This window comes from Chaetodon trifascialis, chromosome 12, assembly GCF_039877785.1.
Source record: "Chaetodon trifascialis isolate fChaTrf1 chromosome 12, fChaTrf1.hap1, whole genome shotgun sequence".
NCBI lineage: Eukaryota > Metazoa > Chordata > Actinopteri > Chaetodontiformes > Chaetodontidae > Chaetodon > Chaetodon trifascialis.
The window spans coordinates 19,613,906-19,743,604 of NC_092067.1; the positions used below are offsets into that span (position 1 = coordinate 19,613,906).

The 129,699-nt window shown below is 41.5% G+C and overlaps 5 protein-coding genes across 6 annotated transcripts; 1 reads left to right on the forward strand and 4 right to left on the reverse strand.

Moving 5' to 3' along the window:
• Window positions 1–43,021: 43,021 nt before the first annotated feature.
• Window positions 43,022–53,148, reverse strand: gmppaa (GDP-mannose pyrophosphorylase Aa). Of its 2 annotated transcripts, XM_070976454.1 has the most exons (13): window positions 53,010–53,115; window positions 52,111–52,208; window positions 51,789–51,892; window positions 51,243–51,435; window positions 50,544–50,603; window positions 50,322–50,452; window positions 50,160–50,174; window positions 47,630–47,764; window positions 47,326–47,423; window positions 47,196–47,242; window positions 46,962–47,054; window positions 46,103–46,271; window positions 43,022–45,276 (listed from the first exon to the last, which is right to left on the reverse strand). In XM_070976454.1, exons 1-13 carry the CDS (start codon window positions 53,047–53,049, stop codon window positions 45,176–45,178), a joined length of 1,284 nt encoding a protein of 427 aa, XP_070832555.1. In that variant the 5' UTR covers window positions 53,050–53,115; the 3' UTR covers window positions 43,022–45,175. The 2 variants fall into 2 exon arrangements, with proteins under 2 accessions (XP_070832555.1, XP_070832554.1); XM_070976453.1 differs by lacking the exon at window positions 50,160–50,174 and having other exon boundaries at window positions 53,010–53,148.
• Window positions 53,149–54,194: 1,046 nt separating this feature from the next.
• Window positions 54,195–61,209, reverse strand: pnkd (PNKD metallo-beta-lactamase domain containing). The gene is made up of 9 exons (XM_070975362.1): window positions 61,047–61,209; window positions 60,386–60,501; window positions 59,499–59,611; window positions 59,151–59,209; window positions 58,719–58,811; window positions 58,103–58,266; window positions 57,583–57,669; window positions 57,257–57,372; window positions 54,195–56,071 (listed from the first exon to the last, which is right to left on the reverse strand). The coding sequence occupies exons 1-9, from the start codon at window positions 61,202–61,204 to the stop codon at window positions 55,898–55,900; spliced, it is 1,080 nt and encodes a 359-aa protein (XP_070831463.1). The 5' UTR covers window positions 61,205–61,209; the 3' UTR covers window positions 54,195–55,897.
• A 643-nt stretch (window positions 61,210–61,852) lies between these two features.
• On the forward strand, window positions 61,853–67,216 carry LOC139339917 (protein lifeguard 3-like). The gene is made up of 12 exons (XM_070975364.1): window positions 61,853–62,362; window positions 62,734–63,023; window positions 63,129–63,196; window positions 63,317–63,381; window positions 63,495–63,548; window positions 63,710–63,760; window positions 63,881–63,920; window positions 64,117–64,154; window positions 64,267–64,354; window positions 64,717–64,812; window positions 64,947–65,000; window positions 65,989–67,216. Exons 2-12 carry the CDS (start codon window positions 62,750–62,752, stop codon window positions 66,136–66,138), a joined length of 978 nt encoding a protein of 325 aa, XP_070831465.1. The 5' UTR covers window positions 61,853–62,362; window positions 62,734–62,749; the 3' UTR covers window positions 66,139–67,216.
• On the reverse strand, window positions 66,627–94,158 carry dars1 (aspartyl-tRNA synthetase 1). The gene is made up of 18 exons (XM_070975363.1): window positions 94,031–94,158; window positions 91,140–91,242; window positions 89,233–89,262; window positions 88,801–88,858; window positions 86,981–87,073; window positions 85,662–85,764; window positions 80,670–80,772; window positions 79,579–79,659; window positions 77,191–77,250; window positions 74,369–74,480; window positions 72,754–72,888; window positions 71,469–71,616; window positions 69,624–69,770; window positions 69,274–69,316; window positions 68,628–68,708; window positions 68,197–68,308; window positions 67,945–68,016; window positions 66,627–67,469 (listed from the first exon to the last, which is right to left on the reverse strand). Exons 1-18 carry the CDS (start codon window positions 94,051–94,053, stop codon window positions 67,378–67,380), a joined length of 1,596 nt encoding a protein of 531 aa, XP_070831464.1. The 5' UTR covers window positions 94,054–94,158; the 3' UTR covers window positions 66,627–67,377.
• Window positions 94,159–97,105: 2,947 nt separating this feature from the next.
• cxcr4b (chemokine (C-X-C motif), receptor 4b) lies at window positions 97,106–99,216 on the reverse strand. The gene is made up of 2 exons (XM_070976724.1): window positions 99,125–99,216; window positions 97,106–98,776 (listed from the first exon to the last, which is right to left on the reverse strand). Exons 1-2 carry the CDS (start codon window positions 99,131–99,133, stop codon window positions 97,652–97,654), a joined length of 1,134 nt encoding a protein of 377 aa, XP_070832825.1. The 5' UTR covers window positions 99,134–99,216; the 3' UTR covers window positions 97,106–97,651.
• Between the last annotated feature and the right edge of the window lie 30,483 nt (window positions 99,217–129,699).

Below are 129,699 nucleotides of genomic sequence, written 5' to 3' on the forward strand. Positions count from 1 at the left end.
ACATACACACACACACACACACACACACACACACACACACACACACACACACACACACACACACACACACACACACACACACGGCTATTTGGTAGTTCAATCCAGTGTAATTTCAGACAGTCATAGTTTTTCTGTGTAAAGTAGCTTAAAATGCTAATACTCAAGTTCATCAAAATGGTAGTTAAGGTCGGTACTTGGTAAATATATTTAGTTACTTTCCACCATTGCTGTTACGTCAATACAAATTACAGCTCAGAGTGGAAATCATAAAGAAGAAAGGAGGTACATGCCAGTCCAAGTTGTAATGAGTGAGCATATGTCTGTACACGCATCGTTGCACCTGATGCGATCAGTGAAATTAAACTCAGAGTCAATAGACATGATCAAATTGTCCCTAATCTGACAGGCTCATTCATCACCCAATGGCAGACTCTTTCCTGTCAGTACCAGCATGTTCTGTAGAGCTTCACTGATTGAAATATAAAAGTATTGTTTAGTACAGGTGTTGAGACTTTTCCATAAGCTCACAATGAATCTTCATTTTGAAAAAGCTTCTTATTATTCAATCATTCATTTTCCATTATAAAAGCCTGGGACATACACAAAGCGTGTGTCTGCCTTCTAACATGTGTCATAGTCAGTGCCTGAAATGGACGGAAAAAGGTGCCAGGACCTGAATTCAGCACTTGCATGACATGATAATTGCATGTGTCTTGGATTTATTTGTATTCATGTGCATATCTTGGTAATAGATCCCACTTCAATCTATGTAGTTTTTGAATGCATTTACTTAAAATGATTCCACACAACATACATTTGCACAGTTTGAACATAAATCTATATTTGTTTAATAAAAATCCTTTATGTAGCCATTAATACAAATCAAATTGTACACAAATATTGCATATATGCTACGATACAACCAAAAGAAAATAAGGTATCTGCTGGCCTACAGATTAGCTTGGATAATGAGAAGGAATTTACTGCACAGCTGGCTGCTAAAATGCCTTTCAAGGCAGTCCATCAAAGCCTCAGTGATGGCATCTGCAGTTGTTTCATGCAACTCAATCAACTCCCACTAAAACGTTCCAGGGTTAGCATCCGCTAATGCTGAACGCAGACATACAGCTAGCTCAGGTTTGCCACTAATAGAGGTAGAGTCATCAATCAAAATGCAGCTTCCTCTTATTTTCTGTGATGTCTTTTGCCATATTTTCCTTCATCAAACCTGCAATGTGATGGATTATCACTCCATATGTTTTACTGGAGAGCAAGACCCTGCCCAGCAAAGGGTTTTTAGTTTGTTTTCTTTATTGGGAGGTAGCTGTAGCTGTTGCTTAGACAAATCTGGGGTTCAAGTTTCTTACCTTTGAAAACAAGCCAATCATTTGCCTTGCAGAAATAGTCGATAGTCCCTTGTCAGTTGCGCTGTGGCCCTTGGTGCGAACTTTCACTGCTGTCACAGAAGGTGGCAGCTGAAGGGTGAGGGTCTGTGTTGGTGGCACAACTACCATCAACAACCCCCCGGTCATCTGCCCTGCGGCACATTTTCAGCAGAATTTAGAAGAAAAAAAAAATCCTCGTCAGTTGCTAAAGTTTCTTCCCGATTCTGCATTTTTCTTTTCTTTTGGTGTTTTTTTTATCCATTTTTGAAAGGACAATCTCAGCGCTGTTTTCTCTGCAGTAAGCTAGCTACTATTTACGCAGGTGTTTAAGGGTGCATACCTAAACTCACAAAGAGGTGGCAGCATACAATAAGAAGAGTACTCATGGACCAAACTCAGGATCAGCCCATTTCAGGCTCAGGTCATATTTGTATTTTTCGATTATTTTTGTTTGTTTGTGAATGAATTGTCTATGTGTACTCTGCACGCTCGCTTGCCTTGAATTGGCCCCTGAGGGACAAATACAGTGTTTTGAATCGAATTTAACTTGAATTGAAACATTATGCCGATGAACAGCTTCTATAATCGATTGTGGCTGCAGAAGCACTAACAAGGGAACAATACAGAATTCATACACAATGCTATTTAATTGACTTCTATTATTGATGAGCTTATCTCATTTATTTGGGGGAGATGGAGCACTGATCTATCAGAGACTCCTCTTTGCTGGGTCTTGTCTTCAACAACTGTTACAATCATTAGGAGCAAAATATGTATTAGCAAACTAAAGTGTAAAAGAGCTTTAAAATAGTGAACAGCTGTACTGATCATTTCTCTTCCGCTCACAGAAAATTAGATTGTCTGCCACCATGCATTCAGTTTGTACCGTGGAGATTAATTCCTAACTCAAGCCAGGTGATGCACAGCTCCAAATAAACAATAGTTATCAAATAATTTACTTACACCCCTTATATCCTAATTAGGCATGTTTACTTTGGCAATAATCATTTTCAATTTCACGGCATTTTAACTTGAAGTTAATTAAAACAAGGTTGTTCATTAGCATGGTTCCAGACCCTTCCCACCTGCACCATAATGCAATGCAAATAGGTAGCGGGGGAAACTGAAGTGCTTACACATTTCCTTCAAGGAAGTCTCCAATGAAATGGCCAAAACAGAAGAAGAGAAAACAAACAATTAAAAGTAACAGAAATGTCCTCACAGGTGGCAAAAACGCAGTTTGAATTATGCTCGTTATTACAGCGTGTGCTCATAATTAACACATAGACAATAATGTGACCCTGACATGAGTTTCTTTTTCTCTGCTGAAGAAACATGTCAATTTCATCAGCATTAGAGCATAAATATGCTAATTAGCATATTTCCAAAGCCCTAGTTCACCACTGGCCCCTGTGTTTTAACATCATGCAGATGACAGGCAGGAACAATCAGGTGCTTATCAACGTTTTAAATGAAATACTCTCCAGAGGGCCGTGTTTGTCCAATGAAAAATAACCCAATTAAAAGAGGCTTGACAAATGACCTTTCTGAGGGTAAAAATAATGAGCACAATAGTGCCCAGCGAAGAGTCGTACTGAGAAACACAAAACACAAAGGTTCCATGACTTGAGGCGGCGCTCACTTCAGTTCTGCTCTCAAATGGCAGACTATGATATGTGCTCACAGTAATTCATAATGTCTGGGCTGAATACGTTCCTCATCAAAGCCAGCACAGAACCCAACACCTTCCGAAGGAGCAGAAAACATGGCTAAGTTAATAATATTTCAGCTTTGTTCAAAGTTTCTGAAAAGTGAAACCCTTTCGGTTCCTGTACAGAGCAAGGCTGCACAAAATAGATTTGCGACGCAACACAGGCTATTACTTTGATCTGTCAGAATTCAAAGGACGAAACACAGCTCACCTCTGAAAACCCAGAAAATCCCAAGATAAGTTTTAGAACGGTGAATTTTCTTATTCTAACGAAGCTACTTCTACACAATGATGGGAGACTTTTTTGCCCTTTGCTGTTGATAAAGTTGCCAGAATCAGAGCCTGAATTACGCCCTCCCAGTTTACTGTATCATGCAGTGTTTTATCTCCGGTTTTCAAAAGCAATTACCTTGTGAGCCTACCTGTACAGTATAGTATGTATGCTTAATCTGAATAAAATGTGATCTTAGTACTGCGGTGGAGTCTAGGTTCATTTATCTAGGTTTATTTATTGTAATCCAATCCCATTTGAAATAGGCCTAATGAACTGTCTCCTCTCCTACGACTGAGATAAAATGTGTTTTGGCACAGCCACAGAGAGCATTACCACAGTCAGAAGACTAATCTAAAAACCAATGATCACTTATTTTCATTACAACTTTTGCATTAATGTTCACTCTCATATTGTTGTTTGTGTTGATTGTGGCTGCATGTGGCCGACTCCACGGTGCGGTGCGTGTTTGTCTGCCGCTGCCCGGCCGAGGCAGCGCTCGGTTCTGCGTGACGACGGCACTGTGATATGTTGTCCTCTGTATGTAGCAGCCATGCACCACATCAGTGTCTTCATTAACTGTGCGAAGGAACCCTACTTCCCTCTGAGGCAAGTCTTGTTCTCCGTGTGAGGAGTGGGGGTGGGAGATCTCTGGCGTTTCACAACCCGGGCTTCACAGACCATGCGCCCTGATTGATGTTTTTGTAAGTAAGACCTTGCACTGTTTTCCCCTTGGGCCGCGCCTGTGCTTCCTGGTATCAATCACATATCATTTCCATTCTTGCGCCGTCGCCTGACAGAAATACTGTAAAGGTGATCTATGTGTGTGTGTGTTAAGTAATTATTAAGTGTCCAGCTACACTAATAAATCATTCACATCATACCAACACCCTGCCTTCTAACCTCTCTCCTTTGCCCCAGTCCTCACTTGCCTCTTTACATTTTCTCTCCTGCTTTCTGGAATAACATCAAAGCTGCAAAGCAGTGGCTATGGTATGGTCAAGTTCTCTTTCTCTTGAATACAGTTAGCTTCCAGAGGACTTTTAATTGCAGTGCAATAGCCTGAGTGAGGGAGGACGTGCCGATCGGACATGTTAGGAGGCCTTGGACTGCTGCGGCGTTAATGAGATGGCTGCCATCAATCAAGGACTGTGGGATATGACTGTAAATAAGGCTGTGATCACAGGAGCTGTGTGGTTGACAGGCAGGGTTTCTGTCCCACTTCACTGCCTCACATTCGACTTATGTAAACATGTGTCAAAGGGTTTACAGAGGTCAGAGGTCAAGGATTGGAGCAAAGCCGGGACCGATAATGTCCTCACCTCACGTCTTCCCCCTATCAGCTCTGCAGCTCTGAAGACAACCAGGACAGGATAGAGATACAGCATGTGGGCTGTGGTCATCTGCAAACATATATTAACTTTGGTGAATCATTTAATTCAATATGCTGCACGCCAACTGAAGCAGCCATTCATGACGTTGCCGCGTCATGGAGGACACAAGCTGTACTTAGCTGTGATGTTTAGATTTCAATGGTAACCTCGTCTTACTGAGAAAAAATGTCTATAAAAATTTCTGAAGCGCTCGTGCAGCAGAATCACCTTTCTGCTGTCTCTCTGTGTACCCAGTCCCAACAGTCACAATTGTTGATGATGATTCAAAAGCCTTCTTCACTCAATTCATGGGCTGAAATCCCCCCACCTCCCACATCCACACACACACTCCCATATCCAGCATCAGCCACTTTATATTAAGACGCTGTAAAATGAAATCGACTCTGCTGCTGTCCGTTCTTTCACTTAACACCATATTTTCTCTCTCTCTATTTTTTAAAAATATTTTTTGTCCTGTTTTATCTTTATTGTTGTCTTGTTTTTACCTTTATGCTTTTGCACACACTGTGGGACTGTGAGAAACAATATTTCAGTCCCTCTGTAGCAGTTGCTCATTTCATGCATTTCACATCTCCATTTTCATCTATGCAACTGTAAATGCTTGCGCTTTATAAGAGTAACTGTGGAAACCCCTCACCCCTCATTCATTCCTGTATATATTGGCAGTGTCATGTAATAACAGTCCCGACAGGGTCAAGGGGTCCCATGGCAAAATGTGTGATTCATGCTCTTCTCTGACAGCCAGAGGCCTTGCTGATGGGAAGTCAGGCTATGCTCGTGCTTTTGACAATCGTGTTAAGACCTGGCAAAAATGCTGTATATGTATTCGTATCACATCACACACAGGATCACATATAGTCTGTGAAAAGTATTTTTGCCAAATCCAGCTCTTAATTGCTACTTTAGCAAGTCTCAATCAAGCCTTGTTGCAGCATGCAGACGCTTCATGCTTCATTTTTTTTCAATCAGGTATTTAAATTCCCACTTGCTTTATCTATTTTGCAGCTTTTTTTGTGCATTTGTATTTTCATTTTTTGTAAGGCACATACTGCATTGGGATATGTGTGTTTAATTTAAATAGACCTGTGAAATACGTAATGGCCTGTGTCCATTGTCCAAGTTGGCGAGAGAGCAGCGGTCACCGTTTCCCTCAACGCGATGTAGATTCTGTAGCATGACAGCGCAGACCAGCTGTATGCGTGTATCGACATTCGCTGTGTATTGGCTGGGAGTGCACAGCAGTACTGTGGCTGAATAGATGCACTGGACACAGAGACATGACTGCAGCTGCTGACATGCTGCGTTTTTCCACAGAGACAACAATGCGCTTGCATCACCTGTGCAAACAAAGCTGCAACTTAATCACAGCTAATGAGTTATTTTGATATTAAAAGTTGAATCAGAAGTGAAGCAGCCAGGTGATAAAGATAAAGATGAAGTCCACCCACCAGTCTGACGCAGGACTATAAACACCGCGTGACAGTTTTCTGTCTGTATCAGTGCTGCCAGATTCACTGTCGCCCCACAGGTCGACCAGCCCTCTGAGGAAAACCCACCTCTCCAGATGGCCGGTCCACCCCCTGCTGTCAGATCATCACAGAGGGTCTTTTTTAGCTAACTTTGATCACCGCTAATGAATGACAAATTACCTTTTACCTTTCCTGTTCATTTGTTGATGGATGGCGGTCTGATCTGAAAGAATCAAAGGTACGTTTGTAATGCAGGGGGCGCAGCTTCAACCCTCAGCAGACAGGAGCGAAGAGGGGCACATGTGACCACAAGACTGCAAGAGTCAAGAGGCCAATGACTGTGTCACAGATGCAAACAGGCAAGATGAGCAAGTGAGATCATTTTGAAACTAATTTCATCACGACTCATAATTTGTGACTGTGGCAGGCCACTATGATAAAATACATTTGACGTGGGGAAACACCTGATGCGCGAGTCCATTTTTTAAAGGTTGACTGTTCACTCTGTGACCAATTGCTGAGTTGATTTGTGAGGTTTCAAGAAAGACTGCTATTTAAATCCTGCTACACAAAAGTTGTGAGGTTGTGTCCAGATCTGTCTTTGAGAATTTTGAGAGCCCTTTCCCCCCCGACGCCTCGCCTGCTGTGCACACCGGGCGGCCTTCCCTTTCCTGCAACCACACACTTGTTAGCCAACTGCAGTAGCCACTGATAGCAGCCTTTGAGGTTCGCCTCAGCTACGTCCCCACCCCCAGTAATGCCTGCATGATAAAACAAACAGACCGCTGTAAAGCAATTCCCTACTTTCTTAAAGGGCTCAACGGTGCTCCAACATTTCCACACACCTAAGAGAAAATCTGGAGACGTATTGTTGCACCACACAAATGAGAATAAAGAAAATTAATCTGTTCTCTATATTGTGCAATATCAATAAAATGATGATTATTATTAAATGTGCATTGCCTCCTAGCCATTCTGCGACAGAATAAAACACTCAGTGAGGATGTGAGTTGTTGAGATAATTACACATTGCTCTTCAGATGGGCTGTTTTCTGAAACGCTTAGAAATCTAGGTGATAAGGTCAGCAGAGAAGGGCCCTATTACATGCATTAACATGTCTTCTATGAAGCGATTATTGCATATGAAAGCCCTTAGGGTTGAGAAGGTATGCTATTTCTAATGCAAATTAGCTGTGAAACTTCTTTTGATGGGATGTATAAGGAAAAAAAGGTTAAGCATGTTCAGATGAAATGTTTTCTTTGTTTTGGAGGTGCATACACACATGATCACAAGCTGATGTTTATACATTTACACATTGTTTCTCGTGGTAAATATAATATACAGTAGAGGCATTAGAGTAGCGTCTCATACATCAGAAATGACTGCAGAAATTTGTTCACGACATGACTTGCAAATATGAAAACAAATCGCATAAAATACATAAGTTGCAACACAGTCCAGTTAGCGATACCGACCGGTGTTGGTTTTAATAATCAAACTGACAGAGTTGACGAATTTTCCAAATGCGGCTCGATCCAGGATTTGTTTAAAGTACTGCTTGTCCATCTGGTTAGTCTGTTGAAGTGAAGAGAACATGGCCCCTATGGGAATGTGTGAGAGGCAGGCATGGTGGATGTCTGTTTACGTCCATATGTACAAAAATGCAGTCAGTTTAATTACTGCAGCTCCACATGAAACTCTCAAATCAACTGACCATCGCTTAAAAGAGGCACTTGAATATCAGCTTCTCTGTGAAAATATTAGTATCAGATTAAAGCATTTACAGTCAACACTCCTTTGGATCACACAGAAAATTCAGAATGATGGCTTTGTTGTGTTATTCCACAACTTTTCTAAGATTTCATCTAAAAAACAAAAACAATTAGTATGGAAGCCACTGTCGAGGCCTGTCTCTCCTGTGAATAAGCACCATCAGTCATGATCTGATGCAGAAAACCATTTCCAGTCCATTATTTCTCTTGCTTACTGCCTCTACCACTAAGACTATAGTCCCAACCTTCACTCACCTGAGAAGGCCTGCGCACCAAACCAAGGATATAAATCTACTGCCGAGCTGTGGCAGACGAGGTGAGCGATGTGATACTAATAACACAGAGGACTGAGAGAACAGGTAATGGGGGAAAGTTTTTCCAACAGTTGGGCTTCATCAGTCTTATCTCCTTTATTTTAGAAGACATCAACCTCACACAAAATTGCTCTGTTCTAGGAACTTCTCTTCTTAAATGTGGATTGGATGGAAAAACTTGTAACACACATAATGTTTTCAGTGTAAGATAATAATTCACTTTAAGATAATAATCTGATAATCTAACAATCTTTTCAGCAATTTCTACACTTCTATCTACTTCCTTTGGACACACAGTCGGTTCCCTTCCCGGGGATCACACATTTGAATTAAACTACTTAAAACGCTCGGTGGGCCTTATTTATGAAACATTTGCATGCTCAGATTTAATCTTTACTTGCGTATACCCACAAACTAAGACCTTTTGAAAGCAATTACTTTTTTGTTAGAAATGTTCGATGGGTAGATTATGGTTTTTATTAAACTGAGAAGTTTTGCAGCAAGTTCTTGGCTATGAAACAGCAAATAACACATAATTAAAAAAATACAAATAATAAAATGATTTTAACATTTTTAGGGCTGTTTGTCACATAGTTTAGCAAATCTTCACTAATTTGTTTGCTATAATTATTATTATTATTATTATTATTATTATTATTATTATTATTATTGCACGCAACAGCGTAAAGAATAGCACTTGCCACCACAGGATTTTCTATGAGTCTGTGGTGGCAAGTGCGTTTCTCTACGCTGTTGCATGCTGGGGCAGCAGGCTGAGGATGGCAGACGCCAACAGACTCAACAAACTGATCCGCAAGGTCAGTGACGTTGTGGGGATGGAGTGTGACTCTCTGACGGTGGTGTCAGAGAGGAGGATGCTGAATTAGCTACGGACTATCATGGACAACATCTCACACCCACTTCATGATGTGCTGGCCAGGCACAGGAGTACGTTCAGTGAAAGACTCATACCACCAAAACTCAGGACTGAACGCTACAGGAAATCATTCCTGCCTGTGGCCATCATGGCCCTTGGACTTGGACTTTCACTCATCTGTTACATATTTGACTAAACTTTGCATATTCGTTACTTGCACATTCACTTGTACTACTTTGCACATACTTTGCACACCCGTCTGTATGTACTGTTTATTTTCTCAGTATATATATATTGTTGTATATTCTGTCTATATTTTGTGGTATATTTTGTTTTATATATATATATCCTCAATGTAAATATTAATTTTTATATTTGCTTTATATGTATATAGTTCTCTCTCTTTTCTTTCTTTTCTTTCTTTTCTAATTTATTCTAATTCCATTCCTGTAAGGAGCACTGTAACGAAAACAATTTCCCCTCGGGGATTAATAAAGGATTTCTGATTCTGATTCTGATTCTATTAGAGTTAATAAGGCTGTGTGGCCTCAGCGGGTCATTGTCTTGAGACTGCATGCCCCTCCATCCCTCACAGCTGACAGATGTTTTATAGTGTCTTGCTTCATGTCAAACTATTTCTTTCAGACTTCCACGCGTGCAGTTTTGAGCTGATATTACAGCAGAGGCTCCCAGACACTGTTTGTCTGCGCAGTTGTTGAAGCACTCCTATTGTGTTTGCTTTATTTTGTCTCATTTGATCTGATGATTCATTTTCACTTTGCACAGAAGCTTGGGGAATGCTGCTCTCATCTAGGATTAATTTGCCATTTAGAAAAACATTGTTAGGAGTGCAGATCAAATTTAAGATTGAAAGTAATTTACCAACATTTTGTGTGGTCAGCTCGTGTTTCAGACAAAGGCCTTCCTTATTTTCCTGCCATTTAAGTTAAGCTAGAACATAGAATTCGTCTCAGTGTGGTAGGTTTCCATTTCATCCTTTTAGTTAGTTAGCAGACGTGGACAGGTGGGCGTTTTAAGCCAAGCAACACTTTACTGGCTGTATTTCTTGTCTTGCTGGCTCCAAGGTCATAGTTCAGGCTTGGCTCAACGTGACCCAACTCATGTAATTGTGACTGCACTGCTTTATGAAGCATGTAGGTCAATGTGTATGTACCATTTCTACATGGCAGCCCCTGCTGATGAGGCCTTGGCAATCTGTGCTTGGCTGCTGCTTACTGCAGCTGCCTCCGTGACCCCTTCATCTTCATTAACATTAAGATGATATCCGCCCTTTCCACACAAACACACTCTATTCCTTCTCCACTCTGCATCCTCCTCTCCTCACCCCATGCACCTCTGTCTGCAGGAAAAAACGAAGAAGCATTGATTTTCTAAAGCTGCCGTCTGATGTAGAATGATTTAGCAGCCCCCACGCCCCTCCCTTGGTATGAACTCTACGTATGAGCCTGTCCAGACCAGGGCAGGGCTGAATAACTCAGACTCACTGATGGATTTGGATGAGACCTTGTCCGCCCTCCTGTCTCCACAGCAGCAGTAATGATGGCAGCAGAGACGGTTATAGTGCACACCATGCAGACGGCCATCCATATAGATAAGAGGAACAAATCACAGCTAGTGTCTTTCAGTGTAAATTAGCATCCATCCCCTTGAATTACTGAGCCAACCTGTGCCTTATCTGCCATTATCAACACACCACAAACGCAAAGTCTGGTTCAACTAAAGTAAGAGAATACAATCAGCCTATCATCCGACCAGATGTGTAATCTGATACAAGTTACCAACCCCCAGGTGTACACCACCGCTGGGACAGTGGTAAGACCATGAACATCTGCTGGTTTCACACATGAACATGTTACAGCAACTGTGCTTCATGACTTTTTGATATGGAGGTTTGTATTGACAGAGCAGCGCAGACATGCTACAAATTGGGCATACTTTGACATAGTTGGGTATCTTTTACACTGAGCATCATGTTGAATATCAAGAATATAAAAAAAAAAATCAATCTCAAGAGGTTGTAGGGCAGGATATCAAGAATAGACACACTGCAAATAAATAAGGTTAATCTATGCATCGAACTGTCTTAATTCTTCTTTTTGGGCATCACATTGACAACAGTCTTGCAAATGAAGAATGGCCTGGAAAAATATAATAACAGCTTTGAATGCATGAGCTGTTAGGACTTTATCCCTTTGGCTGCTCAACACACACTTAAACATCAACCAAAGGTGGGTGTATGGTGATTTTCCAGTTTAAACACAAGGGAAGAGAGAGGAAGCCTTAGAAATCGGCTGTATTCTTTGGCAGTTTAACATTCTGGGCATGCAGCAGCACAGAGATGAGAGAGAGGGCTCAAAAGGTTTAGTTTGAGTTTCAGAACGAAACAGCTTCACTGCATGTGCGCGTGCGTGCGTGCGTGCGTGTGTGTGTGTGTATATATATATATATATATATATATATATATATATATATATATATATATATATATATAAATAAATAAATGTTGAGGTTGCTCTGTAATAATTAGAGAAAGGACGGTTCAGTAGGTTTAATAATATTTTCCAAATCAATTTAGCATGGCTATAAATGAAGCTGACTGCAAGACAGACAATAAGTCATGCAAACCTCATTAGGCTTTGCTTTTGTGAGTGTGCGTCTGCAGTAGTTATTGCATTTAACTATAATACAGATTATATGATAATAGCTTATTAAATTCAAAGTTCACTGTGGTCGTGGAAATTAATTTCAAGCAGGGAGCATACCTTTCTGTAACATTTAGGTATGCAAGACTTCCTTAATTGCATGACAAACAGAATTACACCAGCAGATAAGCTAATATAAAACAGGCTACAAACACTGCATTATTAACTTTTCTCTCTCTTTTTTTTTTTACTCTAACACTGAGGGTGATTGTTGAGTAATGTGCACTCTGTGAGGTCCACAGCACCTCAAGCTCAATCAGTGGATGTTTACTGTAGATGAGAAATTCATTTAAATTCAGTGCATAGCTATTTACTGTAACTATTTCGTGTCTTTCCCAGGACTGAATGTCAGATGAGCTTGAATCCTTTCTGTATGTACTTCAAACAGCATAAAAGTGCTACTGAATTGGTTTCTTACAGGCTGAAACTTTTACCAGTGCACAGCCACTCCTGCTGTATTTACTGTGGTGCACCATCCCCCTGTTTAGCTTTTTCTAACTGTGCAGAATCTGTCTGAAAACAGTATGTTTATACACACTCGTCAAGGTCAAATGAGTCTTGATCTGCCCATCTTTACCCTTGGACTTAACATTGTCCGACAGCATTTCTTTTGTAAACACTATAATCAGCAATTACTACACAGTGCTTTAGAGTTCTGTGCTTCATGACAGGATCGGGTGAGCGAGCCTGTTATCATAACTCTTTAAATTACTGTAGTTTTATCAAAACCTATGGAAAGCAAACTACAGTCTTTGCAGATACACCAAACTGCTTAAGACATCAGGACAAGCAAAGTATTTGCTGAGCTTTGCTTAGAATGTAAACAGTTTTCAGACCAATGTGAGACAATCGTCGATCTGGATTTGAGGGAATTTAAAACAAGTCACAGTTCCAGCAGCCACACCCTCAGTAGTTACTGACGAGTGGTTCACACTGTGCTCCCTAAAATCAATAATAAGTCGCTTGGTTTTGTCTACACTGAAGGACAAATTGTTATCTCTGCACCACAGCAAAAGTTCCCTCATGTCTGTCCTACAGGTCTCCATATTGCTGCCATCGCTCAGACCAGTCACCATTGTGTCAAAATTGACAGCTGTTAAGTTTTTTTGTGGCGCAATCACGAGTGAACAATCTTTAAGGATTATACTGGATGAGTGATTTCCTCCTTGCTGCCAGTTAAAAAAAAAACATTCGATCAAGCACAGATGGAGTGACATAAGTGCAAACATCTGAGCTCAAACAGCAAATTTAAACTAACTAATACTATTGTGGCAACAGTTTTGTTGGCACAATGGTATTAAAAGCAGAGCAAAAATCATTGAACTGAAATCTTGGCATAGACGTTCCTCTTGTCCAGCTGTTCAACAGTGGTGTGCAGGACAAGGACATAGCATCCTCAACTGACGAGCATCATAATTTTCTATTCTGATCAGTTCACAGACAAGTTGCTGATTTGTCATTTAAATAGCAAACTCTCGGTTTGGAAATGCAAATGAAGCTGTACAGTAGTGGTGCTTTTGTGAAAAATATCTAATTATCCCTTCAGGCTAAGAAGTGGATCTTTCTGAAGTACACATATGCATATACAAGTTTAGACACCTCTAGGCTCTTCCTGGGACATGTGTGGGAGGTCTGCTTCTCATCTTGGTTAATAACCATCTCACTCAAATCATGTCGTTCCTCTTAGAAACGCATCTAGAGCTCTTATCCTGCCAGTGATTTTCGTAAGGCTGGGGTCTTCTCACACCATCACTCTTCCTGAATCTATGAATCAAGGCTAAGGAGCTGAAAGCCTCTTGTGTGCTTCCAGGTCTGAGCTGTACATTTCTCCCCATTAGTTGTGTCAGCCTGTCCCTCTCTGATCACAGCCACACACGTACACAAAAACATAGATAAATGCACAAACACGCGCGCACACACAGAGCCACAGATGCATGCGAGACATGCACATACACACAGGAGGTTGCAGATGGGCAGTGTCAGATAGCCTTGTTCCGCAAACAAGCTCAGGAGGACGACATCATGCCAAAACAGCTCATTAAACGCTATTAGCCTGTCATTTCATCTAAGTGAATCCTTTCTCGATTCCTCTGCTTAGCAAACAGCTTTGGGGTCACAGCTAAAAGATGAAGATGAAAAAAAAAAACAGGCAAATGAAGCAGGGCCACTCACCCTAATGGTGCTTGTGGGACTGACACGGGGGATAATATGTTGTCAACGATCAGAGAACAGGATTTGAATCTAATTACACAGAGAGAAGAGCAGTGGATGTTAGATGGTCTGTTTTGAGCTTTTGAGAACATGCATCTCCCGAAAAACCCAATTACTAAATTAGAACATCCAATGAGCTGTGTAACGCAAAACAGTGATTCATGTTAAGCAATTAAACAACGTAGTTACAGGCCAGTTGCAAAGTTAATGTTAAGTGTTGAATGAATGTAACAGCTTGAAGAGCACGCAAACTGGATGAATACATGGATGAGATGGGAAAAAAAACTGTTAACTCGTAAAGCCGTCTATTTTTAGAGCATTAGTAGTGAATAAGTGAGTGAGAGACAGAGAAGGTAGACTCGCCATAACATGAAGATTAAGTCCTTTGAAGCTGTGAAGAAGCTCATACAGGTCATTGGGCACCGGAAAAAAAAAAGCTTTGAAATCAATGTATGGGGTGAAGAAAGGTGCAAAGATAATCTATCGTCTGTGATGCAAACTGAGATAAAAACGAGCTGGTCTGATATTCATCTCTTATACAATAATGTAATTCTGATTGCAGTGTTCGTTCACTCTCTGCATTTCCAAAACAAATCCAAGGATTTAATCCAGTAAAAGCGGAGTTATTAATGTGTACGTCTACCATAATATAGCTGGCTCGGCATGGTATGTTTTAACTTCCTTCTAAATCCTGATCCCTGATGACTCAACCTTCTTCCGAACTGACAGCGTCTCAGAGAAAAAAGATGAAAAGTGAACCCAAATGGCCGCCATTTGAACTACACGGGTCCTGTAACTTAGAGAGATGCAGCAAAGCCTTGATAGTAAAGTCTGTTATGATGTAACTCATTTATTTATTTATCTATTCACCCTGACATACAGGATGAAATGGCGCCATTCGGCCCTATTTGAAAAGCTGTTGTCTGGTGCCTCCCTGCAGACGGCTTTATAAATCAATATGACTCCACAAAGTCAGAACACGGCCTAAATGGAGACTAAACAGATGATTAATATGGCCCAAGGTTTTGATAAAGGTCAATTTGGTAAAAGTATGCATCGGTTTGAAGCAATTACCACCCGTGATCTGGCCCCACCTGCAGAATTAGAGTTGCCATGGATACTTGCTGAGCAGGAAATGGTGATGCTTACCCGACATGACATCTTAAATGCATTCATTACTATTCTCTGTTTACCTGTGGGTGTAGATGGACACATGGACTTCTTCTGAAAAGTCAACAAGATAAACTGGTTGGATTGCAGGATGTTACACTTATGCTGCTGTATACTACGTATGTGCTGCTGTGTACGATTACACAGAGGACACGCACTCCAAGCAAAGCTGCGCTTGAACCTTGATTAAAAAACAGCCATAAAACTTGATTTACTGCTTTGATTACTAGAAGTAAATTGTAACTAAACATTTCCAGTGTAAGAGATGAGACTTTCAATGTAATACCACAGGTCTCACCTCAAAGCCACTAATACACTCATTCTTCCCAAAGCAGCACTTCAAGTTCCTCCTGTTCCATTTTTTATGACACATTTTGATTTTCCTTCAGTCCTGAAGTGTGTGCCTTGTCTCAAGTAATTAAATTCACGGCAACTCACAATTCCTGGTGTTTCACATTTCCTGGAGATTAAAACCCCCAGTTGATAGATTCAGTCACTCATCTCATTCCTCCTCATCTTTGCTCTGCCACACCTTGAAATTGTGTCACAGGTTATCAGAAGCTCATCAGTGACCCGCTGTTCGCTGAATCGGTAACCCGATCGGTGTTCCAAATGTACGGCGCTGTTTAGTGATTCATCGCAAAGTCAACTTTCTGACATTAAAAGATCATGTAACATGACGTCAGCAGATCGCAGACAACGCGACGTCAGTCTGTGATGCTCGATGACCAGACAGGAAAAGAGGCAAAAGATCTGATGACAGTGAGTCAAAATTTCTCTTGTTCACTGTTTGGAAGACAGTTGGGGCCATTGTGTTAAGACGGACATGACGCTGTTCTCCCAGTGTGGGAGTATGATAGTAAATGTAGAGAACACACCTGTCAAGGAGTAACGAATATACTACAACTTTGACTTCACACAATATAAAATTCCTAGAACAACAACACAAACACACCTTAAAGAAACGTGCATTTGATAAAAATGGTGTAAAATTAGACATTTTTCTATGTTGCCAAACTTCCTACACTTGTAAACTACAGCTGAGTTAAAAGTACGGAGGGAAGTACTGATCTCAAATCAGGTCGGCGGTCAATTAGTGTTCACATGGATGAGCTGGACGAGCTGCCAAGATGCAGGGGTGGAGTCAAATCGTCACAGGAACTATTGCTAACTAGTTATCATTGCTGCTAAAATTTCAGCATTTCAACAAACATTCTGTAACCACAGGTTAACACAAAGAGGAGAAGGTGACAATGCATGAAATATCAAATAATCCTAAATGCATTATTTTCTTCTCAGGTGTGAACAGATATTTTAACTCAGGTTACAGTAATGGTCTGTAGTATCTGTTCAGTAGTAATATGTGAAATCCCTTCTTGATGATTAGTCCTACCAGGCTCACCCCTTAATATCATATAATATTTGATATGTTGTCTTATATTCCATACATTAGCTTTCTATCATTCGTTGATAAGAATGTAAGCAGAGCATTTTAGTCGGCAATAAGATATTTTCTCACATTGTTTATACGGCTGCCTTGATGAATAAACTGGTAATTTACATGAACAAGCCAGAGGTCAATTACATTTAATGGCCCACAAGGTCATAGAAGCAAAGTGCCACATGTGTTGGAAAATGGGCAGCGTCAAGCAGCATGCTCCCTCCAGGTCCCGAGCCACAGATAGGTGTGAATTCTAGAGAAAACCAATCATTTCAAGTTTTCCACCTTATACTGGGCAGCCTAAAGGGAGATACCTGAGCGCATCGGTGTAAAAGCCCCTCTCGACCGTCTGCTGCTGGTACTGTCTTGCTCAAAGTTGTACAAAAACTCATCCGCATTATTATCTTAGATTTGGTGAAAGTAAGACAGAACTCACAAGTTAGGATGTGACATTTTTTCTCAGTGCAATATTTCTAAGATACGGCTATCATCAGTATGATTTGCCGACACCGTAATTCAGCAGATATTAACATGAGGTTGTGACAAACCCGATGATAAAACCTGACCTTTTTTGAGGGGGCGGGAGGTGGATATCTCAGTGCAGTGACAGTGCCTTCCGAGTGAGCAGGGTTTTAATTAAACATCCAAACACAAGAGCTGTCGATAAAGTCTTCACAACTTAATGCCTTGTGAGTTGCTGCCATGGATGTGAAGAGATTGGTGGGGTTATTTACACCATAGGGGCAGAGTTAATCTGCGTTGATGCTCTCAGATCTCTAATCAAATAGAAAGTGATTGTAAATACCACAGAATAATCCACCCAACTCTTGTGGCAAAGAGTGATGAATTCCAGAGTTTACACAGAGAAAAAAAAAGAGTTCATTTTGACAAACCAGCTGAATACACAACATGTGTAGGCCAAACCGAAGGCCAAAGCACATCAAAGAGGTTCTTGCATCTCTTCTTCCATTGAGACTGCAATTTGCTCATTTAGTCTGAAGGTAATATGCTCTTCTCCATCCAAGGCTTTCTTATGCTGAAAGATGTACACACAAAACAAATCCTAGCAATATTTATTCAAATCATATTTATTAAACTACACACCAGAATACAAAATAATGAGCAGAGCAGAATGTGGAAACACATTCTCACTCCCAACTCGTTTTTAAGTCACCGTGTTCCCCATTAGAGTCGCTTTTCAATGTGCAGGGCTCCAACGTCTACAACGTCCGCTTAGCAAAGTTTGGTCAGACTTTCAAAATAAAGCTTGCTGAGAACAACGGCCGTCAACGAATATTCTCAATTCAAATATGGGAATAATAATGATAATTAAAAAATACATCAGATTGTGAAAATTAATATTGCATTTTTAACAAAAAGCAGCACCATTATCCAGTAATTACTTGTTTTTTAAACGATCCGTTAAAGTGGACATATTTAAATCTCTCTGGTTATAATGTCTGGAGAAAATAATTCCTGAGCTATTTTCCACTGCTTCTTTGATGTCCTCTCTCTCTCACTCCTCTCCCAACTCGGTGAATTAAAGGGTTGGTGTTGATTGTTGGAACAGAGGAAAGATGAACCAAAGATTCGGTGGGTTTCATTTTGTTTCTGTCAAGTTTAAAATTTCTGTCTCTGTAAATGGAGTCTGGTGGCTTTGGGGAGAGCAATAAAACAGCAAAAAGGATTGTGCTCTTTAACAAAAAGGTGTCTCTGTAGGAATCCTTTCAATAAGGTTGTCAGACACTTACAGCAACAATCTGAGTCTGTCAGTGCCAAAAACAAGCAAGTTCAGTGGACGGGATTTGACTGTGAGCAAACGCCGGGAGGGAATACATCGGCTGCAATGCGTTTGTCAGGGACATTGAAATCTTTAGATTTTCAACAGAGCATCACTTTCACTGACTGAAAATGAAATGTAGGTCAAACAGAAACAAGTAAATAATTTAACAACACAATCCAGGACATTAGCTTTATTTTGCGTATATACTGTAGATGTTTTAAAAGACATGTTTATGTTGAAATAATGCACATGTAACATGTCTCTCGCACTCTATGTGGTTTTTTTAGAAGAGAATAATCAATTTGCAGGAAACCCGCAAAAGAAAGCTGGTGGATGAGAACCCACCAAATGTCCACAGATATCATGTAGCATGTTTAATCAGCCATGATACCACGCACAGTGGATGAACGTGATAGTAGTTTGACTCCCTGACTGACTGAGCAGTGTTAAACCATCTCTGCTTCCACAAACAAACCACCCTCACAAGCGGTTTAGCAGTGGCAACTGTTGACTGAGAGCAAGAAGGTCTTTAAGGTCTTGGGTTCAAATCCCACGATAGCTGACTGACCAGCTTCTGCCACTACCTCTTTTTCAGTTTGTCAAGCAATAAATGTCTATCTCTCAGCAAATCACAAAGCTCACTGCTGGGGATAAATACAAATTTCTCATATGCTAAAGCTAAACAAAATAATGTTGCATGCTAAACTGTCTTTAGCCAAGTGCATGAACTTCAGTAAATCCACCAGAATATACAGCTAACCACACTTATCATCTTCCCCTCTACATGCACAACTACTAAAATGCAAATACATCAAGACTAGAGAGGCGTTTCAGTGACTGCATGCAGGTTGAGCCACGACTGACAGACGAGCTACACTCCCAGGCTCATATCTCTGTTTGATAACTATCATTCACATCTCTCTGGATAGAACTGATGAAAAACAAGGCTTTAGAAATCTAGTCTTGTGCCTTTTAAACTAATTTACCCAAAAGAGACTTTGATACACTAGAAGAAACTAAAATCACACCTAGAAATGCTTTTTATAGAATGGCGATAAGTCGGGTATGAGAACTGCACTCGCCAACAATACAATGAATTGATGCAGAAATACGACAGTAAGACACGGACATCAAACAGAAAAAGGTTTTTGCTTTGATGTCTAGTTACTGTCTTCATAGATGAAATAGTTCCCAGTGATCTTGTCCAAAATGGGGCAATGTGCACATCCTCTATACTGGAAGAAAAGAACTATATATATAACTCAATTGTCCATCTCCTATGAAACCAATCATACTCTGAAACCAGGTAAAAAAAATCAGGGGGGGAAGTCTTTGATTCTTCAATACACTGTGGTTTATATGCATATTTCTTGGTTTATTCATATCTCCCATACAACTGTGAGAGCCTTAAGGCCAAAACCTCTGCTGAAAGGATTAAGTTCAAAGGCAAGCGAGAAAATTACTCACAGACTCAAAGTCTTCAGCCGTGCAGTGGGCCTTCTTAAAGCGACAAGACTTCACCATGTCCCACAGGCGGTGAGCTGAACGGCCGTACAGCCTTTTCCAGTCAAACTGGCCACAGCATGGTAGCTCTGCTTTGGTCCCATTGAGGTATTTGAAACTTTCCCCATTCACCTCATACACAGGACTTGTGATGTTCTCTGTATGCTCTGCAGGTATGTGCCAGATCCCCCTCAGATGTTCTATGTCACAGGCAGTGAGTGCAGACTTTCTAAGAGGATTTATATTACAGAATGTAAAAGGCAGGGAAGGTTTTCTCTGACGCCACTTTTTCTTCGAGATTGGTGATATGAGGGAACTGAAAGTAGTACAAGATCCCGCTAATGCCGCGGTAGCCGAAGAAGCTGAGACGCCAAATAAAGGCAAACCAGAGGCAGTGCTGGACTCAAGAGGATCCCTTGTTGACGACGTGCACCAGACTATGTAGAGAGGTCTTTCTGGCAAAACGCTGCAAACTCCCTTCCTCTAGATTAGTGTGGCAATGGTCGGGGTAGGGGGATGACACTGTTGTTGTGCAGCTCATAATCATCTAACAAAACTAAAATGAAATCTGTGGGCTTTTATAGGAAACATTGCAGCAAGGCAGAAAACAAAGAAGGAGGGCATTTCCATTCAAATACATTATCTCTATCCATAACAAATCCTTTTTCATCAACTATCCATCTCACACAAACAGGAAGCCAAGTTCAAATCTATGTAGTCCATTATAAAAAATAAAAGCAAAGTTCATGCAAAATGGAAGTTAATGAAAGCTCCCATTAAAGCTTTCTTTTGTCTGAGTGAGAGTGAAGAATTTCTAATGAAATGCATTCCCACTGGTCCTGATAAAGAAGCATGATAAAGGTTCACTGATATACAATTAAGTTTAATTTCTCTGCCACAGCAGCAATAACTTTGCGAGGATTCAGAATGTAGTTTTAGCTTGAAAGCACTATAGCAAAAACAAATTGGTGCTGTAATTGTTGTCTCTGAAAATGACAGTATAACTCAGGCTTAATAGTGCAGAGTAGGAAAAACGCATCAAAGAAAAATTACCAAAGCCATGTGTGTGCATCTGTGTGTTCCAGCACCTTATAGAGGAGCAGGTGTCATTCCGTCCTCAGTCTCCAAATTAGGTCAGTGTATTGTACACTGCAGTTAAAATAACTTATCAAAGAAAGCATTTTATTCAAGGTGAAGTCAAACTAAAAAACAGAAAGCAATAGACTGCAATGCCAGGAAATCAAATAAAGTCAATTCAAAATTTTTTTTGAAAAGAAAAATGCAGTTCATCCCTCCTTCTTCTACAATGTTTGCTCCATTTCTTTGCTGCATATGGAACAATATCAAAAATCAGAACACAACTGTCTCACAATACAACTATTAATACAACCAAGATCATCATAGCCAATCGAGAGACTGATAGGAGAAACACTTCTCACGGTGTCAGCTGCTGAACCCAGACAGCTAACATGGTAGCTGAGGTAATGACAGACCCCAGAGCAGCAGACACTCCCCCCGTCATTCCCAAAGACAACATGGGTCCAGTCTGTGTGGAGTTTACATGTTGCGATTCTGAGAGCTTGGGACCTGAACGTCAGTCTTTGCTAAACGGGTCAAACGATTTCCGTCAGACATCTGACTGCAATTTATCTGACCAATATTGCAACATTGTTACAGCTTGTTAAAGCATCTTTAATGAAATCATGATGCTCGCTATCTGATCGCTGAGCTCTTTCAATATAAAAATTAATTTTTATACCCTAGTGTCTCTAATAGACTGGCAACTGGTTCAGAGTTTATTGCAATCCACTCAAAGTTACCCTGCAAGCATTAAACCTAAATAGATGATGAACGAGCACAGATGGGCTGAAGAGGACGACTGGGAGACAAACAGGTCAGGGTGCTTCGAGACAGCAGTCCTACTACTTGTCCTACCAACATCTTGTTTATTAAGGTTTACGTTGGTATTTTATTTAACAAGTTTTGATGACGTAATATTATAATATCACATGACAGCTTTGACAGTTTAACAGCAAACCAGCATGCAGAACACCAGGATCCTGAACCCGAAGCAACTAAATGGAATTCAGCCATCATCAGCTATTATTTGGACATGTGCTGTTCCTACTGTGACATGTCAAAATGTCTCGAGAAAAAAGAAAAAGAAGGAAAAAGACTGGTCCATACAAGAAGGCTCAGCTTTTAAAGTGCTCTTACTCAAAGGCTGGTGTATATTTTTGAAGCTGCACTGGTGAAAAAGTGTCATATAATCTAAGGCACTTGTATGTCAGCAGTCACAGAGGTAGCAGTTTTCCCCAGTATGATTCCTATGGTTGCTATGGCCACGCTAAGAGCCAAGTCAGAAAAGTTAAACTCTCAACTCAGTTGGCAGCAACAAAGGACACCGACAGCACTCCTGCACACAGAGTCAGAGGCAGCTATGTGCTAACAGTGTTCATTACCATGCTATCAGCTTACACTGGAAGGGAACAACCACCCAATGGTGATGAGCCGTTCTTGGACTAATGCATTATGATGCCATCGCGTCACCTTATCGTTCTGGCATTGAGAGATAAGTGCACTGCTGACCAACTTATTTTGAATGTAAAGAAGGCAGAGGAGATGGTTTTAAACTGTGCATCACAAGCCAGCGGTTATCCACAATCAGCTCATATGAGTATCTGGGTGTGCATTTGTCAACTCACTTAGCTGGGGGGGGGTCCGTGATGACTATATCTCCTCCAAGTCGTGGGTGTTTGGAATCGTTCAACTCTCCTCTCTTCAACTCTCGTGTTTGGATATGTGTCATACTGTGTGTACATCTGTCTAACTTGTATTAAACCAGTCAAAGAACGTTTTCTCCGTCATCGCTGCTGAACACAAGTAAGCAAAGACAACCCTCAACACTCAATGCAACATAAACGACACTGCCTCAACAGCACAACAATGATAATCGATCACAGATGTCAGGTTCTTCACAATGTAACAGCCCAACAACAGCTCAAGCTGACCTGTGATGTGTCCAGAGCAAAAATGGGCCTCAGGTGCAATAATTGATCTTTTTATCCCATGGATTGTATCATAGTGGTTGATGACATCACACACATCATGAAAGACAGCAGGCTGATTGGTTGGGGACCAACATGTGATCTGTCATTGCCGAATCCAGCACAGTGACCATTTTAACAGACAAAAATGTCTGTCTATATCCAGCAATACACTTCATCAGTACCTTTAAAAACAAATCTAAATATCATAGAAAAAATAAAAAGGTCACCCTGGCTTTATTGAAATTTTATATACAGGCTTCTTGTCATCTTTCATATTTGATTAGCTTCATATACTGCATACTGACCTGCTGAGCACAGGCCTAAGTGGCTTTAATTAACACTTCAAAGTTGAACTCCTGCCTATAATTTAATTTCCAGATCTTTCAGCGAGGCTATCGTCTTTGCAGTGGGTGCACAGGCCAAGGAGTGTTCAAGAAAGAAAGCCTTCTAATAGAAATGGGCTCAAGCTGGGTTGGTCTACACAGAGAATGATTTCAGGATAAAGATAATTTTACCATGTTTTCACAACATCTTCCTAATATTCCTTTTAGTTTTATAATGCTATGCAGCTCTTCATAAAGCATACATTAGAACTTTTGCCACAGGAAGTGCACTGAATGCAGTAAAAATGGGTTGCGGCCTATTTCACTGGCCATTGTCATGAAAATAATCAACATTAATTCAATGTTCAGAGCATGTTGTTATTATTTTGCAATTCCCCAAAGCCCCACACAATGACCTTTTCAAGTTTCCTCCAAAGCAAGCGATATTAAATCTGAAATATTCACCTGTAGTTCAAGCAATTTATCTTGGCACGTTGACTCTGGATTTGTGAAAATACGCTTTGTGCTGCACTCATTTCAGAGTTGTTAATTGAGTTAAAAAAAAATAAAATAAAATCCAGCCTTCCTCTAATTGCTCCTGATAAAGCCCCAGGCTATCTCTCAGTGTCATCACAGATAAGGGATTTAACTCTCTTGTCTACAAACACCAACTGAATAGTCCACTAACATCTAGATGACATGTCAATTCTGGGATTCAGGGACTTTGTCTTGGACCAGTAAGTTCCAAAACATGTTAAAAGTCCATGATAAATCGTTCAACTTAAAACTTTCAATTATCATGATTTCATCATATTATTTATAGCTTTACTGCTGCCAGCTTTCCATTCCATTACTGACATCAGCTCGTTCACTGACATGATAAGCATTTTTTTTTGGAGGCAAGTTAGTCACAAGCACAGTGAATCTATGCATAGACATGATGTGCAGCTTCATTTTTACAGTCCATTGTATAATTTATTCAATAATGTCAAGCCAACAGTGGTCATGAGCATTCACTATAACATGGTCTGTTAGACAAGGCAGCAAAATAGAGGAAAATAATAATAATCTGTAATCTTCTTAGCATTTGTTTATTACTGCTGCAATGTATAAATATTAAAATCACAGGATGACAATGGATGTTCATTAAACAGTGATAATGATTTTTTAATCTCACTCGATTTGAGTTTCTCCATAATGCTCTAAAATTACCCTGAACTAGCTGAGCAGAAGCAGACAGGGTTTTACCTCTTATCATCACAAATAGACTGAAAAACCATGTTCTGTCTATATAATTAGTTTCACAAAATTATAACACCCAGCTAATTAATATTTTCATGTCTATCCACAGTAATAAAATGATGGATTTGAAGAATTGCATTGCCCTTTTGCAAGACTCAGTTTAAATGACTATAAATACACGCAAGGAGAGGCACATTGAAAATATATGAATTGGCTTTTCATGTGCTTTCCGGGAAAGAGACAACTGAAACTTAGAGGAAAAAAAAAAGAAACGTGATGCAAAATCCAAATGCATCCTTTCTCCAACCTGCTTAGCAACAGGTCACAACTGACTCACAGAAATAATGGGAAATATTCTGGGATGCTAAGGGGTTTATGTCTCATTATGGAACAAATCTTTTGTTAATCAGGAAAATGTGGCATACACTATACTACATACTACATCTATGGCTTACCTTAGATGACAAAACTGGTGCAACTGGCATTGATGAACTCTATGTGTACAAAATAACATGCAACATCCATTTTTTATGGAGGTGTGTTTAAGTTGTTTTTTTTTTTTGTGCTCTATGCATAGGGAACTCATACATGCATGTTTTCACATATACAGCATCAAAACTGGACAACATCAGCTATGACCAAAATAGCCTTGGTGTGTTGAATGCATCAGAACTCCCCCAAAACAGGTAAAGCTATACTATTTTTCAGATTTAAGAGGCAATGTTTAGATCAACAAATGACACGTGAACTACGCTATGCTACGTGAACAGTATTCTATTTCCTGTATTCACAAGAAGATTCGGTTTAACGCTGTCAACCACAAGCATATTTTTCACAGGTAACAACTATTTGTCACTTCATCAATGCTGACTAGGAGCAGGGTTTCCATTATCTGGTAATTACTCAATGGTAATTCCTAACGGTGTCTGGTAATTATCTAATGGTATCCCGTAATTACCGTTAGGTAATACCGTTAGGAATGTCAGTGTATTGGCCCCACTTTGGTCCAGGCTGAAGAATTTAAACAACTGTTTGATGGATTGCCATGAAATTTTAAACAGCCATTCATGGTCCCCATAGGATTAATCCTACTGACTTTGGTGAGCCCCTGACTTTCCTGCCTCCACCATGAGGCTGACATTTGTGGCTGGAGTGAAATGTCTTGAGAACTATCACTAATATATATATTAAAGATTTACACATTATCCGTTTGATTACTTAAGAAAATAACTGAAACGTAATTTTAATTTGTGGACATTTTCTCTGATCGAACAATATAGCCATGTTATAATTTCCCATTGTTTATATTATTGTGAAGTGCATTGATATACAAGCTCAATAGCTTCACAATATAAAAACTCAAGGAATTGTCTGGTGTGGCTGCATTATATTTGTACATATATGTATATATTATGTATATTTTATGTACCTCTGAGAGATGCCTTGGTGCATTTTGGAGTGTATTCCATTTTCTTGGTATTATTCATTGTCAGTTGTCATTAATAGCATCTTGCTAACCACATTCAAACAGTATAAAGCACTAACATACCACTGTGTGGGTAGATGTGATACTGTCAAACTGATGAGTCTCATAAGTATGAGTCATTAATATACGTACCATCACTTTCTCACCATCCAATATTCAACAAAGACATACCACAAAGATTACAACTGTTCCTCAAGCTGCTCATTCTGTCATTCAGCGCAGATGTTTTTTCATTCAATCCCCAACCCCACTGGACCTTCCTGTCCCTGATCACTGGGACCTGGTTTTGCAAAGATGACTTTTTTCCTCAAGAGAAATGTGTCAGATGAACAGAAGGAAGTTACAAAGTCTCAAAATCACCAAGTGGGATTGACTGATCCTGCTTGACCTTGAAGTCGATTACAGTCTCCTTCTGTGGCCGAACAAACAGGCCAATCCTATGTCTAGATACATTTTAGCTCTGTGGGTAGTAAAGCAGAAAAATATATCAGTCAGACAAACTCAATTATCTCTCTCTCTCAATCACTGGCTGGCTGGATATCACTTTAAAAATGTATGGCATGTATTTCATTGAGAAGGCAACTCAACACAACAAAAGCAAGGAAAGAGAAGAAATTCCAAAACCTACAGTCATGAGCCAGCAGAAGAAATTACCTGGAAGCAAAAGAAAGATGATGCCATAGTGGACGGAACGCATGACAGATTTGTGTAGAACCTGTCAGAAAGGGAACTTACTGTATGTTCACATTACAAACGACAAAGGTGCAAAAAGCCAAAGTGTTTGAAAAGTGCTCAATGACATAGATTTTTTGTCACACGGATCATCAGTTGAGAGCCCTTGTGGAGATAGCTATCCTTGATCGTTTATCAATGTCAGCTAGCTAAATAACACATTACCACAGCTAGCTATTGTGTGTTTAAAATTGTACATTACATACCTGGTGCTCCTGCAATAGCTGCCACCCTCTGGTAAGCTGCTTTTTCTTCCTTTTTGTCATGCTCAAGGAAGGAACCTCCCTCAGGCTCATTATCACCAGCATCAGCTCAGTTACTCTGCCAACACACACCTACCACCTGAGCGGCCTTGGTTGGCAACACTCCTCAGCATATTCAAAACTCCATGGACTTTGTGAGCAGAGTTCAAGACTGTCCTCTGTCCTATGATGTGACTTCATTGTTGACATGCATTCCAACTAGGGATGTCTGTTTTGGTTAATTTTGCTGTCGATGGCCTGACAGCCATTTAACCTAACTAGTTACTTTTGCTCTGGCCAGCAAGCTGCATTGCATCTCCATTGGATTTGGTGAATTCTTAATTCACCAAATCAGGAGAGCGAGAGAGAGGGCAGACATCAGAGAGGCAGTGAGGAAAAACAGCATGTAGAGCTGGAATATTTTCACATCTTACTCTGGAATTATTTTCAGCGGACATTATGACAGGAGAGACTTAATTAAGTCAGACTTCAACAGGTAAAAAAGGGCAATTACCAGATAATGGAAACCCTGCTCCCAGTCAGTACTGATGAAGTTCTTGTGATGTAGCTTTTGTTTGTGAGAGCTGTCCAGCAGTCGGTGGTCAGAGGAAGCTTGTCTGCCCTGGTTAGCTTGACTTTTAGCTCATCCTTCATCTCTGCAAAAGGTTTTTCAATGTATTTAGTCGCAAAGCTCTTAATGGCAAAACGCACTAAAGCTCAGGGTACCACACTTGCTCCCCTCACCCTCTACCACACTCATACAGAACACCTCCTGGATGATGGCCTTGGACTGGATTAACCTAAAAACCAAGATGCATAGCTGGTCAAAAATACTCTCAGTGGTTAACAGATTAAGAATTCACCATTTACATCCCTAATTCCAACTAGAATCATGTTTAAATGGCAATAGTCTTTAATAACTTTGTAAAAGAGGGTTTCTTTGTCATATATAGCATGTTTTAAAAAATGATTTTATTATCAGTGTATGGCAGTTCTCAGGAAAATAACCTCAACAGTGCTTATCATGATAGCACTAACATGATTGTTCGTAGTGGAAGACTTCCTGTTGGTGAGAAAGCTAAAATGTGCAAGAAATACTGTTTTAACAACACGTGTTTAACCTGCTTATTTCTTATAACTCAAAATTTGCTGAACCTCTAAATGCACACAAAGCTTATTTAAGCTTTAATGCCTGTGGCCTTTACTGTAAAACAAATGCAGCAGGAATATGAATTATAGACATTAAAAGTGTGTCATTAAGTTGAACCACATACCCTCGGCTTATTATTGATTATCTTTAAGTTTCACGGTCATCTAACAGCATTCTTTAAGAACATTTGGAATTTCACCTGTTCCCTTTGTGCAGTCACTGTGTTTGCTGTTGATTTAAAACTCATCTAATTAATTATTGAAGGGTATTATTTTCTACATTGAATCTATTTCCTGCATCAGCGATGCCAGTAATGGCTCCCAGAGGATTCTGGAGTGCCACGCTTTCACCTGCTCTGCTTATAATACACTGCCTTCATAATGGCACTGCAAACAAATTCAACACGCATGCACATACACACAAACACACAAATCGAGAGCTTACAGCGTTTAGCAAGGTACTCTGCTAAGTGAATTTCTGTTCTTGGCAAAGTGCACGGTTCTTGTCAGTGTTCTCTGTCCAGTTGGGGACATTTCAACAACATGATGCAGATAGGACAGGGTATGGTTGAACAGTATAGTTGATTTTAAAAAGGCACTGGTCCTTAATTGTGTTTTATGTGACTTATGCTCACTGAGTTGAAGGTGCCATGACATTTTTTTTGTTCCAGCCCAGGACCCCAGGAATTTTGTCCCAATTTTTCCCTTTTATCTTTTGGGTGTCATACGAGAGTATTTTAATTATAATGTTGAGGGGTTATTTTATCTCATTGAGACTGATGTCTGATATTTCACACAATGCCAAACTTCGACACCCATGATCTGGTCTACAAGTGCCATACAACCTATGCTGGATGGCCCGCAATATTATTTAAAGATTTCCATAGAAATCTGTTTTCAGCAGCCAAGCAATATGTTTTAGTAAGGGAGATTGCATGAATATGAGCACAGTCACTGAATATGTAAAAAATAATAATAAAAAGGTTCAGAGAACGCAGCTTCCAGTGTTACCAAGCTATCATTTTCAATGGGTACAACAATGTTTTTTGAAGCTTCACTTGTCTTTGCCTCTTGATTGTTTAAAGAGCAATAAAATTAGAGTGTTTAAAAAGGCGTCCCCCAAAGTTAGAAGCATGACAGTGAGAGACTGAACTAGACTTCCTACAGAGGTGGATGAGTGCTTTTTACTCTGAGCTACGGGGGAACTCGAGGTGTGATCCTAAACAGTGAAAATGAGCCTTCCCAGCTGAGCTACACTGACCAGCTGATTATGGAGTATTTTTTGTCATTTTTACTGAGGACGCACGAGCAAATGCATGATTTTAAATGCTCAGTTCCCAACAAATTGCAATGAACCATGAAAAGCCTTAAAGTAAAGAAAAATGTGGATGGGTTTTATTGTATTATTAAATTGAAATTAGAAGTTAATCACATCTGTGCCTGGACAGTTTTAACTGCTTTTTTGTTGGTGGCTTCTTGTGCTTATTGTAACAGCAGTTTGGTCGGACATTACATTTCCAACACAGATAATTAAAGCAAGCAAGGGCTTTTCTGGTGCAGGTTAAGAAAATGTGACTATCAGCAGGACACAAGGGCAGACAAGCTACGAGGCTGCCCCCATATTCTCAATGTAAAGTGTTTTTGCTACATTTGCTTAGTTATGGTGGTCCACCACGACTGAATTTCTGGCACCACAGAAAGACATTTCTGCATAATATTTCTTAATTTATCACTATTCGCCAGCAGTCATTCTACCACTTAAACAGCAGTGTCACTGTTTTTTTGTCGCTTGTTGTGGCTAAATTGTGTTAAGGCACAGAGTTATGGCTGAAATGCTGAAAATAAACGCTGGATATCACTGACAGATAATCAAACTCTGAGCAGTACACAGCTACTATACAGAGTTATATCAGTTATTGTCACATCCAGACATTTAAGTGCAGCTGAATCAATGAGTACACAGTGATTCTTGAAGACACAGACTCCCAAAAGGCCTTTTTGTCTTCTGGAATTATATCAAAGTCTCCAAAGGGTTGCCATTAACTGTCATCTCCAATAGTGTGTTGGTTAGGAATCTATCGAAAATGTTTTAAGGGAAAAGAATGAGTTACCTGATGGCTGACTGGGTCTTAGACTGAATTGCATTTTCTCACAATCACTGCGGGTGTGATCAGTTTTCATGACCGCAGACAGTGCTGATTGTTGCCATATCTTTACACTTGATGACAATTGCTCGATATATACTAATACTCTTCTTACAGATATATTCGATTCCCCTTTGAGAGTTTAACAAAGCTGACAAAAGTGAAGACGGATCACTTACAGGTCTGTCATTGTCAAAACACTGGGTCACCAGACTAATTTGCAGCCTAGCATGTAATTTGTTTGCGAAAATGCATTTTTAACTGTTTACTACAGTGGCTCATACCAAAAGGAACAGACAACCTAACATGCAAATAGTGAATCAGTGAGAAAATAAAAGGCATGCTGCCTTTGTAATGTATGAAGCATACTGAATCCACATGCTCACACTATTTAAAATACTTTCTGTCATATGTATTGCTGCCAATTTAAGAGGAATGTGTGCAAGGCTGCCTTATGTGAAAACAACCAAAGGTTAATGTTAACTTCATAATATGAGTCAAGATAATACAGCCAACTCGATGTTCCCTTTTCTCCTCAATTATCTGATATCCACTTTACAGCCTGTCTCTGACAGATGCAGAGTAAACCAACTTGTTAATGCAAATATTGTCCTCTTAAGAAGTAAATGCAGTGAAGAGGACAATTAACAGCAATGTCAGTTTGCCCACAAATAACGTCTCACATAAATAAAGTGCATATCATTTAAATTAACATGCCAAGTAAATCCAATGTGTTATGACGGCCTGCCGATAATTTTGAGTGTTTTGTAAACAACGCTCTGTACAAAACAGATTCTGCACAACTGTCCTCATCAGAATAACACTTTTTTTAATCAACAAACCTCAGCAAGCACTTTTAATTTTGAGAGCAAAACTGTATTTCTATAATCACAGTAGGATTATATACAGAGCAAAAGACAGATGAAGAGACTTTGTGCGTGTGTGTGTGTATTCATGTGCAATGGGAGTAGAGTAAGGGGTGGTAGGGTGTAGGTAGAAAGAGAAAAAGGTGGATAAAGGAGGAAGATAAATCAGAAATTACTCTACACAAAGGATCCAAAGGATCCATTAATATAACTCTGCCCGTTTCTCATTCAGACAGACGGCATTATAGAGACTGAATGATGAAAGTGGCAGCGGAGTGGAGACTCACCTGCAAGATTTCAAATAATTCTTCCTCTATGATGTATCAATTCTCATTTGCATCACAGTCAGCTGAGTTATATTATTCATTTAAAAATCACGTGAAACAGGTTTTTGCACATTTGGTCTATATTCATGTTTGCATCTGTGCTTGCATGCCACATCACTGCTGCACATCCTCAGAGTACGCAGTCACGTGAGTCATGAGATATTTAAGTTTACATGTCTGAATCAACATCCCAGCAATAATCTCAGTGTCCTCATGAATATATCAAACTCTAAACAAACATCTGCTTTTAGTCTCAGACACGCATCTGCATGGAGCAGTGGGATCCCAACTTTTTAATCTGTAGGAAAGGTTTGTTAGATCAATAAGAAATGTGATGTATTTTAATTTTGTGAGTTTTGCTGTCCTTACAGGTGCAGAGGGAACGCTAGAAGAAAGGAAAGGGAAAAAGGCCTCGAACGCTATCCTGTATCTTATTTACCGAGTGCCACAAAGTCAACCAAATACAACAGCTTTGCTCAAACACTGTAATCACTGGGGGTGGGGGGTGGGGGGGTGACAGGTCACCACACACAGACACAAAAGACATATCTGGCCTTAATGAATACCCACAGTGCCCTCTACTGGAGACAGAGAAACGCACCTTTAAACTTCAACTTTGACAAGAGTAATGCTGAACAGGAGTCCCAGTTTAGGAAACAGGTGTTCACATCAATAAAAAATGAAATTTTGTTCCTGCCTGTAATTGCAGTGGCCCGTGCCTGAGCTGCACTCTGAGACACCGGTGTAGATCTTGACTGGATGCTGAATCTCTGGAGATCTGTGAAAAGAACAGAAACTTAAAATAAACAACAAGGCAATTTAATTCATTGTATATTTCAGAGCAGCCATCTCAACAGAGTTTAGGAGGAAATACTGTTGTAATATTGTTTTTGGTATCAGCAAAGTTCAGCTTTTGCAGTCATGTAAAATGTACCGTTGGACTTTAGTACTATACACACATGAACCGCAGGACCCTCCATTACTAGTTAATGTGCATTTGAGTGAGTCAGATACTGCAGACAATGGTGGGAAAACAACTTCAACCTGAACTAAATGTTGGCAGCTCTTGAAAACTGTGGTTATGCTTGCCTGCTCCAGTTTGGAGCAAAGCAACTCTCAGCTGGAGGTTTCTTTGTATTCCAAGTCTGTTTGACTGGTTAAACAGTTTTATGGTCACAGTACCGTTTAGTGTATTCATAGATTAGTCAGTAATCCATAACAGCTATGGCAAGTAGTTGAAAACACTAGTATTTATATTTTTGTGCTTGTTGTAAACTTATCTTGAACAAAACACAAACTGCTGCTGGTAGACAATAGCACAGAGCAGAACATATTATTCCCATTACATAGTGTGTGGTCCGTTCTAGTTAAGTAACCAGCTCACTCAGAGGAAGGGAAGCTGATGTGTTAGTGAACATAACTATACTTTGACAAGACATCAATATACATAAGTCTATTTTAATGCAGGAGCTGTCTGACAGCTGCTGCCAGCACAGCAGAAGCAAACAGCCCCACCACTACCGCCCCCTCCACCACCACCACCATCCCCCACTCCCTAGTACAGGGTGTTCCTCACATGCTGTAATCTTAAATGTACAGAAAGTGCAAAATTATGATCTTATGGAAATGATGCAAATAATCACACTGCCATCCTCCATTATATCTATGTGACAGTTCTGCATTATGCACTGCAATGCATAGTGTTCTGTCCACCCACCACAATTGCATCCAGAATGCAGAGTGATGGTGTGCATGTCTAATAAATATTGCAAGAGGATACATTTGGACCATCTACCCCACTGCATAAATCAAGAAGCTTTCCAGCCCCACATTATCAAGGCTTCACTTGGCTGCATGGTTGCTTTGCCCTTCTGCTCTCCAGCAACTGTCAGTGGTTACTCATAAGTATCCGTGTGACTATATACCTCCATGTCAAGATGCAGTTTATTTTTGATTAACTTAAATCAGGTGCGTAAGAGTTAGTTCATGACTGAGTAGAATAGCTATGAGTAAAGGGTCTGGAGGTCCGTTTCATAACAATTCCCCACTACTTTATACGCTTTATAACTGCAGTCTGGATTTTTCAACATAATGCAAAAACTAGCAACAAATCCTGTATCTGGAGATCTCCCCATGGGCTACTGCATCCGAGAGAAAGATGAGAAGCAGCAAATGAGGCAAGACACATGAGAAACAGTCTTAAAAATGGAGGCTATTTTGTAGTTAGCTAGATAGCTACAGCTATTCACATGTAAGAATGTTCTGTACTAATTATATTTGACGTTATTAATCTTGTTTCCATCATATATTATTTCTTGGTCAAAGTTACAATTATTTAACAGGACACACGTATACAGGTCAGTAAATTATTTAACATTTTCCAGGCTTTTATGAAAGTAAAAATGTTTGACTTGTCACAAGAGAAGCACAGATGTAAATAATTACATTTATTATTGTTCCCCTCCACTGTCCCAGTGAGCTCAGTACCATGAACCTTTACATCCAATGCAGCCAGTTAATGATATTAATAACACCTAAGGCTTTTCCTGCTGTGCATTACAGTAGACTAACACAAAAATAATCTTTGATGTTACAATGAAAGCAAATCTACACCATTTGATCTTAGATGAATACAAATCTAAAACACAATCATTAATTGTGTGTGCAGTGCTTTTTTAAAATTATTATTAAGTTCAATATTAAATACACTTGTATTTCTATCAGTAGCGTTATCTGCATTATCATGTCTGTCTTCCAGATGCTAACATGAAGAGTTTTCAAGCTTACCTCATTTCATTTAGTGCATGAAGTAAAAAAGCCCAACTGTGAAAAACAGCCCATAAATGGACGACACCTTACAGTATAGTCAAAGGATAAAGATAAAGCTGAAGCTGAAGAAAAATATTCCCTCAACTGCACACAGGCATGCAAGAAGATGTTTTAAGTATGGGGGTTTGCCAACTGAATATATGGCAACAACACAATGATTGTGTTCTTATTTAGAGAGCTGGTGTAACTAAGCTAGAACCCCCATACAGTTCTAACAGCCCGGCCATGGGCTGTAAGAGAATTTATTGCAGCTTACTGCTATATTAATGTTTATATACACTGTTTGACAGTGAAGATTCTTGTGAATCAACCGATGTAAACCATTTCAGAAAACAATCATAACAGGAGGCCAAATAAACGGCAACAGCAGACAAATTTTTAAAACTTTTAAAAGTGACGAAACACGAAGGCAACTCACCGGTTACGCCTCCTGCTCCTACAAAAATGGCCTGGTGACACTGACAAAGGTCCGTTCAATCCACTGCAGCAAAAACATTTAGTCCAAAACATGATAATTATCCACAGACAGATGTATTCTCTTTCAAATTAGAAGGTGATGTGCTTGTCTTCTGTGTTTTCCACCTTACGAGGTCCAGAAACAAACAAATGGGCGCCATCTTGTCTCCAGTTACACTGTGAAGTGAAGATTTCAAATTATACCTCATTTGACCAATCACAAACTGCCATACAAAGCCAGCAACCAGAGAAGCCAATAACAGTCGATGTTAAACAGGAGACCATCTTCCCCTCTGATCCAGCCAATTGTAACAGAGTTTGCAGATGACTGACACTTCATATAGGCAATGAAATTCTGACAACACCAATCTGACCCTTCACAGCTTTTTTCACAGCTTGATCACCATAAAGGAATTCAGTGCTAATAGGGACATTATACACAGTTTGAAGTGATAAATATGGTAAATAGTATAAATATGTATAGCCAAAATATAGGTATAGATGGCTTACCTTAAATATGGATATAGATGGCCAAACTTTAGATTTCATGAATATAAATACAGATTTATATAGACTGCTATGGGGTTTTAAATTAAGACTGTTGCATCTAACATTCAAAGTAAATTCCTAGTTGTTGTGATAGTTCTGGATAAAATTTTTAACACACTTGACGAGAACTTATTGTCTGCATGCTACAAAGGCAGCTTTGTCTTTTGTGTAATGATGTAATCCTTCACAGCTTAAAATGTTCAGCAGCAAAGTTAAATGCAACTCCTCCAACTGCAGCTGCAAAAGTAACCACAGTGGTTCATCAACACAGTGCACTGTAAGTCCTTCATGAAGAGGTCTGGCAGATCTCGCTCCTTATACTCTTAAACTGAACAGAAGACAGATCATGGATTGACACTGTGATTTTTTCCTGAAACTCAGAGTTAGCTGAAGTGGTTTAAAACTATGAGGCAACCCAAAAGCTTCATGCTGAGCTGGAGCTGAAGAAATACAAAGAGCTGCTGATGAAATCAGTCATGGCCAAAGCTGGAGCTAAACTGAAACCTGCCCACAACCAGGTGCGGATATTAAGCCACCCTGTCATGGTGAGGCTGTCAGAGAGCAAAGCTGGAAATCACTGTTTTTCATCTGCACTGTATTCCCTGCAAATACATTTCTGCAGGGCTGAAATATTTGATTCATTACTAAAAGAAGAGAAGGATATGAAGTAACAATCATAGATTTGGAAAAGTTGACTTTTTTTCTCCGGGGTATGCCGCGTATTCAGCTGTCATCATCTGGAGCGTTGTGTCATTTTATTATTTTTCCACTGCATCATTGCTTGATGTTTGCTGCTCTATAGTTGAACGCTTGCATCACTGAAGTTCATTTGGGCGATTTGACTATTTTTAACCTGAGGGCCGGCTCAGACTTTGGTATCCTGTTGGTTTTTTTGTAGATGCAGCTTATGTGTGGTTTCTGGTCCATGACTGCAAGTACATAGCATGTCTGAGTGATGGGCAGAAGTCTCTGCTGGCTAATTTGGACCACAGGGGAGCTGATGTCACTCTGCACAAGAGCAACAATCTGTAATAGGTGCAGTGAAAAAAAAAAAAAAAAAAAAAAAAAAATTAAATGTCCTTCATGATTAATTACCGACATGTTTATTTTTCCAGTGGTTGTCAGTCATTGATGTGATCTTTTGTACACTTTCATTTCAGCAATGATAGAACAGATGAGGACATAGTATGCTCATATTCCTGAAAAAGATATTTAAATTTCAGCATTGAGACAGACGATAGTAAGACAGCAAGAGGTCATAATGTGTCAACTAAATGAAACTGTGCAATCAAGGTCAAGGTTTTCAGCCCAGACTTTATTATATTTAAATTGGACATGCACTCAACAGTTATACAATAAGGACAGAGTAAGTTACATCCTCCGTGTCATGTGTTAAATTGTATATGTTACACATTAGCCTAATTATACTGCTGGTACACTGAAGCACTTTTCTGACGAGATGAAGAGCTCCTGACTGGATTTTTTATATTAATAGAGGATTCCCATGGGATAGAAATCCCATTTGATTTGGCTGTCAAGTGAAGTCAAGTTTGTTTTCGTAGCTCAGTATCAATAGTCTGATCATTGCTATTTCATTTCGCGTGATCATTATGCTACATGTAATGAGCCTATATGGTACTTGAATCAGTGATGTCAGATGTCAGTCATATGGAGGTCTTGAATCAGACTACAATATCACATACAGGGTCCCGGGGGTTTTATAGGCAAAGAGAAAAAATTCAATTAGGGGGAAATGGATTAAAGCACAGAACAAAAGTCTGCATTAAATTGGGAAACAGGGAATCCACTGGATGTACCTTCCAAGCTGATGAGAGATATGTGCTAGAAAAAGACTGGCAAAAATAAAAATACCTTATTGAAGTTGCATAAGGTGCTTTTTTTTAAAACCACCATGGGTCAAATAGTTGATATAAAATGCACAGCAGCAGCAGCTTCTATATAATACTGACTTCTCAAGTGCTTTTGGACTCACTAACCTACAGACAGAAACCAACACAGACATCCCATTTGAGCGGCCTCTCCAGCTACCTGTCAGATTTTAGTCCAAGTATAACTGCTGTTTTGGCTCATTGATCCAGCACCTCCTGGGGAAAGTGTCTGGGTCTCCTGCATGGCCTCCTAAATGTTTGACTCTCTTTATCAGTCACTGGTTTACTCTGATGCTCCACTGTTTAAAATTAGACAGGTAGCATACACTCTGTGTGCACAAACATGTTACTGGGATCAGCTAGCATTGTTTGTGTATCAGAAGAGGGTGGGATTAGCTGGAAAATGTGACATAGCTGAAAACGGAGCTGTTTTTCTGGTCTCATTAGAAGCTGAGATTTAGAGATACGTGGTTCTCACAGGACAGCTACAGACACATTATGATCTCATAGTATATGATGCATTGCTTTAGATTAAACTAGCCAGCAGTATGGACTGTAAAATGGACCTATACCTATTTTACACATCAATGCATCAGTATTATTGGTTCAAAAACATCATGGAGCCTGACAATCAAACACTGGCAGGGAACATTTTACATGAGAACTTTTACTTCTGATACTTTCCAGAAATATTGTCAGTAATACTCGTGTACTTTTACTTAAATAAGGGCTTCAATGCAGGGCTTCCACTTGTAGCAGAGTATTTTTACAGTGTGGTATTGCTATTCTTACTTAAGTAAAGGATCTTGAATACTTCTGAATAATTCTTCACCGACTGATTGAAAGTAATTAGTCTAATCTGATAAATTACTGCTGCTGTTTTATGTTGGAGGTGAGCACCAAACCCAAGATTAATTTGTTCTTTTATGAACCCCTGTTCGAGTTTTAGGAGCCTGCAACAGCAGTTTCAAAAGGAGCCAAGCAGAGAAACCACAGTGACTGGCGCCTTACAACATAAGTTTATCACAGCAATGTGCATTGCAATTAAAAAAGTTAGCACAATTTCATGTTCAGACAGTTGTCCTGCCCAATATTTAATGAATTCTCTTAGTTTCAGACATTGTTTGTGTTTAATCCTGTGCTAAGAGGTATTTGACCAGAGACAGAGCAGCTGAGTTTATGAAAGTTCAGTCTGCTGAGAAGTGGAACTAAGACTGTTTTCAATGTGGGGACTCTGATTGGCTTAGCCCATCAGCGTTAAACTTGCCAAAGCAGACGGTGAAAGGCACAAAAACTCAAATGGAGGTACAAACATGACCATTGGGTTTTAAACCAAACTGCATGGCACCTTCATGACTTTTTGTTTTAAGAGCTTTAACTAACACTACATTCAGAGTCACATGAAGAGAATCAACTGGTGGTGACTAAACAAAAACTGGTATTAAATGCTATGATGGTTTGAATCACAAAAATATTAGTCATACCGTCAATTTGATCAAAAATGTGTCAGTGCTGTATTTATCTTGTTGAACCTTGTTGACTGCTTTGCAGTGACGGAGATGAGCAGATGGTGTTTAGCTGCTGATGCAGATTTCAAGAACAGTTTTCTTCTTGTAAATAAAAAAATAGGAGACAATATGAGGTGATCACTCAACAAATTCAAACATATTTAAGTTGCTTGTTGTGTCAATATGAAGTGCAACTTCACATTTAGAATACAGATCACATCTTTTTGCATTGTAGTCTGTTGTATTGACAGACTGTTACTCTAAAGTAAAGCCAGTCGCACTCCAAACACTGTCTGAGAGGACATACTGATATATCAGCCATGAAGAAAAACTCGTGGAAAAAAACAAAACATGTTTTTAGGTATTTGTAAGGTCTTTCAGTAGAGAGAATTACTTATATTTTAAGGATTATACACAAGTTAAAGTACACCTCTCTGCACAGTGTTGACAGAATGTGCTGTCATGTTTATGACATAAGTGCAACTTAAAATCCTCAGGGCTGAGATAAGTTTGTCATCTTAATGCTGTTTCTGTTTGAGGGGGCATTACACCACATTTATCAAAGTCAAAAGTCAAAAAGTCTGACTTAACATTTCTAGAACACGGCACATCTGCTGAGTGAGGAACAAAAACGGCAGCTTTACACCTCTGAGGGGGAACTCGGGAGCTGGCGTTCTTTGATGTTTCAAAGCGCAGTTTAGCGAAACATTAGTATTCACTGGTGATGCATGACAGCCAAATGCTATTTTTCTTTACGGTATAAATTTGAGCAGTGTGAGATGTCAGGTTCTATTTGACAGTTCATTTGTCAGTCCTTTAGGCTTCTGGTAGGCACCATCCTTTCAGTGTGCAGACATGTAAACCCTCCACCTGTCTTCTCAGGTGGAAACATCCCTGGACCTTCGCCCATAGCCAGTCTGGTCTGCACAGCCAGACTCAAACACACACACACACACACACACACACACACACACACACACACACACACACACACACACACACACACACACACACACACACACACACGAATAAAACAGAATGTGATCATTTGCTAAACCTTTTTATGGACAGTGCAAAGACTATATATCTAACGTTGTAAATATCTGCTTATTCTGTCAGGAGCAGCTAAAGACTGGGAAAGTTGTGGAAAGCTCCAAAAACACCTGTTTGGAACATTCCACAGGTAAACAGGTTCATTGGTAACAGGTGATAGTGTCATGATTGGGTATGAAAGGGGCATCCTGGAAAGGTTCAGTCATTCACAAATGAGGTTCACCACTTTGTGAACACATGATTGGATTAAGGAGATGAACACATGGGCTCAGAACACTTCATAAAACTGTTGTCGTTAAATTCTTTTGCAAATCATTGCATCCTGTCTTTATTTACACACAGCGTCTCAACTTTTTTGGAATCGGGTTGTATGAGCAGAACTTTGTTCCCCACTGACATTTTTAACCTTTCAGTTGGTTCCTTTGCTTTTTCAAGCCAAACTTGTGTGTTCATGGGGCCATGTTGGAAATTAGAAACGCATCATTAGCAACTTCTCTGCATTCAGAGCTACACAGGTTGGAGAAACATGGACGCCTGTGGTAGCATCTGTTTGTCTGGTTGTTTACAACAGCAGAAATTTAAAAATCACCTGTAAACACACTTTGATGTGTAAAATGAGTGGAGTTCCCCTTCGAGTGTAAATGTTAAATAAGCTAATGCTGTTATTTTGGTGTTCTGGGTGATTTTAGTGCCTTTGAAAGCCTGGAGTTTAGCAGCAGCATTTGTTTATTATTGAGGACGGCCAAATGAATTCAATGTCGTGTCATGACCCAGAGTGTGAGGAGCGACTAAGACTCACTGGGATGTTTCACCTTTTTCTACAAAACAATAAAGAATCTGAAGTCCAGGCTTGAATATAATCAAACACTGCAACAATCACAACAATAATGATGATCTCATCATCTCCAGTTCTTTTATCAGCTGAGCTTGTAGAGATTTGGTAAAAGTGGCCCATCCTGCAGGTCTCTCATGACAGCTGAATGTATGAATAAAATCAAGAAGAGGTTATGTCCAAAGATAGTGTCCAGAACAGTGGGAGTGTGTGATCTTGATCTCCTTCGTCTCATTTCTTTCATATTTGATGAAAAACAGGACAGAGAATCTCAGGGGGAGCAGCTGGGGAAGGAGACATGTTGTTTATTACATTCATGAAAGTGGACTTCAGTTTTCTGTGGCCTTCTCAAAGACTGATTTGGAGAAACTGAAGGAGTTCCTCATCCATAGCTATTTAAGAGAAGCCTCAGGTGGTCTGAACAATCATCAAGAGCAAATACAGCACGTGTCATGCATGCATGTATTTTTGATCAGAAATCCTCAGAAAGAGCTGCATTCTGAAGCTTGAGAGACGTGCGTATCAGGATAAACATACCCTTATCAAAGCCTTGGCATCATAACACCTCCTAATAGATACCAGTCCTTTTAATGGATACCTGGAGAGGAGCTCCAGCCCTGAGCTTCAAATTGTTTCAGAGTTCAATGGAAATTGATCATAGTTGGAAAAAAGCTGAACATCAACATCTGAAACACAAACTGGACCCACGTGACCACGGTCTCTGGGAGCGAGGTCTAACGCGTCAGCAGACAGCAGGTCAGCGGCTGCTAAAAGGGTCCCGACTCGGAGACGAAGACCTCCACTGGCCTGCCGTCTGACAGGAAAATCCATAGAGTGTGGGAACTGTGCTGAAAACTATTCAAGACTTGAAATGCATTAGCTGCAAAAATTGATTTTTTTGAGCATATTCAGATGTTTGCCTTGAAACGAACGCTTAAACGCTCGGTTGATGGTAATTGATTTACCTGTCATCCTCTTAGCGCAGATTAGTTCTTTTGAAAATGTCTGTGATAGATTCAGCTCAATCAATCATCAATCAAAATTCTGTATTTCTCCTTGCATGTCGCTGTTGCTTCATATTAGGCTTAAGCACGATCACTCGCGCGAATGACAGGAAATTTAGCATGGCCGCCTTCAAATGGGAGCTTTTCACCTGGCATATGTGTGCATGCTTTGACTGATTCCACATTGATGAGGATGTTGCTCCATCACTGTGGGACTCCACCCTGACCTCGCCAGCAGCTCCACTTTACTAAACTGGCACTGATGAGAAAACCTTGGATAGTTTTCTGCCCTCATCTGCCCCTCTAGTTACCTGCACTGGCACATCTTATTGCCCTCTGATCAACTCACAACTCTCACATGTGTCCTCACCAGAGATTCAAAAACAGAATGCATCCTAAACACGGGAGACTTCCCAAAGGCTAATAGAGACACTTTGGTTTTCCTCATGCTTCATTTCCAGAGGACCTGCTACATTGTACTCACTGCCCAGTGTTAAGCACAACCCCTGGCACAGTAATGACTTGTCCAATTATGGAAGCTGTTGGTGTAAAAGCTTGAAATGAGTAACTAATATGTCATGGGAATACGACACCTACAGTACACTATAATTCAGTCTGATGCAGCTGCCTGACTTTTATTCGAGCTTTTTATCCACATTTTGTGGCCGTGAAGAACCCACACTGTGGATCAGACAGAATCATCATGTGTTAGGGTTTTCCCTTTAGTTGCACATGGCTCAGACTTTCCTTGTGCAAGACGCAAACAATACATCTGCACGATCAATGAGATATTTTATACAGCAACACTTGGATGTCGTCTGGAAAAATCCTGCAGAAAAGTCTCAGCATCAGTAGTGTGATGGCTGCTGTGTAATTTCTTTCATGTTGACTAGTTCTCTCCGGTTTTCCCCCCGAGAGTACAAGTGCAAGTAACCCCAGTTTGAAAATCAGAGGAAAGAGATGATGGAGCCTGTTTTGTCATACAGGTATTATGGGAGGGGGGGCTGCAATTTGCATTTGTTTTTGATTTTGTTGAACTGCAATGTCTCACAGGCATTTTACTGAGTCAACTGTGTCTCAGTTTGACATGTTGTCCTTCCCAGAAAAGAACTGGCACCGTCTCCTGTGCAGAGGCTTAGCAACCAGCGTCACACAACAAAATACACTGTAGAAGAAACAGGCAAGTACAATTTCTCTCCCTCAGCTGGCAACTTGAGATTACAAATGGTATTATTACCATCACCTGTGCCATGATACTGAGTTAATACTGTGTTAATGTCATAACCTAGTAGAGATTAATAATAATAAACATGTTTCATGGACACAATCATGTAGTTCTTTATTTCAAATTCTATTAATAATAATGGTATCAGTGAACCTCTGAATGCTGTCAGCAGCCTACAATTAGGTAATTGATTAAAACAACCTCTCCCAAAAAAAAGCACACACACAAGAAAGCTATGACAAACACTAAAAGGTGGAGGGAAGCTAAAATCTGTTTTTAAAAATCCATGTTGACTGAAAAAGGTGAGCACACACACTTTCTGGCAGCTGACACGTCTTCTGACTCACCAAGCTCAAATGGTCTTCATGTGGACAGGATGGGAGGGATTTGAATCCAGCTTTTGTCACCTGTCACCTTTCCTGTCCGTCCCATTCTGATGGCTTTTCTGTCACTCTGTCCTCTATACTTTCTTATTGTAATACCTCAAACACAGTGCCTGCTCCTCCTCTGCTGAGCTGCTCAGAGCTCAGCACTCACTAGGTTCCCCACTGAGAGGCAAAAGAAAAGACCATGGATGAGATTTCAACATGTCGTGTGGTCAGTAAACAATATTGGAATATAGATATACGCACTCCACACCCACTGTGAGGGTTTCTCTGCATAAAAATACAAGTTTCACCCTTATGGGAGTGGAAAACCTATTTCATGTTCAACCCCGATTCCAAAAAAAAAATGGCGTGCTGTGTAAAACATGAATAAAACAGAATATGATAATTTGTTAATCCTTTTTGACATACAAGCAATTGAAAACAGTACAAAGACAATACAGTTAGTTAGTTGAGAAAGGAACAACTAAAGACTGGGAAAGATGTGGAATGCTCCAAAAACACCTGGTAACAGGTGATAGCATCATGATTGGGTATGAAAGGGGCATCCTGGAAAGGCTCAGTCGTTCACAAGCGAGGATGGAGAGAGGTTCACCACTTTGTGAACACATGATTGAAGAAACTGTTTTACTTTTGCATTCTTATATTCACACAGCGTCCCAACTTTTTTGGAATCAGGGTTGCATGAGCAGGACTTGGCTGCCTGACTGTTTGGAACATTTAACAGGTAAACCGTTTCATTGGTGACGGGTGACAGTATCACGATTGCATAAAGGATATGCGTACATAGGCTCAGAATACTTCATAAAACTGTTGTTTGTAAACACAGTTCATTTGCAAATGATCACCATCTGTTTTATTCACATTTTACACAGCGTCCAAACTTTTCCGGAATCGGTGATTGCTGTTCATTTCATTTTTCGAAGCAGTAAGGCACCTGAATCAACTATTAAAAGCCCAAACCTGAAATAAGCTCACCATGAATAAAAACGTACATTAACTAGCTCTTCCCTTTCATTGGAGGTTAGTTTGTGAAGAGACTTGATTAAAATATATTATGCTGCAGTTCCAGTATCGCGAATTACATCGCTCCTTAATAGATGCTCTCTTTGCAATAATTGGAACAAAAGTGCTGAAGTGATCATGAGTGCTCCAGGGCTTAATAAGTAAATGTTAATGTGCTGTATCCATAAATTGGAACAGTTCCTCCAGTGATTGCGAATGTACAATTTAAATATCCGCTGTTGATGCTTACATGGCAGAGTCTCAAGGACCCCTGCTAAGTTCACATTTTAAAAGGCAACATTCCTTGATTGCAATGTAAATCTCAAACCCGCTGATTTATTTTGGTGTTATCAATTTTTGAGTCCAACAATGAAGATGCTAATAGGTTTTAATCAGAGCTCCACACAAATAATCACCTCTAAAGATTAGCAAGTAGCCAGTCCTCTTCTCACACTGAAGTAACAAGTCTCAAGTTTGTCAAGGACGCCCTTGAGAAACAGACTTTTCTAACATTATATTACATCCAACCATCCAAATATATTACACTGATGTCTGCACTAATTTTTCAGTTTGGTAAAGTTAATAAAAAACCAATATAAACTTCTGGCATGACAGCACTTTTCAAGGTGAATCAACACGCGTGATTAGCCTCTCTCTAATGTTGCTGACACCCAATGATGCATAGAGGCTCAGGGACAAATATGTAAAAATCTATCTTTCAAAACTATTTAATGAATGTCCCATATCTTCAGTTTTGACATTTTATATACAGTAACTCAGAGGCAGCGCCGGCGGCCGTCCAGCTGCATCCTTCATCGGTGACAGTAAGTGGACAGAAGCGTGAGGAAGATAAACTAGAGAATAATTTGGTTTTTGAAGCCGCGGTTGAGGTCTTTGTGTGGGAGGACAATCGAGTTGAGTATAATGACCTCGGATGGGATGGTGACGTTACAACCTGGGAGAAAAAGCAAGGCTGTATTCAGTTTGTGCAGTGTTAGTACAGTACAGAGGACATAAGACACTGTGTTTCAGCTGTAACTCGCACTCCTGGAAGAAGAAGAAGAAGAAGAAGAAGAAGAAGAAGAAGAAGAAGAAGAAGAAGAAGCTGTTTCTGCTTTGCCGTCCTCACGAACATTCCCATAAAGCGTCGAAAACATAGCTGGTTGTACCAACAACAGGTACGTGAAAACATGGCTAACAGCAGCTGACGTGACAGAACATTTTGCCCAAACTAAGCAAATTCCTGCAGGCCTGTTTTCATTTTTCAAGGCGACTTGTGTCGTTTCTGGTTCTCAACATTCTTCTTCCTCTTCCTCTTCTTCTTCTACTGCGTCCTAAAGCCAGGCGTAATGTAACTTACACCGCCAACTTCTCACAAAACTATGCTTTGTATAGTTTATTCACTCCAAACGAGTTAACAGAAACCTGCCGAATTAGCATTTTCTATGTTTTTTTCTTTTTTGCGGCATTTCAAAATTTTGCTTAAAATTTGCTTGACAATAGATGGAAACACGGCCAATGATAGAGGCATGATTCAGTAACGCTTCTTGTAAATTTATTGAGCCATGTTGAGCCACTTGCTGCTAGAAAATGTAAAGACAAATGCATGGATGGACATGTCAAGTACTATCCAAATACACTGGGAATGATCTCAGCATGAGGCTGGGAGTCTTTCTCTCGGTCATCCACTGACGTTTCATTTCTGAAAACATTTTTTTTAGACAAAAACACATATTTCATGTAAGGAATGTAAGTTTCACTCAAGGTCAGACCACACTTACCAAGAATGGTAATTGAGGGTGTGAGTTTTCCGTCTCTGAAGAGGGTCTCGCTGTCAATCTTTGCGTAGGGATCGTTGGGGTTTGGGTCACTTGGGGTTCCTTCTACTCTTGCCCACTTGCCAATGGTGCTGTCCCATCCCACGATGCTGTTCAAAACACAGCAGTGGTCCTACAGAAAGAGTTAAAAGTATTAAAAGCAGATAACTGGACAATGACTCAAAGGGTCTCAGGGATCCAGATATGGTGTATCAGAAACTGCTCCTGTATGTGAGAAAAGTGCGATCAAACAGTGGTCAAATCAGACTATTTATAACTTCAGATAAAAAACAGCCCATGTTTAGAATTATCGCTCAACTAACAAATTGTCCTTGTCGGCAGCATGTAATGAAAATCAGTAAGTCACCCGCAGTCTAAATTCATTTTGGAGGCATCCAGTCGTCACTGGAGACGTGGGATTAAATTATGTCAGACACCAAATCGTTAAGAATGACATCTTTGTGAGAGGCACAGACAACAATATTTCTGGTGTGACAGAGGAGCTTAAAGATAAATTCTAGGGAAGTCTGTTGAAGTGTGGATAATGTTTCTAATAAAATGTTAAGATGTCACCAGCAGTAAATGGGCAGATAAATTTCCCTTCAACTCACTTAGTGTGACATCCACTTTAATTCCAAACTTGATGGTTATGCTGTGAGTGATATTTTCAGCAAAGGCTGCCCTTATTTAACCAAAACCTTCCTTAAACTTGAAAGTTACTTCACTTATTTATGTGCCAATCACTTGAAAATGGCATCATGAATTCATGTCACTTTGTATGGCAAGGCAAGACAGTGCCGTGTTCCAATGAGCCCGGGCTCACCTGCAGAGTGGCACCATGGAGGATGATGGACTCCCGAACTCTGACCCCAGCGCCGATTGTCACTCCAGTGCCGATGGAGACGTTGGGACCCAACTGGATTGAGAGCAGAAAACAATAAACCTGCATTTTCCTTTACCCCCAATAACAGCTGTGTACTTTTAAGATGTTAATGGCACATTTTCATTTGTATGTATTTAAAGTGTGAAGCGCAGCACAATAAGCAAGGATGCTTACCATGGCAGTGGGGTCAATGTTGGCCGTAGGATGAATATACACATTACCTGTGGACATGAGAGGAAGAATTAATAGATCTGTTTCTACTATAAGAAAGGAAACAAACAAGAGAAGATTTCAGGAATCTCACCACGTATTTTGGGCCCTCCCTCCTTATTTGAAGCCAGTCTTTCAGGATGAGTTGTGTGATACTGGTTGAGGTACAGGCGGCTGGCATAAATTGCAGACCTGGGAAAAGATTCCAAAAACAACAAGAACGAAAGTATCAGTATCAAAATGTTCAAATGTTAATTGAAATTTTGCTTTGAAAGTCATGTAGGACAGCCCAATATCTCTTCTCCTCCAACATTTTTGAAGGCTACAGGGTTGACCGTGTTGCAAAGACAAATTTGTGTCCTGTTGAATGTGACAATATTTATGACATGTGCACTCACCCTGCAGATTTAATCTGGCTCCAGAAGCTGAGGGTTTTATACACGTAGAGTTTGCTCTGTCCTGCCAGGGCAGTGAAAATGTCCTGCTCCAGCCTGATGGCCTCTGCTCGGTGCCAGCCGTTGGTTGGCTCCTCTCTGCAAGAGACAGATCATCAGTTTATGGCACTGAGTTACAAACCAGGGCCAGGGGGCCTCGTTTAATAAAACACAATCTTGTGCCCAGAGTTAGAGGCTTGAATGAAACCCAAGACAAAGTTGAGATTTAAAGATTCAAACTCTAAAGGTGTGGATGTTGATATTTTTTTCTCTCCATATTTTTGAAGAATCTAGTGAAGCGTTATTAAAAATGAGGTGACTTGCCAAAAGGCTGTGGCTCTAATGTGGACATACTGTATGATAACCTAAATACTAAGCAGTTGATGAGACACTGCAGGCGAGGTTTCTCCCTCTACAGCCATGAATGCTGACAGGATCTGCAGGCCTGTGTTACAGGCCAACCCAAACACCCTCATTTTAAAGCCTTTCGTGACCAACTTTCCCCATTCTCCCTGACTATCTAATGAATAATGTGAACAAAGAATGTGTTGTATTGTTGTTTTCTTGTACTAGGAATTGTGTCAGCAAAGAAAAAATACTTCCAGAGTTGAGAATAAGCTCTTGTTGCTATATCTTTACCGCACTTGATATTTCTAAAATATCCAGTTTCGTGCAAAACTCAGTGGCACCATTACCTCCAAAGTCTTTCTAAAAGCCGAAGATAAACATGAATTTATTGCCCTACAATCCAGCCCCGAGAATAAAATGAGAGCAGCGAGTTAAAATTCATCACTGATGCTAACTTTGATGGTGTCAGTGCTGGGTTGAAACCAAAGCTGATTACCTAGTAGTGATCCAAAACTTAAGTAGAAGAGTCTATGTGTTCCATATTAATCAGGGTCTCTGGCATAGTGTATTGTGAGAGCCCCAAGATGAAACAGCGTGTTAAATATTGATGAAAAGAATATATTAAAGGATAGCACCCATAATCGAAGTTTTACCAAAAAAGGAGGGGATGTGGTTAGAGGCAAAGTACTCCCCGAGAGATTTTCAGTACAGCCCTTCTCATTTCTATCAAGTATCTCTGATGTGTTCAACAATTTTGCTGATTCGGTGCCCCTGCTTGATTTAAGTGCTATTGATGTTAGCAGGTGAATTATGCACGGCATGGCCTGACCTTTTGTAATATATTTCAAGTGTCCTTGGGGCGCCAAATGTTAGGTCTGCTACACCACAGTGAACATTTGAAAACACATAAGGTGAAAAAAAAAAAGTGTCACATCTCCACAAAATGGAAAAGAAAAAAAATCCATATATTGACCCCATGTGTCATTACGGCTTCTGTGAGTGACCAGGGTGCAGTCTGTCCCCATGCACGTTTAGGCTGTGATCACACAGGAAGCTTTTTCCAACGTTCATAAAAAAAAAAAAAAAAGCACAGCTGGGAGTGTAGCAACTAACAAACACGGCAAGAATTCACAAGATATAAGACCATTACATGAGTCTCACTGGCAACTGTGGAACACAAAGTTTCACCAAATGCAAGCTACCTAATTAGTCTTTACTAGCTAACCTAAAGCAGCAGCAGGAACAACATAAAAATAAATAAAAATAGACGTGAGGAAGTCAGTAAAACCCTGCTTGCTCTTAAGAAGATATAGAGACCACTGCAAAATGCAGGGTGCAGTGTTTGACTCGCGGGAGGGCGAGCTACAATGGGGCTGTTTTGTCTGGACACACATTAAACCCAAAACCAGACAAAGGACTTTTTTTACTACAGACATCTCAAGTGAGTTTTGTCTTCACTCTAGGACTTAGAGCAAAGGTTTGACATTTGGGGAAATTCCTCTTGGCTTTCTGGGAGACAGTCAGATGAGAAGATTGATGCCACTCTCACATCAGTGATTGCTCAATTCAGTGTGAAGAAACAGAGGGAAACAGGCAGCCTGTTTCTGACCAAAGGTAATACAATTCACCTTTATGCACCTCTACAGTAGGGATGGATCATTAAATTTGATTGATTTGCCTTGAAGGTGGATTTTGTTACCTTTGGACAGAAGCAGGCTAACCATTTCCCCTCATTTCCAGTCTTTATGCTAAGCTAGGCTAATTGTCTTCTGGCTTTAGCTTCATAGTCACCAAACAGACACAAGAGTGGCATCAACCTTGGCATCCAACGCTTCGACAGAACGTGAATGAGCATAGTCCCTGAAATGTCAAACACCTTTAATCTCTGACAGACAAGGACTCCCAGGTTCCCCAGTCACGTCTGTTTCAAGGACAAAATTTACCAAAATGCAACACAATTAACAGATAAATACAATCAAGCAGCTTGCAAAGTGGAGGTGTATAATCTGGTGAAAAGGGGCACAGGCAACATTCATAAGGCGCCCTACTCACTCTCAGTCATATCATGGGTTACCTCTCTACAGGTCACACACCACACACCAAGTGCTCTAGAACTACACCGTGCAGCCCAAATGTACCAACTTACCCATCGTACGGATATCTGATGATTGTGTGAGGAAACAGAAATCATGGCAGGAAGGATGAGGGAAGGGAAAAAAGACAAATGAAGAGAACCAAAGAAATGGAATAAATGGTATTGACATGCAGCCCCACACACCCATCCCCATGAGAGAGCGCTCCAACTCACAACAGCATGTCCTGCTGGTTCTTCTGAAAGACGGTGCCGATGTGCTGGAAGATGTCTGGGTTAAACAGGTATATACCGCAGTTAATGATGTCACTCACAAACGTGCTCGGCTTCTCCACGTAATGTAAGACCTATAAATAAAAAGAGAGGAGCAGCCATGACTTCAGGGTGAACTGGCGATGAGTGACGATTTAGGGAAATATGACAGGAAGGGTTAAATACCTCATTTGTTTCCTCGTTTTCAACAATACAGCCGTAATTCATGGACTGTTTTCTGTTTGACTGAAAAGAGAAGAATGGCAGCACAATTTAGGATAAATCAGATTCAGACACATTTAACTTAGTGAAATTAAGAATTTTGTTCAGTAAAAGACAGAATCTTGAATTCAGAAGTTGTATGGTTGCGTTGGGATGTTTCCTTTCTTGACATTTTGTGAGTTTATTTGGTTTATTTAATAGATGAAAAACGCAAAGAGAGCTTGTGAAATGCAGCAAACTCGCTGCTTGCACACATCTCCCATCTGAAACTACAGTGGGCTTTAGTATCAGACTGTCGTCTCTTGTGGTACAAAGTGGTATTACGAGACAGGACGGACCGCGGCTAGCTGGTTAGCATGCTAACTTCAGCAAATATCACCAAAACACAACACACAGAGGTCTTTGACAGACCATCAGAACTGTTATTTCCTCACATTCTGTTGATAATGTTCATTTTTAGAACATTTAAAGTAAAAAATCCTGACCATATCTTACACATTGCACCTTCAAAGAACCAAAATATATCAAGCCCTTTTATTGCATTCAGGACACTAAAAGCTAAACACATATAAAACTTTCAAAATAAGTTTTTGGAGTTTTACTTTGACTATATTTTACAAGTTCCGATAAAGACAGTAACAACTGTCAACAATGAAATCTCACCGTTGTCCCAAGGATAACAAAGCTGTTTGGTTCTCCATGCTCCTTCTGGAAGCTGAGCATCTCTGTGAGAGGAAACGCTGAGCAGACATCAGCATTCAGAACAAAGAAAGCCTCTGGACTGCCGGAGACAATCTGATCTCTGAAGTGATAGATGCCCCCTCCGGTGCCCAGAGCTGAATACTCTTGCAGATACCTGCAGTTCAGAGTCAAAGACAGCATACCTGCAGTCATTAAGCAGCAGGAGTGCACCGCAGCAGGAAAAGCACCACCACTCGCACAGAAAACATTAACTTAATAAGAAGAGTGAAGCAATATATGAGGTGTTTCTGTTAATAAAGCTTTCAACAAAGAAATCTTATGAAATTGCTCTTCTGAGAATGTAAGACTACTTTTTACAACTAGTGTCTGTTCTTTGCTGACTGATGTGCAGAAAAGAAAAGACTTCTACTGTGAAAATGTGTTTATGAAATTTCACCTTAACAGTACATACAAGAAAAAAACAAGTCATTATGTTTGAATTTGTTAACCAACAGCTCTGCTGTTTACCTGATGGAAATTTTGAACTCCTGCTGTGCATTCAACAGGAATCTGGTCAGTTCTTCGTTCGGCTGATAAAAGCCGATGAGCAAAATCTCCTTCATATTCGGTACCTTGTAATGCAAAAGATGTTCATTATTAGACTGATTTTCTTAAAGCCTATTCGCTGCATCACAAAACACAGGGAATGGGATTATTAACACCAACCAGCAACTGGGATGACAAGCTTTTTACTATTTTAACAGTCAGTTAGGCTCATGCAGACTGATCAAACTTGAGGATTCACTGATACTCCACAGTACAGCGATTACAGTATTGCAGTGACGCTCACCTTGGCGCATGCTTCAATGTGATGCTGCAGCATGGGCACACCAGCTACTGGAAACAAGGGTTTAGGAACCTCAAATGACAGCGGCCTGAACCTTGTGCCTGCAAAGCAATGTAAGTGATGACATAGAAATCAGATTACAGCGCAGATTACTTTTTTCTTGTATTTCTCCTGTCCATCAAAACAGAAGCCTTAACTACATTATATGTGACTTTCTTTCTCTCTTATGTAAAAGTCTTTTCAGAAATTTTCTATATGAAATGTCCATCTTTAATGCTTGTCTTTGCTTATATAAAACACCTTGAATTACCTCTGTGTTTGACATGTGCTGTATAAATAAAACTGCCTCGCCTCGCCTTCTGGATCAACAAAGGAGTTTGGTGGTAAATTAAGCATATACACCAAGGCACCAGGCAGCACATGATCCCTGTGTAATCTCTCACTTGGTTTATTATTCTCAGTTTAATATTTCTGAGCTGCATGTTTTACTTAATGCCGAACTGCGAAATGAGTCCCAGTGCCAAGATTAAATGTATATTTTTTAACTTGCACCCTGTGTGACCTGTAGTAAAATAACAGTTACCGTAAAACACCGCACTTTTAAAGCGGAATTCGTTCACTTGAGACAGATAATGGGTCTAACAGGTAATTGAATGAGCCAATAATAACAGGCAGTGTACAAACAGTTGTCATTTAGTGTTGAAGTCATAAAAAATATTAGGCTATTTAGTACTTAATGTTATTGTCTTCCTTTGTTTGTGTAGTGTTTCATTATGCCACGTCAGTGATAAACGGTTTAACAAGTTCAGCGGGTCTTTAAGAGGTCTTGTTAGCATTAGCGAGCTAGCTTCGCTTTAACCGAGCACAGCTGTCTTTGAAAACACAACGAAATGTATTCTCACCTTTTTGGGGGCCTCCAATTAAAATAACCGCCTTCAACATCTTGATCTGGAAGCTCTGTGAGTCCTGTCTGAAAACAACCTGTGCTTGTTGACTGAATATTTGATATTTCCGCATCCACTTCCGACTTGTGACGTCGACGAGATCAGAGTGAAAACACGGACCGGAGTAGCGGTACCGGAGTTCAGGAGCTCAGAAAGACCCGGCAAAGCTCTGACATAGGGCTTAACTGCAGCAGAGCAGCCCACATTATGATGCTGCATCTGTGCTTCATGTTTAGGAAGGTGTTCTTTGGTCTACAAGCCTCCCTCTCTTTCCTCCAGACATAACAATGGTCATTAAGGACAAACAATTCATTTTCTTCCATTAAACCAAAAGGCCTAAAAAGTAAGATCTTTGTCCCAATGTGCAGTTGCAAACTGTAGATCTACCAGAAACATGAAAGCCATACCATCATTAGTTGGAATTAGTTGGATGTTTGTCCCATCCTCTGTACAACCATTCCTGTTTATTATTGATGTACAAAAATTGTCAGAAGACATGTTGACTGGAGATGATGGGAACAGTGCAGGTGTTCAGCTACTAATAACATTAACGACTGCTCTGAGCCAAAATGGAATTCAGCCATCATTGATTTTATCACTTCCACCTGTGCTTTAACTGCTGTGACGTGGAAATGTCTGGTGAGAAAGGCCTAAATGAAGGAGTAATAAAATAAAATGGGAATAGTAATACCTATTGACCTAGAAGACATAGTAAACTGCACTTTGATTGAGCCTGCGAGGTTAACATAACCTGGTTCTGGCTGCACATCACAGACTCAGACTTTTTGGGGGTGTTGAGAGGGGAAAAAAGAGTATTATCTTCATTTATCCTTTATTTCTCAATATGTCAAAAAAAAAAAAAAAGACTTCTACTTTCATTAATGTCTCAATGATTTGCAGGGACGACTTAAAATGTGGCACCACTAAGACACAATGCACTGGTTTGTAATCCTGCAGCTTGATGTTCTGTTTAATTATATTGGACAGAAAGTTCAACTCACCTTTTTCTTTTAGTGCATCTTGTGCATGTGCATAAAGTAGGTTATGCTCTTATTTGCGCTGAGGGAAGTTACAGCAGTGGGAAAAATAACTCGGCTGTCAGTTCTGAACACTCATAAAGACAACAAATAACACATACACAGCTCTAATGAAGCAGTTTACTTTCATATTTCCTCATTAAAACGTAACCTGAAGTAAAACAGTCTCCCATGTGGAGGTATTCATAACTCAAACATATGCAAATAAGATGCGAATCTGCATCAAACACGCAGAATAACAGTTTAGTCAACAATCACCAGGGGACAAGGTGCTTTGGTACGAGTCCTTCTGCAGGAGCAAGGGAGGAATCTGAAGAGTGTTCGTATCTCCTCAAAAGTTAAAGGTTTGTTTCTTTGAATTCTCCACCTAAACAGGGGCTGCATTACGCTTCCTTTACAAAAACAGACAAAAAAAAAGCAAAAGAAATATTCAAATGTGAGTGGGAAGAGGACTTTATTATACTGAAATAACTTTTCATCCACTGTATTGTCACAGTATAATAAATCATCCAATATATTAAAAAATATGCACAGTTTTGCTTTCCAAAGTTTTCAGATTGGCTATAAAAACATTCCTTCTGAGTGAGCCACAGTCAATGTCACATTGTATTCTCACATTAGAAAGAAAATGAAAGATCTTTCGTCACCATCTCACTCTTGAATACAACACAATCGAAACTGATTGAACAACATAGTGTATGGCTACAGATTGTCTGATTCAACATCATCCTGGATGTCTAATTACCTTCATTATAACGGATGGTAGTTCTGAATAATTCTACAGGCAAACGCACGGAATCGTGCCTTCAACAGTCATGTTTCATACATTAAAATGCAACAACAGTCAAATCCTTCACATAGCGCTGCTGCTCACATTCACACAGTGCAAAACAACACAATTCTAAATGTGGAACAATTAGTTCAGCGAAAAATCATATGCTGAGAGGCACGAGTCAGGGCTGCACTACAAAATGCGTGTTCCACATTTAATACCTGCGGCCTGCTCAGATTCAGATTAATTCTTGTTGTTTCATTATGAGATGAAACTTCTTAGGAAGAAGCAAAACAGGGCTAGTTGCTCACCCACTTGAATCTCTTTTAAATCACAACAAAACTGGCTCTTAGATTCAGCAAAGATTCACATGAAAAGCTAGTGTAAAGTACCCACAGCAAAGTGTATTTGTGATTCATTAAATTAATGGTACCGTTATTGCTGGAAATAATAAAACAAAATCAAATATTCACAATCAAATACTCGAGGTCAAAAATCACATCCCCCATGGAGAAATTAATTTCTCTTCAGCAGCTGGAAATGTGCAACCAGCATACCAAATACCGCCAGCATCAAAGGCTTTTAAAACAATGTACTGCTTGCCTTAAAAATAAAACAGGCTGTGCAGTAAATAACACAGTACTTAACATGTTAAATTCACTCGTGTAGTCCGTAGACCTGCTATCGCCCCGTTTCACACACAAGAATCAGAAATCTTGTAAAATACCAGAGAGCTACTCATGCAAATCTACGTTTCTGTCTCTACGTTAGCGAGGCGATGAACGAGCATGGTCCTGTCTATAAACACAAAATTAGCATAACACACAGTATTTGGAGAGGTAATAGGCTTAATGATTAGTACATGTAATAATGACATTGTGATTATGTTCCTAGTGGTCTCTGGTACAGACTGATGAAGGTCAAAACTTGCTTAATGCCCCTTTAAATGTAAAGAGCTGGTCTCTTTAGCCTATGATTCAGTATCACTGTCCTGTTGGCCAGTATTTAGCTAACCTCTCCTCTTAGTGTTCCCAGTACTATCTCCTGTTGTAGAGGTCTTTGCGTTTTCGCAGCTCCTCCAGCACCCGGGCCCTGAACTGGGTCCAGTCTTCATCCTGGAACTGCTGTAGGCCCAGGGCCAGGTGGAGCTCTGGCGAGTGGCTGCGCAGGAAAGGATTGTACTGCCTCTCCTCCCCGATAGTGGAGGGACTCTGAAAAATGAAATGCAAGTCAAAAAGCAGCCCTCCTCAGAATCCAGTGTGCACAAGTCTCTCTCTAGCGGCCACAAGGATTCACATGCCGTTCTTTCATTTGCAGAACAGAGTTGTGGAGAATGAGTGGCTCCAGCTAACTTAAGCAGCACAGCTTTGCATTTCAGCCCCAATTCGAGTTCTGCACAACTTCTCATAAAAAAAACCTTTTAGCCTTCACTTAGTCAAGCAAAATCCACAGTGATTGCCACTTCAGATGATAAAACCCAGCAGAACTGTCAAAAAGCTGGGCCAGGCTGAGGTAGTATCACAGTAAACCAGTTAAACCACTACAGTTTTCAATCTGTTGTAAGAATTCACTAAACTCTGGCATGCTAATACTCAGATGACAGACCCCATGGACAGCAGAACATGCCACTGTGGGCAAAAGCACAGGTGCAAAATAATAAAATGAATGATGGCTGAACAGAGCTGTTGTTAATGTTATTAGCAATAGCTGTGCTTTCCATACTACGACAGGTCAAAACATCTGCTGTAAAAAAGGCCTATTACCACACAGTCACATCAAAGTGCAGAGTTATGCCATCAAACATCAACAAGCATACAGTCTGAACATTCATACATCAGCCAGTAATATCTGGAATGGCATGTTTTCTTTTTCAACAGCAGTTAATCTTTAGGTAGCTCTGCTAAAAGCCACTGTTTGCTTGTCTATTTTTTCTTGCTGCACCACTGATCTGCCAATCACGCTCATGTTCAAGAACAACTCAAGGGATCAAAATCTGTCATGAACTATTTGAGGAGCCAGATGTGTACCGAGCACACACACGATGCAGAGAAAACAATGCAGTCGATCAGTGAACGAGTTTCGGATGTGAAACTCGAGGGAGGCACAAATGTGCGAAAGTGCCTCTGGTGCCGTGCTGTACAGATGGCAGATAAAAAATCATCTAAATTCTGGAAGGGCACTTCGCTCAACAGTGACCCTTTGCTCCGCTGCAGACTGTATCACAGTTGAGACTCGGCTGGAAGAGGAGGAAGTGCGAGGGGAGTGAGCGCTCGGGCGCTGACAGCACGCACGCTGTAGGCAGGTGATAAGTCCTTCGTCCCAGGTGCTGGACAACATGAATCCTTTCTGGGATGGCGTGCTAGAGAGGCATAACAATGGCGATGTTGCATTCTCACCGTGCACAGCTTCTGGCCTCGCTGCTGCAGCACCCACTGATATTTGTTTTCCCTGGCAGCGTTGCGTGGCTCAACCTCAGCAGCAAACAGCAGGTTGTCCTCTGCATACTCATGACCTGAGGGACAGCCAGCGGACACCGAAATACATAAAAATCATGCCCACACACGTCACCACTCTTTCAAACTCCCACTCTTCAGACGTCCCCATAAAACACTTTATTACACTTTGACTGTAAATAAGTGCATTAGTGCTACAGTATGTGTGTCAAACACTGAAATGATGCCAAACCACATCACACAAACACTGACAACAGACATTTTCCTACCCGGCCATAATAGCGTGTCATCACTTAAGGAGGCAACGGTGTCCAGAGATGACAGCATAGTTGTGGCGTTGCCTTCAAACATCCGTCCTGAAACGACCACAGAAGATGCGGGCATTACATAATGAACAAAACAAGTCCACCAATATTCATTTTCAAGACCCATTTTCAGACATTAATAATTTTGTAGTTTTTAATGATGTCTTAGAGACATTGAGATTTCCAGCAATTAAATTCCTTGCAGGTAGATCTCTGCATGAAGTTAATGCACTTCTTTAAAGCTATACAGGGAACATGATGATATCCATTCAGCTTAGCATGAGCAAACAGCCAATTCATTATCTCCTTATAGTCATTCAATGGCCCATTAGGGGGTACAGTACCCACGTTATTATAGAATGATTCCACATCAACCAGACGCACCACAGAAGTCTCTGTTGTTCTCTTTTTTCTGCATCTACGCAGGAGTGTCAGTTATTCTGCATATGATTATTTGTATGGATCCCGTTCTCTTGTAACTCACCGCATCCTGAGAGGAACACCAGGTCACCAGAGAAGAGGCTGGAGGGGGTGCCGACTGCCCGGCCATCCAGGAGGTAGATCATGTGGCCCACTGTGTGTCCAGGAGTGAAGAGAGCCTTAAAATACATGCGGCCAACTGTAACTGAGTCCTTGTGGGAGAGAGGGCTGGTAACACAGAAAAGACAGTATTATTAAGGAGTAGGGCTGCAACTAACAACCATTTTCATTGACGATTAATCTGTTGATCATCTTCATGATTAATTAGTTGTTGATCACGGATTCCCAAAGCCCAAGACAACGTCCTCAAAGGGGGACTACAGAAACAAGCAAATATTCACATTTCAGAAGCTGAAATCAGAGAATTTGGACATTTTTATCTCAACAAATAGTAAACAACTAGTAGAAAATCCACTTCAGTCCACTGGTTTCGATGTTGTCTAGCTTAGGCTGACCTCCATTCTTGGACCAATGAGCCCCCCAGACATTAAGCTTATCATGCCATGATAATGTACTGTGAAGTCAGCTGCTACGAGTGCTGACGGAGTGAACAACACAGTTCTCAGTTCAGACACATTCTGTGGGAAGCAGTGTGCTATACTGTGCGAGCCGGGACTTACTTTGTGAGGCCAGGAATGTTGTCAGCTGCATTTCCATAAACTCTGCATGAGCTGTGAAGCCTTTTCAACCCTTTGTTTCCCCCACTGTGATCCCTGTACATGGAACAGAAAGCAGAGGCTTGCCAGTATTGTGGACACATTAGAGTGTTTAGTTTGGCCTTCAGCCTCCACGAAGCCTTTCCAACCATATACTCGTTATTTCAGTTAGAGTCTGGACAGTAAACTTTAAAGACATGACAGAATGTCTGACCAATAAATGTCATTATCAAATTTATTCAAATCAGAGTCGGTGTGTCCCTCAGGTTAGATATTTAGACTTTGCAATCTGTCACACTTTGTATATTTAAACCTACCTCCTCAATTCATACAGAAAATCTGAAAAACAAACTACACTTTAAAAGAATATGAATGCACTAAAACTATCTAACTCACCAATGCTTGTGCGTACAGAGTATTGCTTCTAACGTCACTCCCTCTTCCTCAAGGACTGCCTGAAAAATAACAAGTGCTGTTCAAACCTTCAATCACCATATACAAACAACACTTCAGCAGCATCTTATTCAAAAGCCCCTTGCTGCAAACTACTTCAGATTGTGAGGCATTAGTAATTTTACTCGTGTGCTTGTCATGGATGCTGCTGAGAATGCACTTAAAAAATGTGGTCATTCACGTCAATCACAGCGATTGGCAATCAATAGCTGCAGCTGTAGAGGTCATTTCCTGCATGATAACACAGATCTGAAAGCCCCTTACAGCCAAAAGGACAGGAGAGACATTCACCTGAACAGTCTGAGGGTCGGCAGGGTCTACAACAACTGCAACACTGGAGGCTGTGTCAATTACAAGATAGCTGTAGTTGTCAGACAGTACTGAGATGGGAATTATTTTGATACCTGTGGACAGACAAAGAATTACAAATTAGGCACTCAGTACAATATATTAAACTTTTTTATTCAGAATGGTAGAAGTGTGCCTGTAGTATTAAAGGTTAACACGTACTGTCCATCAGCATTGGGCATGATCGTGCTAAAAAAGACAAGTTCCTCCACCCAAGTCAAACTCACAGCATTTGGTAAAGGACAGGTAACAGTGGTGGAGGAAGTATTCAGACCCCTTAATTAAGTACTAAAACCACAGTGTGAAAACACTCCAATACAAGTAAAAGTAAACAAAGTAAAAAGTACTTTATTTGCCTCTGGGATGTAGTGAAGTAGAAGTGTAAAGTTGTACATAATGGAAATATTTCAGTATAGTACATGTATGTTGAATTTCTACGTAAGTACAGTACTTCAGTAAAAGTTATTAGTTACATTCCACCACTGACAAGTAGGCAGACTTGTACTCGATTACACTGTCGGAGATCTGCAGCCTTTGCAGCTCATTTAAACTGAACTTAGTCAATTGCAAACTGAACCTGAACTAGTTCATTTTAATCTGTGTGAAGGCAGCTTTGATCCACCTCTTATGAAGTGTGAACTTGCACAACACTGCCATCCATATTATGTCTTGAAATTATAGTACTTTTGCTTTGACAGTAATTACATCATAAGACTTCATGCACTATGTTTGACCCAAGCAACAGGGCCTTTCTGGTTCTGCGGATGGCACTCAGCATCTCCCCACAATAACCAAAGAGCATATAAGAAAGGATATAAACTGCTGCATACCATTGAACTCCACGGGCTGAGCTGTGGAATGACCAGCAGGGTAATTTTCTCGGGCTTTCCTCATTTGCCTCTTGTAGTACATGTATCCAAGCCTGGTCCTAGTGTAGAGTGTGTACCTGGAAAACAGTTCAAAAGGCTAGCAAACATTGCGTCTGGTAGCAGGGGTTGATGATGCTAATCACACTATGTAGTCACCATCTTTCAAAAGACAAGCGGGTCACGCCTACCCAAGTGAAATATCTGCAGATTTAGTTAGAAACCACGAAAGATCAGATCGTGTGGAGCAATTTTTTCAAAACTGTGTTTCACCATGCAGCATCAATTATGAGACAGTTTCCACATCTACAATTAGCTGGTTGACATGTCACAACAACGTCTCCTAAAATAAACTGCTCGTCAACATAGAGCTAAGTTTGCAACTCGGATGTATGCCGAATAAAACGGTGGTTATTATCGGTTCAGGTAAAGGTTTAAGACCAAAATTCCAGAGGAAGCAGTTTTGTTGACTGCTGACGTAACTTAAAATTGGACCATATTTGAATTCAGTTTGGTGGCATGGCCTCTCTTGAGAAGAATGGCTAGTGGTTGCTAAACTACGCTAACGAGAATCACAGCGGTGACAACAAAAAATATTTTTCCACAAACGCTATATTACACTCACGCAATTCGAAACAACGGCTTCTCCGTGCGGGCCATTATTTTGCTCAACAGTCTCCTCCAAAACACTTGTCCTGTGCGTCTGTAGCGAACACATAAACATAAGAAACACAAGAAGGATGCAGTGGCCACCAGCGTTACCATCCAGTCAGGAAGCGCCATAACGTCTAAGCGCAACGTAATGACGTATTAAGCAACACGCCAACCCCGGAAGCGAGTAAGTAAGTTAGTAAATAATAAAATGTGCAATGTTTACTTTTAAAAAGTGGCGTTACGTTAGCGTTAATTGTAAAACATTTTATATTGTCTTTTTTTCCCTCTACCACATCCGAGTCCATTGCGATTGTGCTTCAAGTATTGTCTAATCTGTCAAAAATAAAATAAAATAAAATAAAATAAAATAAAATAAAATAAAATTAAATTAAATTAAATTAAATTAAATTAAATTAAATTAAATTAAATTAAATTAAAAAAACTAATATATACCAGAAACTTTAATGTAAGTTTTGTGGCATTTCCATGGCTATAATTGTTGGCTAAATTCATTTTAGATTTAGACGTCATTGTAAGATTAAACTAAGTTCGTGGCCAAAAAAAATTAAAAATAAACACTTTCTTACTAAAAAGCTACACTTTCAAGGCTTTAGCCGAACATTTACTATTCGATCTTCATGACATGTACAAATTAATTCCCCCTTAATTAACTAATTCATTCATTCATCGTCGCGTCCATGTGGAATCGAGCCTGTTTTGGACGACTGTTAAATAATTCATTAACTAATGTTCCTGGTAGGTGGGACTTTGCTGAACATTCGACCATAGTTCAAATGAGACAATAAACAGTAGGCAGCAGTATTTACATTTACAATTTAACATTTGGATCATCGTAGAGGGAAAATATAGTAGAGTGACGGAAAAAAATGATATCAGAATAACTGCTTTAGAAAAAATACTAACCATCCTACTAAATATTATAGGACACAGATACTCCCCAGTCTGCTCTTCTTTCTTTCTTTCTTTCTTTCTTTCTTTCTTTCTTTCTTTCTTTCTTTCTTTCTTTCTTTCTTCTTCTTCTTCTTCTTTTTTTTTTTTTTTACTTTGTTTCATTTTATTTTTCTTTTCCCCAGATGTATTTTCATCGCTATGACTCGGCGCCTGAGCCACAGGAGTCTCCACGCTTTCCCAGACAGTAGCAGTATGAGTTTCAGGGAACATATCTTGTTACAAAGATGACATCCTCCTGTGGTGCAAGTCTGCAAAACCCCAAGGAGACTAAGGACTGAAGGGCGCAGCGCTCCCATCTTAGGCTAAAGCCACCAGGTAAGTACAGTTTCTATCCTTTTTTATGTGTTTGTTTTGTTTATTTTGAAAGTATTTATTCAGGTGTCACTATAATGAGCATTCGGAGTCTTGTACTCCTGGACTTTCTAGTATGGCATGGTTATTTTACATGGTGATATTTGTTACAAGCACACAGACAGCTTTTTCCAGCAGGTAATAAGTACAGAACTTTGGACAGCTACCTCTGTTTTAAGGTCATTTTAATTGTGCTACAGTAATATTGTGCCCATTAAAAGTATAGGCACGTACAATTGGATAACTATTTCTGACATACTGACCAGCCATGAGTAGTTGGAGGTTATATGTATGTTTACCTTTTATATATGTCATGATCACCACTTCTCTTCAAGGTGGTCCGGCAAGAGCATGACATCTAAAACTGAAAATCCTCCACCCTATGAGGATGCACTGCACCATCCTAAGTATGGAAACTACCCCCAGCAGCCACAACATGGCTCCCTTCTTCCACCACCTCCATCTTACAGCCCCAGTCCCGGCATGTGCCCCGGCCCGCCTGGCTACTGGGGCCAGGAGGGTGTCTACCCGCAGGCTGGGATGTGGGCTGCCCCTGGCTTCTCTCCATCCGGGGTGCCCACCACAATACCAACTCTGTCTGCCGGAGTGCCTGCCTCCAGCCCAGGTTCTGAGGAAATGATACAGGACTTCAGTTAATCATATCCTGCGTTCTATTTCGATTAGCTCTCAAGTCTAATAAGTATAAATTACCGCTTTCCAAATTCTGCAGGAGACATGGAGGATTTTCTGAGCTCCCAGTGGGAAAGCACATCTGTTCGGCATGCCTTCATCAGAAAGGTAAGGATTTTCTCCATTCATTGTGTCACACAGAGACTTTTCCTGTTAATATCATCTACAGCCTGTCAAATGTTTTCTTGTGTGCTCAACAGAACTGCTTGCTTTTGTGTTTGTGGGCAGGTTTACTTAATCTTAGCAGCACAGCTTGCCGTCACCTTTTCAGTTGTTGCTGTCTTTACATTTGTGTAAGTGTCCCCGTTCATCCCAGTCGAATATTCCATCTCACTGCTTCATGTATCTGATGGGAGGTGACGACCGGTCTGCTCCTGAGTGATCCCTTATGTGTGTGCTTTCACAGTGACCCAGTGAGGCTGTTTGTCATCAGATACCCTGGCATCTACTGGGCATCTTTGTGAGTTACACTCTAGGAACAGAGCAAAAGCATTTTTTCACTGCAATTAAATGAATAAAACGAACATATAAAGGAGCAACTCCTCTGTTATCCTCAGGTGTGTCACGGGAATAAAGCTATGTTATTTACAGTAAACATTATAGTGATTTATCTCTCCATAGAGTGGTTTATTTTGTGGTTTACTGCATTCTCATCTGCTGCAAAGAGCCAAGGTAAGCATGCAGTGGTCCATGCACTTAGACAGTAGTTATACTACAATTTAAATATTCATACCCAGTAATGATGCTTTTATTTCTGTATATTTTTAAATATTCATCATGATTTGTGTTTAGGAGGCGCTTCCCATGGAATCTTGTGCTGCTGGGAGTATTTGTAAGTATTGTTTTTTAGAGTATGGGCGAGAAACCAGTATTGTTTATGGTCCATCAGATGCATATGGAAGAACTAAGAACATATTGTGAGGGAAATAATATTTGAATTGAAGAAGTAAAAGAAAACAGCCAGTGTGAAAGAAAAAAAAGTCCAAACCCACTCCGTCGTTTACGACACATTGTGTTTTATCTTGCAGACTCTCGCCCTGTCTTACATGTCTGGAACAATTTCGAGGTTTGTTTTAGCTCCCGCTCAGGCGATGCACCACAACACGCAAATACAGCACATTTCCTAATGATGTATTACACCCTGTTTATGTTTTAATCACCATATGTATGTTTTACAGCTATTATGAAACCAAAGCAGTGTTTCTCGCCATGGGAATAACAGCAGTAGTTTGTATAGCTGTCACAATCTTCTGCTTCCAAACCAAGGTAGATGGAGATGTAAACTGTGTCTCTCTGTAGCTCAGTAGCCCATGGCCTGTCAGAGGATGTCTTTGTTGTCAGTGTAAAAGAACGCCTTTGTCTCACATTACAATGGGGCACTGAGTTCCTTTAAATATTTATGACATTTTGGGATAAGATGTGAATTCAACTTCTCTGTCTGACGCAACTCCAGATGAATCAGTCACATTTTTTGGCTGGTACATGACACATCCACCCCACATTCATTTATTTATTTATTTTTTTACCTTATTCTGAGCCTCTTTCAAATTATCTTCCCTGCTCTTTCATGTGGCTTGAAGCGTGCTGCCTTCACTTTCATCCTGTTAATGACTTGTTTCTCATCACAGGTGGACTTCACCTCCTGTGGGGGATTTCTCTGTATTGCTGCCGTTTTGCTCATGATCATTGGGATTGTTACGGCCATCGTCCTCTCCTTCCAATATGTGAGGACTGCTTGGTCAAATTCTTTAATTTATTCTCTCTGCTCGTGTTTCTTGGAGTGAGGCGTAGCAGCTCAGTTGGGTGTATCTGTGTGTCTGCTTTCACATTCAGAGGCCTTTCTTGTGTCACTCAACAGGTCCCTTGGCTGCATATGCTCTACGCTGCAATTGGAGCCATCGTTTACACTCTTGTGAGTCTACACTCAAATGAATTAAAGGAGAGCACTTGAGCTTGGTATTACAAGGTTGCTGTTGAATAACAAGAGGCATAATGATCATTGCACTCCGGCACACACTATTGTTCGCTAGAGCAGACAGTTTGCTATTTCTAAAGCCTTGGGTCCATCAGGTTTGTCTTGATGGAAGAGGAAAGGCCATGAGATCAGTGAAAACAAAATGGTTCCTCACCATGGGGCCATGAAGGTGCTCAGCAGTCTATTTATGTGATATCATATGTGGTAAAGTGATGCAAAAGGGAAGACCATGGAGTGTCCAATACTGAAGGGATTCATTCTCTGGGGTTATTGAACATTATCAGTTCATTTCATGGCAATTTTTCCATTAGATTTGAATGTTTTCAGCCATGCCTGAGGCACAGATCTTGGGACGGCAGTGTTGATCTGTACAGAATGGACCATCTCAACAATTATTGGATGGTTTGCAATGTAAATTTGTGCATCCCAGAGGATGTATCCCAACTGACTTTTGTGATCCTCAGACTTTTCCTGTGGGTCACTACTTTCATTTATCCAGTGAAATTTCTCACCATCCAGGTGATGGACTGGCACATTTTGTTTCCAGAGGATGTATCTCAATGACCTTGTTGGTCCCTTGACTGTTTTTAGGCCCACCCAGAGGTTCACATTTGTGGTGGTTTTGAGCAAAATATCACAGCTATTGGATGCATTGTTGTGGTATTTGGTACATGTTCACATATATGTTCCTCTCAGGATGATTTGTAAAAATATTAATGGATCCAGTACTTTCTCTTTTGTCTCAGTCTCAGCCTCAGCTGAACTTTGTGTTCAGCACTAATTAGCTAATATTAGCTTTTATATTTGGGGCTAACAGGAAAAAAAAATTGAGTTTTGCCAACTGTTGTCACAATCTGTGGCACTTTTTATCTCCACGCTGCACTCAACAAAGACTGAACTTTGTTCTGTCTTCTCTCTGTGTTAGTTTTTAGTATACAACACGCAGCTTCTTATTGGAAATCGGGAGTTGGCCATCAGCCCAGAGGAGTACATCTACGGCGCTCTCTCTCTCTACGTTGACATTGTTCACATCTTCCTCTTCATCCTTCAAGTCAGCGGAGCTGCTACTGAATAAGCTCACGGTTAGAGCACATCATTTTGTACATGACTTTGCACTGACAGGATATCGTGTTTGTGTTTTGTTAAGAATAATGCTTTGTGTACATGTGTGTCACTTGGGAATTTCAACATTGCTAGCTGGTACTAAAACATCCCATTGATTTAGCTATATACCAGTTTATTTTTCACATCAATAACACTTAAGCACTTTGATTTATTCTTGTTCTGTTGTTCTGTGAATTAAGCCTTTCATTTAGCTGTGAATGAGGAGAGAAACTAAAGTTGCCTTCTGTATAGTTGTTAGCTAATATTTTGTCTTGCTCTTATGTTGCAGCAAATAGTATTTCAGCAGACCATGTGTTGTTTGTAGAGCCATGAGGAACATAAAACGTGCATGTTCACACAGTGTATAGTTGAATATACAATACAGTGGATATTACTTGAATCAGTCATTAATGAATTCAGAGGCAGAACACACACAAATCATTCAAAATGTAGACCAAGTTATTGATGGTTTTAGAAGCTTTTTTTATTGTTTGTCTTAAGTCCTCTAATAACATACAAAACACCTGGAGTTACAGTTAGACACTACGATCATTAGTCCTTAGTCTGTGCTGGTATCTGGGGACTCAGATGTGTATTAAAGGAGCAGTAGGTGATTCTGGAGAAATATAGTTATAGAGATAAGACAATGTTTAATGAACGGGGAATGAGACTCAACAATCAACTCGCTCTGATTGGCTGTTAGGAGCACCAGGAGGAGCCAGAGGAACCTGTTTTTTTCACAGATGGTCTGTCTCATGTAGTACTGTCAGGATATAGTGATGGTTTCTGCAAAAATTGCAAAAACGCATGTTTATAAAAGTTACCTACTGAACCTTTCTGCTTATTTTAGAACATTGCCATAGAAAAGAACTTAGACAAACTTAGACAAAGACTTGATTAAAAGATGGATTAGGTGTGTGCAGCTTTACAGCAACTTCCTTAAACCACTGGCCAACTCCTCTTTCTCTTTTATACATCTGTTATTTGTTGTTATAAGACAGCAATGTACACCAATCAATAAAGGACACCCCACCGTTGCAGCTGCTTCATTCTCGTCTTAATGGTTAATCATAGTGGCACGTTAGAGTCTTAGGGTGGCACTAGCTCCGATACACTCTCCCATTCTGGACTATGGATAAGTACTGTTTCCCTTCACCAAAATCTGTGTGTTAGTCCAGTGATGCCTGGGTTTGTCCATGCGGATGGAGGTTCAAGGCGTCAGGCGCTTAGGGTCACGTGGGAACATGGAGGTCTGACGCACGTTGTGGAGGCCCAGGTACAGCATGCAGACTCTCTCCAGGCCTGGGAGGGAGGACATTGCAAGTCACTTAACAAATCTTTATTTTCTCCTTCTGTGAGACACCTGAGGCCACAATTGACAAGCAGTACACTCAGTGGCCACTTTATTAGGTACACCTATGCAATATAATGCAATTCAGCACAACAGCTCTGCCATGACGTCTATCTTTACAAACTTTATAATGTTCGGATTTCTTGTACTGGGAGGTGTTGCTAATTTTTGGCCTCCCTTTTTACACACACAAGGGTGTCAGAATATTCAAAGCTGGATATAAAGCAGTTCCAGTGCAATACAATCATGAATTGAGACCTCAATGCTTCAGCAGATCATTTAATTTAGCCATTATAAAAGCAGCCTTTACAGCAGGGCACTTGCATTGGATTGCATTAGACTGTAGAGGTGTACCTAATAAAGTGGCCGCTGAGTGTATATCACAATTATACACTTTTAAAATGGATCATCTGTGTTATTCCTTACCAATGCCTCCACCGCCGTGTGGGGAAGCTCCGTACCGGAAGGAGTCGATGTATGACTTGATCTTCTCCAGATCTGTAGAATCATAAAAATAAAGAGGTTCAGCTGTGAAAAACTTGTATTGGTTTTAAACTTTCTGCTCGCCTTCAGCATCGTTTACAAACCAGCAATCCAACAAATCTCCTGGTGTGTGTAATTCAAACTGGTCACCAATAGAGGGAGACAGAAATCGTATGTAAATGACCCATTTCTAACCGATCTGGTGATGGTTGGCTCGGTCAGTCAACAGCTGAGCGTCGTGGATTCTCTGAGCTCCAGACAGGATCTCCTCTCCCCTCATGAACATGTCGTATGAGTTGGAGTATTTCTGGATGAAAAAGCAAAAAGAAAGGTCAACTGACCCTGGTAACAGATTAGCCCTGATGCTAGAAAATGGTATTATTAGTTGGTTTCAATTCATCGTGATCACACTGCAGGGAGCTTTACATGTGAGACAAAATCCACTGACAGCAGGCTGAAGAGGCTCTGGCTTATCTGAAGCTGCTCTGTGGCCTCAATGTAAGTTTAAGCACAGGTCAACCACAGAAGTCACCCACAAACATTTCCATAACATTTGTTACTGCACACACTTCTGACTATGCAGCCAGTAACTATATTCTGGGAGTATGAGTAAGTGAGAGACTTACAGGGTTGTTTGGATCAGGCATCGTGTAGAAGGGTCTAACAGCCAGTGGGTACTTATCCAGCACATAGAAGTCAGTGTCATACTGAGAAGAAGAGAGAGTCAATGCAGACAGTCAGTAGCTGTTTTTAAAGAGACATTCTGGATGCACCACATAGTCTTTATATAATGTAACAAAAGCAATGCACAATCAATAACCTGAAATAAACTTTTCTGTTCTGCTCGTAGGTTGCTGCCATGTTCTGTACTTTAACTACACCTTACTCAGTAATACAGTTCAGACGTTTTAGTGAAGACCTCGAAGCCTCTGCCGACGCTGGTCTGACGTTTTTGTCACGTGCAGCGATTATGGAGGTGATGTAAATAACTAACTGGAAAGTGGAAGTGCTAACACTGCGGCTCAGCTGTTCTGACCTGATAATTAGATCACCCTGTTTTTTTTTGGGAGCACTGTGATGAAGGCAGACAGCTGATAAGTGCTGATTTTAGCGCTGCAGCCCATCATGTAACAGCTTTTTTTAATACTTCAAAACCCACACATGACTTTTTCTAGCCTGCTGGCACATTTTTCAACTGTCAGTGTCCAATCCGGCAATGTTCCTATTTTTACACACTTACACATTAAATTAATGAAACACGGATGAACATACCTTTTCTTTGACAAGACGGCCGAGCAGCTTTTCATTGGGCGTACTACAGAAAGACCAAAAGAGCAATTACTTTAAAACAGCTTGCTGTCTCACATTGTTTACCTGCAATTTACCTGCAAGTGAATATTCTGAAAGGATTTCATGCATGCATGAACTGTGCTGTAAACGGTTAAATACACAAACCAGCACTGATCACAAGAATTACATGATTTTTAAAAGTTTTACTGTCGGTCTGATGTTTCACTTCTTCTGTTTCAACTCACATGTCAACATTTCTTCCTGCTTTTATCAAATTAAATCATCTGACAAAGTGAGTGGGATGTGGGACAGGGCGTGCGATGTATTCTGACCTGAGGTCGTCCTCGTCGCCCATCTCCACCCCGGCCTCGCGCAGCATGGCCAAGCCTTCGGTGTACTCCAGCCTCAGTGTGGGCTCCAGGAATTTGAAAGGCTCACTGGGGAACTGCTTGTTCACCGTCTGGATCTCTGTCTGGAAGCTGATGCAGACAGACACACATACGCACACACATAAAAACCTACTAACCAGGGTTCAGAGTTCCTACCCACACAGAGCCGAACGCCAGGAAATCGTGCCTTCAGGAGTTAAACTAACAAGGGTCACAGCCCACACTGGTCAGCAACTTTGTAGGAGAATATGTTAGTATTTTAACAGTTTCTTACAGTTTTGTGCAACATTTGAATTTCAAACATTGTCCTGGCCACCACAGAAGCTCTACTACAAGCCTGATTCCCAAAAAGTTGGGATGCTGTATAAAACGGAAATAAAAGCAGAAATGAATCATTTGCACTCAGATATATACTGCATGTATTGACAAAAATCAATGAAGTTAATGTGGTACGACATTAAATATTGTCTTTGTATTGTTTTCAATTGAGAATATGACAAAAATGATTGGCATATTATTCTATTCTGTTTGCAGTGTCCAGACTTTTTGGGAATTGGGGTTAACCAGAGCAGAGTTTGCGGAGGTCGTGAAAATACTTAAATAGAAAAGGTACAATGCTAACTACATCACAATAACAAACACTGCTACAAAGGAGGTGATAATGGGATAAATACCAAAGAGCATCATTTGACATTTTCTAAAAAAAATGGAAAAAGCAACATGAGACAACTAATCGAGGCAAAGAAATTTTGAAGTGTTGGAACGTCAGTCAAAACGCACATGCAAAATTATTCACGTCAAGGGGGAACAGTGTGGAAAGTCATGAGATAAAAGCCAAACAGTTGAACTGCCCAGAGAAAGAGGAACGGTGGTCACAAGCTGAAACTAACCAACAGAGACTGACATTTACTTACAGTGTAGAAGGGACTGTCAACTGCAGCTAGTTCAGCATGAAACCTAACATGACCCACGTCTGGAGCTGTGGCTCCCACAGACGTTTCGTTCATTTACGTTCGATGTGATTAATGATGAAATTGGGGATTTACAGGATCGGACTGTACCTCATGGAGGTCGGGCCTCACCTCTGTACTGACTTGAGGTCAGCAACTGAGCTGTGAGGATGCACTGAGACAAAAATGAAGACTGCGTTTTAAAATCCATCATCTAAGCAACCTGCATTAGAGCGAAGGAGCCTCTCTGTGCTTGTTGTCATTTGGACTCTATGCTGTTCTTCAGTGGTGGTGAGAGAAACTACGGGTATACCAAAGTGTTAATGCCAAAATCTGAAGCTGCACACGGATACACGGATGCCAGAACCGCTGAGGGTTCCATGAAAAGAGCTTTACCCTTTTTCAAATCCATTCACTGTGCTTCATCAGCTCTCTACACATGCTGCACCGATTCACACCACTAGGAGGCAATAAAGCCACATCATAGTGTTTTCTCATCGGCAGAGTGAGTGGAAGTCACTGACTCTCAACAGAGCCGACAGCAGCGGTTGACGACACTCAATATGGATTCAACAGCTGAAATAGTTTTGCTAAGAAAGCTAATATTTTGACTTTTTGCCCTCCACTGATTTTCCACCCCAGGAATTGATCCTGTCAAAATTCCCTTATTCCGTTGAGCCGGACAACACTTGAGCCGCTACGGCATGTAATTTGGATCAATTTTTGGTGCGACTGTCGCCTTAACTCACTGAAAGTTTGAGCATAACAAACATCACCAGAACTGTCAAAGTCAAAGCCTCTTAGAGTTTGAGCTTCACTCTGTAAATCCTAATCTTACTTGTCTCTCAGGCCCTTGAAGATCTGCACCATGGTGTCAGTGATGGAGTCGATCACTTCGTGGTAATGGTAGTTGAAGGCCATCTCGATATCCAGACCTACAAACTCGGTCAAATGACGGTGGGTGTTGGAGTCCTCCGCCCTGAAAACTGAAATGATGCGGATTTAAAATCAATCTCTAAACAAAGTACGAACTCCATCATCACTGATATCACTAACGATGGTTTGCAGGTACTTGCATGATGGATTATTGACATTATGAGTACTAGATGGAATCAGCCAGAGGTGCACATTACGGCTGCAACAAATGTGTTTCTTTCTGTTCTTTCGCTCGGCAGGTCTTCAGACAGGTGGAGCAGTCTCCACACATGCATGCACGCAGTTGATTAAAGGTGTGTTCACATCCAAACATGGCTGAATGAAGTGGAAATCAGGCACGTGTGCATGCACCCAATTTTACAATGATGGAGATTCATAAAACGCTAGCATGCATATGAATGGCTTTATAAGTCTGCGTATGCATGTTTCTCCTCCTCTATGCACACACAGGCTGAGGCTGGGACCTAAAACATCACTAGCATGAGACCTGTTTCTGTGCGCAGAACACCTGCCTGTTTACATGTGTTTGTTCTGTGGAGTTGATTTCACCAGAGCCGGCGAGGGAAGATTCAACCACAGCGCTCCTGGCCACTGGGATTTCGAGGAGAGTTGATTCTCCTTACTTGCTGAATTGGCACGACCGTAACTAAGGCAACAGCGGTGAATACGTTGTTGCTTTAGAAGCAGTGATGACCTTAAACCCTTTGTTTTCTCTGGTGGAGCTACAGAGAAGCAAACAAAGACCTCGGCCCGGTCAGTGGAATACTGAATGCGCATGCCTCTCCCAAATGCTTTATTTTATCTTGCTGGAGAATCGTGTATCACCTCAAATCAGATGCAAGGAGCAAATTAAAAAGGACACTTTGTGCATGCTGTTTGGCTACATGCTGTGTGCTTTCAATCAGATGGTGGCAGTGTTTGCTTGCCTACAGAGCTGCAGGTTCTCTTAAACTCAGTACAGCACCATAAAGTCTTTTACAGGTCCCATTGTATCACTAACACGCTGAGCTCTACAGCAGCATTCACCACAGTGAAAGCAACAGAGGGGGGTCTGTTAAAGTTTAACAATCTAAATGCATTTGGAGCCATTTTAAAACTGTCGTCTCGGTTAATAGGGTCTGCCGTTTCCACGACACTCGTGCCGCTCGTTTAGCGGGGGCGGCGGGACCGATGGCAGGCAGACTCACCTGGACCCACACAGAAGACCTTGTCGAAGTCAGCGCAGATGCACATCTGCTTGTAGAGCTGGGGAGACTGGGCCAGGTAGGCGCTGGTTTTAAAGTAAGACACCGTGAAGACATTTGCTCCACCTTCACTGGCAGCTGGAAGCAGACAAAGACAAAATTTAGATAGAAAAATTGAGGTTTTCTGATGCCCCACCACACAAAATGCCTAGTAACTGCAAGGGTTTGTACAGTTTTTGACAAATACACCTGAGTCAGTGACCAACAGAAGTTTTCTCACTTCACAAACACCTAAAGATGATACATATAACCTGCTCAGTAGGTGTTTCAGCTGGAACTCTAACCAGCTTACAGTAATATCTCTCTTTTTTCACAGTATTTCTCTGACAGCTTCAGGCCAGCACAAACTGTGCCACTGAGTGAAAATGCTGACAAAAGTCAATAACAGTAAACAGATTTTTAACATCCGTCTAATAAAAAACTACAGTCGCCCAACGTGTTTTTCAAAACAAACGCAGGCCTCAGAATTCAGTGAGAGGCCAGACTGACATAACACATGTGCGGTTCCCTATCTGAGACAGACGTCAGAGGACCTCATCTGACATTCTCATGCCGTCAAAAGCAGGGTGGAGGTTCACACGGCACAAACTGTTCACTGTATATGCAGTGGGTGTTGGCAGGCAGGAAGATGCGGTTTTTGCAGAGAGCACACAGTGTTGGTTTACTCTGCCGCCAAAATAAAAGAGCGGCAGTTTTGAATTCAGTTTGTGCCAGGCTGAGCCGATGTCATTGGCTCTTGAAGAAAAGAGGAAGTGAGAGTGTCACGGGTTTTGCCATGTGAGTGGCAGCAGGTCTGTGTACAAGACAGTATACAGAATCTTTAGTCGTCTAGTTAGACTCAAATCCTGCTCCGATTCACGTATATACAGCGTACATCATACATCAACACCTTATTGAGCATTGTCTCTGGGCTTTAAACAACGACTACAGCAAGAAGAGCAAGAAGTCATCTCTCCCACCTGGTGTTGAGAAAAAGATACCAGGATGAGAGAGAGACCAGCTCAAAATAATGTCAGTGAGAAGATTTCTGTCTAATTTTTTCTTCTTCTTCTCTTCTTTCAGTAAAGTGGGACAAGGTCTTTTGGGAGCAAGCTTAAGGGAGGCCTCCGCTGTCAAATTAGAAAGGCGTTGTGTGGAAATGTGAGCGTAGAGGAGCTGATGTGAGAGCTGGTCGATGTATGAAAATCCCCACTGGGCTGGATTAAAGCCCTGATAGAAAGAGTTTTACTGTTTTAGACCCGACATCTTCTCATAGTTGTGCATGACCGTGCTCGGGTTCACAAACTCTCTCTTACTCACTGAAACTGTTTTCTGAGCTTCAACTGAACTTTGGTTTTTGATTTGAATAGCAGCCTAGATAAAAAAAAAAAAAAAAATGGACAGCACGTACAGGAAGTCAAGCGTACAACTGTCGCACGATGACTCACAGGACACCTGTGGGTGGTGACATGAAAACAAGAGTGCCTGCACTGAAACACCGGATCAAAAATGATTCAATGCATGTTAGTCTTAGTTGTCCCTCGGGGCAGGATCAGCGTGACAGAGAGTGTGTTTGTACCTGATATGATTTTAGGGGTCTGGATCTCCACAAAGCCCTTTTTGGTGAGGGTGTCCCTGAAGAGCTGGCACACTCCTGACTGCAGGCGAAAGATGGCCTGGCTGGTGGTCGTCTTTGAAGGAGAACACACACACACAGCCACACGCACAGAGGCATTACCACACTTGGCGTGATTCACTGGATTTATTACACAATCATAACAGATGTGTGAAAACAAGACTGCCAATTTCTGTTCGTGCAACTCCTCTCGACATGAAAGCAAAGGCTGGCAAGGGCAGGACGTGCATTCAAACTCAGCGACAGCCCCAGGAACTTTAAACCTATCATTAGAAATGTAAATGCTGAAACCGAGGCGGGGAGGGAAAACTGCTCCAGCTAAATCAGGAGATTACTGCAAAACCCTAAGCCCCAAAACCCCCCAAAACTGCAACAGTTAGTCGATTTTAGGGAGTGTCCTCTTCTGTTTGACATGCTCTGTCGCCTGACTCATCTCAAATGACCACAAGATTTCTACAATTGAGCTTTACCGGCTTTCAACTCCAGTTATTATTATCATCTTCACGAGAGAGAGCAGACCCTGGTCCTTGCGATACAGGACGCAGAGCTCTGCCTTAATTAAAAGGTTTCATTTCTCCCCTTTTTCCATCTCGAGTGCCTGTCCAGTCCTGACTAACAGTTGGCAGAATGGAAACGTGATAGTGTCTAAATACTGGCATGCTCATTAATCTGCAGACTGTGCTGCAGGGCTGTCTGGCTGAAACTTTTCCGTCAGTTCCAATCTGAATATCTGCAAAAAGAGGAAGTGGAGAAAAATATAAAAATTTCCCGTTTCGACCAAATAAATCTTTAAAAAGCAGTGAACCAAATTAACCATGAAAACCGCAGAACTCTTATGACTGGTCTGTGTCGTGTTACTCATCGGGTCGTGCCCCCAGTTAAACCTGGGAAAACAGGCAGTTCAAAACTTAGAGAGCCCCTCCTGTTTACAGCAGTGAGTAGGTGTAAAGAGGGGGTGGGGGTAACAACCTGGCACTTCCTCTGATGGTGTCCCTACAGTGTGAGTGGCTCCACGAAAGAGAACCTGAACCTCTCAGCGGCACCGAGTGCTGGTTTGAAACCCGCCTGTGGTAACGATCCATCACAGTCGGCTTTCAAAGATCGAAATCAGAGTTTTCAGAGTTCACTCCTGAATTCACCTTCATTCGTCTTTTTAGTAGATCAACCAGTCGATATTTCTTTAAATCAGTATTTTCTATCATGAGCAAACAGACAAATCCACATTAACAGCACAGAACAGCTGATAAACTGCACCTTAGCGCAGGTCGGGACCCTCAGGTTGGGAACCAGTGCTTGGAAAAGCTGAATGATTGGATTCTCTGTTCTTGAAACTTTGAGTGAGTGCAAAGCTGAACAGGGTGATTTCATGACGTGAGTAATGTGGTGGTGTTACGGGAGAACTTAACACCAGTATCAAACTTCTCCTCGTGTGGCACAAACCAGTCAAGCACAACAAAATAACCAGAGCTCAAACAATTAATAAGCAGCTACTTTAATAATCAGTTAATTGTTTAAATCCTGAGTTTCTGGCAAAATGACCAAAATTCTCCAGTTCCAGCTTTTGAAGAGTGAGGATTTATGGGGGGTTTTTTTGGTCTTATTTGACAGTAAAGGGAATATTTTTAGATTCTGGACTTGAACAAACAACTTGAAGATGCCTTGGATTGAAGAGAAATGATTAACTGGGAAGGTAATCAGCAGATTAAACAATAATGAAAATTAAATGGATGTTAGCTGTAGCCCTAAAATGAAAAGATGGTACACTTGAGCTTGGACTGACGTCTTTTTATTTCTTCTATAAAGCTGAGGTAATGGCAGCACGACTGTTTGGGGATTTCTTTTGACTCAACACCAACTGAACAGTCAGGAGGACTGTCCGGATGGTTGGCTACCTGTGGGTCCAGCCGTCTTATGCAAACTAAATTAAAATGAATACAAGTCAACTTTTCCACTGAGTTTCAGTGTGAAGCACCTCATGTTTGAGGATGGTCAAGTTGCACGGGGAGTTCCATAGGAACTAAATTATTATTGGAAGCGGTTTATGGTTCCCTTTTGGAGCGTCTGTCTGCCAGGGTGGGAACCACTTTACAGCTTCACTGGGCTGTAAAGCGCAAAACTGATGACAGACCCTCGTCCACGAGCCTTAAGTGCACGGTGTTACAGAAGCAGGTGTTGTTGTGAGGCTTGTGAGCTACGTGGCTCTGCGCTGTGGTGTTAGTGCCTTCCTGCCTGCTGCATGGCACACGTGGGAGGCACAGATCAAAACAATGAGACACTTTGCGGCTCGGCCTCGGCTGCTGCTCACACAGGTTTAACACATCTCCCACACTGCGAGAGATTCATAGCGTCAGCCCGCTAAATCACAGACTATGTCTTTTTCATTTTAGAAGTGCAGTGGTTTGCGCTGCATTTCGAAATACTCTCAGTGCCTTAAAGGTTGTCTGCTTTGACAAAAATGATTTATATTTCTCTTCTGTTTCAACTTCTAAAATTCCTGTATTACAATATAACCTTTGAGATATTAGCTTAACTTTATCATTACTAGCATTTGTGCATCTTGATGTACATGTTAATGGTGGATAATCAGAACAGAAGAGGTACATTTAAACAGGTGTGGGCTCAAATATCTAACCGCTTTCTCCATAGCGCCATAGCACAACTACACAAGCCTCAAATGTGAACACGTAATTTGCGAGATTCTGCGGGTTTTGTCACCTATACAGTGTTTCTTCGCTTGCTTTTCTTCTCCTCTGGTAGCAACTTACCCTGAGATCAATCACCCTGTTGTCCAGCCTGGTGTCCTGGTTGACTGTGGCTCTGTTTTCCTGAGGGCAAACAAAAAACATTATCACATCACCCAAAACCCCTCCAACTATGAAATATTCAACGCTGTAACCTGTTCTGTTCTGAGCGTTTGTGAGCAGTGATGTGTAAATTTCAAGCCACAAAGGAAGAAAATATAAAGAAACTAGTCAATGTATACTGTAAAATCATACTTCACATCAGCTACTGGCAGCTCTACAAATTAAGACAAGGCTGCTAAATGGTCCACTGTTTTTCCTAATGAAATGAACTACAACGCTCATACAGCTTAAACACCAGCAAGTAAAAAAGAAAAAAAACACAGATGCTTTGTTCCTCGCAGCGACCATTACAGGGTCAGCTGCAACAAAAGAATCTGCAATGTGGGGTAACAGCGCAGTAAAAGAGAAAATAGAAAAACGAAAAAAAAAAAACAAATGAAAGAATAAATGTTTCATCACGGGAGGAACCACGGCTTCCAGGTCATCCATGTCAGGCTTCCTCAGAGGACGCGCTGGGGTTTGAGCTAATAGCCTGTGTTGCCACATCCTGCTCTAAACAGCCCCACGTGGAGGGACAAAAGGTTAGACGGGCAGACAGTCTGATAGACGGGGCTGTTAAGGCCTGTGTCTCTCGGGAGAGCAGGTGCTGCTACAAGTGTGTGACTGACATGTTAAATCCCAGCAGAAAACACCTGGGATGCTGCTGCTGCTGCTGCTGCTGCTGCACAGATTGGCTTACTGGACAAACACAGACGGGCACTCAGCCGGCTCCGGCGTGGTGGGCCTCTATATTAATGATACATGTATAAAATACGATAATATGACATTTGATATAAATATGGTGGATCCACAGTTGCTGAGGTGTGGCAGTTCATTCGCTGTATCCATTCCTAATTACGCTATCTATCTATCATTTGGTCCTCTTCCCCTCGTGGTCACTAGCATTTCACAAACAGGACCCATGACACATTTCAGACGTCAAAATTACAGCAAGATCTCAGTTTCCAAAAGAAAGGCGGACAGCTTGAAGTAATGTCCACCGCATGTAAACTTCATAAAGCTGCACTCAAGTGCTGCAGGAACACCCAACACATCATTTCCACCGGCAGCTTGTTCTGCTAATCTTTTAAGTGCCGGTGTTGTCACCTTGCTTGACACAACACTGCAGCAGCAGTTTGCACACATCTGTCGTTATTTAACGGTTGTGCATTTTTGACGTTACATCCTGGTTCCAAATTCACAAAGCTGAATTCAACAGAGGAAACAAACAATCTGTACAGGATAGAACGACAAACCAATCACACCTGGAACTGCCCTCAGTTCAGCCAGCGATTCACACCTCAACGCAGAAGCCTCAGAGTTGAATAATCGTTAATAACCACGGAAACTGTGTGTGGGAGAAATAATGGCTTCTTAAATGAATCACGATTCTCTGAAATGATTCAGCATTGATGTACAAATCTCCTCAATTGGAATTCAGAAGGCTCCCTAAACCCTGGCTGCCGGCTCTCCTGAACGCCGCGTGATGAAATCACAGTTTGCACAGAGATGGCTGAGTGAAACGAGGTGACATTCCTCGCTGAACGTGATGTTAATCAGCGTGAGCCACTCTGCTCTTGATCTCGTTTCATTCAAGCTAGTGTAATTACCCAAATCTCAAGTCTGCCAAAAACACAGATCTCTGTTCTCCTTATTGCCGTTTTCACTCTGTGAAGGACGCCGCCGCTTCACGCACGGATACGCTACAATTTAGCTTTTAATATGAAGTATACACATGAATTAAGGCTTGGTTGTTTATTATGTTGTTGCCAGTGTGTAATCAGACAAAACCCATCCATGGACATCGCGGGTCTTAGACTGTGGACACACACCCACACCCACACACACACCCACACACACAATGTCAGTCAGTTCCTGTTTCTCACACTGGAAAGTTAATGTCAGAATTTTCCACATTAAAGCGCAGTCTGGTGTCGACAGGCTGAGACTGAGCTGGCTTATTGGCATTACATGCTGACTCTTTTCACCAAACAGAAAAAAGTTTCACCTTAAGAACGTACCACACACACACTCATGCTGCTCCCACTCCCCTAAGATTCTGGTGGTTTCTCTTTTTCAGCCAAAACACATAGTGGATCCCTTAGAGGCCCTTAAATTACCCTCCTAAATGCTGCTAAGATGTCATACAATCAGCGTGAGCTGCAGCGCACTGCTTCACTGAACACACTGAGTAAGACCAGCCTTTGGGTGTCAGCCAGTACTTGACATCAGTGGGGGGAAATAACATTGCAGTGTCAGTGGTGAGGGTCCTGGGTGACATATGGTGCCCATGTCTACATTCATCCTCACCTCTTCCCCTTCCCCATCAGGCCTGACAGCATCCTCCAGCTGCAGGGGGAGACGAGGCTCCGCCTGGCTGATGACAAAAATCTGAGAGGGCAAAGAAACAAAGAGCATTAAAATTCAGAGGGTGACAAACCACCAACGTTTCCATTAGACGTTCAGGCAATGGAAAGTACCTGGAGAACACATGCAGACCTAAGAAGTGAGAGAAGGTGACAGCCTCATTTGTTAAAAGCTCATCTATGTGCAAGTGACTATGTGTTAGAGGGAGTGGGCTCCTGTGCCCTAACAAACATGTGCAGGTGGTGGATACAATACAACACCGTCCATGTTCTGTGACATTTATGTTGTTGGGGTTTTTCTTTTTTACAGACATCTGCTAGTCAGTGAGGTTGCATCGGGTTGCATTATACTGGAGTGTGTGCTTGATATTTTGTCGCCTGTATTCACAATGGAGCGAGTCAATGTTGGTTGATGATTCAACACGTGGAGACAGCTGCAGCTTTCTCAATAAACCTGCGATTACAGGGCAACCAAATGTGTTAGCTGTAGGCTCACATGTAGCCTCGGTGTATAAACAGTACTAAAACACTGTTTCACCATCTTCATTTTACAGTTATTATTCTTACGTAGCCACAAACAGATGCGTTACCTCAAAACAAGCGCTGGCAGATCAAGAGCTTTACGACACGAGGTGGCGCAAACACTACCGCTTTTGTCCACAGGGGCCGCCAAACTCAACACGCAATGAAAGGAGTTGCTTTAAGTGTGATTAGCACGATGTACCGATTACAACAAAAACACATGTGATGTTTTGGGTCGTGAGTCACAAATGATCAGTTTCTGTGCTGAGAGAAGAGCTGAAATGAAGAGCTCAGTCATGAGCGCCTCACTGTGTGTGGGTGTTTACATACTTGCATGACATCTGTGTAGTTCCTGCGTGAGGAGATGTGTTCTCACCTGCTTGACTGATATGAATCATGGATGATATATAGGTATATAACACACATATTTGGGCGTTTGCATTCAGGTATGTGCATGCGTGCGTTTACATTCCTGTGCGCGAGTTTGATGACTGCAATGAAAAGTATGCCCACCCTCTCAATGTGGAGCTCCACGTCTTGCTGGGAACAGCTCTCAATCTTCTGCTCCACTTTCCTCACCAACGCCTCCACGTCCACGATGCTTTCCTTGGTGATGCTGGTGGAGACAGTTGGAAGGGTGGAGAGTAAACACGTCGCACTTAGAAAACAAACTCATCTGTGTGGGAGGCGAACTGCGCGAGAGCAATATTTCCATTAAACTGTGACTGACACTTGCAGATGAGAACTTTCATTTTTCATGGTGTGATGTGGAGGGGGGAGTGTGGGACATGGGTGAGTGATTTTTAGCTGGGCGGGGGGGGTGACAACTTATCTGGGGGGCCAGGGGCAAGCGCAGATACCACAAGCTTGTGGTTTTTATAACAAAACCGCCCCCCCCCCCCCCCCCACCACCCGTTCCCTGCTCAGCAAACAGGCGTCTGCTTCTGACGCTGCCCTGTAAGCGTCAGTTTCAAATCAACACATTGAAGCAGGGTAGAAAATGTTTCCACAAATCTGACTTTAGACAAATTTGGCTGTCTGCTAGGGAAAAACACAAAAAAATGAAAGCATCACACCACAATTTTTCTCACTTTGGTCCCTAAAATGAATCCTGTCACCACATTATGGCATCGCACTGTCACATCCAGAAGCATAAAGGCTACTGGACCTGGATCTACTCGACACGACTGCCCGTCAAATGGAGTGTGCAGTATAAAACCAGCACCAGCTCATTTCGAGGCAGATGAAATGATACATGCGTAAAATCACGCAATTCAAATTCCCTTAATAAACTTTATAACAGCCACAAAGGAGGAAGAGTGAATAAACAGGAGCAGGTGAGTTAGCGAGGCATGATTTGTTGATTGTAGAGTTCAGAGAAAAAGTGTTGCAGCTCATCTCATTTCATGAGCTCGTGGGAAGCACCCAGCTCTACTGTAAAAACAGTTCGATATTGAGAGCGGGGGAAAGAATTCCCCTATTATGCACTCAACTGAAAGTAAAGTACAGCGTGAGAGGGGAATCCATTTTTAATTTTGTTGCTATAGGTTTTCAAAACAAAGCACCGTCTCCGCACACAGGTTCCCCACCGAAACCCAGAGCATCATCAGAGATACGAGGAACAGCACTGACTGTCATGCAATGCGTGACCAGATGGGGAAACCTGCTGTAATCCTTCACTCCTCCTCATTAAAAAGCAGTAATGAGGTACTGAACACTGGGGTACTGCTGTCCCTTCAGCCCCACGACAGCTGCCGCCATAGTCCTTCCCTTCTAGTAGGAGATCAGTTAGATAAATAAATCCCCGCATTAATAACCTCCGCTGCAGGGCCCGGGGGCTGGCGACGACGCAAACAGCTGAGGGAAACGGGCCGAATAACTGAAGATATCACATGAAAAATGGATAGAAAAAGGGAGAGAGACTCTGCTCCAGGGACACTGATTCAGTGTGAAAGCCAAGTTTGCTCTTGGTATTCATGTGTCAACACGATGACCACTGGGAATGAGTCACTTTGTGACTATGCTGTGCTGCTCTTCAGGGCTGGGCGATATGGCCAAAATCTTCCATCACAGAATATGCCTCATGATCCAGCAACTGTTCAATAACATTCGCTTATGTTCTTCTTTTATTTGGAACTTCAAGGTTCCACATGCGAACAATGTTTTCAAGTGTTTCAGGTTTTCAAGTTCAGGGTTTTTATTTTCGAGGATACCAATCTGCAGGATTTGCTTATTTTTCATTTAAAGCAGCTGACAACACACTCAAAATAAACTACAGTCTAAGTATATCCAATCACACACTTTTCTTCATGTTTTCTTGTCACTTTCTGGTCACAGCGGTGGCTGGCAAACCAGCTTAGAGGTGTTACCACACCTCACGACCGCATTATCATATCGCTCAACCCCACTGTACTTAACATATAATTAAGTGAATTACTGTCGGATTACTAGGCTAAATCTGTTGTTACTTCAAATGTTTTGGTTTGTGCCGGTATGATGATTTAAGCCAAAACTGTACCAATTCTGAACTCGTGTTCTGGCCATGAAAGACACGTATAGGCATAACTTCAGGTGCTAATAAATCACTCAATAATGAAAGAGGAACGTAGAGCTGACAAAACAAAAAGCTGAAGGAACAAAGATCCTACAGGACGAGGGTGTTTTCACCGATCCCGTCCCAGCTCCAAACATTGCCCTCAGAACTCCAGATCTCCCTCAAACTCGCTTTATCCTGCAAGACTTGGTCCTGGAGACAAACATGAAGGTTTCCCCCGTCTCATGCAGGACACCTCTACTCTGCTTCACCCACTGTAAGGGGGACACCGTTCATGAAAAGAGATGCTGCTGTTGCGTGAGCAGCAGCTATGAACTTGCATTCACCTCCATTGTGTTGGAGTGAAGCCAGAAATCTCAGTGACAGATATTTCAAAAACTCCATGAAAAAAAAAAAAACCCAATACTTTAAACTCCAGTTGATCTTTCATGCTGCAGCAGAGCTCCTGCTCTTAGTGACAAGCGAGGGTCTCGCACACACCACAGGGCATGCTATGACTATTTCAAACATGTGTCAACCAAATCAGTGCTTCTTTAAGGCATCCTGACTGAATCAGGTGATAAAGTATTGAATTAAACCTACAAATGTCCCAGTGCACAAAAATCTTGCACTATTATTGCTGTTTCAGAAGCCGGAGCTCCCTTCTGCTCTCCACTCAGCCCTCCAAAGGTACTTGAGTAAAAGTTGCAGAGCTTGAAGATCACTTAATTAAATAGTGTGAGTGAGAGGAGGATAACTTGGACATACAATATGTCAAAGGAGACTTCCCCTGCGATGTCATCACTGCCCTCGGCATGATTATGAGAGGATTTACTTGTAATCCAGGGTCTTACTCAGCCTGTCAATCATCACACCGAAGTGTGTGAAACTAGACGTGGGCCTGGAAGGCACAGGAAGCGACGGTGCCACCTGTTCTTTCAATATAAAAAACACACAACAGCTTGATCCTAGCACCAACGCTCAGGCATCGCCTTGGTAAATCATTGTTACGCTGCAGCGAGACATTGTTATATCTGAGTTTTGATGTTGCGCCGTGTTGTCTTAGCAGCCATGTCATCACTTTCACTTGCTTGGTTGTTAGGTGGCAACGTGTTGCTCAACAATAACTGCCCAACCACATCGTTGCAGAACGAGGCGACGGTTACAAAAATATACTGAAATGTAAGCGATGTCCTAAGCACAATATCCTGTGACATAAAGCAAACTTTTCAACGACATTAGACAACAGGCAGTTAGAAATCTCTGGTCCTTTGCTACACAGCCCCGCGGGATAACGGAAACTGAGGCTGAATCTCAATGACGGCTGGGAGCAGGTCAGCTGGGCGACTGAGAGGAACTGCGGCGCGGTCAGAGCATTTTGACACTTCTAACAAAGTCGGGGTCATTGTGTTCAGTAGAGGTCAAAACTCGGGCCTAAGCGGCGGTGAGCTCCCCCTCATTAGAAAAACACGCTTGTTTGTGTGGGTTTAGTTTCCTCTAAACCTCAACATACTGCAACAACCTGCCAAGAGGCTCCTTGGGTCTCACTTCTGAAACATGAGTGTAATTAATGTCTGTAAAATGGTAATTTATGCACATTTGGGCGTTCAAACATTTAGCAGCTCTGCCTTGTTTGCATATAACTCTGGCAGGTGTGCACAAAAACTCCATCATTCATTATTTACTTACATTAAGTCTTTCACTGCAGGAGTCTTGTATTTGATTTGTGTTTAACTGTAAGATTCATCAGAGCACTGGGGGGTGTGCGGTAAAGGCCGAGGCTGCCCACAGGAAATGTGTTGGTAATGGGAAAGAAATAGTTTTTGGCTGGGTTTGGACAACATGGCATGGATGCATGTGTTTTTACTTTGGGTGGGAAACTTATTGGAAGTGACGGACGGAGTAAGAATAAACACATTATGTTAAAGTCTTGGTAAAGACTGAATTTTTTTGAACAATTCAGCCCAATTAACAGCCAGTGGTGGCTAAAACGTAGGACTATGTTAATGTTTTTTAATAAGTCTGGATGCTCTCAAAGGAGCACACAAATTACAGAAATACCTAGTTTTTGCCATAGACTGTGTGGCACTGCGCTGTTTAGCTAATCGTTTTAATCAAACTGATTTCTTCCAAACGTTTTGTAAGATTCTCTGAGGGGATGAAACAGCCTGCACTTGTTCTGTCTTCAGTTTTAACCGCAGCTTTCTGTGCGATGATCGCTGCTTCTTAATGGGAGGCTTATTTCAAACACAGCTGCAACGTCTGTGTTGCTTAAGTTCTTTATTATACAATGTCATAACTGCCATCTTAGCCTGGCAGATTACAGTTGTGGGTGTTGCCCTTTGCCTAATTTAGCAATATCTAAGGAGGTGCCGTTTAAGCAATATGTGATAATTAAGTCTACTCCATTACAAACACATTGAATTCATCAAACAATGGTTGAACTGGAAAAGAGGTGCAGCCAAACATCTGCTTAATGCACTGTGTGTTTTATAAATCGCAGGAATTATGTCCTAAATGGCTTTTATGTGGGTTTGCAGTCCAAATTTAGAATTGTTTCATAGAAAAGCCCACTGTGAACATCAAATGCCAGCCTAAAGTGGCATTATTATCGGCCCTCCCTCTTAAGCTCATCTAATAAAGTGCATATCTGCTGATAGTGTGCTCATTCACAGACTACCAGCAGTGGGCTACAATTTGGCTGCGAACATGACTAATGATGCTTGGCTCTTAAGCATTTCTTCCTCCTCTCATCCAAGTTGCTGTATCTGCCATCTCGACAGGAACTGCTCCATTAAAACGCCGCTGTATCCCACCCTGTTAACAGCCAGCTTTTGTTGTTGAGTGAAAAATGATTGATTCCTCCGCCTCACTCAGAATGTGTGAAAATGGATCGGCGGACTATTAGGGCCCAGGATTTTCCCACCATTGTTTGTGCCTTCTCTGACAGGAAGAGCAGCCTCGGTACTCACTTTGCGGCAAACTTGACCATCTGCTTGCTGGCACGATCTCCCACTGCGACCAGAGCCTGCACGTTGAACTGCTGTTGACGCAGGACCAAGAAGCACTGCTTCCCTGAAAACATAACAACAACAATAGATAGTGCTGGGCTGTTAAGATCTCCTTTGTGCAAGCTTAGCAGGCTTGTCACATTAAAAACTCGGGCACTCTCTGAAGCAGTGTGCGTTGGTTCAGTCAGAGGTCTGTGCATGACTCAGGTGTAAGGATCTTCCTCGTCATCTACAGGTAAAGTGTCAAACATCTGTGAACGCAGCCTCCTCTTTGAAGAGCACTGTGTGGAGAAAGGGTGACTGCTACCCTCCTAACAAACACACACACACCTAGGAAGAGTGCAAACAAGTTAGCCAACATAAACCCAGGGCAATAGATCTTTGGACCACCCAGCTACTTTGATGTGTGTTGCCTGTGAGAGGTGGGGGTGGGTGGTGGGGATAACAGCGATGCCGAGATCCCACCAACAGATGCACCTCATCCCACAGCAAATCAGGATGTTATTCTGCTCACACGGACATCCTTACAGCGGCCAGAGAGAAAGAAGACATGAGTGGAGGGGAAGCAACTCTTGACTCTGGAAGTTATCCTGACAGGAAATGGCTAAAAAAATAAATCATCCAGACCCGAGTTGATTTGTAATCAAAATGCAGCGAAGAGACTTGATGTTTCACAAAGAGATGTAATAACCTGGCAAAGCTGAGTAGGCTCATTGTATTCAAATAGAGAAACTTCATGGCTGCCAGTAGCTGGAGCCCAACAAATGGAGGTTATCTGAGCCTCCAGTTGGCAGCGACATGCTCGTCTGACAATGATATCAAAAACACCCTCAGGTTGCCGAACTCTGCTAACATTGAAGGAGTTGAAAAAAAAAAAAAGCGCTCGGTGCGTGTCTGCACAATCCCACGGAGGAATTTATTGTAGAAAATGGGAGAAAGCCAGTTTATACGAGGGAAGATTTTGATGTGTATTTTCAGCACAAAAGTTTCCTGTTGTTTTTGTTTGTCTCTGAACTTCAGAGCTGATCAGCCTGCAGAGTGATGTCAGTCACCTGGGGTCAATCTAAAAGCGAGTCAAAGGCAGCCGGCACAGCTTTGGTTTGAAGAGAAGGGAGCGGCGTGGAGAGCCGGCCCAAGGGCAGAAGTTTTAGACATTTCACTAAAGATCACCGAGGATTAGCGCAGAGGTCACCTAATCTCGGCTGTTTGTGTCTTTGGCACAAAAGCAAGTCGCTCTAAGCTGAAAAAAAGGCGAACAAAGATGTCGGGGGTGACCTCACCTTTGGCTCTGCTGGTGTGGACTCGGGCACGCAGCCAGATCAGCTGGTCAGCTTTCTCAGGATTCAGGTCTTGGACTCGCACCAAGGCCCTGTCTGGCTCACACACACACACACACACACACACACACACACACACACACACACACACACACACACACACACACACACACACACACACACACACACACACACACACACACACACACACACACACACACAAAAAAAAAAAATGTATTACTTCAAAGGCCTTTAATGCCTCTTTCCCCACCTCTCCTACCCCCCCCCCCCCCCCGCCAACACTCCCAAGGGCAGAACAAAATGTGAATGAGCATGCATGTGCGTGTGCAGACGTACACACAATAAAATGCTCAAATTACAGACGTGCCTAATAAATAAGACACACTAGGAGGCCTGCTGAAAAGCTGTCCAACTCGCCCATTCTCTGTGGGCTATATGACAAATTGACTCTAGTTTCACCTGTGTCACTCAGAGGCATGTTTTCTCCTCATTATCGGCGTGCACAAGGAGCAGACACCGAGGCTACACCGGAGAAAACACAGCCGCCCTTTTGGCTGAGAACTCTGCATCAACCCACATGAAAGCCCTCACCCTCCAACCCCCACACCCCATCCCAATGGCTGAGCTTGGCATGCAGGTGAGGGAGGCCCCACTTTGTTTGCTGCCACTGGAGCTGAAAGAGCATCCAGACAGATGGACGACCTCGGCGGGTCCGCCTGCCGTCTCGCCCATTCGGGAGTTATCACACGCTATTAGTTGCTGCAATTATCGCTGCTGCAATCATGATGAGAGAAGAGACCGAGAGCACGCCCCGCGATGCTTATCATTTGCACTCGTGTTGCCTGTAACTTTCTGACAGCCAGACTAAGGTAATCTGAGAAGTTCAGGATCAGGATGTCATCTTGTATCAAAACATATAATTTGAGAGTTGCTGGATGTTCTCCATTTCAGGATGCCAATTTTTTTCTTTCCTCATGCTAATTTCCTCACCGCGAGAGTAGATGTTCAGGTGAAATGTGCCATTTAACCCTTTATGCCAAAATATCCATGCTCAGCCTGGGTCCCCGACTCTGCGCTGATACATCTGTATATCAATGAGTTGTCTATCTTTAACACTAGATGAAGGAGGGAGTGCGGGTCAGTCACCCATCCCTGACCTGCTCTTAAAATTAACTACTGTCCTCAGTAAAAGAGAGCCCAATACATAAAAATATGACATTATTTTCTGAGGGAAACCTTCACTTCTGTTAACTGACTGACAAGAAACAGAATAACACTGCACACAGATAAGAAAGAAAAAAGAGAAAAGACCTCAACGCTGGTACCGGGAAATACTCTTAAAACAAGCTGTTTGTTCAAACCAAAGGAAGTCTTCACTGCGCGCACTGTACAATCTTCTTCTGCAAATTTTCACACTTTGTGACAATGCATGGATACATTTTTGTGAAGTGCAAATCTTTGTTTCACCGTGCAGACGCATGTTTGGGAAGGAAAGCGGCAGCAGAGAGTGATCGGTGCAATGTGATGAACTGAGACAGAGGCAGGCCAAAATGGTACTTTTTACGCCCAGATTGAACTATATTCAACTGCTCTTAATGCACCAAAAGTCACCACATGTGACAGAAATGGCTCTATATCGTCATTACACTTAGAGTAACATCAGAGCAAAGCAATGGTTTTATCCCCCTGTAATTTGCTTCATTACAAAGTTTTAATCTTCATTATCTCACTGTTGTTTTTCTGTGTTTTCAGCAGACAGTGCTCGGTTGACTGATTAGTAACAAAGCAGCTTTCACACTAACCCAGTTTTTGTTGGGACTGGACCATAGCAGACACACCATACCGGTCCTTGGCAAAGTCCTGAAAAAACAAAAGCATGACATTTTAGCAGTGGAGATCAGTCCTTTCATCAAACAGCTAAATAAAACACCACACTGCTTTTAGGGCATGCACATCCACGCTATTGTTCTCAAAGGCAACTCTACCATTTAGATTTCAGCGCCAGTCTGTCTGCTACACTCTGAGATAACAGACAGACAGAACAGATAATGACGCTTATCATGGTTTTAGGGAAGAAACTGTTGAACAGAGAGCATGAAACACAGAGTTGAGTTCAGCGTGCAGGTATCTGCATACAAACTGCTGCAAAGGTGTGAAAGCGGAGGTAGAATCAAAGTCAGGCAGAGAGGAAGAGGGCTGGAGGATGAGCGCTGTGATCTGCAGGGGATACTTACATCTTCTTCTGTGCTTTGTTGTTCGGAGGCCTGAAACACAAAGAGGCGACGGGGGTTTTAAAGGGCACCGCAAATAGCCGGGAAATAACAACAAGAGGACGATTTATTAAATTCAAATGTTTTTAAAAAAATGTTCAAAACCAAACAAGTTCAACAACTTAAAATGTTTTGCTACAGCGGTCGTGTAAATTGTGTTTTCATCTTACGCTATCAGGGATTTGAATAAAATTAATAAATCATAGCTCAGTCCTGGAGCCAAGCCTCGGATCCCTGGAATGCACAGCTCCTCTACACATTGCTCTAACACATCATGGACAATGAATAATGGCAGCAGGAGATATTGCTTTGTAATAGAAACAGCGTAAGTGGACAGATTCTTTATCTCTGCACTGACTTCTAGGCAAATGACTCCCACAGCGCGATGAGATCAAGCCTTGGCAAAGTCACAGCTCCATTTTCTATGCAAATTGATATTGGTGTGTGGAAATGGCTGGTGGCGGTGGAGTGAATTGGAATCGCCCATCCTCGATATGATAATCCAGTCACATGATGGATGATATTGCAGCTCGTGATCAACTGAATATGAACCTGCTTTAGCCACGAAGCGACCAACCCACACCGGAGCCACCAGGTGAAGCGTCAGCACAAAAACCACAAACGGCAAATAACACTGCTAACACTCACTCAGTAAACATTCAACTCTTTTCAGGTCTTCCCCTTGGCAATGCTTGCTAAGCCACACTCGTGTAGGCAGCAATAACCGGCGTATTAAACTGCATCACACCTGTTTCCTTCATGAAAAATGCTGACTGGGTGGATTCAGTTGGAAAAAACTTTCACCTATAAAAGTCATTTAAGCCATGACCGAGCGGCAACCTCCAGAGCTGAAGAATGAAGCCATGGCTGAAGCGCCAAAAACTGCAGTTCCTCGAATGGCCACCTGAGGCTGGCTCCAAAAGTGGGTCAATCCCCATACACCCCCATATTAAAATTCCCAACTTTGCAGCAGAAACTGCATGAATTTTTATATAACACTCGTTTAAATTATATTAAGGTTTATAGTTAAGCATAATTAAGGGTGCAGTCTCTTTGAACGCAGCCAGCTGCTAGGTTTCAGCAACCAGGCTTCATTTGGCCTGCCTGAGCTCCACCCACGCTCCGCCTCTTTGCCTGTTTTTAGATTAGCTCGCGGTTTGATGGAGTCAGGCACTCACAGTCAGGGCTTCAGCAAAGTAAAGTTAGATTTTATTTTAACATGGTAAATAAAGTTCAGGAGACTGGCTCAGAAAACTGACTGACATTACATCTTATTAACAACAAACTCTCAGCAACTGGAGTAAAACTGGAGTTGCTTTGTGAGGGGAGAAAAGACAAAGTCATGCATTTCTGCTTCTGAGGTCTGGTTGGATCGTGGCTTAGGAGAGTGCGATGCTAATGGCCAGCCCCAGTTCAAATAATCCAAACTGTCCCTTTTACGGCATTATAAATCAGGTAAAATTGACCTGATAGAGGTCAGCTTTCCAAAATATTGCTAGTAAAGAGAGTACAAGTGTTCAGCACACCTGTCCACAAGAAATTCTGACGTGTTATGGCGAGTGTGACCTTTACTGCGCAAAGTGTTCTAATGCCCCTCTTAACATGCAGCTCATGCGACTGCATAGCACGTCGTGCACTCAGTGTAGAAGAAAATAGCACTTTGTTTGGGTGGACATAAACAAAGCCAAAATGACAGGAATACTTAAACAATGGAGACTCTTGCCCCCCCTGCGGCTAAGCAACCCTCCTGGACCTACAATGCCCCGCAGAAGTGCACGTCACAGCCTTAATAACAGCTGTAAGAGGGGGGCGACGGATGTGAAACAACAAACCAGAAAAAAAAAACAAACAAAAAAAAAAACATCACTGACCAGCTTGGCCTGCTTCTCAGCCTTCTTTGCAGCTTTCTCCGCTTCCTTCTGCTGTTTCTTCAGGCCTTTCTTTGACTGAGCCTGCTGCTCCGCCTCCGTCGCCCTGAAACAGGAAGAGGCACACAACATAAACATTTCAGTCAACTTCCACCTTCTATTCCTCCTGCATCCCATGAGGAAGTTGTTGACCGCCTGGGAAAATTAATTCTGCGCCTTCACCATCTCCATCTTTTAAGTCTGCACTACCTTTAATCCCATTGTTGTTTCAAACAAAACAGCAGTCGCCTGTGTGAATGGAGTGATGGGAGTTTGGAGAGTGGCAGACAGCAGAGATGTCAGAAAGTAAGATTAGCGAGATAAACACAATGGCTTTAAGAAGACAGAAGTCCCAGCGGCACTTTATAATCCATTATGGAATTTGTGAAGAATACAGATTATCTGATGATGATAACATTTGGTTTTATCTGAAAGTAAATGTGTCTTTATTTGCTAAATGCTACAGACACACTAGCACAACACAATGATGGTGCTGATAAGTGTGTGGCATTTGCCTATAAAGTAAAGTTTGCTTTGGAGCAGCAACAGGACAGTAGACCAAATACAAGACTACACTCTTATCTAGATGTAACACCAATTAGGCCACAGTACAATGCAGAGGCTAGCAGAAATGAACAGGAATGTAACTAAGTTAAAACCACTAGAAATCTTAGATCAAAGTCACAAACAGGCAGCAGTGAAACTGACCAAAGAGAACAATCTTATATTTTGTATTTGACTAACATTTAAGAACTCTGCTTTAATAATGAGTTAATCTAAAACAATACTGCTTCTGAAACTGAAAATAAAATAAAATGGCAAGTGATTTATGACAGCCAACATCAGCGCAACACCACAGTGTCTGTGTCTAACTGACAAATATGCAATGTTTTAGGTCAAAGACTAAAGGGCTGAAAAACATTAGACTGCAATAAAGCAGGGGGTCACAGACTTATTCTAACAAGCCTGAACTGTGGACTACCAATTCAGACTTTCAGTCACTGTCATAAAAGTGTGACTAAGAATGCAAGTGAACGAGCAAGTGCTGTTGGTTGTCCCATTGACCAGGTGTCTAGACCTGAAGGAAGCCCATGGGCAACATGGGAGCTGCTCCTATTCAGTCACAGGAAATAACAAGGACCAAAGACCAACTTTAAATAGCAACGAAGCCTAAACAAGAGACAAAAAAAATCACACCAGATAATATCCTTGTCTTCAGATCAGGTTTTATACTTCCGCTGCTGCCAAATTTAAAGCTCACACTGTTCAAACAACCTGCACACAAATCGTGAAAAGCAGATTATTTTGGTAATGGTTCGGCTCCCTTATAGAGCATCACCTCTGCATCTATGGAAAAACCCAAACATACATACAACGTGAGCAGCCTAATGAAACCTAATGTTATACTGTAGTCTGCTATGATCCTGAAGAGCGTGAGGCAGATTAATAAAGATCTACTCGAGCTGCTTTGTTGTTGCATCAACCGGCTGAATTTGTTAAACTGGATCAGCAATCTTTTTTGCCCTCAGGCATGTGAGATCAGTGTGACTGTCTGGAGCAGCTGTCCTCGCAACCCGACAATCTGCTGCCAGATCAGCACAAACAAACTATGTGGTTGTTCATTCATTACGCTGCAACTTTAATTAATCACAAACAAATGATTATATTTGCACAGTTGAACATAACACAGCTCATCAGTGATCTCCCTTTGGTGAATAACAGATGCCATAATGAAACAAGCGGAACAGGTGTATTCACAACAAAGACAATAAATAGATAGAAGAGCTGCACGTACAAATGCTATCAATCCCTATATGAGGCTTAGCCGTCCAAAGTACACCAGGACAATTGAAAGCTCTTTATACTGAAACTCAATCTGATGCAGCAAACTTATATTTGTGCAACAAAAAAAAGTTACAGACAGCATTTGATTCAATTCACTGTCAATTGTTGAAGCTACTATTTGAGGTGTTGTTGCATTAGTTGGCATTATACTGGAAAGTGTTTCCAAATAATTTCACTCCTCCCAGTTTGTGGTGAACAAAATATTAGAAACAACTTTAACTACAATGCAGTTCAGTATCATAAATCTCAGGTATAACTACAGAAGTAATCTGAACCAAAACCACTCATAGAACTTGAAATGGCAAATTCCTGCAGGGCCAGTGCATTGCATTGGATTACATCACGCAGGAGTATTTTTGGGCTATTCAGTGTGCTCTCTAAGTTAAAGCACCTTATTTGACCAAACATTCCTTCTTGACCACAACTCATGGACACTGTGGCCCAAAGGCGTAAATGACAGGAGCACAGCAGAGGATGAACACGACATGACAGCTTGGAATTTGCAAACTCGCTTTAAAAAAACTCCTGAAAGCCAAATATTGAGTTGTATGCGGTAAAGCAGTAAATGTGTGCAGGGACAGGACTCAAGACGTTATGAATCAAAAGCAGTCCAATTTCAATTCTGCATCGATGCAAGTTCACTTCGCCACATTTGGCATTACTTTATTCACATTCCTGCCGTGACTTCAGAGAGATCATCGTAAAAGAGCGATTCTTTAACGTCATTTGTTGTTCAAGGAGCACAAATCCGCACTGCAGAAGAGTTAGTCAGGACATGGGCTGATATTCTGCCTTATATTGCTGCTATTTAAACATTTTATTCGCATGGGTAAAACTTCATGATGTCTTTACTTAAACTGTCAGATGATGCAATCTGCTGCATGTCTAGGTAATGCTAGCTATCCGCTATCCGCACTCTGCTAGCACATGCTAGTTAAAGCGTTAACTTCTGTGCTGGCGCTGCGGGGAGACGTGAGTTATGACATGCACGACTTTCACACCGTTCTTACCCCTGAACTTCCTCTTTAGTCATGTCGAACTATATTCTTGGAGAATGAAGACAAAATGTTTCACGGCTGTCTGACAGAGAGAAGCACCACATCAGCTGTTCACTGCATGAACGTGGACAGGAAGGACCTGTTTTGACGGAGCACAAAATACCGGATGCTTTTGGTTCCGGCTGGAAACGAATAGATGAAATGTAGTTCCGACTGACTTCTTTTGTTCTACTCACGGAGGAGACAAACTTATGTAAACAACTAACTAGGGGGAAAAAATGCAACTTAGCGTTTAGCTGATCAAAATTACACATACTGCTGCGACTTTGGATCATGTTGTGCTGACAAGCAATCAAGTTTGACATAAATGCAGGACATAAGTAGGATACTTTGATAAGGAAGTTTCTAAACAACATGAAAAAATGCACAGAGTTTCTAGAAAGGATTATTCATATGAGTCCATATTCTATGTTAACTGAATGATAGCATATAAGTTGAATAAATGATATTAATAGATAATAAATGATACAAGCTGACATGAAACATATGGCAATGTATAGAGTGGTTAGGATATAAAGTACAGTATTGTGTGTATTTTTGTTTCCTTAACAACAAAATACATACATAGAAAATACTAGGAATTTTAAACCCTCAAGCCTACTTTAAAACATTAGGGTTATTTGTACACAGCCATTCAAAATTCAATGCTCTACAACCGACACTATCACTTGGTGTATCCAAGATACATATATGAACATTGCACACCTACAACAACATGTACACAAACATGGTAACACAACTGGTACAACAACATGACCACCATGTGTGGCCTTTTTTACGCATTCATAGGAACACTAAAAGTGACACTCCATGAAATTACTTTCACGCCTTTGGTCGAATGCACTGAGTGCATCCAGGTATCCAGTGACCTTTGCAGGAATGGCCATGCACAGTGAGTGATGTTGGTTTGAATACAGTGGGGGGTCATCAAAGCTTTTCTCAGGCTGTTGACCACAGGAGCTCCTGGTGCAGGAAACAGCCTTCCTGCTGCTCACTTTCCAACCCAAACAATGCAACCATTAGTGGAACAGGTCACTGCCCCAAAGGAACCTGTGCTATTTGTGATCCTTTCATTCTTAGTTTGCAATCATCCTTAAAAATAAGCTCTGCACTCTCTGTTATTTACACTGTCACTCATGAGTTTAGTACATCTCAACAGAAAAAGTCAAATTAGGCCTCTTACAGACTGGACAATGGTCTCAAGTTGCAGTTTGAAACTTGGATGCATACTGGTAAAGAATCACCAGTAAAACTATTTCCTGTCCATTTCAACAGCTTTGGCCTTTAACCCACAAAGCAAACAAGACACTCACCACTGCAACGTACATACATGAGTTTGTTTGAACTGATATATTAGATGTCAGAGAGGTTGAATTTTTGCCACACTGCACAGGAAGATGATGTTGATGTTTTGCAAGAGACAATGGCCACAGTATCTTGAGATTAATACCATATTAGGAAAGCCTAGTCTATGTAAAATAAACACTTCTTGAGATGTTGATATTACAGAAGTGGTGGTATGTATATATATTGTTGAACAGTGTGAATATTTTCTCATAACATAGAGGGAACAAAAGCTTTAATTATTAATGAAAGGGCACCTTCTTGCACCCAAGGGTTTTTTCCCAAGGGGGTCATGAGTACTTTTTGTGCACTCAAGTGGACAATTTGGCTAAAAGCATTGCCCATTAATGTTTTGTTACAGTGATGAAATATTCATAAAATGGTATAAAATACATCCACGAGAGCCAAATAATTCATGAAACAAATGACATGAAATCTGAGGAAATCTCAGGAACTGTCATGTGGCATTAAAGCATATTCATCTTGTTGTCCCCTTTTCATGATTTTTCTAATCATTAGTTTGTCCTTCAGTGTGTTCAAGTCATGTTTAGGATGGATTCAGTGTAGCTTTTAAACCCTTTTGCCAAACCGAAGCTCCCAACTAACTGTCAAATATGCACATCAAGTACAGTTCTGTATATATGGTGGTTGATATAATCCCAAAGCATCTTGTCCAACAGCAGCCTTTCCTGATCACAGTGAAGTGTTAATCGCAGATCTGTCTCTGCACAGGCTGAGGCAGTGAAGCTGTTATGTTAATTCTGAATCATCTGGGGAACATTTCCAACTGAAAAAAGCACCTTTTGTTTTATCCTGTTCCACTGTGAAAGACCGGAGCCCCGAAATATCCATTAACCTTGCGCCTTGATGAGGGCACTTCACACCTTTTTTTCCATGCAAAGAGATGGAAATGTTGCTCTGGCGGAGTCTTGAATGGATGCCAGCGCAGCGGCCATCTGACTACTTCATTCTTCTTGACATCTATTGTCATCAGCTTCCTTTGGTCTCCAAATTGAACGTCACTCTGACACCAGTCTACCTAGATAAAGTCTCTTGTATGTATTGCAGACAGAAGTGCCCACAGAAAGATTGATGTGAGTGTATTTGAAAGCTGTCATTTTTATGTCTCGTCATTATATAATTCCAGCAGATTTATGGCCAATGATATATCACGAGTGCTCAACAAAGACTGCGTCAGCCCTATTTGCATCTTCAGAATATATAAGCTGTGTTTTGAATACTATTATTTTTTTGTTCTGTGAAGTGGGAAATAGCTGAGTTGACCCACTGACCGACTCTGTGAAGTGAATGAGGATAACACTTGTTTACAAGCCAAACACAATGGAGGCAGTATATCTTGCAAAACTGCAAAGAAAGAAGAGAAGTCAAAGACGAGCTTAACACGCTATTTTCTTTGTTCAGGAGCCATATGGGTGCTAATTATAACCAAAGATTTTAGCATTTGTGTCATGGCTGCTTAAGATGTAAAAGCGCACAGATGTTCTTGCAATTACAGGGTCAGCCTGCTCAGTCCTCCTTCTGTTTTTCAGCCATGTCAGGTGGAGACATTTGTGTTCAGGGAGTCCACCCTCCACCCCCCTCCCTCCTACACACACCTCATCCCCCATCCCCTGAGGGGCGAGGGAGCTGGTGTTTGGTGAAAATGCACACCACACAGTCATTAAGAGAAGATTTGAATTTTTTATTTTTACATGGAAAAAAAACAAGGTTTAAATGTAAAAAAGCAGCATGCAGTTTCTTTGTCTTTTACAAAACTTCCAGTGTGAATGACGACAATAAATAACAGCTTTCACATAATCACACAACATAAGTGCGAACACACAAATGCTACAAACTATGTACAAGTTTCCAAGAGCAGCTACCATCCCTGAAAATAGAAAAGGGCATTGTATGCCTGAGCTTTGATACAGCAACACAAATTGTAAAGCTGAAAACAGGGAAAATGGATCTTGATTGTAAAGCTGAATGAATGGAAATGAGGCTCTGCCTGAGGACACAATCTGCTTTGAGGAACATAACACTTGCATAAAAAAATGCAATAAAAAACCCTTACAAGACACACAATGCAGTAAACAAGGCAAACAAATCCAAATGTATAAAAACTCTTTTTTTACATCTGTACAAAATGTAGTAAGTTCTTTGAAATTAAAGCTTAGTTTTCTTCTCTCCTGAGAGCATCAAGTCACAGCTTCTGAGGACGACAGTTCGTTAACTTGACAAAACACTTGAGGACTCGGACTCGGTCGACACAGATGAAATTTGCCCTCGCTTTTTTGTCATGAGAGTCACTTTCTGACTTGATCTGCTGCTGACTGTCAGTGCACTCCTGGCTGATTTCTTAAACGTAACTCCCAGGAAGGCGTAGAGGATGGGGTTCAGGCAGCAGTGAAAATAAGCCAGCGCCTCAGTTATAGAAATCCACTTCTCCACAGCTTGCTGCAGGTCACAAGAGGAGGAGACCACGTTCAACATTATGAGGGTGTCCAGAAAGATGCCGATGCAGTAGGGCAGCCAGCAGGAGAAAAAGCAGAGGATGAGGATGACCGTGGTCTTCAGGGCTTTCTTCTTCAGCACCTGGCCCTTGGTGCCTTGTGACAGCTTGGCGATGATGATGCAATAGCAGATGAGGATGACCAAACCGGGCAGGATGAAGCCCACCAGGATGTGCTGGAAGCGGAAAATGACTGTCCATGTGAGACTGCTCTCCGCCGGGTAGATGCGCTGGCAGATGATCCTGGAGTCGGCACTCTTCACGCTTTCGTCTGTGAAGAGGAAGTTTGAAGACCCCGAGCTTTGCACCCTGGCGAACACCAGATCCGGTACAGTCAGCACAGACGCAGGCAGCCACACACCCAAATAGATCACTCTGCTCGCAAGCAGCTTCCTCGTGGCTTGGCTGTTGGTGGCCCGCACAACTGCCAAGTATCTGTCTAGACTGATGAAGGCCAGGATCAACACGCTGCTGTACAGGTTGACTGTATAGATCATGTGCACAGACACGCAGAGGAAACTTCCAAAGTGCCAGCTGCTCGCTGCATCCACAGCCCAGAAGGGCAGCGTGAGGACGAACAGGAGGTCAGCCACAGAGAGGTGGAGCCGGTACTTGTCCGTCATCGTTTTGACCTTTTTCTGGCAGCCCATGACGACAATAACTAATCCATTGCCGATGATTCCCAGAATAATTATTATTCCATAAATTGTCGGGAGGAAGATCTTGTTGAAGTCGTTGCTGAGTGCGCTGCCACATGGCTCCTGGAAATCCAAGTCAAAGTCTCCGGACTCCTCTGAGCTGTTGTCAGTACTGTTGTCAAAGATGTCAAATGATACATCAAACTGGAAGAAAAGAATTGAAAAGTTAGAAAACAGTTGAGATCCAGGTAGTTGTTTACATGACTTAACAATTTCCTTCAAAGAAAAAAAGTTTTAATTTCCAACAATTGGTTTCTAAAGTTGTCTAAAGTTTGTCTAAAAGTTTCAATCACATCACATTTCTTTAAGTTTCTCATGTTTTCATTGAATTCCTTCATTTCAAAACAGGCAGTAAGTTCGAGTAGAGTGAATTTTAGCAAAGGGTGGAAAATGATAAAACAGATCTGCATGAATTGCCATCAAACAGCCTCAAGTGAAAACACACCTGACTGTCACACTTTAATGAAGAAAAGCACTATTAAACAAACTCACCTCCTCCATGTTTATCAGGCGTTGGTGTAACTTCAGGACCAGTGTGTGTGTGTGTGTGTGTGTGTGTGTCTGTGTGTAAGGTTGAGCGTTCACTGTTTGCCCGTCTGAGAGCGGCCACATCAATAAATAGCACCGGTGCCCCTGACCCCTCCCCCGGGGGAGGAGCAGCAGCAGGATGCGCTCGTCTCCAAAAACAGGTCGACTATAAAGTCAGCAGTTGAGCCTGCGGTGGAGGGCGTCAGTTTGTGAAACTTTTGCCAAAAACCGAGCGTTGCCTCAAAAAGAAAAAAAAAAAGTTGAACCATGTTTGTGGGCAAAAGGTGGAGCAGGCCTGTCTGCAGGTTGACAGTTTATCATTATGATCTTCAGATGTACGTCGCTTTGGATTAAGGCGTCTGCCAAATGACAAATTTGAATTGTACTTATCTGGCCACTGTGACAATTTGCATATTGAATGACGTCAGACTTTGTAATGAGACTGACTCCGAGTGTTTTTTTTTCTCTCCTCTTTATCACATCAGACTTCCTTTATGTTGTGTTTGTGCATTCGTGCAATAGGAAGAAAAGACCTTTACAAACAAGAACTACACTAATCCTCTGATTCATGTTGGGAAGAATAGATAGATCTACACACACAACATTGCAACGAGAGGAGCGTTATTGTGGGAGTGTTGCTGAGTCAAAAACGCCATCTCAGATCACAGATACACTTTAACATCGTGAATTAATTCTACAAACTTATCAATGAAGATAACCCCCCAAAAGTTTTATTGGAGTGTAATAAGAGATAGAACCAACATCATTGTGATTAATCACTATTAACCTATTGTCAGTACAATGAAGACCTAAGCAGCACATAGAAATGCTGTCAAGTTCAATAAGGTCACTAGTAATTGATGGTATAAAAAGTGCAGACAGATGTCCATGAAAGTTATTTGAAAATTAGAGCAATTTTAGAATTACACATGCTCAGCTCAGCAGCCTCACATTTTGCTGCTCCCTCCCCCTCCCCCTGGGGGAGAACTGACATTTAGATAGGCTGTTCAGGGTCTTCTCCCAGCCTCATATTTCTCTCTACAAATCACTTAATAACTGTGTCTGATGACAGTTTTGATCTGGAGGTCTGAATCTGTCCTCACCTTCATACACACCCCGTCAACTCTCAAGTGCTGTTATGTCTAACGCTGCTAAATGACCCCCAGCCGATCTGAAGGGACGCACACACACACCCTATAATGTGGGATTCCTATCAAACGGCTCTCGAGCCTGAGTGTGTAGGACGTGCATTCTCTCACAGCTTTAGCAACCCTCTCTGATTTCAGTTAGGGAAGACAGGGCCGGGCCACACGAAACTCCCCGCCCTCCTCTCAGACGAGCCGTCGGTTGTCTGAAACTGAATATCCTCCATGTGGTATACGAATGCTATTTCATGTCTTTGATATATGAGAGCAGTGATCGATGCAATGAGTCAATCTGCATCATTGAGTCCACTGATCTCTCCCCTTGTGTTAAAGAGGAATTTTCGTGCCTAGTCCACACGCACATAGGTGTTTTCATAGTGTAGCTTTTTCGATTTGGCCTTTCATCCTCACACGAATGGAGCTTTTAGAAAACTCCTTGCAGGGTGAAGAAATTCAGAAACTGTCTGCAGTGTCGTCGTGTAGACATGGAAAACAGGGAGGTTTTGGCTTGGGACCACAGAGCGTCTGCTGTTGTCTGCTCTGCTTACTTGGGGCAATTTTGTGCAATATTTGCACATAGCCAAAATAGTGCTGGTGCTAACTATGCTAACAGGACTTTTTCCATATTTGCACATAAATGTACAGTAGAGCAGTTACGCTTCCACCTTTCTGTTACATGATCCAACACTCCCACCACACAGACCCTGTTTGGGACGAGACTTGGTCATGAATTTATGAATCGTATAATGGTGAAGGTGGGTCATGTCTTCGCCATTGTAGGAGAGTGATAGGACCTTTAGCTGCAGGTAGCCTACCTGTAATATCTTTTTTCAAGCCTCTGATTGGTCAACATGGCTTTAGGGTTCGGGTTATATCACCACCTGTTGTTTTGGCATTCTCTTGACAGCACTTTAATTGCATTTTTTCATTTTCACGTGGACAGAGATTATTATTTAAACAGTGCTTGTGTGGATGGAATTGTTTGTTTGTTTGTTTGTTTCTGAGAAGAAGGAAAAAACCCTGTTTTAAAAGAGCCACTTGACAGCATAACATTTTAAAAGCACCAGGCCATCACCACATTTTCCCAGAGCAAAAACAAGCTTTTTCTCCTTCTCTAAATTGCAGTTATAAGTACCGTATATATCTGTTTTGCGTTAACAGTTATGATTTGAGAGACAGATGTGGCCATATTCTGTGCAAACCAACCTGAAAAAAATTCTCAACCGGCTGTCTGTGGTTAGGTTAGGTATATTTCATAACCTCATAGTAAGAAAATCCCCCAAAAGTTTCAAAACATCAACATTGTGCTGTAATGAAACTTCATACAGTAGCATGCGTATCAAAATGAGGAAGTCGAGAAAAAGATCACAGTCATGATTGAATCATTAAAAAACTCCTACAACAATTAAAAAATGGAATGAAACAACTTCCTTTTGCATACGTGAGTTTCTGATCTGCACTAAAAATGACTGACTAGCTTTATGTTCACTCAGATTAAAATCTCCAATGCATAATAGTTTCAAATGATTTCACTGTTTTTGAGACCGAGCTGAACATTTGGAGAAAAAAGAAACTCTTTTGCTCCTCTCCATCATATCGACAAAAATGATTCACTGCGACTAAAATCCCCCGGTGTGAAGGAAACGTTATTTTTCATTTTCAGTTTCCTTTAGAATAAGAATAGTTAGCATGTGAAGCATCTGCAGAGAATGAGGGACACACGCACACAGTTTGGTTCTCAGATAATCTGCTGAAAATGCAGCTCGTCAATTAAACGACTGCAACCCAAACACACGAATGAGAGGTCACTGGCTTTAAATGAAAGTCATAAGCATGTGTTGGGGCTTAATCCTGCAGTTGGGCTCCTGAGGAGAGGAACAGGGGGAATCTGCAGCTCAGAGAAAGGCCACTGTATTGGTATGACGCTCTTATCAACGTCACTCACACCCAGACAGTTGCTCTTTTATCTGTCTGCAAGCAGAAGTCCTGGATTCCATCTGCGTGCTGGATTACATACAGCATTTCATTTTTCACATTCCCCAAATCACGATGGCTTCAGAGGGGAGTTCCACAAACGCTCTTTCTGAAGGTTTTTTTTTTTTAATGCTTTCGGTTTTAGTATTTCCTCTGAAGCGTTCGTACACAAATTTTGTTGAAATTTCCCAGGAGTGATTCTGAACTTTTGTGTTTTAAATTGTGACGCCTTTGAAATGATCCAGCTGCGTGCCATTGGATCGCACATACATCTGTGTGCAGAATGTTTCACTTATTTACAGCAGAATTCAACTCAACAAGTGCGACATAAACACCACAAACACCGCAGCATTTATGTATTTCAGAACTTACTAAGTTATTTATAGACGGCCCTATGAGTGCATGAAGCAAATCCATCCCTGTGAATGTTTGAAGATTTTAGGAAAGTGGTGAAATGATGGAGAACAAATGGTGCATTCAGGTGGAATTTCAACATACAGACAACATGATATCAATATGATGTATTGATCGGTGACGCACAAGTTAGGAATGTTTTCTCCGTTTTGCGGCATCATTTTTTGTATAGATTGTTTTATATATATATTTTTGCAGTACTTGTTCAGTCTTTGTTGCCTTTTGTCCTCATCATTTCCTATGCAAGTACATTGAGTGCAATCTTTAAACCAGTCAAATTCCTTCTATGCGCACACATTCTTAGCCCATAAAGCTCTGATTCTGATTCAGGTGTGCCATTTGATTCTTGATTCATTTCAAATTCCGTCATTCGGAAACTACTTCCAAAAGTTCAGTGCCTTGTCTTGTACCTTTTCAGGTTTAATCAGCGCCCTGCAATCAATCTGCTTGTGCAATGCACCTTTCACCGTCTGCGGAGTCTGCATGTACATGGAGCTAATCGTTTTGTAGGATTTCAACAAAAGAGATTTCACTCCTCATAATAAATAAGCCCTTTTTTTGGGGCTTCGGCAGGATCTCTGCAGCCTCCACTGTCAGCGTGAGGATTCAGATTGCTATCGGCCCAGAATACAAAAGATCTGTGAGCTACTTAGAATACAAATCACAAGAAGTGTGAACGGCAGCGAAGGGGGCTCTTCAGTGAAGAATGGCTATTGAAATGAGGCAGAAGAATGCCAGTGAGATAAAGAGAAGAATGAGCAGCGCTGTTCAGTCAACACCAGCCCTCCAGTTCCAACTCATCCTCAGCCCCCTCAGCAAGTCGGCACGGGGTAATTTTTCATAATGATACCTGTGTTCAAATATCACCTTCACTTTTTTTTTCTTTTTAAATCACCACATTGAAAATAACATCCAGCCTTTGTTGCTGAAGCTGACTTTGGGTGTCGCCCCTAACTGCAGCAAAGGTTTTTGGTTAACTCAAATACTTTAATCTCTTGTCTGAGCTCTGAAAAGTGGTTTGTGCATTTCAGCTCAATACATGCATGAAAGAACTGTGCATGCTTGCCAATGCATGTAGACTCACATATTTGTGGGAGAGAGGAGGTTTTGTGTTGTTGCGATATTTGTAGCGCTCCTTTTCACTGGCAGTTTGATCTAGTGCATCAAACACATCCTTCATTTATTAATGCACTGCCCCGCCTCATATCGCAACCCACACACTCTTATTCAGAGTCATATAAAGAATCTGTAGTAAGTACTGGATTTATTTTGTGGCACATGCAGCATTGCGCATTTTTGCATCTTAGCCACGTCTCTGTGACGTTGGAAGAGGGTGCTGAAGTGTAGAGTCTGTTGTTTTAAAATGACCTGAATGTCCCTGCATGTTTGTGCACAGAGCTATGTTCATTATTCACAATGGAATGCATAACTTCTTTATCAGTCAAGGCTCCATCAGGGTGCTTGTGTTTTTCCATCACTCCACGGTTGGTGTGTGAAGTCTGCTCAGGAGGAGAAGGTCGTTGGTGGCGGCGGGGGTGGGGGGGTGGTCGTCAGCCAAGATGAGAGCTTCATCCTTCATTAGCTCCGATCCTTTGTTTGGGTTTCGTCTTCTGTCAGGGTGAGATGCACCAAGCCTCGGCGAGTGAAACATGACACCACAGAGCGACGCTCTCGTAAACAACTTATCACGAGACTTTCATCGTGAATGCAGATGCTGCGAGGAATCTCACAAAGAGCCTTAGCTTGATCTGAGTGACGCGCAGAAGCTGTCAGCGTGAGGGAAACTTGGCACAGACGAATGCTAATGATTATATTTCCACACAGAAAAAAAAAATATTTGTAAAAGCATCCGGCTTGCTTGCTTGCTTAAATGTTTGTGTTTGAAGAAAGAGGTTGTATTTGAACAATAGACCCACTTTACAGACAAAGCTTGACCCTTATCTTTGGAAGGCACCCTCTTAAACTTCCTACTTGGCTGTGGTGCTGCATGTGATGTTGGCCCTTTTAGAAACTCGTTCCTTGACCTAAGTCAAGGTCACATTTTCCCCAGTGAGTTCAATATGAAATGCAGAAACAGCCCATGTGCACAACTTGCATTACAGTGCAATTACTTACATTACATTCCTTCAGACTCTGTAACAGCCTGTCTGAGGACCTGAGCATAGCTAGCTTGTTCGCCACTTTTAAATCTTTTTTAAAAACAAATTTCTACAAAATGGCTTTAAATCTTTCAGGTAGCAGCTTGGTGCACTTGTTTTTACAGTTACAGTCGTTTGTTTCCTCTCACTGTTTGGCTATTACTGCTATTTCCGTGTATTTCCATTATATTGTTTTAATGTTTTCCTTTAACTTCATTCTATCTGTATTGTATTTTATCTAACTTGCACAAGCGCCTTATAACCTTCTATTATAGTCTGAAGGAATAATCATTGAAGCTTTTCTGTCATTTTTTCCAAAACAGCTTCATGTCTTTATTTGGCATTGCATTAACAAGTTGGATGCATGCATGAGTTTTCTTCCCTGGAGAGAATTTGACTTCTAATTTGTGAAAAAAGAGTCACAGTCTGCCACAGTACACTGACTGAACAGCCTCTCCGATTATTTACACACTGCTACTACTAAATCCTCTTCCATCATCTGCTTAAAATATATTCATTTATTTCAAGTCATTTTGGGGTTACAGCAGGACACGAGTGATTTATTTTCTTTTTTTTCTGACTGGAATACTCGCGAGCCGACTCCTCAGCCACTCGTCTGACGACGTTGGTGGGCAACAACTGGAAGGAGTTGGCTTGTTTTTTTTTACCCCAGAACATTTTCATGCTGATTCGCCTGAATCCTGCTGCTGCCTGTCCTGACATGGAGTCCCTGCAGAATTAGACAACAGGGCATGAACCAATAAAAACTGAACTGGGTAACACAGCCCTCGAGCAGTTAGGGGAGAACGTGGCAAAGATCCAAAGCCACTAGGCCGGTTGAGAAATGTGGCTTTTTGTTGCATAGGAAGGGTGTTTTCTATGAGTCCACGATAAATGCAACCGGGGTTCCCTTTCCTTTTTCAGCAACGTCTCTATTGTGGTTTTGCCTTGCAACAGTATTAAAACACTGGCACAAAACGGTTGCCAGTGCCTCTTGGAGGATTATCTCCCCTGACCATAAATTTTAAATACAATGCAAAGTGGCCTGTTTAGATGACTTGAATGCATTAATTTGCTGGAGAGTCGTTGATGTTCAACTAGGAGCCAGCTCTTTTCAGGTTTCTCAAAGAAACAAGGTTATTTAACTGTCAGCACGTCAGCACATCAGAGACCTGCAGTTGTAAGAATTTCAATCACGTTCTGAATGAGGTACTCCAGTTACCGGGAGATCCCTCTGCCACATTCGTGTACGACAAAAGATCACGGCTGGTGTTCTTTCAGGCTCTCTGCAGGTGGAGGTTGTCCATCTGGCCTGTGTGGAAGGTGGAGGAGACTGAAATGCGAACAGAGGCTCAGCTCAGCCCTGATCACCTCAGATAACGGGGACAATAGGCCAGATGACAGCATATCAGTTTCCCAGAGTCGAGTGACCAGAGGAAGGAGAGAGGGAATAAACCTGCTGCTAGGCCGGACCTCCTCACTTCTTCAACTGTCAAGACTCTTCAAGTCTTGAATTCTTTTTGAATTAAACATCAGCAGCAGTTTATCTCACAAACACTGGCCAGCGTCAAAGTTTTATATTTAGCTTTTACTGATCGTCATAAACATTATTTCAAATCAGGCACATGTATTATGGGTTGCATTTCAATCTGAAAAGCATCCATTTAGATTGGACGTGTCTTAATAATGTAATTTAGTTCAATCTTTGATTCATTTTGTGAAATTGGTGAAAATCACTGCTGTGCTATGATATCAGTGACTGTTTCGTAGGTGACTTTGGCAGAAAATGGAAAAAAAAATCTCACATTATTCTTTTACTCAGCACCTTTTTCTGAGGAACACCAGAATAAACACAGCCAAACTGAGGTATTACCTCTCAGTGTCAGATTATTCAAGTAAAGCTAACATTTTAACCTTTCCAGGGAGGCCCTGTGCGTAAAAACCTCTCGCCTTTGGCACTTTGCTGTTAGCGCTGATTTATAGCACCACTCAGCGCAAGGAGACAGGCCTCATTCATTATTTAAAGACAGCGATGGAAAACCAACGAGCTGGATTTGTGCGTGCGAGCATCCTCGTCGACGGACAGAACGTCCTGCGACGAGTGACATAAGGCTCTGGTCTGAGGGTCCAGCACCAGACCAGAACAAAGCACCGGTGGAGGAACATCTATCAGTCAGGGCCAGAGGGACGCTTCACCGCCCCTGTGGTGCCTCCTTGTCTGAAAGATGACACCGTCTGCACTGGCTGCCTGAAGCTAACAGAAAACAAATAGTTGTTTTATTTTCCTCTTCGTACAGGAAAGAGCAGCAGGCTGTGAAAACCATCAGTGACTATTAACACACACGCACACAAAATAAAAATTTGTTTTTCTTGCTCTTGCTCTCCGCTGATGAGTCACATGAGTTAATCATCGTCTGCCCATCAAGCTGGAGCCTCTTGTGAAACAACACAAACGGCGCGCCAACTTTCTATTTTACCTGGGGTGAGCGCAGGTACACTCATTGTTTTGCTGCGTGTTTTCTCCATTGCCAGCGAGAGCTTTACAGCTAATGCAGAGAACGTGGAAACAAAGGAAACTCTTTGTCTCAAATGTGTGTTATTTCAAAAAGAACAATACAGTGGCAACGACAGGAGTCCTGGACTGTTTCTCCTCATGTTTGTATCGAGGCAGACAGGGAGTGCCTCTTGTGAATTAAAAAAAAAAATAGCAGATTTATTGCTGAACAAACCAACCCTCTGTGCTCCCTCAGCCCTATGATAGAGTTTCCTCCTCGAGCCAACTCTTCGGTCGAATCCTAAAGGCGCTCGCTTGGGACCCGCGGCCCTTTGTACTCGGCTGCCTTTGGGTTTATTTTCTCGACACAATTGAATTCTTTTCTTTTCTAAAGACTGTAGATCCCTCCACTGATACGGAGAGTTGCTTTTTCCACCCCCCGCTGCCCCAAATCTGTGAGGATTATTGTGTTTTTCTGTAAACAAAGATGTGGAGTAAATAATGCATCTGGATTTGCTGTGCTGAGACCAGCATCCGGTCTTCTGACTTTATGATTATTTAGCAGGACCATGCTTTGGAGTTGTTTATGACAGGAAATGGGACAGGCGCTGGTCACTTTGCAAGCATGCCAATAGCATTGTATTCCCACAGGACGGCTATTGATCAGGATATGACAGGAGCTGTTTGTTTCAGAGTCTTATTTTGGCTGGAAAACTCTCTTTGTTCTCATTATGCTTGTGGAAATCATATCGCCGTCTACTCTCAGCCTCAGCAGGCCGATTGGTTCAAAACACACTCCTCTGACAAACAACAAGACAGGAAATATCCATTAATGAATTATTAGCAGCAAGTGCACCTGAGTTATCAACACAACGAGCTTGACGAGCAGGATGCGATAAGAGACAGAGGTTTTCCAGGCCTCAGGTGGGAGCGAGCTCCTGTGAACTCATATTGTTTAGACTGATTATTATCTGTCAAGCAGCGAGACGCTTGGATATTTGCTTTGAGCTGTGGTGGCCAGAGAGGACAGCCCCGAGGCAGGCGGCAGAGTGTGTCATTATCAGGAGTGTCAACAAAGCTTCTGGGTTATCATCAATAACATCTGTATGATGGCGAGAACAGTGTTTGTGTTTCTGTTAGCTTCATGCCCTGCTGTGGTTCGCTGTTTACTTTTGGCTTGTATCAAGATAAACCTTGTGTATATTCAAGTGTTTATTGCACACCAATTGGGAACCTCCATCCCCTCCTTCCTCCACGTGCTAGTCCTTCACATCCTCACTTGTTTTGATTTTGTCTCCGTCTTTGTTGCTAAGCGCTGTTGTGCTTCTGCTCTGTCCCACAGATCGCCTGTCAATCAAACTGCTCGGGCAGTACCGGGATGTTTCTCCCGTCTGTTTTTCTGTTGATGAAGCTTTAGTTTTACTTTCCGTTCTTGTCTGTTTATTTCACGCAAATTTCAGATGCAAAACAAACCGTTTCCTTTGAACTGGCCCAGGAAAATCCCCTTGACGTGAACAGTAATGTAAATCCTTTTATCAACTGGTTGGAGGTTGAATCATTGTTGTGGCAACTGCAAGAAACAAGAAAGTGATTCATTTTTGAAAACAATGCGGCGTACTTAGACTACTGGACTCCTCAGAAAGTTAAACCACATTACAAGCAGTCGGTAAATGTCTAATCTGTTCTAGTTACATGACAACTACATTTACTCAACTACTGCACTTTCTGTGTGGTTTCACTTTCCTGCTACTTGCTCCTTTACTGTACACGGCTTTAATGGCTTTACTCCACTAGCAGCCCAGGTTAGCTTCCAACCTGGGGCCCTTTGCAGCATGTCATCCCCTCTCGTTTATATAAAAAAAAATGTGTAGCATTTTTGCAGATTAAACAATCCAACAGTATGTAAAACTGTTAAAATTAGCTAAACCCACAACAACTAAAACATGTCAGTGAAGTATTTTCTAGTGTAATATTGGTACGTTTCTTAGACAAACCATCTGAATACTCACTCCATCACTGCATACAGCATGTGAACAACTCAATTTCTCCATGATGCTTTATGTGAAAAGACAGGAGAGGCACAAGAGGGTCAGCTGCTCTGACTGTGGGGGGAATAGTTTTGTTTATAAATGCTCACTTTTATTTGGTGGACGGATTTAAATTTCACTCCGAAGTATTCATCACTGATTTCAGACAAGTAACCCTCCCGTCACTATATATATATATATATATATATATATATATATATATATATATATATATATAATAGATTCTATTCAGCTCAGTGGTGATGCTGGTGTGGTGGTATAGCTGCCAGCTGGGACTTGTTTTTTCTTTCCTCTCAGTGAATCAACAATTCATTTCCAGCCGATTTGTACAAAAGGTGATTGTTAGCAGCAGGTCCGGCCTGTCCACTTACAGTTTCCTGAGTGAACCCTCCAGACAGCCATTGCTCAATCATGGTTCACCTCTCTGGCAGAGGGCACGGATGGCAGCTTTCACACTCACTTCAAATCAAATCAATGTCTGATCCATCATGGGCCTCTTGCCTCCAGGGCACCTTTGAATCTGTAAGAACTCCTCTCTGTGGTATCCACTGGCTGCTTATGTCTCCCACTGATGTGTGTGTGTGTGTGTGTGTGTTTGTGTGTGTGTGTGTGTGTGTGTGTGTGTGTGTGTGTGTGTGTGTGTGTGTGTGTGTGTGTGTGTGTGTGTGTGTGTGCGCGCGCACAGGGTAATAGAATTAAAGTGGGCCTCTGTCCCCCTTGGGAGCTTTCCATCTGGTTTTATATGTTATCTGACAAAGTCAGAAGACTTTGACATATATATGTTAGCAGATGTTGTGACAGGATGCTCTGGAGATGAGGCTGCTTTGAATATCCTGAGTGTTTCAGGGTATTGTTTAGGGAGTTGTTGTCTGGGGCACTGAAAGAACATGATGATGGAGTTTTCGCAACACCCCTCAAGTCCTGTGACTTTTATTTGTGACGTCTGTTGTTGGAAAAACTGTGGAGACAGCATTTCAGTCACGCCCAACTTTAAAACATCTGATCTGAATAAACAAAAACATTTAGTTCCTGTTTCCCTTCATTGCCACTTTTCTGTGTCTTCTTTGGAAGATGTCATGAGATTAAGATGACATGTGACATCAGCTTTTTTTTAAATGAATCTTTAAAGTGAAATTTCAAGGCAGCGTAAGCACATATCAGTTTTTACAGAAGATCATAAACAGCGATAAATCCACCACAAACATATTATAGAAAAAGTTATTTTCTGAAAACATAACAAAGAAAAACAAAGTATATATAAAAAAAGTCAAATATAACAAAGCGAAAACATGAAACCAGAATGGAATTGAATAAAGTGAGTTCTGTGATTACATGTATTCCATCCAAAGCTTTATGCACAACACAAAACACATGTATATATGTATCCATCATATTCAAAACCAAATGTTTGTTTAAAAATTCACAACATAAAGGCCAGGAACATCTATTTTATGTCACGCTGAAGCAAGGGATCTCCTTTTCCTCTCAGAGCGGAGGGTTTTATTTGTCTTTGGCTCGAAGAAAAGCCCTGAAGCTCCTTTCTTTGGATGTGATCAGCTCTTATCATGACAACTCACTGTAGAGGGAAACGTTCAATCAGAAATGACTTACGTGTTTGCTTATGTGTTTGTACATCTCTATTTACTTCAATCAGCTATAATGAATGTTTTTATAATGACAATGTATCAGATGACAAAGTGAAAGAGGTCAGCTCTAAAAAAAAAAAAAAAAGTGTGTCCTCACACCAAACAACAGACAAAGTTAGCGATTAGATGGTGAAAAACGTGGAGCACTTAGCAGCTGAAGAGACAGACATTTCCCTCAGGAGTTGGGCATATCTTTGCCAGGAGACCACAAACATGACTCCAAATTAATGATAATGTTGCTCCATGACTGCTGGACGTGTAAACAAAATCTGTGATTGCAGGTTTACTCTTCTAGGCTTGGCCTCATCCTCTTTTGCCAAGAGTTCGATCAATACCACTCTTTAGCCTGTAAGATAAATATGAAGCTTCAGCTAGCAGCCAGTTAGTTTAGGTTAGCACAAAGACTTGCATGTCTGAGCAGAGGGAGCCAGCCAGCTTACCAGGAAACCGGAGGAGACTTCAAGATGTCATTGAGCTCACCACAGAGTTCCCTCTCACTTGCACCTTCAGTCTCACGCTGCGCAAACCAATCCGAAAGTATTGCAACACCAACAGAGATGAGCAGGCAAATTTATTACAGTCTTCCTGGTGTGGTAACGGTTAAACGGAGCTACAGTTACATACTGTAACCCATATTCTATGAGTATAGGATCATAAATTTCTATCTTATTGATTATCTTTTTTCATGTGTGTGTGTGTGTGTGTGTGTGTGTGTGTGTGTGTGTGTGTGTGTGTATTACTGATGATGTGGGGAAAAAAAAGTTGGCAGCCCTGAAAACAGTTTTTGGATGTGTTAAACAAACTTGATTTAAAGTGTTGATTGGTGACTTTAGATTAATGTAAGGCAGTTTTTTTTACATGTGGACAGAGCCAGGCTAGCTGCTTCTAGTCTTTATGCTAAGCTAATTCCCCCCCGGCTCCAGCTCCATAATTAATGCACGAGTGAGAGTGGAGTTAATCCTCTCATCTAAATCTCTCTGAAAGTGAATGAACATATTGCAGAAAATAAAAACAAGTTTCCCAAAATTCCTCGGGAATGACGTACAGTCCATGTTTATTTGGTGATTTATTATCATTAACAAAGACAAGGTGCTGGTTTCTTTGTTGCGTCTGGGCTGGCAGAAAGGGGGTATTAACTGCTTTTATTCATGTTAACATGGAAATTTAATCACACTTTAAACAGTTCAGCTTAAACAGGATCTGTCTCCCTGCATGTGTACACAGGCACTGATGGTGATGAATTGTCGAGGTAAACATAAAGCAACAGACTTTCTCCTGCACCTGTAACCTGATCTCACTCACCTTTCTGTTTTTCAGACCTATTATTAGTCTTACTCACCTAACATCAACTGTAGTCTCCGAAAAGGCTCCGGTAATGGTGACTCATGCAACACCTACTGCATTTTACCTTTTTCCCTTCCTGGCATCATGCACAGCGACTTTTCCTCACAGGCTCTCCTTTTCTCATCCCCCGTGATTCATTAGATTTACTGTGTTTGAATGCCCAGTGGCTGGCTGCCGTCATAATAGGTTGAGAAAGATAGTTTCTTCCATCATCAAGTTTCTAAATCTTCTGCAGGCTTTTTTATTTCGCCTACATAGATAATGACAGCGCACCGGCTTTGTAACACTGAGGCAGCGAGATGTCATAAATCACGTTTTTATAATGCACATAATGCACACGACAAGTGCTTCGATCCATCTTCAAGCTGTCTCTGTTCAGCCCTTTAATAATGTGAGCTGATTTCATACAAGATGCTTCCATTCTAAACTCTCAAAACATCTCCAAACCAAACACAGACTTGAGCACAGCAAAGAGAAGAATTACTGAATATATGTTTTGTGAATGTCAGGACCACTATTTACTGATGTTACAACATCAGATAAAGTCTTTAACTTCAGGCAAACGTCTGGACAAAGTCTTTTACAAATAAATGCACATGGAGCCAGCGGCTTGGCTGCATCTCCAAAGAATGTGAAGCATCAACACACTGCTACAGTTTGTTGGCACCGTCTATGAATTTTGGCCCGAGCAAGCCTATTTTCCACTGCCTTGATAATTAAATGAAAGCTTCAGATAGGCTGCTTATCTCTTTTACTGCTGCTTTTTTTTTTTAAATACAACTCCAGCACATCTTGTTAACTCCTTGTGGGCAAGTTTAACTCACTCATACACACATTCAGGGCTCAGCATGGAGACTGGGAAGAAGAGAAGAATCTGTAAAGAGAGAGGAAGAGAAGAGTCCACAAAGAGAGAGGAAGAGAAACAGAAATAGGACAGAGAGAAACAAAAATGAGATTCTTGTGTTGGACTGGTAGAAAAACAGGGTGAACTCTTAGTGAACCTGTTTGTCTTGCTGTTGTCTGGCTGCTTCATCACACGCACGCACATAAAACCACTCCAGTCTGCCCTCACTTCCCCTCTCTGATGACTGACAACCTTCCTGATAGATGCCACAGATGTCCACAGCGAGATCAATAACCTTCCACACCTCCACCCCCGCAGATCACGAGACACTACAGCAGCCACTGTTCGAGTCGCACTTCCCTCATCTCGGATTGCGTGACAGGTTTGAAAAGATGAACTATCGACTGAAGCAGAGAGGCTTGTTTTTGTCTCCTCATGCTGCCATGCTGGCGTCAGACTGTGTCAAAACACCAGTGTTTAGTCATGAAGTCTTACGCAATGAACAGATTCAAGTCGTAGCCAGCACGGAGTTGACCTCTGTGATGTGTTTCTTAAAAAAAGCCACAGGTGATTAAGGCATCAGCACTACAGCAGCTGAGCCAGTGCTTAGGAGGTAAACAGAGCAGCCTCCTCAGACGAGTGCAACGTCATGTGCGATGGCTGCAGAGCTTGTTTGATGGCAAGAGACAGCAAATGAATTTTTAACAGCAGAAAAGTCTCATTAGTGGATTCCACTGATCTGGTCATTGTGTCGCTGCTGCTTAGGGCAGATGGCCACCCCGCCTTCAGTAATGGGGGAGGTGGTGTGTGTGTCAGTATTTATGTTTCTTTGTGTGTGTGTGTCTGTGTGTGTCCTTGGGTGTGCCACAACTATTTGTGTATGGTGTGTTTTATGTTTTGCATGTCTCAGTTTATTGTCATTGTGTGTGTGGTCTGTTCAGAGTTAATTTATTCAATTATTCATCCCATTTTCTGATCAAAACAGGTGAGGAAAGCTTTTAAAATTTCACCCGTTTTCAACATGGATCAACTTATTGGGAAAAAAATGTCAAATTAAGAGTCATTTTCTTGATACTAATGCACCCGTCTGCCATATCCTGTCAAGACTGTTATACTCAGTTGTTGTAAATTTTTCAAAATGAGGGAAACTGCAGCAGGGAGATGGGGACTTATGTCACTCTGCTGACAGATTTCTTTTCTTGTTTTGAGAAAAACAAGTCTTAAATGCTGAATATGAGAATAAATGGCAGTTTTGTAGTTTTCAGAGTAGGCGGGCAGGCGCAGGCAGCAGATACGTTAATGGCAGAATGTCTCATTCTGAATGTGAATACCCTACGAGCGCCGAGCCTGGTGTGTGTGCTTTGTTGCTGCTGACAATACAGAGTTGACAGCACATCTGGCATCATAGCAGGGCCACAGTGTTTGTCTCCCCCACTGGGATATGCTCTCTGCACCATTAGCTGCTCACTAGGCAGGAAAAGATCAGCTACAGCGCTGTCCCTACTGCCAGTCATTCATGATGCATCACTTAACACATCCACCAATGTGGATGAAAGAGCGCTCCATGTTGAATATTTCCTGTGCACATTTAGCATTCAGTTCTCTGAAACTTGGCCATCATCCTTAAAATGACAAAACTGCATATAATTCTTCCACTGGCCACCTGACAAACACGTCCACCACACCACCCTCTGTTCTATGAATGCAGTTTGTGGTTTAGTTTGGCTTTATTTGTTCAGGAAGTCTCACTTAGACCAAGATCTCTTTTGCAATAGACACCGGAGAATACATGATCAGAAAAGATAAGTGTAAAGAACAGAATGTGCCAGGTGAAAGTTGAAATGGTCAAAAACAGATCACTTGACTATCAGATGCCTGAAATCACATCTGTGCCACAACACTGGAAATGCAGCCAATTTCAAAAAAGGGTTGTGTTTGAAGGTTGCACCCTCTGCTTACTGTTGTGGAAGACCAACAGTGGCCTAGAAAAGCCAGATGCTTGCCGCTGGAGTTGAAACTCACAGTTCTGAGTCTCCTGCACGGTGAATAGCACTAACAAAGAAGAGTTTTCTCTGAACAAAAAGCACATTTTGTTCATCTTGAAGCACAGGTGAAAGGTCAGTGACCTTTGAATGCCCAGGTCAATGGGCATTCACAGTTAAAGCGCTGGTCTTAAGCTTAACCTGGTCATCTTCATCATGTAATTCATCATGATGATCAAATGCAGTTCCACAGATATGACATCAAATGATATCTTTCATCTTATTATTATTCATCTTAGTCCACTTTTCTGCAGAAATGCATTTGATTTAAGATTTAGAAGCATCGCATAGTGAGACCTTTGGGTTAATTGAGGTCCCTAATCCAGAATTAGGGTGGTGTTTCTGTGTCAAATTGGTAAGAGCCCTCCAAACAAACAAACAAAACCGACCCTGCAGTGAAAGAGTGAAAGGAGAGCTGTGTGACCTCTTCCCTGACTCTGTTTGTTCAGGGAATTTCAAGTCATTAAAACCCTAACAAGCACAGAGCCATGAAAGGCCTGATAGTAAGTACTTAAAGTGACCCACAACTAATGGCTGAAAGGGGGAGACATTTGTACAATGACTTTGTTTGGTGCAGAGACTTTTCCACAATCAGTGCAACAAAGCTATTCCAAATCATTACTTGGCTCAGAGCTGAAGTCCATCAGATGATTAGGATTCGGCACACAGGCCTACTGAGAGCAGGTATTTCTCTGTGATTCTGAAGTGATGCATAATATCTCACAGTGAGAAAATACAAAGCAATTTGGAGAGGCGATATGAACAACAATCAGCAGCTACAACACTATTTAAATTATTAAGGCGTCCCGAGGTTGGTATCACATAGTGTTACTGAAATAGCTTGGAAAATGCAATCATATCAGCTGTGAAACATCATGAAATACATTGATATGGTCGCAACTGCTGCACCTTTGCTACGCTTTTACTCTCCCAGTGCACAGATTTTATGGCATAAAACCCAACATTGTGCTGTCACTTCACCAGCTAAAGTAGCTGAATTTACTGCCCAGTAAATTTTGTTATATGCTTCCCTCCAGAAGCTTCCTGGTTTCAACTTGTGACATTAGCAACATGAATAAGTGCCAGTGTGACCCCTGTCAGACTATTATATCTCTTATTGGTTAAGTAAGACAGATCAGGGTCAAGGATGGTTGTTTCGGCCGCCGGTAATAAAATTATAGCCCTTAAAAGGTTGCTGCCTCGCTTTTCCTTCACAGGGCCAGATGCACAAATGTATACACACCAACAAACCACACACACTTTCACCAGCTGGAGAAAACTGTCATAAGTCAAGTGTTTTTTGTTTGCCTATCCATCCATGTATTTCCCTCTTTCTATAAATAGAGCACAAACAGCCCTGAAGATGTAAAGCTGACAGTCAGCTCTGGGTGGTATTTTTATTGCCGAGCATCATGTTGTAAAAGGGAATCCTGTCTGGGCAGTTAGTGACCGCCGTACACTGACTTTCCACTGCTGCAATAGAGCCTGATTACAAACAGAAAGCCCTTGAACCTTGTAGATTTTTTTTTTTTCCACATCACATGCAGGGTGAATTAAAGGCAGTCATGGCCATAAAAACAAAATCCACCAGATGGTGCTCATCACTTCCTCATTTGACTTATTCTCAGTTTTCATGTAATCTTTTATTAATTTCAGGCCAAGCACCGGCCTCACCTTGAAGCCCCTGCCTCTATGCCCTCATGCGAGCTCACACTTGGAGCAGAGGGGACCGTGATTGTCAGCGTTCTTGTTTCTGGGTCTACATTTTTGTCTGCTTTAATGACTTATTGATGGATGACCGCCTTTCATCTGAGTGGGGCTTTCTTGCCCACTCGAGTGTCCAGGCGTTCCCATGTCTAAGGTTTCGCTCCGGACTTTCTCCTTTTTTGATCATCCCTCAGCCTTTTTCAATCTACTTCAAGCCGAGTAGCCCACATACCACCTCCCTGCCGCAGTGCCTCTTTGAATCCTCCACGAGGATAAATGTGTTGAAAAGAAAGGGGCTAGAGGAGGGCTGACAAGCTTGTGTTACCGGAGACAGATTTACATGGGGCCATAAAAGCCGGGGTGAAAGGAGAGGAGGTATATCTCATATTCGAGGGTCAGCGTGTGGACACAGAGAGGTAAACTGACCCAGCCAGGCTGAAGGCCGGACTGCCCACATACACCACCTGCACACACTCCCATTCACACCCTGCCCTCCGGCTGATGACTTTCTGGCTTTGGACAAAACACCCCCCACCTAACTATGCTCCCCCTCTCACTCGCCGAGCTGTCTACTATTTCCTTTAGAAGAATATCCACGTTATTTTATCATCCTCTCCAGCCCATAAATCATCAAGAGGAATGGTACCAGCCCTACCAGTACAGCTCAGCTCGTGCCTTGAAGCCACGTCAAGGCTGAACAGTCCTCTGACACCTCGTATTCCCACGTGCGCCCGTGTGGATGGATCCCAGGGTACCGTGCTGCCAGAGGAAACAAAAGGAACCTTGTAATATTGTGAGTGAGAGCCCACAGGCTGACTTGTGGGGGAAAAAGAAGCAGTTCAGCTCTGAGATGTTTATGAGAGGCCTTGGGAGGGAAATCCATCATTGCGAAGAGAGCAATTTATGTCCAACACGAGATAGTGACTGACGTCTCCCATCCTGCAAAGAGACTTTCTTGGTTTTAGTTCACTGAATTTATCAGCCCCTGCACAGGCCATTGCTCATTTGGGCAAACAATCGCAGCTGGTTATTTTGCTCGTGAGCAGATGATTACAAGTTGCTCAGTGAAATGATTTCAATATCAGGCGTTAAATGAGGATTGCGTGCGACACAGTCTGGTGAGCAAACCACTTCCTCAAATGGGGAGAACATGTTGTACTCTGCAAAACACTGTTGTTGTTTTTCAATGAAGAGGGCTATTTCTGACTTACTACGTAGGTTCTGATGTTTCATGTATGAAGCATGGTGAGAAGCACTCCCTATGCAAAGTACTGTTACATAATACTGAGAATTAACACTCTAGAATGAATAAACCTAAGTTGTTTATGTTTTCTTCAGTGAAGATTTCAATGTAATTACTGTTTTTTTTTTTTAATTGGACTATTTGCAATTAATTTAAAATATGGGCTTTAGGTTACTTAATGAAAAAAAGATGCATGTTATTCTCAGCTGTTTTCCTTTTCTGGGGCAAGAATTAAGTCACAATCAGATCAAGTGCTAATGAAACATGACTTCTGAGGAGGCGCCACAGCTGGGTGCAAGGGCCATCTAGTGGAAACATGTGCGTCATTACACAGATGGATTCTCCCACAGATGACAGACCCACTTATTTCACTTTACGCTTCCATATTTATGGCTGTGCTCATTAATTAGATCAGATTACACCCAGTCAGTGATTGCTGACTACTAATTTTCACCCCCATTGAAAGGAGATAATGGTTTTTTAGTATTTGTTGAAAATAAATGAGAGTTTAAGATGAATGTAAAGTGATTGGCTTGGATAGCTGCCAGTGATTGCTTGATAGCTAATTGCCACTCTGTGCTGGGTGCAATATCAAATTGAGAGAAATCCAAAGAAAAACAATGAGTTTTCAGGAAATTGTCCTGCTATGTAACATATCTGATAAAGAGTCTGTCAAACTGTCTTCCACGTAATTTTGAAAATGGCTGGTTGTGTCTTTTGGGTGAACGAATTTGATTACAATATACAGGTTTGACAAGGAAAATGTGGTGAGGCCACAGCAACAGAGTGATAATTTAAAGCACCAGATGGTAGTACAGTTAGACTTACTCACAGTTTTCTGTGCCATATGCTGTTTAAGAAATGTTTAATGGAACATGTCTAAGTAACAACATCAAACACTATGAGCATTAAAATTATTCATGTGCATCATGCAGTCCATTGCATCCAGAGCATCGTGCAAGGTGGAGGACTTGCCTTTGAATAATACAAAGGTGTTCATTGTTTGAATTACATTGCCTGTGGATACATGAATTTTAAAATAAAATGAATTCAACATAAATGATGCAGCCAAAGTTTATTTTTGGAGTTACTTTAGCAGATGAGTCAGTCATCTGCAGCACAGTGATTTTTAGGTGTAGCTTCCTGTTCCACCATTTACACGTATTTTCAGAAAAGGCAAATTGCTCCCTGCTAGTTCATATTGTTTCTTCAGCACTAGGGTACAAAAAGTGAAAAAAAAGGCTGGTCATTAAACCTTAAAGCATTTCTAACATGTTACCCTGAATTATTCACAGAACAGTTTGTACTGAAGAAATAATCCTTACGATGACAACTGTTGACTATGTGCTCTGTGGATTAAATTGCATCGCAAATGATATTTTTTCACCTCCATTGGGGTGGTGGCAGATCTCAGAGACAGTTATTTTAAAACCTGTGCAAAACTATTAGCATGGATACACAGAAGTTAATACATATTTTTCTGCTTTAATTTGGGTGAAATAAACCTGAGTAAAATGTCAGTAGAAGACTAGTGGGTTTTGATGAGTGATGCTGCTACACTGATCTAGTATTTTATATTCAGTTTAAGCCTGAACTCTGCAGCTTTCTCCAGTGGTGAGAGGTCTACAAAGGTATTATTTGGGACATTTCAGTGGAAACTACAGCAGCTGTTCAGCCATCCCAAAAACTGCAAACACAGCAGAGCCATTCAAGTGTGACACTGGGATTATATGAAGAGTAATAACAAATAAGTATGAATAATACTGTTTATTTGTGGGCCTCTTTGGAACCATATTTCCCTTAAATTAAATCACAGACATATGAAAAATTGTTGGATAGCATTTCTACAAACAAAACATTATGCCATCAAAATCACTTCTAAGATGCTACAATCATATGCTAGACACTGGCTTTAATGTACAAGTAAGGAGCCTGGTGATGCAATTTGAAACACCGCACGAGGATTTGACTCTGCATGACTGCGCAACATTATAGTGGCCTAATGTTGCAGAAATCCTAAAATTGTGAATGTATTGCTGGAAATGTATGTGGGACAAAGGTAGCACCTGAGTGGCTCTCAGCAGGTCTTAAATAACCTGCACGGAGAGTAACATCAGCGCTTTATGTGGGCAAGCTTGTCAAGCTAACTGTCCTTCCAGATGTTGAATTTTTAATAGGAGGTCTTAAATTGCTAAAGGTATATTGAGGAAGAACAGTCAGAATCAGCTTCATTGACACAGTTTGTGTACACACATACAAGGAATCTGACTCTGTTTTTAAGCTAGTCTCACACAGTTCCTGATAGACAAGAACACTTTGTGTTACTGAAAGCTCTGATGTCCCCATTAGTAGAGCACCACAGAAACTGACTGTGTGTCTCCTAGCGGTTGTCATAGTAGCTAATTCCTGTCAGAAGGAAACATGCAGATAACATTTTCTTCAGCATGTCACAAAGAAAATCAATTTGAGGTGACGCTCACAATTGCTGAGCCTACTATCTGCTCATGGTGGGGGGTTCTGTATCATTAAAGTTAAGGAACTCAAATAATTTTGCCGGTGGAAGTCAGTTACAGTAAATTTCCATACCAGCTGCTGGTATCACGGGACACAAGCCTGAGTAATTTACATATGTGGGGAATGAGTTATATGCCCTCAAACTGCCCCAGCCTTCACGATGTACTGCACTCAATCCGCTTACATCCGCAGATGGACACAAACACATCAAAAACCTTGCCACAAATTAAAAATATATGCTCATCAAATGTATTGAAATGAATACAAAATGCTGGCATGAATGCTTTTAATTAATTAATACAAACTACCAAAGGATTAACTAATTTCCCACATCACAGGTCAGAAGCGGCCCGTCAGGATATCTTGGAGGAAGGAGGATTTGAATTCAGGGGTGCAGCTGCAACTGGGGGAACTGAGCAGTTAGGCCCCGGAGATGCACTGCTTCTTACAGATGACAATAAGACTGGGCATTTAGCCGATGCCTTTTCAAGAATGATAAATATAAATGCAGTGGAGTAAGTAAATCTCCAAGATCTCCAGCTTTACAAGCAACCAATTGAAGGAGTGCAATAGACACAACGCAGTATGAAACAAAATAGCAGAGGAGAAAGAGAAGCAGCCCCTCTTCCCTTCCCCGAATACTAACAACAATCTAAAAAAAAGTATCCTCCTGTGTGAACCTCCAAACACTGCAGTTGTCCTAGTTTAGTCTCAGTTGTTTTTCAGTAGCTAGTAAGTATATTAACCAGTTCTAGAGCACGTGTTTGCTAAATGGTCTTCCCTTCTGTCGTATTTAAGCGTCATTCAGTAAACTGACCTTAGCATCCGATGTATAACCGTGACCTGACAGGACATGTCAGCTAGTGATTGGGCTGACTTGTCAAGTTATTTTTTTTATGTTTTTAAACTTGGGGATAAAAATGTGTCTTAATTGAGAATAAAATGAAATATTAAATCATGTATTTTAAGTATTTCAAATACTCAAATGCAAGCTGTTGAATTGTTTGTTACAAGTTACGTTTTTTTTTCTGCCCAGCAAAATAGAAATTTCCAGATTCTAAAAAGTCATTTAATAAGTATTTTAAAGTACCAGTGTGTAACATTTAAAGCGATCTATTAGTAGAAATGGAGTATAATATTCATAAGTATGTTTTCAGTGTGTAATCACCTGAATGTAAGAATTGCTGTGATTTTGTATGAGCCATTTATATCTATAGTCAGCTGGTTGCAATCTGCATGCTAACACACACTAATCCTACACTCTGGTAAACACATGTAATGGAAATACTGTCCGTCTCAGCTAACATGACGCTATCTGTAGCATTGCTATCAACTGTTGCCAGTGAATGTACGTTAGGTTTCAGAATACCTGCTCACTGTCTAAGTTGTAACGTTCTGGTTTTGTTCCTGATTTGTTTTTGTAATGATGGTAGTTTCAGGTTTATGCGGCTCAAGACATAATCCGATCGTGGGTCGAATTTGGTTTGCTCAGACTGAAAGCATTCATCCGACAATATAAGTGCATTATGAGAGAGCATATGGCCAACATATGAGTAAATTAAAATGACACTGAGTAGACTAGTATGACCACAGATTTTCTGTCATCATATACATGCTGAGGTGAAATCCTAAACTGAGACTAAATCCTAAAAATGGGTGTCAGAGTGAGCACTGCCCACCGCTTTCTGTCATTGTCTCCCTCGTATTCTCTCCTGTCTCTGATGTTTCTGCTTGTTTGGCTCATTGCGGCAGTCGGATCTTCCCGGGCTTAGCTGACCGGGATAAAGAAGAACTGAACAGCCTTTTCTTCCTGCATCCGCCTACACAGTTGATGTACAACCCTGTTTGAAAATAAAAATGCAAGGGAAGAATTTCATTTGTATTTGAATCGTGTAAATGGTGTTGAATTAGATTATCGACACTCTTGTGAAACAATAGCATGAGAATGAAATGGCAATTGGCTATTTGGAGTCTTATTTCTGTTTCATCATGGGATCATGCGGTTATGATAACAAACTAAAATCCTAAAGCATCTTGTTGACACGGTTATATTATAGACTGCAGGAAAATTCTATTTAATTTCAATTGAATACATTTGTACATTGACAATTATTGTGTTTGCAGCCAATGTGTGTTGAATTATATCACAATATATCTTTTTCACTCATGAAAACAAAATACAATGGCTGATCTGTAATTTCAGTTTGGTCGCATATGTATATTTCCACGACGGACAACAAAGAGATTAAATTGTTTGTTAAGATTTCATGGCACATTATAATGAAGTATTACTCAGCTCCATTTGAAACATCAACAAACCGTAAGTGGCCACAATAAGTGGGCCGCTGATACACTCCAAACATCTTCTCTGGCCTGATTCATTGAGGTATTTTTCCTTGTTTCCACAAACAGTTTTGTGTTTATCAGCCACAATTGAGATAAAGTTCTCTCATTTTACTCAGCATCCAGGAGGACTTAAGACCCCAAGTACATAATGACACCCACGTCCATGATTATTTACTTCCTTTCTTCACCGAGAGGACAAGAGAATGGCTTGGATTAACTGATTAATCTCTTGCTACAGGCGGTTTGTCCACGAAATTGGGTTTACACAAATCAAGGTAAATACAGACTGTTTTTCCTAATGTCAGCAAAGCTATTTGGGGACCAGTAGTCTCACCAAACTGTTTTGTCAAAGGTTACACAAGCCTTTAAATTACATTGTCAGCATTTATATCAGTTGTTGGTGGTGAAATGGCACTCATTTCTCCTGCTCTAAACTCTGTCTGGGTGCTGCCTCCATTTGCTAAACTGCCATAAAGTCTCCAAAAGGAGAGTAAAGCGATGAAGACAGGGTGTTGGAGGAGCTGCAGGAGCATTTATCTGAATGAGATGGAAAGTCTCCTGACAGGTATATGCCAAAGCCACTGTGTAGTAAACCACGCATCACAGTTTGCTGCATAATAAAGTCACCTCTTCGCAGCTAATAAATGACTCTCACTTGACATCGCCGGTGCAAGATATCAAGGTTTTAATTTTTATATGCTAATAATTAAAGCTGAGCGTCTTGACTGCTTTCTGCATGGATTGAGATGCTCTTAATAGAGTAGAGGATTGAAGTGGGCAGGTCGGGGAGCACTGTGAGCCAGGATATTGGGAACAAATTGACAAGGCCGTCTATTCTGTCTCACTCTTCATTTAGACCCGAATGATACAGACCAGCTGGCTGGCAGCCAATTTATCTTGGAGAAGATGAGAATGTGAGGGAGGTTCCTGTTGAAACGATTCCAGAGGACATCCTGAAATGTGATGAGATCCACTGGGGGAAAACTACACTTTCCTCTTTCAAAGCTCACTACCTTTGCCGAAGGGCTGCCTGTCCATCAGTCAGTGAGCAGCCTCACCTAAAAATTACATTTTAATTCATCTAATTTGCATTGTTTCATTGGAAACACAGTGCTGGTTGTGATGTGATCGTATATCTGATGTTTAATGTCAACATCTTTCATTGTTTTTTAATTATAGTATCTGCCTCTGACAAAGACCGCAGGATTAGGGTTTCTATGGTGATCTTCAGGCAACACAAAGCACATGGTTAAGGTTAGGGAGACATAACTGCCAGAGAGCGGCATGCTGGAGAGTAAACCTGAAAATCCACGTAAACAAAGGTGATGTATCTCCAGCATTCAGGGCCACCACTGCTGTATGAACTGTATAGTAAAGTAATGAATGACAAACTGTGAGAGAGAAACGGTACAGCTCAAACACAGACTGCTTACTGTAGAAAAGTTTGCCACACTAACAGCATTGTTCAGATTGATTTAGTCCACAGTGAATCATTCTTGCAGTGCTTACACTGCCATTATTGGCAGTGTGTGTTTAGGTAATTTACAGAAGCCATTTGTCTCCGCACTAAGGCTACACAGAGAGAGCTAAGCTTGCTTGTGTGGGTGGGAGGAAGGGAACTTGCTAGATAGAGGACTCGGAGTGGGAGGTGCAGCTCAGTGGAAGCTGAATGTAGCACTGCAGACTCGCCAATGAATGATTTTAAAAAATGATCCTTTTGTTTGTTATTTTGTCCAGTACTAATAGGTACCTAACAACTGGGAAGTCCATGGAGTCCATGGAGCTTTTCAGCCACATCTAAAATTTATGCAGGCCAGCACCCCCTCAAGTGCTCAGTGCATTAATGAAGCTAAATGAACTCAAACGCAGTCTGTCTCGAAACCCTTCACAAACGGCACCATGTGCACACCTCCTCACTAAGTGAAACAAATGCTGCACGTTTTAGCACTTCCACCAGCAGGTCAACAAATGCAGGGCTCAGGGGAGGCAGTTCCATCAACACTGCTTTCTGTTTTATCCGTATATTATCATTAACAAAATATTCTGAAGAGGTCAGCGCACACCCTCCTTGCCAACAGCCATCTATTTATCTGGGGCACCTGATGGCACTCATTGGCAGAAAAAGTTAAGTAAATTTCATCAATTTGCTCATTAGATTTTGAGAGTTGTACAAGTGGAACATTTGGCCCGAGGGTGGAGGCAGAGGAAAAGTCAGTAGGTCATTGTAATCACTAAAAATCACCCTGTGTGGACTGTGCATACCCATACCAAATGTAAGACTGCTCTACCAGGTGTTCCTGTAAACCACACGACTGGACAAATGGACCTGCTGACTGACCACTATTAGCATCCTTGGATCCTGCAGTTTGAGAGGATAAAAACAAATCAGTATTCTCTGAGAGGATCATCTTACTAAGGTCAGGACAAAAATCGTTTCCTCTTCTCATTATAACAACTTACTGTAATAAGAGAAGGAAAGTTCTTGAATTTTGAAAAGCTTCTTCCACAGATATTTGTCCTGGTTTGCATATGGAAGCTAGAGGACATCCCAACAGCAATCAATAAATCAAATGGTCTGACAAAGAAAAAAATAAATGAATAATCTGGTATCTGTGGCTGTTGCAGGCCTGTAATAAACCACTCATTTAATTCAGAAATGATTGATGAAATGATTGGATGAGCGACCTGCCTGTCTATCTACGTACCCACTTACCTGTGCGTGATCTGCATGACTGGACTCTTCAGACAGTGCAGCCAAAATTTCCCAGTGCTAACCTGCTAGGTTAGCAGCTGTGACTACTAACAATAACCATGCTTGTTTCCACTCAATACGATAATGTTGGCTGTTGTCTTACATGTGAATGAGACATGAGGTAGTGCACCGCACAGCGATGCACTGCTTACATGATTGTAGAATTTAACAGGGTTGTTGACCCCAGCTTTAACACATATCAAAACATGGCTGCATTTCTAACAACATCATATTTCCAATTTTTATTTTTTTCCACAGGAAAATGCCACTTTAACGTTGCTCTGCCTGCTGGATGCGGAAGTTGGCAGCTGTTTCCTAAATTGCTTGCCATATCAACTTTTTAAGGCAATAGCGTCGTTTTACAGCCTGTTCGCTGCCCCCAAGTGGCCAGAAAATCAATTAATGCAGCTTTAAAGTGAATATGGCTAGTTGATTCATATGGGTGTACAGACTGTGAGAGGGGCTGACGGTATATGAAAGGAGCTTTTGTTTTACTTAAAAGCACACCGCACTAAGTAGAAAGAAAACAAAGCATATGGGGAATTGATACATCATAAATTCATTCTTCCACCATGTGTTTGACCTACTTACAAGATCACAAGCTAAATCTACCACTCTGTCTTAAACTCAGAGAGCAAAGCACCATTATATGATCACACTGATCACATTTTAATATTCTCCCTTTCTGTTTCTACATACAAGCCCAAAGCATTTCCATATGAAAATAATCTTAAATCTCTTGCCCATCGCTTAGTGACTCCTACACAGTTATATCATTGGTCCTTGGTGACTTCCAGCTCATTGTTTGTTGGCCCTGTTGAGTGGTGAGGCTCTTTCTGCAGGAGCTGTTTGTTTTCTGAATGTTAACAATGACCTGCCAGTCATCACTGCTGATCAGAGTACTGAATGAGCTTTGCCTTCCTGTCTGTACCCTCAAGTCTGATTTCCAGCTCCCCAGGCAATTACAGTTCATTTGGCTGCATGCAAAGCAAACTGCACTGCCCTACTTCTCAGGCTCTTCAGCTCTGTTGAAGGCTGAGGACAAACTGTTCTTAAAAAGGGTCTATTCTTTTCCACTTTTTTCCATTCTATTCTATTCTATCCATATGTTTGTAACCTACTCTGGACCTATTTTCTGTGCAGAATCAAACCCCTCCCAAAAAGTATTTCTTCAGCAGATGATCTCTCTCAAGCAAAAAAGAGACACCCAAAATATCAGCCTTTGTATCTCTGCAGACGGTGTTATGAGTTTGCTCTTCAATACCAGGCAGTATTAAAATGCCACTTTCAAAGATAAAGGAGCTGATATGCAGAGAAGAGAATTAAACAGAAGCACAGTGGGCTAGACACTTGTCATGGGGCCGATGCCATTAAACACAAAGAGTGAAGCAGGTTGTCTTTAATCACAAAAGGTTTCTGAGCTGTTAGGCCCAGTGGCTGTGGTTTCTTCCAGTATGACTTTTTAATGCTTTTCCTCCCAGTCTGCCCCCATTGTTAGGTTCTTTGTTGTGCTGTTGGTCCACTTGATGCATGGGAAATCAATGATGCTGTTCAGAATCTCTTAGTTTATCTCCAGGCCATGATCCATATTAGCAACCCTCCTGCCCCTGCACCTTTATTGTAATGATCTGTCATTTTTAGAAACTGCAGCCATTTGTAAAAGCTACGCCAGATTGATCAATGTTGTTTACAAATTCAGCAGGTAGGCTGCAAAATTATCCCTGATAAATCATGCAGCCCTCCTGCTCCCCTAGATCCCCAGATAGATATCCACTCATGACGGCGTTCCTGTCAGACGAGGGGGGGGGGGGGGGGGGGGGAGAGGAGCTGGTGGCTGGAGTCGGCTCTCTGTATCCTCAGATGTCTTCTAATTAATCTGGACAGCTTCCAACAATGTGAGAGACCCACTCTGGTTCATCTCTCACCCCAAGAGAGTGAGCCTTGGCCAAACTGTCACTTTTCAACACAGTTCTGTGTGAAGACAGACACAGTCTCTAACCTCGCCCATGTCAGCCTGGATCACTGCCAAAATCCCTGAACGTGAGTTTAGTGGCCAACGGAGAGCTACAGGATCTTCAGGCATGAGGGTAAAAATACATCAATCCTTTTTTTTTTTTTTGTCTCTTTAGGCTTTATTGACAGACAGATCTGGAAATATCTTGAATACAACATTCTACTAAAGTGATTCCAACCTGGTTCCATTGACGTGAACTTTGTTGAACATCAGTTCACAACCTCGGCGCCTTTGTCCCACACATATCCAATTATAACAAAAACTGAAAGGATTCCTTCCACATGAGAATCACAGGAAGTCCCCTTCACTCGTGCACAACAGTTATCAGCCGCGCATCTCGTAGCAGGATTCAGATTTTGAAGATTGACTTTGCTGAGGTCAAAAGAAGGGGATGTCAGTGTATATCACAGATATGAACTGTCAAAGCCTAAAGGGAAAACTCTATAACTAGAACACCATAAAGCACCTCAGGTTCATGTTGCTTGGCAACAAAGAGTCTCTGAAAAGATTTGAATGCAGCTCAGACATGGCTAAATGAAAAGCTGCTTGAGGTAAATATCTGCCTTAGCTGCGTCTTCTCTGTGATGTTCTCTAATTATAAGGCAGCCGGGCTGCTGAGCATGGAATATGCCGGCTGCATCAAACCAGAAAAATTGGCTAATCTTTCCACCTCACCTCAGCCGCTCATGATGAAGCAACTTTGCTTTATCTCGCAGACGCTGGAGTTAAGGTAATTAGCTGTTTGTTTGGGAAGCTTAATTAGTATTGTTTAATTACCTTCATTAGATGTAACACTCCACTTACACTAATAGATCTGGCACACTTACTTTGCAGTTTATCTCAATCAAATGGCGCAAAAAAGTTTCTAATTGTGTAGTGAAATGTAACGTATGGGGGCTCATTAGCTTGTTTGAGGTTACAGTGCCAGCATCTCGATCATTACAGAGCTAACACTGTATTTAGATCCTGACAGTTAATCAGAGTTTGGCAAACTGGCTATGAGGGCTGCTTTTTTAGTGGCTGAATTGATACTCAGAGGACACCTTACTCTTGTGGAAACTAAGCAAAGACACAAGAAACCTTCATCAGCCTACAATAAAAAAGAAAATCAATTCTTTGCTGACAAGCAACTAAAACAAAAGAAAGGGGAGAAAAAAAACAAAGGATAATTCGAGGTGATGAAATACAGAGAAAACCATCTTCACGCACAGATACACACAGATTCTGATCCGCCCCCACACTTATATTGCCACATCCTCAACCATTCTGACAAATCACCTATGGCTGCATACAGAGTGAACCCCCTCTCCCCCTGGTGAGCCGCCCAGAGCTTTATTACACTCAGGGAGTCTGTCTCAGCGATCTACTCTGCTGAGCAGGACGCTGCATGTTTTAACTCCTGCCCTGTAGTCACACAAGCCACTGCGAGCCACACACATTTCTCCATTCACTGCTCATTGATGCAATTAGAAAGGAATTAACATGAAATATGCATGCTGCCCTGAGACACAACACACAAAGCAGAAAGTTTGGTCTCCTCTCGAGTGCCAAAGCGGCTTGAATTCAGACATTGTAATGGAAAAGAGTTGGCACCCAGAGACTGCCCCTTCTCCGATTATTCTTCATTCTTCTGTGAAGGAAAAAGGGGAGCACATGTGAATAGATTTCCCACTGCCAGAGTTTTATTCGACTCAACCAAATTGGAAGCCATACAAAGCAAGTGGTGTGCTGACAAACGCGATCTACAATTCTCTGAACTGGTGCCAGTGTAATTCATTATTATATGACATAATTATCTCCCTTTTTCTTGCTCTGTGGGTGAAAACTGCTGTTAATGCTTGGTCAGCAGAAGCACGGCCAGCCGGCACGTGTGT

Bases quoted from the DNA above. Each gene is read 5' to 3' on its own strand.
- gmppaa (XM_070976453.1), bottom strand. From the start codon at position 53,124: ATGCGGAAATATCAAATATTCAGTCAACAAGCACAGGTTGTTTTCAGA. The intron at 51,436-51,788 runs GTAAACAGCAGA...TCTGAACTGCAG, and splicing joins GAGTTCAAAATTTCCATCAG to GTATCTGCAAGAGTATTCAG. The intron at 47,243-47,325 runs GTGAGATTCCTG...TCATGTCCACAG, and splicing joins GGGAGGGCCCAAAATACGTG to GTAATGTGTATATTCATCCT.
- pnkd (XM_070975362.1), bottom strand. From the start codon at position 61,204: ATGGCGCTTCCTGACTGGATGGTAACGCTGGTGGCCACTGCATCCTTC. The intron at 60,502-61,046 runs GTGAGTGTAATA...ACTGTTTTCCAG, and splicing joins AAGCCGTTGTTTCGAATTGC to GTACACACTCTACACTAGGA. The intron at 57,373-57,582 runs GTAGGAAAATGT...GCTGTCCCTCAG, and splicing joins TGACACGCTATTATGGCCGG to GTCATGAGTATGCAGAGGAC.
- LOC139339917 (XM_070975364.1), top strand. From the start codon at position 62,750: ATGACATCTAAAACTGAAAATCCTCCACCCTATGAGGATGCACTGCAC. The intron at 63,382-63,494 runs GTAAGTGTCCCC...GTGCTTTCACAG, and splicing joins GTTGCTGTCTTTACATTTGT to TGACCCAGTGAGGCTGTTTG. The intron at 63,921-64,116 runs GTAAGTATTGTT...TTTATCTTGCAG, and splicing joins TTGTGCTGCTGGGAGTATTT to ACTCTCGCCCTGTCTTACAT.
- dars1 (XM_070975363.1), bottom strand. From the start codon at position 94,053: ATGACTAAAGAGGAAGTTCAGGG. The intron at 91,243-94,030 runs GTAAGAACGGTG...TTCCTGTTTCAG, and splicing joins ACTAAAGAGGAAGTTCAGGG to GGCGACGGAGGCGGAGCAGC. The intron at 68,309-68,627 runs GTAAGTCTCTCA...TTTTTCATCCAG, and splicing joins TGCCTGATCCAAACAACCCT to AAATACTCCAACTCATACGA.